This window comes from Vigna angularis, chromosome 5 (genome assembly GCF_016808095.1).
Source record: "Vigna angularis cultivar LongXiaoDou No.4 chromosome 5, ASM1680809v1, whole genome shotgun sequence".
Taxonomy (NCBI): Eukaryota; Viridiplantae; Streptophyta; class Magnoliopsida; order Fabales; family Fabaceae; genus Vigna; species Vigna angularis.
This window is the reverse complement of record NC_068974.1, coordinates 10,792,818-10,936,996: the sequence shown is the minus strand read 5'-3', so window position 1 is coordinate 10,936,996 and position 144,179 is coordinate 10,792,818. Positions and strand designations below refer to the sequence as shown.

The following is a 144,179-nucleotide window of genomic DNA, read 5'->3' as shown; positions in this document are numbered from 1 at the left end:
TATGATTTGGATTATGAATATATATATATATATATATATATATATATATATATATATTTCTCTTTTTAAATGAAAAAAAATTGTGATTAAATCTTAATGTGATAATCATCCAAAGCCTGCTACCACATTTAAGGTAATAATAATCCAAATTACATATTATATTTATCTTTCTCTTAATTTCTTCAATCAAACCTACCTGTAGTTAGCTAGCTATAGCTTCTTCCTACTTTTATTTGGAAACTTTTCCTTATAAATTATAGTCTTCATCAGAAGGTTGAATCTGGTTTTTTGAATCCGCTATAGCACTTGCAGTGAAATGCCAAACAGTAGTAGCAGTAGTAGTCTTCATCATGGTGGTTCTTCACGTGGTTTAAGCTTCTATTATTCTTCTGCTAATTGGAACAATATTCCTCTAAGAACAAAAAATGCTAAAAAGGTGGAGCCAAATGAGTTGTCATGAATTAGTAATCCACAAACACACTAAACACATTCTCACTTGAATTTATAAGATATAAAAAGATGCTAATAAAAACATAAATATGAACTTACATGAGAAATTACAAAAAAATAAATAAAGTATAGTAGAGAAGTGTGGGAGTGGATGAAAGAGTAATTTGAGAAAGATGGAGGCCAGAATTAGATGGCATATATAGCTTGATTGCTAACTCTATATTAATTTATATTAGCTTTCTTTTACTGGCTAATAAAATTTGTGAAGTGATTAAAAATTATTTTAGTAAAACAGTAACTAATTCAAAGATGCTCTAGGAAAAGAGGGAAAACAATTTGTCTAAAGTTTCCATGTAAAAGGATGTAGGGATAATGTTAGAATGAAATAAACGTACTTAATAACTAGTTCGCAAGGTTATAGTAGTGATTTCAGTGTGAACTGTAAAAACATTTGTTCTAATGAAGGAAAAGTCAATATGTAATTATAAATGATATTAATTCACTTAATATATTCTTTATATTGTATAAATATAAAAGGAGAGGCACTAGAACAGATGAAACAAGCAAGAAAAAGAAAAAACGAAGCGCAAAATCAAGTGCAGTGAAACTGTTTGATAATTTTGCAAACTGTTTGATGAAAGTCCCCAATGAATTTCAGAGTTTGAGATTTTTGGTTTTACGGGTCAAAACTGGATTGCGTGGTTTTCACTTTCTTTTTATGATTGTTCTATACTCTATTGATCAAATAATTCCATTTGGAAACATCAAACCCAACTTTTGCCAATCCAGAAATGAAATTCAAAGATTGGAAATATCAAACAACACAAAAATAAGCAAACTGCACCAGAAAATGACACTTAAAGTGGTGCTTGCAGTGGCAAAAATGAATGGCAGGGTGTCTAAGGCTTAATTGACACCTCAAGCAAGTTTATATCATCAATTTGGATGTGTACAAACACTTAAACAGTAAAGGAAAAGACTACACCAGAATATCACTAATCCACTTCCAATTTCAAGCAAATTTGATGGTTTGGATGGTGATTTTGCATATAGGATTGTAAATGACCATTTGAACAGTTCCCACAAGTTTGAAATGGTGAAATAAACTTGTGCAAACATATACAAATCACAGAAACATCCAAACTCAACAATTGAAAGCAGTTGTCGCCAATTATGCAACACTTTTAATCAAAACTGTACCAGAAAATGTGGTTGGAAAATGGAAACATCAGTGTCCAAAATGAATGGTACTGTGTTTAAAGCTCAATTGAGACTTCCAGTAAGTTTAGATGATGAAATGGAATGTGTACAATCACTTAGGCAACAAAGAAAGTAACCACATCAGAAATTCACTGGTTCACACTAGTGCTGAACGCAATCAACTATTCAACTACCCTATCATCCTTTTAAACGTCCGTTTTGGAGGGGGCCGGACATCTATAATATTATAGACGTCCGACCCCCTCCAAAACGGACGTTTAATGGGCTGACAAGGGGAGTTGAGGCGTTCGTTTGTTCAGCCTTTTAAACGTCCGTTATAGAGCCCGTCCAGAACGGACGTTTAAAACGCTTAACGCAATCAACTCTTCAACCCCCCGTTAGCCTTTTAAACGTCCGTTAGAGGGGGATGGGCGTCGATAATATTGTAGAGGTTCGGCCCCCTCCAGAATGGACATTTAATGGGCTGACAAGGGGAGTTGAGGCGTTCATTTATTCAGCCTTTTAAACGTCCGTTCTGGAGCCCCTCTAGAAAGGACGTTTAAAATGCTGAACGCAATCAACTCTTCAACCCCCCGTCAGCCTTTTAAACGTCCGTTAGAGGGGGATGGACTACCGGTCAATTATTTACGTTGGGGCTTTTGTCAACGGACGTCTATGGAGGGACGTTAAAAGGCAATTCTGCACTAGTGTTCACTTCCCAAAATTTAACAAAATGTGAGTATTTCAAATGTGAAGTTGCACCAAAGCTGGAAATTGACCAATTGAACAGTGCAAACAAGTTTAAAATGGCCAATTATACTTGCTCAAATGGTCAAACAGTACAGAAGCACACTAATTCTCAAAATCACCTTGTAAGTTGGCAAATATGCAGTAAAAATGGTCAAACAGCACCAGGAATTAAAAATATAACAGAGTCAATGCTTGATGGATCAACAAACATGTAAGAAAGGTCCTAAGCAACTAGATTCTAGCTGGAAAATGTTAGCTAGGAGATGTTAAATGGCCTAAGACACAACAAAGAAGTCAAGCACGATGCAAAAGCTTGGATAAAACAGTAACAGTGTTTTGAAACCAGATTTCAAGCAAATCAACTACTCATTTTTCAATTTTGTGATTATTAGGAGTTGCTATCACTTGAAACACATGTAAAAACAATAAGCAAACTTGCACAAAGCTTGAAACTAAAGAAATTTGGACTACATTAGCTGACACATGATTAAACCAGAAATACAAATTTTATGCAGATTTGAAGCTGTAAAACAATGGTTGCACTACTATTAGCTCAAATGATCAAAGCTAGACTTGATGTCATTGCTTTATACGATCAACATATAGCTAGCACATGCACTGACGTAGTTAAAAGCAAAAATCAAAAGTTGAATAGAATCAAGCACATGCTAACATAGGTAAAAACTACGGTACTATGCACATGATCGAGACAAAACGGGAATGATAATAAAGCTTGATTTGAACTCAAACAATCAAAGTGCACCGATTAAAATGATGGAAGAATACTAAGGAAGACGTGAACAAAGTCAAACAGGCACAGAATCACGAAATTGAACCACACAGTAATGAAAAAAAAATTCAAACAAGAACAGCACATGACAGGACGTATGAAAATTAAAGGAAAGAGAAACTTAGCTCTTGAAGCACGACATGGACGACCCGACTCTAGATGCCAAATGATGGAAGTAGCTCCAATGTTCAACACTCATTTGAAAACCACACAGTTTTTACTAAGAAGTTTGCTCCTAGGCAAAAGGTTTTGGAACTGAGGAAAAAATTAATTAAGTTCATAAAGGATCACATTAACTAAGTGCTTAAACCTGTCATTAGTATGTTTCATCCTAATGCTTGTGGTATTTTATATTTAGGTGTTGCACAAAAGACACGTGTTCAGATCTGAGAATCAACACGTTATCACCTCAATGTGATGTATTGGAGTTAAATCACAATCAATTCCTGCTTCTTATGGACCCATATAATTGACAAAACCTAAAAACCAAAAAAGGTGAATACGAAATTGACCCCTCAAAGTATCAGTGTTGGACTGTTGCTTCTCTAATCTAATCACTTTCACATCAACCCTTATACAATTTGCTTAGAAAAATTGTATCTTTCATCTCCTAAAACCACTTGCCAAACCTTTGATTACCTCTCATAATGTGCCAAATTGTGTTATCTACAGGGAGGAGTGTGTGCTTGTTAAAAGATAGTTGATTAGAGCAAGATTAAATACTAAGCATGCATCTGGTGGTAACAACCATTTATAGATTAAAATCTCATCATTAAAGGAAAATATATGACAAGGTTGAGCATTGTTATAACTCAACAAGACAACTGAGAAAATTTCATAACAAAACACAACTCTTATAACATCATTGCCACCCAAAATAGAACAATCCACTATATCAATTGTTAAAATCAACCGAACAAAACATCTTCTATTCTAACGCAAATAAAAAGAAAAGAAACAAAACACAATCAACATCATCACTGCACAAAACAATAATGACATTCTCTATAACAAATCATATTGCACAAACTAATTCAGAGCAAAAATTGAACAAAGTCAAACCAAATTCTTCTTAGGTTTTATAGTACATCAATCAAAATGACAAATTACCTCAATGGTAGCCCCTTCAATAGCCTCTAAAGCTGTAGTGGAAGACCTTGTCACGCAGCGACACTCCTCTGGTTACGCCGCCTCGTCGAATATCCTCCCTCGCGACAATGTTAGTCGTCGTCACGCACCTAGAACCCCGTCGTCATGCAACCAGAACCCCGTCGTCACCCACCAAGAACCCCACCTACAATTTCCTCGCGACAATGGTAGCCTTCAACTCAACCACCCACCACCTTGCTCAGCTCAGGACACTGCAAAACTGCTACAAGAAAAAAGGTTCCATCACTGACGCTTAATAACAGGAAAAGAAAATAAGATGGGAGAATGGGAGACTTCACCTATAAAGGAGGAGTGGGGAAGAAGCGTATCCTAATTGTGGTTAGGGTGGGAAGTAGTCTACACAAGCCACAGAGTGAGTTCGTAGAGGGAGTTAGGATAGAGAATCTGAATTTTGGGGAAGAAGGAGTTTTCGCGAAATGAGGGGAGGGAAATATCTCACTTTCTAATTTCATATACACCATCCACTTACCGACGATCATTTGCCTTCAGTAATGACTCGTGTCCATTACAGACAACCATTATCCTTCGGTAAAGTCTTACTACACAAGCCTTCGGAAAAGCCTTCGGTAAACTACATTTACCGAACTGAAAAGCGTTAAAAATGAACAAGAACTCAGATAACAAAACTCGGTTCATTCATTTCATTCATTCTGTCACACCATACAAACCCAAGATTTCTCCCAATTTCAGCTCAAAAATCTAAAACAAACAAGAATTTCATAACAGGAATGAATCAAGACACAATATTACGACATCCAATGTCAAAATTCTCTGTACAGAAGCAGCAAAATTACATACTCAGAAGCAATATTACAACAACAAAAGAAACTCAGAGATGAAACAAAAATTCTCTATATAGAAGCAGCAAAATTACATACTCAGAAGCAATATTACAACAACAGAAGAAACTCAGAGATGAAACAGAAAGCCAGAGAAGCCAAATTTCTTCCTATTCGCACATGGTGAAACAGAAAGCCAAATTTCTCTATTCTTCCCCCAACGGTGTAGTCAGAGGTCCAAAGGTTTGTAAAATACAAAAGCCTGAGATTTTCCATGTGAGATTTTGCTCCTCCAAACCCCAATCGCCGCAGGCCCGCTATCCCTCCACCTCCTACCCCGCCACCCCGACGAAGCCTTCACCGGCTTTTGTCCCTCATGCCTCTGCAAACGCCTCGTCCTCCTCGACCCCAACAACAACAACAGCCTCGCCACTGCTTGCAAACCTCCATCCACTGCCGTCGTCGCCGCCCTTAAAGCCCTCTTCCGCCCTAGAAACCCTAGAAGAAAAAGGAAACTTATTCTGGATCGATTGATCGGTGTAAATCAAAGTTTAATCGGTGGAAAAAGTTTCTAACGGTGAAAACAAGGTTTTAATCGGTGGAATGGAAGGGAAATGGTGAAAAGGAGAAGAAACCCTAACGGAGGGTTTAGATCTATGAATGTTTCGGTGGAAAATGAAGGATAGAAGAAATGGAGATGATTATGTGAGTGCAGAAGGCTTACCGTGACGATGACAGGCTTGCGATGAGGAGATCCCTCTCTCGAGCACCGTGGAACGACAGCTGCCGACGGCGTGGTTGAATGGCGGCTTGCGGCAAGGGATGAACGACGGCTTGCGGCAAGGGTTGAACGGCGGCTTGAGGTGTGCCCTGATGTTGGGGTTTGGTGGAGAAGAGAAATTGGAGCTGAGCGTGCGAGAGAGAAAGTCCGAGAGTGCGAGAAAGAAAGTGCGAGTAGTGCGAGAGAGAAAGTGCGAGCAGTGCGGCATATACAAAGTCCACCAGACCCTTTAGGCTTCGGTTCTCAACCAAACCGAGTTAGTTTCATGACGAAACAACATCGGTCTTCAACAAACCCGAGGCCCAAACCGTCTACGTGTAGTGGAGCATAGCTTTACGCTTCGGTTCTGATGAGAACCGAGTTAGTACCGTGGCACGTCTTTTCTGGCATGGCAGGTGGTGGCAGGTCTGAAGCAGCCCATCTGCATCGGTCAGCACAAAACCGAGTTCGTAGCTCTCTTTAGGCACCGGTTTCTTATAAACCGAGTTAGTAGGTGCAGAGGTTGGAAAGTCACATCAGCTGGTAGGTTTATGCTTCGATTGGGGGTAGGACCGAGGTAGTATTGTGCTTTAGGCATCGGGTTTGAAGTAACCGAGGCATATAGGTTAGTTTTATTTACGGTTTTGCCACCGCGCTTGTATACGCTTTGGGTTTGCTTAAACCGAAGCGTATATAACGCTTTTAAATCCCTTTTTTTTACTAGTGAAAGAGTTTAATTAAGGTGAAAGAAAAAACAACCAACATGAAGAAAATAAATAATCCAAACTTGGTTGAGAGAAGCAAGTTTGATGCGGGGTGAAAAATTTAACATGATGGAATAAATTTAAGTTTTACGAGTTTATTAATAATTTTGTTTAAATCTTATTTTATTCGTTTAGGTTTGGTAAAATTTAATTTGATTTTGATAGAGATAAAATAAGGATAGGTAGTTTTGATATAATATAGAGAGAGATTAAGTAGTTGTTTTAATTTTGAGTCATTTATGTTTTATTTTTAGTTTTTATTATTTTTACTTGGTCCAAGGTCCTATTTGTTTCTATTTAGGATTCAATGAAAATAACCACAAGGAATTGAAGAGTGTGATCATAATGTGAGTCACTTTTCTTTTTCTACACTATCCAATAGTTAAATAACTTTAAATGAATTATCAGCAATATTTACCTTGAACCATCCCTAAATATCAACATAGCATGACGTAGCTCATTGTCGATATGGGCATGCACCCAAATTGAAACACAAAAAGGATATACAAAATCAATCAGACGAAGAACACAAAAAAAGCATGAATTATAGCATGCACAAATTAGGTTTACACAAGAGAGAATATAAGTAGAGGACTTGGATTTTTACTAGATTGGACACATTTCTCATTGAAAAATATTCACTCTAAAAGCAGCACCAACACCCATAATCCAATCTTCTTTTTCGCTGCTACCAAGCCCTAAACGCAACGCCTTCAACCCACTGAACTACCCACCACCCTAAATGAAGCACTAAACCCTAAATCGAAAATCCAACGAGCAACTACAATATTGCCAAACCCCTAAACCAAAACAACCATCGAGACTAAAAACGTTCACAACTAGGACACAAGATCTTCACAACCATAACCATCAGTAGAGAAAACCTGCATAAAAAAATTGACGTGCACCGTGTCAAATGTCATTGACACCCACACGACGTAACACAAACAGTTGGCTCCCACGGATTGGAGGGACTATCCCCTAGCACAACTAATCCACGAGCTAGGAATTCACGGCCATGTCTTCCGACCCAGCTCATTGCACTATATCTATAATCACATATAAAAATATTTTCTTTTGTTATATTATAATATTTATAATCAACTTATCGTCAGAAAAGTGACGCTTAAATTTTATTATTTAACTTTATTGCTTAATTTTAACATATGTTTTAGAACTACACAAATTACTCTTATTGTTTTTACTTTTAATGTCGATATGACTAACTTTAAATTTTCTTTTAGTCGTATTGGAATCTGTTAATAATGTCCCCTTTGTACTCTGACGCACATTTATTTCAGCTAATTAAGATGATTTTCTTAGTGTATTAACATCACACTTTGGCTGTGACTATAGTTTCTAAACTAATTCGATCATTTTTTCATTATAAATAAAATATTATTATGAAAAAATAATTATAAAAAAGAGAATACATGTTTAAATGTATCAATGAATAACTATAGAAAAAACTAAAAAAATGAAAGAAATAGATTTTGCTTCTAGATATAGCTAGCCTTACTTTTAAATAGAGTTTTATCAATTAATCAATTAAAATTAATAAAACCTTTTGATTAGAACAGAAGAATTAATAGATTTTTGACTTCTCAACTTAATGCAAATTTCTTAAAAGAATAACTATGGAATTAGAATTTTTATTAATTATAGCTTGTAGTATGATTGTTAAGAGTAAGAATTAAAAATTGTTTAATGTTTTGATATTGAATTGGAACATAAAATTCAACTCTAGTGATGTCTCTCACAAAGATAATTTCATCATAGTTAACAAATGAGAATCATTTGGATTTCCACTTTTGCCAATATAATAACAGCCACCACAACCTAAGGGGAAACGACGAAGGCTAGATGGAAACGCGAGACTAGGAAGGCAAGGGCGAAACCAGGGGTGCAAGAACAATAACAATGGGAGGGAGGGTATGAATAATAATATTTATTTAATTTTCTTGGTGACATTAAATGTCTTATATTTATCACTTTGTTGTAAGACTGTCGGAATGGTTGCACGTAAATTATGAATACGATTGTTTAAGAATTCTATCTTTGAATTTTGGTGGTGAGTAGAAAAATAGCCTTCACAAAGGCACTCATTTAACAGATTAGAATTAAGTTTGTAGAATGTCTCCCACTTCACATTGATGAGTAGAAATATGGTAAACAATATTGTAAAACTGTAAAGAAATTATTTAAAGAAAGGATTACATTAATTATTTGAATCGATCATTCCTTTACATAAAGAAAGTTGGAAGAGTTGAAGAATTTGGTGAAAACTAACATAGCCTACGACATATGCAGACTAGACTATCAGGATTACACATACCAAGTGCTCTTGCTCCATATAGCTTTGGGCAATCACTGTAACAGTCTTCATCACAGTAGTTATACAACTGCACATCACACAGTTTTCCCTCTGCCACTTTCACTGTTCCTTCGTTTGCTGCAATAAAGAAAAAAGCTTGTTTAAAATATAACAATTTTTTTTATGAACACAGTGGACTATAACATGAACATATGAAAATCAAAGCATACCAACCCCAATGGAAAGAAGCATAACTAACGCAAGTGAGAATATGATCCTCATTCTAATTCAACTTTGGGACAATATTTCTTCCTTCAATGCAATCAATCCAAAGTAGGTTGATATGGCTATATGTATAAACTGTCACACCCGGGCACTGAGACGAGGGCGGGGAGTGACGCCGGTGCAAGAAGCATGGTGTAGAAGGCACAGACAAGGAGCGGCTCCTGGCAGCTTCGAGTGGGAGGGGTATATGAATGAATCTAAAGTAGGTTGATATGGCTATATGTATAAACACTCTAAATACATTCATGTATATATAGATTGATATATAGCTATATTTAACTTCAAACTTCAATTCATTAAGAAGGAAAGAAAGGAAAATTTGTATATATACTTATTAATTTCCAAGTTTTAATTTCAAAATTTTCAAAAATCGCTTCAAATTAATTCAAACTAAAGCTAACAATGATTAGTGTCAATAAATATATATAGACCCTAATATTGAATTTACCTTTTTATTATGATTAATATAATAGCATATACAATGTATATTTTGATTTGTAATTCATGTGTTTCTTGTTTATAAAAGTTATTAAAGAATTTTTTTTAAGTTTCTTTAGTAAAAAATAAAGTATTAATATATATTATCTCTAAAACTTAAATAATTAACATTTAATTATTTATGGATTAAATAATTTCCATGAAAAAATTATATATATATCACAAATATAATTTTCACTATAGGAAAAGTGCTGATTACCGGCGACAATTTACCGACGGCCTTAAAGCCTTCGGTAATGAGTTGGTGAATTAAAGTACGACAGCCTAAGAGCCTTCGGTAATCTCTTCGATTAATTTTGCCCCAAATCACCGTATTCCCTTTCTGCAATATATTTCTCACCAACAGCTCGTCCCTTCTCCAAAATCGAAAACGCTAAACCTTTCTCCATTGCACGAAACACTTGCTCGAAGACTTGGTTTTCGCATCAATCCTAGCTAGGAAATCGTTGGACGAGTGCTTTGTCGTGGTTTCTGTGACGACGTGGTTAGTGTTTGCCTTCACATTTTCTGTCAATTCCTTGCACGAAACCTCTTTTTAATTTGTGTGTTTTCCCCCAATCTAACCAATGTCTTACGAAATCGTGGTGGGTAGGAAGCTCCATTAGAGTTGAATTGTGGTGGGACGAGGGTTTGGTGGTTGGCGGAGGCTTCGTGGTTCGTCGACGTTGGCGTGAGGAGGCGACAATGCTGAGGAAAGGCTCGTTGGTCCGTTCAGTGAGGTGGAGGTTTGGTACAGCTCTGGGCTTGGACGAATAAGTCGCCTCGTTCTCTACAAATCGAACTAGATTAGTTTTATTTAAGAAAATGCCTATTTGCAATGTAATTTCAATCTTGCTAATGTTTGATGTTTGGAACTTGTAATTGGTTGTGGTAATTGAATGTTGAATGTTGAATGCTGTGACTGGTTGTGGTTTGAGAGGATATTAACAACGTTAATATATTTCCATTAACTTCGTTTAACCCATCATTCGGATTCGTGGTTTATAATAACCTTTTCTTTGAACATAAACATCCTCATTAAAAGATGAAAAAGGGGTCATATTGATGGGAATCACCAATATGAAGTTCTCAGTCTGGAAATTTAACTCTGTAATGAACACAAACTCAGTCCCAAGTCACCGAAATCATAGAGTTGGGAAGGCTTGGATTCTTTCAGCCTTGGGTTCGTCAGGCAGGGGTGGATACATAATGTAGCACCTTGGGCTGAACCTTGCTCGATAGCTTTGGCCATCCCAGATAGTGTATCAACGGATACTACACTTCTATTTGTAGTAAACCACTGTCCATAAACTGTATCACTCAAACCTGAAACTTAAAGGTAAAATCCATTACCACTATGGAATAATTTTGTAAAAGGAAAAGATGAAATGCCCTGAACTCAAAACTCAGTCAAGCAATTGAAATAATTGTCTGCTCTATTGCTGGGTTAACAAAGTAACTCTAAAAATCATGTTAGACAAAGCTAAAAATGGTTTCATTACGTCTCTGACAAGTACAACCTTTTAGAAAAGAAATGTTTTTAAGAAATAAGACATTGTTAGAAAAATAAATTAGTAGCTGTTACCAATAAGGAGTATTGGTAAATCTTGAAGAAATTTGTTTTGATGATGCTACAAGAAGTTTTAGTTGAAGAAGATATTAGAATTAGTTAAAAGCAATTTGTAGAAATTAAATGTAGTAGGAAATTCTTGTAAACCTTGTAAACTTGCATTTTTAACTGCAATAATCGATTATGGAATGGCAATAATCGATTATCACAAAGTCATACAGGAATAATCGATTATCTCTTCATATAATCGATTATCACATTTTGAAAACCCTGTAACGGACTTGAATAATCGATTATCACTTACAATAATCGATTATTCATGGCAGTTGGGAGCTAACCTTTGGCATTCAGTGTACTTGGCTATATATTTTGATTTGGAGAAATAAAAAAAAAAAACGTTGTTGAACAGAAGCTCTTGCAGAATACTGTTTGTCAGAGGAAGTTCTCAGAAGCTATAGTTCAAGTTCCCTTGCTTGGTCTCGTGAACAGGAGAGGCTCGTGTGTCGTGTGTCGATAGTCTGAGCAAGCTCTCTTCGAGTTAGCAAGGTGCTCTGCCTGGTCTCGTGAATAGGAGAAGCTCGCGTTTCGTTTGTCGATAGTCGGAGCGATTCTCTTCGAGTTGGCAGAGTGTTCTTCTTCCGGTTCGTTCGTCGAAGGAAGGTTTATCTATCTGCTTTACTCACTATTTGTTGTAATCTGTGAAACATCTTTTTAGTGGAATTGTTAATCACTTTTTATAGTGATTAACGACTGGACGTAGATTCTGTTGAATCGAACCAGTATAAAATTTACTCGTGTGATTTTCTATTCCCTGCACTCTTTATTTTTTACGCATATCAACTGTTTGATTAATTTTCTGAAAGAAAATTATTTTTACTAAAAGGACCAAATTAATTTTTAATTGTGATCGAACACGCTTTCCGCTCTTTTAAGTATTTTATTCCGCTGCGCGACTCTATAACGGTACCGATTGTTCCAACAATTGGTATCAGAGCTTGCTTTGATAGTTTTTCAAAATTTGCGAAAATGGCCGGTCACAATCAAAACCATGTATATGCTGAGGGTGCTTCCATTAACAGACCTCCATTGTTTACTGGTGATAACTATGCTTTTTGGAAAGTGAGAATGGAGATTTTTATGGGGTCTGTTGATAGAGGTATCTGGGAAGCTGTACAAAATGGCCCTTATATTCCTATGAATACTGTTGATGGTGTAGAGACTGAAAAACCTTATTTTAATTGGACTGCTGAAGAAAATAGACGAGCTCAGTTTGATATTAAGGCTCGGAATATAATTTTATCTGCACTAACCATTGATGATTTTTTCAAAGTATCTGTTTATAAAAGTGCTCAGGAAATGTGGAAATTTTTAAGAGTCACTCATGATGAAGTATTGAATGTGGCTAAGTTGACTTGTTCGAACTCATGGTCTACATTAAACTCCTCAAGCTCAAGCGATTCTAATGAGCAAGAAAATCTATGCTTGATGGCCAACGATAAATCATCTGAAAGCAAAATCTTGAAGGAAAAGAAGGACTATCAAGGTTCCTCTTCAAGCTTCAAATGTTATGGATGTGGTGAAAGAGGCCATCTGAAAGCTGACTGTTCAAGCAACAAAAGAAGTAAAGAAAGAAAAGAAAAGAAAATTCACAAGAAGAAGAAGGTTCACATTGCCTCGAAGGATAATGCATCAACCACCTCTAGTTCAAGTGATTCTGTTGAAGAAATAAACTTGTGTTTGACAGCTAATTTTGATGATGCTGGAAGCCAAGTAAGTAATTCTAGCTATGAATCTAATGAATTTGATTTACAAAAGGCGTTTCTTGAATTACTTGATGAATCTGAAACATTGAATGCTGCTTATAAAAATATGAAAAAGGAATTTAAAGAATTGAAATGGAAATATGAAAATGCATTAGATGAGGAAGTCATATTAAGAAACAAAGTTAGTAATCTTGAAACAAAATTGTCTGAATCTAATTCAAATGAAAAACCTGTTGAGTGTTTATCTTGTAAAAGTCATATGTTTAACATTGACATACTTGAAAATTTACTTTCTAAAGCAACCAAGTCTGTCTCACATGTTTTTAGAAGGAGCAATGTTAGAAATAAAGAAGTGCATCATAAAAAGTCTAAAGTTAAGAGAACTCGTAGAGTTTGGGTTGAAAAAGGAACAACTGTAAAAACCAAACTGCATGGTGTTTGTTGCTTCTATTGTATGAAAAAAGGACATACTTCAAATAAATGTAGTATCAAACATTTTGATGTTCCTGATGGAAAATGTGCTTGGATTCCCATTATAAAGTAATTTGTCTCTAACCCTGAGGACCCAAATGAGATTATGGGCACCAAACCTCTCTTGGATGGTTTTGCAGGTTAAGTTCTCAAAAAGAGAGGAGAGATCCATGGTATTATGCTTTCGGAAATAATGATCTAAGAGCAGGAAGTGAATCCATCAAATGGCATTCAAAGCCTTGGTTCGAACTCCATGTGATTGAGCTAAGTGTTGTTTGAACTGTGTTATTGCACTTTGTTCTGGTTATCTTTCTAATTTTCCATTATTTGATTATTGTTATATTCATTTAAATGAGTTGGTTGATAGATTTTCATTGGCATTTTTAGATAATTAAGTTATTTGATGATTGAATTGGCATTTCCGTTTCAAAGATGTTTTCTGTGGAGATCTATTTATATGCATGCCATATGAGCTATGATTTGCTCCACATAAAGCTTGATTACAAACTGTGAAAATCACTGTAGAATAGTCTTTAAAAGCAGTTGTCAAAACTACATTTCCTTGTTTGAGTCAATTTTCCAGTTTTAAATTCTGGTTTGCCAATATTTCATGGATAAAATCCATTGAACCAAGATAAACAATGTTATTGAATTAAATCTGATTACTGCATATTGATGTTTTAATTTTTATATATGTTGTTTTATATGCAGAGTTGAATTCATTGGGTTGAACAGATTGGGATATGAGAGTGCATGAATCATAGCTGTTGTTTTGAAAGTTGTAAATTGTGTTGTCAAAGTTAGTTTTTTGAACTGATTGTGCTAGCTGAAATGCTTTCATATCAAACCTGTAGCAGCTGTGATAATTTCCATTTAAGCTACTGTTGCATTCATTTTAGTTTATAAATTGGTTGCTTAATCATTGATATCTTAATTGTTTGAAAAATGGTTGTTGATTTCGTGGGTTAATTGAGTATGCTAAAAGTTAAATGTGAATTGCATATTTAAGGGGGTATCTTTACTTTATGAACTTAGAAGAGAGGTTGGAGTGTTAGACATATCTTAGAATCAAAATCTATGCAAATTTTTGCATTTTTCGTAAACTTAACGCTTCATAATCGATTATCATCAAGTCATAATCGATTATTCATGCATTAAAATCAATTCTGGAAAATCTTGAGCAGATAATCGATTATCATTATGCATAATCGATTATCATGCAATTCTGGGCAGTAATTATTGAACTGATAATCGATTATCACAAGCCATAATCGATTATCACGCTGACATGTTCAAAAATAGAGTCGTTGGAGCATCCCATAACGGCTATAAACGACCATAAACGGCTAGTTTGTCCATTCTTCTTATAATGTAATATTTATTTTCATAAATAAAATGATCTCTTGATTATATGCATCCTTTGATTAATTGAGGGGGAGATCATATTTAGGGGGAGCCTTCAACATCCGATCTTTTTGCTTCTGATCAAAAAGGGGGAGAAGAATAATACAAGGGGAGAAGTATAAATTATTACAGGTATTGCTAACCTTGTTGTTGTTTGTTAGCTTGTATGTTTTGCAGGTAAGCCAAACTTGCTTTTAAAATTGAATTTTTGATCATCATCAAAAAGGGGGAGATTGTTACCAATAAGGAGTATTGGTAAATCTTGAAGAAATTTGTTTTGATGATGCTACAAGAAGTTTTAGTTGAAGAAGATATTAGAATTAGTTAAAAGCAATTTGTAGAAATTAAATGTAGTAGGAAATTCTTGTAAACCTTGTAAACTTGCATTTTTAACTGCAATAATCGATTATGGAATGGCAATAATCGATTATCACAAAGTCATACAGGAATAATCGATTATCTCTTCATATAATCGATTATCACATTTTGAAAACCCTGTAACGGACTTGAATAATCGATTATCACTTACAATAATCGATTATTCATGGCAGTTGGGAGCTAACCTTTGGCATTCAGTGTACTTGGCTATATATTTTGATTTGGAGAAATAAAAAAAAAAACGTTGTTGAACAGAAGCTCTTGCAGAATACTGTTTGTCAGAGGAAGTTCTCAGAAGCTATAGTTCAAGTTCCCTTGCTTGGTCTCGTGAACAGGAGAGGCTCGTGTGTCGTGTGTCGATAGTCTGAGCAAGCTCTCTTCGAGTTAGCAAGGTGCTCTGCCTGGTCTCGTGAATAGGAGAAGCTCGCGTTTCGTTTGTCGATAGTCGGAGCGATTCTCTTCGAGTTGGCAGAGTGTTCTTCTTCCGGTTCGTTCGTCGAAGGAAGGTTTATCTATCTGCTTTACTCACTATTTGTTGTAATCTGTGAAACATCTTTTTAGTGGAATTGTTAATCACTTTTTATAGTGATTAACGACTGGACGTAGATTCTGTTGAATCGAACCAGTATAAAATTTACTCGTGTGATTTTCTATTCCCTGCACTCTTTATTTTTTACGCATATCAACTGTTTGATTAATTTTCTGAAAGAAAATTATTTTTACTAAAAGGACCAAATTAATTTTTAATTGTGATCGAACACGCTTTCCGCTCTTTTAAGTATTTTATTCCGCTGCGCGACTCTATAACGGTACCGATTGTTCCAACAGTAGCAACCATCCAAAATGTCCACACCTTTTATGCTTAGGTTAAGAGGACTTCCTATGTGAAGCACTGGATTTTGCGGATATATATGGGCACCCACTCTAATCTGTAAAAGGTGGAAAAATATACATAGGTTCAGATTCATATATATGGGCACCCACTCCAACCACTCATTCAAGCCATATAGCAGCAAACCAGAACACTAGAATGCATTCAAACTGGAATTCTTTTAGGATCAGAAAACAAAACTGAAAATTTCATTATACAAATAATACCTGCATTGGTGTGGCATCTTTGTAAACCATCAATTAGGACCCGTCTAATGTTACAGGATTAGAGTAAATGCCTTTTAGCACCTGTATAATGTTTCTTTTTCACATGTTTCAATTCAAATCACAACCTAGCTTTTGTTACAACCCAAACCAATTACAAATGCACAAATTCAAAAATCAGAGTTGGATTCAACTTTGCACTAGAAAAAATGAATTGTAAATTGAGGTTTTGAGTTGTGAAATTGCACAACAGTGGTTATAAGTCAAATTAGAATTTTAGAACAACTTTAAATCATCAAAACAAAGTCTTTTGAGCTATTATTTGGCATAGAAATAGTAGATTCCAAAATTTGACCTTATAACAGCTAATAATGTAGCAAATTAAACAACTACACACCTCATTCTAAGTTATAATGATTCAAACAACTAGCTATCAATGCAAATGACTGTAGAAAGTGTAAATACACTAAACTCAGCTTGAAAACAACAACTAAACATGATCAAACTCGAACTGGACATTGCAAGAACATTTAACACGGTGAAAAGTTACAATTTGACCAAAGTAGAAAAAATATGCTACTAGTTTTACGTAACCGAACTATGCTTTTTCATTTCATTGCTCATTTGGTTTACCTAGCATTATGCAGGGATTTAATATAAAGTCTTCATGTCAATGGCATGCTGATGCTAATGCCATATATGAAGATTTTATTTCTAAACCATCACTTTTTGAGTTAACACTACAAAAAATATTAATATTATCGACAGATTTTTATCGATGGATAAATATTCGTCGATATATTTTAATTTTCGATGGAATTACCGACGGTTTTTTTTATCTTTTTTACCGACTATCAAAAGCCTTCGGTAAGGTCGTCGGTAAGTGACATGCACATTACCGACGAATTTACCGAAGGCTTTTGGCCGTCGGTAAAAAGAGCGGGAATTTTCCCGCCCATTATTTCGCTTGACGACATTACCGACAATTTACCGAAGGCTTCTGATTGTCGGTAAAAAAATGAAAATTTTCCAGCCACAGTTTCGCAACCAGTGCCAATATATGTGGCAAACACTCATTTCTCCTTCTCATTTCTCTCCATCTCAGTGTAATACTTCTTCCTATCGTTGTTCTCCATCGTCGTTGCTCTCCACCACCGCTGCTCTTCACCATCGCTGCTCTCCACCATCGCTGCTCTCCACCACCGCTGCTCTGTTGCAATCCACCATTGTCCACTTTTCAACCTTTCCGACAAGCTCAACTTTTCCGGCGATCCATTGCAAAGTTGATTTTTGCGATTAGGAACATTTCTCTTACAAATATGAGAAAATAAATTGGTTTGTTACTAGCATGATGCTTTCCTATGATTTTAACTATTGAAAATAAATTGGTTGTTTGATTCTTTGGAAATTAGTTTGTTACTGGCATGATGCTTTTTTAGTGGCGAAGTTCATGAAAACGAAAAAAAAATTACATAGAGGGAGGAAGGAAGAAGAAGAAGATGAACCAGATCGCGGTAATTACCGACGGATTTACCAAAGGCCAGAAATCTTCGATAATTACCGACAGCTTTAACAAAGGTCAAAAAACTTCAGTAATTACCGACAACTGAAATATCCATTGGTAAAGGTTATCGATGGTGTTTTGACCGTCAGTAAACCGTCGGTAAACGACAATTACCGACGGATTTGATACTTTACCGATGAATTAGGACCGCCGATAATATCAATTATTCTTATAGTGTAAAATGGAAGTCGAGTAGTGATTTTGAGTTGCAGGTTGTTTATAACTCATTTTAGAGTTTAAAGACAATTAAAATCATCAAACAAAGTTGCTTGAACATTCAATTGTGTGTTTAAATCACTTCCATATGCTTTTTAGTATCAAACCACCAAACTAGGGACTTTCTTTATTGCAGAATTTGTTTTCCAGCTAAGGTTTGATTCTTTTCTCTAGTTGTAGTGCATTTATAGTAATTTATGAATCATATAAGGCAATGAGACAATGTCTATCCTTGATTATATGTGCTACATTAGTTAAAACATGATTCTGTTTCAAAAATTCTACACAAAATGGAATAAATCTGGTGCAATCTCATAAATCTGTTTCAGTGGAACTTTTTTGTTTCTTAAGCAATGTGCAAGTTTGTTTAATGATATTAAACATGTTCCAAGTAATAGAAACCTGTATTAATCACTAAAGTGCAAAAAGCATAGTTGAGTTGCTAATAAATCTTGAAACAAGGTGTTGTTATTGCTTTTTTGATCAATCCTTTCACCGTGATTAATATCTTTGCTTGTGTCTTAGGTGTTTAAATTCTTCTAGCTGATTTTCTGCAGTTATATCAAGTGTTTTAGGATGTCTTAGAGTCATTGCAATTGTTGTCTTCATTTCATTTCACTGAATTCTAAATTCTGGTGTAGTTTTGGTAACATTTTCATGCATATTTGGCTATAGCAAGTATGATTTGTTAAATCTTGTTGTGTTTGTGCATATACAAAGTTTGAGCAAGTTTATTTTTCCATTTTAAAGTTGTGTGCACTGTTCAAATGGTCATTTTTATGCCTATATGCATAATCATCTCTTAAACCATTAAAATTGGCTTTAAAATGGAAGTGAACCAGTGAATTCACATTGCAAGATGTTTTCAAACTGTTTGTGTTTAGACATCTTTAAAATGATGATACAAAGTTTTTTGATACAACAATTGAGCCGTTGAATGGCTTTCAATCAATAGTGGGTTTAAAACCACCAAATTATAAGCATTTTCCTAGTGGAGTGTTCAAATCAAGTGGTGTTTGAAAATTTGTTTGCTCCAATTTTCGATTATGGGTTGGCATGCGCAGGTTTATGTTTCCAAATGTAAAGATATGACTAAAACATTGTAAAAAATCCATAAAAAGCAAAAGAATAACCTAAAACTCAAAGTTTGAGCATTTAGTACCTAAAAAGTGTACTTATAAGGTGAGAAATTGTCATTTAACCAAATGTAGACTCATTCTAAGGTATGTGAACATCCTAACATGTCTAATCTAGTGGAATGAAGCTAGGAAACTTGTCAAAAGCAAAGAATTACCTCAAACTCAAGATTTAAGTATGTAGAACCTAAAAAAGTCTATTAAAAGGGTGAGAAAATGACAATTCACCTAAAGTAGAATAACAATAACTAATGTTAATATCCTAATAAGTCTAATGTACTCAAATGAAGGTAAGAAACTACTCAAAAGCAAACAACTACCTACAACTCAAAGTTTGAGTAGTTTGAACCAAAAAAGTTCACTTTAAAAGGTGACAAAAGTTAACTTGAATCTGTCCAGTTTAGAACTTCCTGTTGGAACTCTTTTAATTCATTCCTAGAGTCTTGTTCAACTTTTAATCATTGTCCCAGAGTCATATTAATAGTTTCCAAATCAGTTTGATTCATCTATTGAATTTTGGTTGGTGAATTAGCTTAAATTTTTGTGTTAAGAGCAACTTAAACAGTGAAATTCTGATTTGCAAGTATTTATCCTCTGATGGCAGCTTACATAAGTCTTACATGGTAAAACAAAGTTGCTCAAATCATAAAATTAAGTGTCCAAACTCGTTTGAGAAAAATTGACATTCAAACCATCAATTTTTCAACACTTTTCTGATATGAATTGCAGAATTTTTTGAATCTGTGTTGATGTGATTATTGCACTGAATTTCATCTTAAATTAGTAGCAAAAGCTTGGTTCAATTGATTAAAAAGAAGTGCACAATTCAAAATTAACAACCAACCTGCATTGTAAAAAGCGAGTGAACTAGTGCTAAGCCAAATTTTCAAAATCTGATGCACATTTTACAGTAGCTCTCTTAGGCATTTCATCAAACACTTTTGCCTATTTTAAAATTGAGTTCAAATTAGCTATATCAGCAACTTATAATTGTTTCTTGTTTTTTAAATCCACTTTAGAGTCTCTCCTAAGTTTATTTTGAGTGCCACCTTTTGTTGCAAGCCTATTAATTGCTTGATTTAATTTGTTGGAAAATCCTGTAACTAAATTGTTTGATGAAATTCCAGTGGTGCATGACAGGACAAGGTTCAGAACGCCCTTCGGTTATTACCGAAGGCTTTTGCCCTTCAGTAATTATCGAAGGCTTTTGGCCCTCAGTAAATGTTAGCGACAAGAGATTTATCGAGGGCTCTTTGGCCGTCGATAAGCCGTCTGTAATTACCTTTTACCAATGGTTTCGGGTTGTTTCTGAGGGCTCCTGGCCTTCGGTAATGCCCTTCTTTTTTGTAGTGTTTATAGAAAAAATGTATTTTATTGATGGTATAAGAATCGTTGGTAAATGTAAATTATAGACCAATATTAATCGATTAAAATTTTTATTGGTAAATTTTAATTTATCGACAAATGTATGTGATTTATTTATCGATGGATATCTTTATTTTTAAGGTATTAGTGATTTAATATATCGACGAATATATTTTTCAGAAAGTTCTTTGTCTCCCTCCACCCAATGGAAACAATAGTAGCTATGACAACCACCATTCACAGGCACGATTGTTGTTCTATGATAGCAAGAGGGATCCAACTACTCCTAATTTTACAACCATGGTTGTTATTATGTGACAACAAGAACTAAGCTAGTGAAGTAACTAAACATGATAAAGACAATCTTAGTTAAGTATTGTTGTCCAAGCTCCCCTTAAACTTCTAGGACGTGCACTAAAGTGATGTTTAGGCTCTCCAATAAGAAAAACTTGATTTGGGGATTTAACTTGAAGAGTTAACATTGAGGTTAACTATGCATATATAGTTAGTTTGAGATGCGATTCAAATTTGAACCCTTCTTTCATTTGTTTTCTTGATCAACCTCTAATCATTAGTGCAGTCGAGAGAAATGATAACGGTTATTTTCGGCTATAGGCAGCGGTTACGCAACCGTGGCATATGCAGGCGAGGCATATACTTTTTGCCTTAGTTATGGACCAAGGAAAAAAAGGGTAAGGTTTTGCCTCGGTTTACAGATAACCGAAGTAGTACAATTTTTCCTTTTTATATTTTTTTTCTCGAAGGACTTTTCGCCTCGGTTCCTGAGCTGAGGCGATATCTCCCCAATACAAATTCCCTTAATTTAAGGTAAATTCCCATTATAGATATCATTATTTAAGGTGAACGTTCACATATTAGGTTCTCAACTATTCTATAACCACATTGATTGAATTAAAATAAAAGCAATAGTTTGAATTGTATGAAAAAAGTATGCAAATGATGATTACTAACTGTTTCATTTTAGAATAAAAGAACCACTAGTACAGTAAGGGAAAACGACAACGGTTATTTTTGCTTATAGGCAACGGTTCTACAACCGAGGCATATACGAGCGAGGTCAAAAGGGGTAGACTTTTTGCCTTGGTTATGAACTGAAGCAAAAGGGGGTAGGTTTGTGCCTCAGTTTTTAGGTTACCGAGGTAGTAGCGTGTTTTTTTATTCATACTTTAGGCCTCAGTTTGTACTGAACCGAAGCGGTACGTGGGAGCTACCAAAACCAGCAGTCCTTACACGCCCACCTCCATATGCACCCTCTTTCACATCACTCGCGCAACCACAGAAAATTCGGCTTTCATAGACAAACAAACATGAAGAAAAAAAAATTATTGTAATATATATGTAATATGTGTAGTTTATTATGAAACTAGGATTGTAATGGACATAAACTACATTATATGAGGTCATTGTCAATGGCGTGATTGGTAGTGACATGTGTAGTCTCGTAAACAGGAAGCTCCTCACGATACCTATTGTTTCCCATCATTGAAAGGTGATCGAGCTCAAAAAGATCCGAACTTGAATAACTCGCACTAGTGTAGAAAAAGCCTTTAACGTCACCCTTTAGACGTCCGACCCTCGAATATCCAATGTAAAAAATGACCGGTGGCATTTTTCGTAAATAAAACAACCATATAGACGTCTATTTTGGAGGAAACAGACGTCTACAACCATTATGACGTCGGATATGGGGGAACTGACGTCTAAAAAGTCACTTTTTAACTCCATTTAAACGTCTGATCCCACCAATCCGACTTCTACAGCCAAATAGACGTCCAATATGGGGGAACCGACTTCTATATACTCATTTTTGAAATCTAAAAGTTCACTTTTTAACTCCATTTAGACGTCTGATCCCTCAAATCCGACTTCTACAACCATATAGACGTCTGATGTTGGGGGAACCGACGTCTATATACTCATTTTTTAAATCTAAAAAGTCACTTTTTAACTCCATTTAGACGTCCGATCCCGCCAATCTGACTTCTATAGCCATATAGACGTCTGATGTGGGGGGAACCGACGTCTATATACTCATTTTTGAAATCTAAAAAGTCACTTTCTATCTCCATTTAGACGTCCGATCCCGCCAATCCGACTTCTATAGCCATATAGACGACTGATGTGGGGGGAACCATCGTCTATACACTAGTGCAAAAAAAGCGTATTACGTCGTTTATTTTTGTCTTTTAACGACCAATTAGAGACCGACGTCGTAGCAGGTGATGTAACTTTTACGTCGCATATCACGAGGTGACGTTAATAGTATTATTCCACGTCGCGTGTATCTATATTTGACGTAAACCTAGCGTCGACATTGTCCAAAGACATAAAGAGATTGACGTTCAATATTTGAATTAATATTTATATTTATAGTAAAATTTGTCGTCTTATGTACGAGAGAAGAAACGTAAACTTAACGTCGAAGTGGAGTGTAAGGGACATAATGTTCACATCGAAGTTCAAAGTGACGTTAATTTTTTAGTAATATTTGAATAAATATTTATATTTAAAGGAATATTTGACGTCAAGTATAAGGTAATGACGTAAGGTTAACGTCGAAATTGTCTAAATGGGACGTTACTGTCAATGTTTCAACGTCAAATGGTGTGGACTTCAACGTTACCTTCTGTGTTTTTTTTTAGATTTGATTCTGTTTAGCTCATTCAACCAAACCTGAAATACAGAAACCAATTTTCCAATTCATATATATTCACAGAATTAATTAATTTAAACCATGCTATCATCAATTCATCAATTCCAATTCAATAGTAAAACTAAAAGACGCTAATGCTATCATCAAAACTTTAAAGAACCCAATTTTCCATTCATCTATTCACAGTATTCATTTATTCACAATAATCAATTAACAGTTTAAAAGCTGCACAAGTAAGAAAATGCTACTATCATGAAAGGAAAAACCTAAAGCTATAGCTATTTAAAATGTTTATTCAAATATCCTTGTCATTCTTCTTTTATCGTCGTTATTACTAAAGTGGACAATGGAGAGGTAGTGTTGAACCGCTGCATAATCAAGGAAACTTTACTATTATATTCATTTTAATGTCAAAAGTTTATTGATATTTTGTAAGATTTTCAAATGTAAATTTTTACCGCAGTCCATTCCCCTCTGATTTCTGCTTGGATGATTGCCTTCATCCATGACATGATGTAGTAGCCACATGCCCAAGAATCATTATGCTTATTACACTAAACATGTGAAAGAACTTAGTCAAATGTAATGGTTGAAATTTGACTACGAAAATTAAAGGTTAAAGATAAACAAATTCCAACCTTAGGATATATAATTTCAAGTTGTTGTCCTCTTGTCCTAGTCACAACTCTAAACAAATTTGAAACATTAGAAACATAAGTTAATATATTAATATCATAATGAGTTGATAAGAATGAATGTAATACTTACGTTTGTATCAAGGACTTCAACTCCGCTTTAATCTTCCTATGAAGAGAGCAACAACTACGTTTGTGATTTTTTTGAAATGATCACCATGAGTTGCCAATGGCCCATGTCATGTACCAACAACTAGTGAGTTAGTTTATTAATTAAAATTTGATAAAAGTTGACAATATTGGGAAACACATACGCATCAATGTATGGCGCGATATATATCTCTGTATTAGACTCAGTCATCCATGTTTAAATCTATGATTTTCTAGAATCTAATGAGTTTCCAGATGGTTGAATGGTCTGAGGTTCAAGAAAACCATAAACTGACGCCCGACTTGATTCAACTACGATGGTGTCCATGTACTTGTAAGAATAAAGTTAAGTATATTTATTAAAAAGTAATAATACTAATATACAAATTGGAAAATAACAAATAAAAAACTTACATGCACCATAGTTGTATGCATGAAATGTTGAGCTACTAACCATTTCCTGTTGCACCTCTTGCGTGATGCTACTAACCATTTCCTGAGTCACAGCTTCTGTGCTTCTTGGTTTAGGGCCAAAGTAGTCCCTCAATCCAAAAGCTCCTCCAACACCACGTACACGACCTGGACGGTCTAGCCGACATGTGGCTGCTACTAGGAGGTCCTCCCTACCTTGTGCCACAAATGTGCCTTGACTTTGTTGGTCAACCAAGTCATCCTGCATATCATAATGAAGATAGACACATTAAAAAGTTCGTTACATAATTTTTTATGAACGGTAATCAGTTAAAAGTTTCCACTTACATTTCTCTGGGATATCTCCTGAGCAGACTGGGATGTAAACTGGGCATTGGACTTTGTCCGTGCAGCCTTCCACAATTCATGTCTGGCTAGTGGAGGTGCTAGATCAGGTGACTCAAGACCTAACTCCTCATCTTTTTCTCTAATAACGCATAACCACCACGTGACAGTACATGTGGTGTATCATTAAGCTTCTGCCTCTGTTGGACGGCTATCCTTTTCACCTATGAAAAAATGAAAATCATTAAGCATAAATCACAAATTAATGTCTTGTGTGACTAGAGCAAAATATTAAAAAACATACTTGCCACTTAGGAGTAAGTCTAGATTCTTTAAACTGCACCCACTCCTCCTCAGTTATTTTATATTTTGTACAAGGAGTGTCGTTTTGTTTAGAGCCAAAGACGTATTCACGTATCATTCTCATCTTGAAGTCCCTCCATCGGACTACAATGTGGGATAAAATCTTCTTCCTTATCCTCTCATCATTAGGAATATTCCAATTTCTCTGTTAAAAGCAACATTAATGTTAAAGCATGATCAACAAAAATAAGTTAATGATGGAAGTAAAACTTCTTAAACATACCAAAATGTATTGCCATAGTAGATTTTTGTCAACCTGTGGGACATCATCCCAACAGGTAGCGACAATAGGGACATGTGCTTTTGCCATCACGCCCAAGTAACTTTTGAACGATGTTGCATGTGCCTCAATAGGCACAAATGTTTGGGGATCAAACTCCACCGTCACTGGTTTCTCATTAACCCGACGGGATGTGACATCAGGCATCCGAGTCACAGATCTACCCCCTCCTCCCATCGGACCTTATCCAGAGCTCATCATACCTGTTTATAAATTGTTAGTACATTATAGTTAGAATAGACAAAATAAATAAATTGTACAAGTAATTAAAACAATGCTTGGACACCTATTTATCCCATATGCCTTCGTTGTGATCACATAGAGTTGCATGTATTTCATTGGGTACATCATCAACCTTATTTTCAATGGTTCTTGATGAGAAGGAGATTGTCTCAAGTATATCTACAGAGTCTTCATCATCAGTTGTGTGCATGGCTCTGCCTTCCAATACCACTGACCATTTATTATTCACTGGGTCAATGACATAGAATATTTGTCTTGCTTGACTAGCCATAATAAATGGTTCATCCATGTAACTCATTTTGTTAAGATCCACCAAAGTGAATCTGAGGTCTTCTGTCACCACACCAGAATTACTGTAAACCCATTTACACTTGAAAACTGGAACTCTAAAAGTGACATAATCAATTTCCCAAATTTCTTGTATTATTCCAAAATAACTTATTGATGCTGTAATTGGATTCTTATCCTTGGAACTGGAAAAGTGTACAGCCTCAACTTGTAGGGTAACTCCACTATTTTGAACTCTTTTTATGTTTTCTGAAGACAACATCAATGTTCCTCACCTGGTCGTATACTTCTTCCCCGTTACATGGTCTACACACTACATCATCCTCAGGACTTCCATTAAACGCTTTTTTAAATCTATGGTAAGGGTGATTTCGAGGAAGGAATCTTTGGTGTCTTGTGTACACAATTTTCTGTCCATGCTTCAGTTGAAGATAGCTAGTATTTTCTTCACAGATCGGACATGCAAAATGACCTTTAACACTGTAACCACTCAAGTTCCAATATGCTGGGAAATCATTTATGGTGCAAAACAACATTGCACACAAACGAAAGTTTTCTTCTGAATATGAATCGAAGACCTCGACGTCCTCTTCCCACAACATTTTTAAATCATCAATTAACGGTTTTAGATAAACATCAATGTCATTTCCAGGTTGTCTAGGAACTGATATCATCATAGACAACATCATGTATTTTCTCTTCATGCACAACATAGGAGATAAATTGTAAATCATCAAAATAACTAGCCATGAACTATGTTTGCTACTTAAGTTGCCATAAGGATTCATACCATCGGTAACAAGTGCAAGTCTTAAGTTTCTCGGCTCTGCACTAAATTCGGGAAATGTGCCATCAATGTTCTTCCATTGTGGGAAATCAGCTGGGTGTCGAAGAAGATTATCACATTTTCTTCCATCAACGTGCCACATAAGATTCTTCACATCTTCTTTAACAGAAAACAATCATTTCAACCTAGGTACTATAGGTAAATACCACACGACCTTAGCCGGTGGACCTTCATTGTGTTCATCGTTATTTTCATCAAGTTTCTTCGTAAATCGTGACGAATCACACGTCGGACACACCTTCATTGAAGCATACTGATCTCTATACAATACACAGTCATTGGGACATGCATGTATCTTTTGGTATTCCAAACCCATTGGACATAGAATTTTCTTCGCGTCGTAATTACGGATAGGTAACGTGTTATTTTTTGGTAGTATATCTCCTTCAGCAACTCCAACAATTCCGTGAAACTCTTATTAGTCCATCCGTTTCTTGCTTTCAAACAAAACAATTTTAAACTAGCCGATAACCTTATAAAATTGAGGCTTCCTGGATACAACTCTTGCTCTGAATTGTTCTTAAGACTATCGTATAAATGAGCTCTTCCAAAATTTTCTTCGCCAACGTCACGTACCATTTCGTCTAAATCATCACTCATCCATTCGTCGACGTAATTCAAACCTCTTAAAGTTGTTGGCTTATATAATACTCCCCCATGCCAAGTCCAAACTGTATAACTTCTCATTACTCCATAGATGAACATATGATCACAGATGTTGTCCAAGTCTTCATATACTTGATTGAGACAACAAACACAAGGGCAAACATATGCCCCGTTCACTGGTTTTGCGTGTTCTTTAACATATTGTATGAACTCAGAAACCCCTCGCTCATGCTCTTCACTAATATGACGTTGATGAATCCAGCTTTGATCCATACTACTGCACTGAACGAAAAGAATCCACGAAAAAAGAAACTGACTTACGTAGAGAAACAAAATTCAATACCTATCATACATTGAAGGAAAAAAAATAAAGTATCATAGTATACGTACACGAACACAAATATCTATCATTATACATATATCATATGTCTAGAATCGACAAACACGAACAAATATATCATACGTAAGAGATATTGAAGGGAAAAAAAACAAACTTGAAATGGTGTCACTAGAGAAGATGACGAAGTTTGCTGACAACGAATGGACACAAATATCATACGTTGAAGGAAAAAAAACTATCATAGTATCGTTATACATATAGATATCATACGTCCAGAATCGACAAACACAACATAAACACAAGCACATACATCATACGCAAGAGTATTTTAAGAAGAAAAAAAAATACTTCAAATGGTGTCACTGGAGAAGATGACGAAGTTCGCTGACCCCGTATGAAAAACAGTCTAAAGATAAACGAAAAACAATCGGTCAACCTTTGGAATGAGAACCAAATGACATTACAAAGATAGAAACGACTTAAAAATAACCTTCTTTCTTTATCGCAGTCATCCACCAAGAATAAAGTTCAAGCAGAAATGGAACCACGAACAAACAGTGAGACAATGTTTTGTTTTTACATTCAATAAAAAATTTTCACGTCGTATACAATAAAACTTTGACGTTATGTTTAAAAACAACGATGAAGTCCCAAACAATTCGAATTTTTCTCTTAAAACAGCGCGCCATTTTTTACTAATTTTTTCTTAAAAATTACATAGGTTATGTCAAATTTGAAGGGGCTTGGACGAAGTATTGGAAGCCACAAGTGTGTACCTTTTTATTTCTTTTTAGTTTTTTCTTTTGAACACGAGAGCATTAATAGAACGTCGAGTTTTGTTGGAATTTGACGTTTTGTTCTTCCGCCTAAAAGTACCATACTTTCGGATCTTTTTTCTTTTCTGCCCTCCCATAGAACGTCGTAGGCTGTCGGGTTGGGACGTGAAGGGAATTGAAGTACTTGGGAGCATTAATTGTGTGCTTAATAGAACATCGTATTCTGTGGGGGCATCGACGTTTTGTTCTTTTTTCTTTAAAATCAAACATGAAATTTTTTCTTTTTACTTCTTCCTTAATCGATACAAGTTAGCAGTGTACTGAAATTTGCACTTTTAAACCAGTGATCAGTTTTTTATCAATATCAGTACAACATAATCTTATCTTTTCATTTAGATTGAGGGTTAGTTCACATAACAATGCAATTAACATTCACATTTTACATATCGTTTACTAAAATAAATCTTCATTTCCTTTCAAAATAAAACTGAAGTACTACATAAAACGATAGGTGACTTAATGCCATGATTACTAAAATAAATCTTCATTTTTTAATTATATTTTTACTATTTTTATTTTTAATTTTTATTTTTTTAAAGTAAAATTTAAAAATGTCACGTGTCAAACTCATAGTGTGCCACGTGGCAATGGTAGTGTGACATGGCACTAACAGTGCCACATGTCATTGTCAGGCCACGTGTCATTGCATTAGTCTCAATTTGGTCTCTGTATTTTTATTATATAGCAATTTGATCCCTGTATTTTTATTTTGTCTCAATTTAGTCTTAATTTTAAAAATATACCTATTTAAACTTTGATAAAAATATTTGTTAAGATTTATATACAATTTAAACTTTGTTTGAATTTGAGGAGGGAAAAATTGTTTAATTTTTAAAATTAAGACTAAATTGAGACAAAATAAAAATACATGGATCAAATTGAGACACAATAAAAATACAGGGACCAAATTGATACTAATGCAATGACACTTGGCCTGACAATGACACGTGGCATTGTCAGTGCCATGTCACACTGTCATTGCCACGTGGCACACTATCAATTTGACACGTGGCATTTTTAAATTTTACTTTTAAAAAATAAAAAATAAAATAAAAAATAAAAATAAAATTAATAAAAATATAATTCAAAAATTCAAAAAAATCACGAACTGACACGTGTCACCCCCTTTAAAGATGTTAGTATGGAATTAACGACGAGGCCTAAATTGATTCAATTTTTCACAATAAGGGACCTAATCGAGAACATTTACAATACGAGGACCTACTTGAGACGATCCTACAGAAATAAGGATGTTTGAAATGATTAAACCAAATATAAAAAATAAATCCACATAGAAAAGTAGTCACTATTCTTACGAAGAAGATTCCATTCAATCTTCATCAGTTGACTCAATCAGAATCTTCAGTTTCAAAGCCAATGTCATTCTTGTTTCCCTTCTTCACCCATCTGAAAAGAGTATCTTCAACTCTCTCATCCCTTTCAGACATCTTCCTAAATCGATCAACAACATATTTCTCAAAATCAGTTTGTGGAATGAAGGCAGTATGATCTATAGCAAGAGTAGGTGTACTTCCAACAGTTAACTCATCTCTAAAGAACCATCCATTTACAGTCCTTTCCAGCCCAAAAGAAAACAGACTTAGTATACCAATTTTTTGTGACTTGTTGCACACACGTGTGACTTCTTGAGATAATCTATTCCTTGGAGTATTAGCTCCTGGTTGATAAATACTCCATATGGCAATTTGTGTGCATAATTATGACCTACAGCAATCATACGATCTTTTAGTACCGCAACCTAGTTGGTTGGGATTCTAGTCTTGATAGCATTCAACAAAAATACATCTTTTGTTGAGATTTTGTCCTCGACAAATCTTCCAGGTAGCAATAGCCAAGTCAGGACATAAGCAATCAAATTCTCTGCTTTGTTTAAGCCATCATGTAGGTACTGCTTATTCACCGTATACCTTCGTGGATATCTTAAGCAGTTTACATATATAGATCTCTTTGTTAGCCATCTGTTTGACTTAGAATCACAGATATGAGAATCCAAACCTTCAGCTTTCAGTCCAGCAATATGTGACTAAACATTATCGTCAATAGTAATGTTAACACCTTTTGCCCTTGAGTGAATGACCCAATTTACAACCCACAGGTTTGTGTAGAAAACCTCTATAAAATCTGGATAGCAATCTCCTTTCATCTGGACAAAATCAGTAAGCCCTTGATATGCAATCCATTCGTGAAAAAGGAACCCTTCTTTCTTGAACAATTGCACGTCCAGATACTTGTGAGGAACTACATATTTTATATGTGACCAGTATAAAAACTTTGCTCGTGTGTCTCGATCACTTATCCATCCAGATGGGCTTGCGTTTCTTGTAATTTGGGCAACCTTCTCTTTTCCTCTTGATGACGACGATGGAGAAGGCATTTCTGAATAGAATTTTAGGAATGTCTTTCACAACATCGAATTCTTAACTTCATAACTTATCTGCTTAAATAATACAAAGGAGACGTGGTATTATAGAGGGCATCGACGTATTAATTTTTAGTGAGAAGACAAAGATTTACGAAAAGACGTCACATTTTAGGGATATTCAACGTTTTCTTTTTCATCCTCCCGCCATCCTATTTTTCCTTTTTCCTTTATAAAACTGCTCACAAGCTCCCATTACCATTATATTTCAATATAATATTTACATTTTAAGATAACCTCCCCCATTAGAAATGCAACATTACCGATATTTGAGGTTTTCTTCTTCAGCCTCCCGCCCTTTTTCTCTTCTTTTGTCATTGAAATTTAAAGAGAATAAAATTGTATTTGTTTAAAATATTAAATTAATTTCATATATAAAATAATAATAATAATATTTTATGAGAATTCAATTTAGTTATACATCACAATAATTAAAATCGTAATAAATATTATTATATTGTTTAAACTAATTTAAAATGAATGTTTTAGGCTAAAGATAGGTATTATTATACTAAAAGACTTTGATTGATTTTTAAATTATAACATCTTAAGTTTGACAAAAAATTAAGTTGACTGATAAACTAAAGGTGTTAAGATAGAATATTGTGGACAAAAATGAAGATAGGTCAATTAGAAAAAAAACTTGTCAAAAAGTTGTCAAAGTATAATTATCGAAAAATATTTAGACAAGTTAACAACAGAGATTCATTATTCCAGGTCAAATATCGAGAAGAGATAGTGTGTATGGGGAATAGTTAGACAGGTGTAGAACAAAAATTAAGCAGAATGGGTTAGGCCGAAGATTAAGGCAGATTAGGTTTGACGGTGGAGACTGGTTGACCCAAAATGAATGTTCGGAGATTAAGACCAAAGGTCGAGAAAAACTAACATAAGTTGAATGTCGGGATGGGCTGACCCGACCAAAGGGTAGGATAGAGGACTATCTCCTGATTATTAATTAGTATAGAAAATAAAATAAATTGTATTTTTCTTATCAAAGATTAACATCTTTGTGGCAATCTTTCTTTTAGGGTTTCTTAGGTGCCTTAAACATTTGTACCTATACTTATATATAGGGACACCAAATACATATGTAGACATTTTGGAAGTCATAAATATGCATTTGCAACCTTGAGAGAGGATTCTTTTTGTTCTTGGTTTACAACTCTCATTCTTATCAAAGATTAACATCTTTGTGGCAAATATTTCTTTTAGGGTTTCTTAGGTTGCCTTAAACATTTATACCTATATATATTACGGTGTATCCATCTTTGTCTAATGAACCTCCAGAAAAAATTTAAAAAACTCGAGATGGACGGGCCAGGACATGAAAGAGATGGATCTGTATATTTAAAACGGACCGATCAGGACTACCACATAAGCGTTTATGAAAAACTCGAATTTAAAAAGTCGACGATGATCAAAGATTAAACAAACTCTTAGAAAAACTTTTATTGGCCACATTGAAATAATTTATTTTGAATAATTTAACAATTATAATTAGTTATATTTGTATAAATGATTATGATATCAAAAAATACTATGATTAACATTATTAGAAAAACAAATTTGACCCCTCTCATGCATTATTTCTTTGCTTTTTAGTATTTTAACAAACGTATGATCAATATCCAGCCATGTTGTCATTAATATGACCATAAATAATCATTAATAACATTATTTGCATTTCTTAATTTATAACGCTTTGAATCGATTCTTTATTACTTAGAATCGATTATATTAACTTATCAAAATTGAGAGTAAATTATATGAATATAGAATGGCACATCAAACTTTTTAACTACAAGCCCTCCAAATCTCCCAATCTTCGCGGGTGATTGAAAAGTAGACAATTTCTAGGGATCGGGACTTCATTTTGTTTTTAAATGAATCAAACAAAATTTTTTTTCTGAATGATGTTTGAACGTCGAATTCGGCGGGGCTTCAACGTTCATACAAGAAGGTGGAGTGTTTCAGTTACTAAGCATAATTACATGATGTATGTCATCCGTTCATCTATAAATATATTGCATTTCACATTATCCCTGCCTCCGGTTTCTGTATTGAACATAGTAGGATTCATGTTTTGTATCTCCTTCGCATTTTATTTTCCTTAGATATCTAAGCATTTTTGTTCTTCATATTGCAATTTGAAAACTTGAACTTGAAAGTGGTTCATTCATCGTCATTTCATATGAAGGAGCCCTTTCAAGTTCAAGTTAACAAAATGTTTTTGTAGTACATAAATGGTTAACATATCTTACTGAAAGGGAAGTGCTTAGGAAAAAGAAATATGGTTCACAATATGTTTAATGCTGAAACAATTTTGAGATCTAAAATAATTATATAAAAATATTGTCCAACTTCATCATTTAAAATTGTATGATTCTTTTTAAAATTGTCCATAAGTTGGACTCCTCTATTAGATTTCAGAGCTATTTTTTTTCTAAGAAAGGGTCCAACTTATGGACAATTTAAATTTGGAATCAATTTACACAGTTGACGTCGAATGTCGAGTACCCTCGATGCAAAGACCTGAAGTTTATTCATTTTTCACATCCATTTTTGTGTGATAAATGACGTCCTATACCCCCTTAAAACACAGCATCTAAAATGAATATAAAGATATTTGTTATTTTTTCACTTAATGATGTTTTAAAGTCAAATGCGACTTGGAATTGACGTACATTTGGATCAAAATGTACATTTCGAAGAAGAACATTTCACTGGATCAAAATGTAACGTGCATTTGGATATATTTTTTTTCCCCTCTCATAAAACGTCGAAAGCAGCGGGGCAGGGACGTGAAGGAAATTGAAGTATGATAGGAGAATTAATGGGGAGCTTTGAACTTCAAATTATTGACGTGAAGGGTTAGTCCACATACATCACAACCAACATTCACAATTCACAGATCGTTTACTAAATTCAAATATTCATTTCATTTCAATCTAAAACCCAAAGAAATACATAAACCATAGGTGGCTTACTAGCATGATTAAAAAATAAAAAAACAAAAAACATAAAAAAGTAGGGTCTAAAATAATTATCAAGAAGATTCCATTGAATCTTCATCATTAGAATCTTTAGTATGATCTTGATCAAGAGTAGGTGGACTTCCAACAGTTTGTTCATCAATGAAGAAACATCCATTCATAGTCTTTTTTAGCCCAATAGATGACAAATTTGGTATACTAATTTCTTTCGACCTTTTGCACACAATTCTTTCTTCTTCAGATACATCTACTCCTTAGAGTTCCAGCACCTTGCTGATAAATACTCCATATGGCAATTTGCGTTCATAATCATCTCCTGTAGCGATCATGTGGTGTTTTAGTACCACAACCCAGTTGGTTGGGATTCTAGTCTTGATAGCATTAAACATAAATACATCTTCTGTTGACATTCTGTCTTCATTCATTCTTCCAGGCAGCAGTAGCCAAGTCAGGACATAAGCAATCATTTTCTCCTCTTTGTTTATGCCATCATGTAGGTATTGCTTATCAACCCTATACCTTCCTGGATATCTTAAGCAGTTTATATATATAGCTCTCTTTGTTAAAAATCTGTTTGACTTAGAATCACGGATATGAGAATCCAAACCTTCAGCTTTCAGTCCAACAATATATGACCAAACATTATCGTCAATAGTAATGTTAACACCTTTGGCCCTTGAGTGAATGACCCTATTTACAACCCTCAGGTTTGTGTAGAAAACCTTTACCAAATCCGGATAACAATGTCCTTTCATCTGCACAAAATCAGTAACCCTTGATATGCAATGCATTCTTAAAAAAGGAACCCTTCGTTCTTGAAGAATTTCAGGTTCAGATACTTGTGAGGAACTATATTTTTTATATGTGACCAGTATAAAAACTTTGCTCGTGTGTCTTGATCATTTATCCATCCAGATGGGCTTGCGTTTCTTGTAATTCGGGCAACCTTCTCTTTTCCTCTTGATGACGACGATGGAGAAGCCATTTCTGAATAGAATTCTAGGAACGTCTTTCACAACATCGAATTCTTAACTTCATAACTTATCTGCTTAAAAAAATACAAAGGAGACGTTGTATTATAGAGGGCATCGACGTATTAATTTTTAGCGAGAAGACAAAGATTTACAAAAAGACGTCACATTTTAGGGATATTCAACGTTTTATTTTTCATCCTCCCGCCATCCTATTTTTCCTTTTTCCTTTATAAAACCGCTCACAAGCTCCCATTACCATTATATTTCAATATAATATTTACATTTTAAGATAACCTCCCACTAGAAATGCAACGTTACCGATATTCGAGATTTTCTTCTTTTTCTGTGCTTTTGTCGTTGAAATTTAAAGAGAATAAAATTTTATTTGTTTAAAATATTAATTTAATTTCATATGGAAAATAATAGTAATAGTATTTTATGAGAATTGAATTTAGTTGTGGATCACAAGAATTAAAATCGTAATAAATAAATATTATTATTTTATTTAAAGTAATTTGAAATGAATGTTTTAGGTTAAGTATAAGTATGATTATACTAAAAGACTTTGGTTCATTTTTAAACTATAATACCATAAGCTTGAGAAAAGAATAAGTTGACCGATAAACTAAAGCTGTTAAGATAGAATATTTTGGAAAAAAATGAAGATAGGTCAGTTAGAAAAAAATGTTGTTAAAAAAATGTTAACAACACAGATGCATCATACTAGGTTAAATATCGAGAAGAGACCGCGTGTATGGGGAATAGTCAGACAGATCTAGACCAAAAATTAAGCAGAATGGGTTGGGTCGAAAATTAAGGCAAATTAAGTTTGACGGTGGAGACTGGTTGACCCAAAATGAATGTTTGGACAATAAGACCAAAGGTGCCTTAAACATTTAGGGTTTCTTAGGCACTTGGCAATGTTGAGAGAGGATTCTTTTGGTTCTTGGTTCTCTGATTCTTATCATAGATTAACATCTTTGTGGCAAATATTTAATTTAGGGTTTCTTAGGTGCCTTAAACATTTATACCTATATTGTGGCGTTTCCATCTTTGTCTTATGAACCATAAGTAAAATTTAAAAAAGTTGAGACGGACGGGCAAGGTCATCAAAGAGATTTGTCAGAATTCTAGGAACAATAAAAATTTTCTTAGGGACCAACGATATGTTAACAAAAATAAATTGTATTTTTCTTATCAAAGATTAACTTCTTTGTGGCGAATCTTTCTTTTAGGGTTTCTTAGGGTCCTTAAACATTTATACCTATATATAGGGACACCAAATACATATGTACACATTTTGGAAGTCATAAATTTGCATTTGCAATGTTGATAGAGGATTCTTTTGGTTCTTGGTTCTATGATTCTTATCAAAGATTACCATCTTTGTGGCAAATATTTCTTTTAGGAACCAACTATACGTTAACCACTTTTTTGAAAGTATACTATGTAACTATTTTATTAGTCTGTACATTTGAAACGGAGTGATCATGACTACCACTTGAGCATTTATAAAAAAGTCAAATTTAAAAAGTGAACGACGATCAAAGTTCAAATGAACTCTTAGAACAACTTTTATTTGCCACATTGAGATAAATTATTTTTAATAATTTAATAATTATAATTAATTATTAGTATAAATGATTATGATATAAAAACATAGTATGAATAACTTTATTAGGAAAATACTATGAATAACATTATTTGCATTTCTTAATTTATAACGCTTTGAATCGATTCTTTATTACTTAGAATCGATTATATTAACTTAGCAAAATTAAGAGTGGAATTATATGAATATAGAGGGGTAGATCAAACTTTTTAACTTCAAGCTTTCCAAATCTCATCTTCTTCACGGGTGATTCAAAAGTAGACAATTTCTAGGTAGCGGGACGTCATTTTGTTTTTAAATGAATGAAACGAAATATTTTTTGGAATGATGTTTGAACGTCGAATTCGACGGGCATTCGACGTTCATACAAGAAGGTGGAGTGTTTCAGTTACTAAGCATAATTACACAATGTACGTCATCAGTTCATCTATAAATATAGTTTGCATTTCACATAATTCCTGCCTCCTGTTTCCGTATTTGACATATTATATTCATGTTTTTTTATCTCCTTTGCATTTTCTTTTCCATAGATATCTAAACATGTATGTTCTTTAAATTGCAATTTGCTCGCATGAATGGCAAAGTGCCTCATTCATGTCTCAGTTCATATGAAGGTGACCTTTGATATTCAGGTGAACAAAATGCTTTTTACAGTAAAGAAATGATTAAGTTATCTTCCTAAAAGGAAAGTGCTTGGGAAAAAGAAATATAGTTCACAATTTGTTTAATGCTGAAACAATTTTATGATCTAAAATAATTATATAAAGATGTTCAACTTCAACATTGAACTGTGTATGAATCGTTTTTTAAATTGCCTTGGAGTTGTCTTCTACCATTAGATTTCAGAGCTATTTGATTTCTTATGGTGGAAACAACTCCAAGACAAATTAAATTTATAAATTTGACGTCGAATGTTGAGTGCATTGGATGCGAAAGACTGCTCAAAGACATGTCTACGTTTAGTTAGCAAGGAGTTCAAAAGAATCCAAAGAGATATTTTACTTATGCAGTGAATGATGATTGAACGTCGTATGTGGAGGGCATTGACGTTCAGAAAGTTAATGTAAAATATTTGTGATCGAGGACATCCTATATCATATTCATCATAGAAATATCTACGTTTAGTCAGCAAGGAGTTCTTAAGAATCCAAAGAGATTTTTTACTTTTTAAGTGAATGATGTTTTAACGTCAAATTGTGAGGGTCTTCGAGGTTCAGGATATTGATGCCAATTATTTGTGCTCGAGGACGTCCTATATCATTATTCATCATGGTAATGTCTACGTTTAGTCAGCAAGGAGTCTTAAGAATCCAAAGAGATTTTTTACTTTTTCGTTGAAGTTTGAACGTCGACTTTGCGGGGCTTGGACATGTAGGATATTAATAATGTGTAATTCTTTTAAAATGATTAAATTTTGCTACGCGGATCATCTAATTTTTAGTATTGTTTTCTTTTTAATTTTTAATCATTCAATGACACGTCCGACTCTAGAGCATTGGGACATTAATGGTGTGCATTTTCCAACGATATTTTTAACGTCTTTTGTTGGGGGTCGGACGTCAATTGGTTCTTATGGTTGAAAGAAATGAAATATAAATTAAATTTATACGATTGACGTCCAATATGGACTGCAAACGATGCAAAAGTCTGGAGATTGGGTCAGATATTTGTGATCAATGACGTCCTATATCATTATTTATCATAGAATGTCTTCGATAAGTCAGTAAGGAGATAATATCGAATCCAAAGAGATTTTTTATTTTTTCATTGAGTGATGTTTGAACGTCGTTTTATGCGGGGCTTCGACGTTCAGAAAGTTAATGTCAATTATTTGTGCCTGAGGACGTCCTATATCATTATTCATCATAGTAATGTCTACGTTTAGTCATCAAGGAGTCTTAAGAATCCAAAGAGATCTTTTACTTTTTCAATGATGTTTGAACGTCGAATTGTGCGGGGCTTTGACGTGCAGGGTATTACTCATGTGTAATGCTTTTAAAATGATTTAATTTTGCTACGCAGATCATCTAATTTTAAGTATTTTTTTCTTTTTAATTTTTAATCATTCAATGGCACGTCCTATATCATTATTTATCGTAGAATATTTTCGATTAGTCAGTAAGGAGATAATATTGAATCCAAAGAGATTTTTTACTTTTTTTAGTGAATGATGTTTGAACGTCCAATAATACGGGGCTTTGACGTGCATACAATTTGGCAGTTGTTAGTCATAGTTACACGATGTACTGCGTTTATAATGATTTAAATTTCGTCAGCGGATCATCTAATTTTTAATATTTTTTACATTTAATTTTTAATCATTCAATAGCACGTCCGACTCTGTGGAGTACTGAGATCATGTTTCCAACGATGTTTTTCACGTCTTTGGTTGGGGGCTTGACGTCAATTAGTTCTTAGTTGAATCAAAAGAGATGTATTACTTTCCACTTAACGATGTTTGAACGTCCTCATTTCATCTATAAATATATATTAAATTTTGTGTAATCCCTACCATCCTGTTTCTCTGTTGAACATATTCGGATTCATGGTTTTTATATCCTTTGCGTTTTATTTTGCTTAGATTTCGAAGCATTTTTGTTCCTCAAATTCCAATCTGCTCACTTGAATTTCAAAGTGCCGCATTCAAGTCTTAGTTCATATGAAGGTGGCCTTTGAAATTCAAGTCAACAAAATGCTTTTTAGAGTACAGAAATGATTAAGTTATCTTACTAAAAGGGAAACGCTTAGGAAAAAGAATAATGGTTCACAATATGTTTAATGCTGAAACAATTTTATGATCTAAAATAATTATATAAAAAAGATGTTCAACTTCATCATTCAACAATGTATGAATCGTTTTTTAAATTGTCTTGGAGTTGTCTTCTACCATTAGATTTCAGAGCTATATGAGTTCCTATGGTGGAAACAACTCCGAGGCAATTCAAATTTATGAAGTTGACGTCGAATATTAGGTGCTAGGACGCAAAGGTCTGGGTATTGACATCTACTATTTGGGATCATCGACGTCCTATAATTAGGAGGATTTCAAAAGGAAATCTCCTCTTACAAAACACTTAATCTAAAATGAAGACCAAAGATGTTGGAAGACATTACAACCAAAACTAGGAAGTAAAAAAAAACAAAGGAAAAAGATAAACTTGAATTTGGTTGCGGAAGTAATGTAGGATAGGTTTTGAAAGGGTCTACTTGAAATTCATCAGTTTTAACTTTTTTTCTGTTTTTTCCCCTATGCATTCACGGTTAAGAAAGAAATGTCTTCATTTAGTAAAGGAAAAGAAGGAAAACACAAGAAAAAAGTTAACATGAATTTGATTACCGAAGTTATGTAGGATAGGTTTTCAAAGGGTCTACTTGAAATTCGTAAGTGTTAACCTTTTCCTCTGTTTTAGCCTTTGCCCTCATGGTTAACAAAGAAATGTCTTTGTTTAGTGAAGGAAAAGAACTGAAACAGTTGAAAAAAGTTAACATGAATTTGATTACCGAAGTTATGTAGGATAGGTTTTCAAAGGTTTCGTATGTGTTAAGATTTTCCACTGTTTTAGCCCTTTGCCTTCATGGTTAACAAAGAAATGTGTTCGTTTAGTGAAGGAAAAGAATTAAAACAGTTGAAAAAATTTAACATGAATTTGATTACCGAAGTTATGTAGGATAGGTTTTCAAATGGTCTACTTATTTACAGACGTGAAGGGCATTGGATTGGTTGGGACTATTAAGTGTGTGAACAAAATGTTACGTCAAATTCAACTGGTATATATGACGTTTTAATCTTCATCCAAAAGCCAAAATTTGGTCCATTTTTTATTACTTTTTCTTTTTCCTATTAAACTCTCACTTTAACATCCAAGCTTTGTAGATCTTCGACATTTTTTTCGTCAGAAGCAGAAGATATTTTTTTACTTTTTTAATGAATTTATTTACAACAATACCACCGGTTATTATTTATGTTGCCTGTTATTTTATTGACGTTGAACGCGTGACGTTGTGCACCCTTATATACACTGAATTTGAAAATCTTATGTACACTGTGTTGTTCCTATATTGGTAAACCTTAATACTGAGGAAAATCATCTGGTATCCAAATTCAAATGGCTTCTTCATCACATCCTTCAACAAACAGAGGAAAGGCTATTGTGGCTACAAGAAATGCTTATCTCTCCGGGTGGGTTAGTGATGAGGAGACTCGTCTAGAGTTTTTGAGGTGGACGAAGTTTAAACATATTCTTCCTCACAAATATCTGAACCTCGACTTATTTGAAAAGAAGGGATTTCACTTCCAGGAATGGATTGAAACTCAAGGTCTCTCTACACTTGTCCAGATGAAGGGTGATTGGTACCCTGACTTAGTAAGGGTCTTCTACAACAATATGAGAAACATAGATGGTGTCCTTCATTATCGAGTAAAAGGAGTAAATGTTCACATTGACAATGATGTCTGGTTTCAACTTGTTGGATTAAAAGCCCAAGGGTTATTCTTTCACTTACAGTACTCAGAAACAACCAGATGACTGAAGAAAAAGGACGTGTACAGTAACTGGTTAAGGTTTCCTGGGAGATACACAATTGAAAGATTATATGTGCATGATGGATTGAATAAAGAAGAAAAGATAACAATACACATTCTTGCCTGGGTGATTTTACCTGCTAGACCTGTACAAGACAGAATGACAACTAAAGATGTTTTTCTGTTGTATGCCATACAGAATTATGTTCCTCCAATTAGGTGGAAGTAATAAAAGATCATATGATTGATGCAAGAACCAAACATGCACGACATCTACCATATGTTATGTTTATCAGCAAAATCCTGACCCTTCAATGTGTGGATGTTAGTGGTGAAAATAAATGCTCTTGTAACTACTCAAATGTGATAAATCGAAACACCTTGAATTCCATTGGCCTTGTGAAGACCACAAAGGGATGGTGCTTCAAGGATGAAGAGAATATGGTTCAAAGTTCTGGAAGCACGCCTGCACTAAATGAAGACCGCATCAACTTCGTCCCTGAAACCAATTTTGAAAGATTTGTTGTTGAAAAACTCAGGAGACTCGAATAAAAGATAGACGCTCTGCATGAGAAAAAGAATAAAAATGATTCTCCAACTGAAGATTCAAGTGAAGAGTCTAGTGAGGAGGATTCAATGGAAATATTCTGAATGAGAATAGAGGCTTAGAATTTTAGTATGGAGTCGGTCTTTTAAAACCAAATCCAAATCTTTTAAAACATCGACGGTCTTAAGAATCGACGTAATAAAACTTGAATTCATTTTAAAAAGAATTATAATAACATTAAACAAAGAAAAATATGAAAATATAACCACGAAAAGTATATATTAAATTTTCAAACAGAGTTCAAACATACAAAAATATTCCAAAATATATTAAAATATTACATTAATTTCAGAAAAATAAACTAAAATGGACTCTTCTTCCTAATTTGAGACAGATGTCTCCATAGTATCTTCTGTTTGTGTCGTCTTCATCATTAGATTCACTTGCTGAGGAAGTTATGAGAGCATTGTCTTCATCTGATTTCTTATGAATCATGATCATAGATTTTTCAACTTTTGAAATTCTTGTTGAAAGCCTTTGAAATTGAAATTTTTCAACTTTTTCTTCTTGTTGGTCCATTGGTTGAGTTCATAATTTCTTTCATGAGACATGAAGCCTTCTGCGTTGAGACCAGTAAAAGATAGTCATATCTCGTCATCAATTTTAATATCGACACCTTCAACCGAGAGCATATAACACCATCAAACCTTCAAATTGTGGTAGAAGACCTGTTTGGACATTTGGACTAGCATTTCTTAGAAGGTGTGCAGCCTTCTTTCCACGCCGTGAAGATGAAGAAGCCAACTGAGAAATGGATTTAGACATTTACAGGAAGGGTTTAAGAATTTTGTTTCTGACAATGATACATGATAGATTTAATCAAACTATATGATGGTTTATTTACCTGCAGAAGTATTCATTTTTAAACCTTGAAGTTTATTAACTTTTAATTTCCCTGTTAAAGTATGTCGTCCAATTCGATTTCTATTCGATGTTCTATATCTTTTACTTGAACAAGAAACTACATTAAAAAATTGTCAACTGCATAATAAAACGTCGTACCCGTTAGAAATTCGTCGGCCATCAAGACAGTCCTTATATTGTCAGAGTTCAACTTTAACCGCATATGATTAAATCACTTATATAACGTCAACTGAAGAAACATCTGACGTTTAATTTAAAATAAAAAATAAAGAAATAGTGGTTTGCTTCCAACAGTATTACTCCTACCCACATTTGACGTCAACCATGACAAATATTCGACGTTTTATATTCCAGCATGAAGCCAAAGAGAGAATCCCTTTTTTATTCTTTATTTCTTTTTTCTTATAAATCAAACAGTACGTCAACTTTTTATGGTGGACGTTCAAAACAATACCAAACATCGAACAAGTTGGGGTTGGACGTTTAAAACAGTACATCATTAAGGAAGCAACTGACGTCCAATACAAAATAAATAAATACTGAATATTGATTTAATTAATATGACGTCAATCGTAACAAAAGAACGATGTTGTATATTACAGCTAGCAGTTATTTGTTTATTTTTCATTTATATCATCCCATAAAATGTAGTTTTATACTGACTTAAACGTTTTGTTATTTAGTTCCTTTTTTATTAATTTTTCTTTTTCTTTTAAACCAACCACAGAACGTCGAATTCTTCTTCGCATTGGACGTTGTATTTTCCATAAATTATGTTTTTAATCTTTTCTTCTAAACCAAACGAAAAAACATATTTCTACAAGTGGCTTAGACGTTTTATTAAGTGGATATGAAGTCAAATTATGTGGGGATTTGGCTTTGACGTGCCGTACTCGCATATAACGTCAAAGTTCAACGTCCCATAAAAGAACAAACAACTACTCCAATGCCTTTCACGTCGAAGACCCCTATAGTTTGACGTTCTATGGGAATTTAAGAGCCCAAGGAATCGGACGTTTATTGTTGGATTAAAAGAAAAAAGAATTAAATCAAAAAGACACTTTGGAAGTCTGAAGAAATTGACGTCAACCTCTTCGTTTCTAGCAGCAAACTACATTTTTCCATATATCATTTAAGTAGATTGTCTTTTATTATTGAAGCCCATATCAGGCCCATATTAGGCCTTTCGCAACAATAATTATTATTGAAGCCAAAGGTCACCCCACATCAGGCCTTTCCCAACAGTCATTCTTTTTTTCTATAAATACAATCTCGGAGCCTTAGATAACTTGTACATATCCATTTATAAAATTTCTGCTATGAACTCCATCTGTTAATTTTTTTTCTTAGTGTTTTCTGTTATCTCCTTCAAGGACACAAAAAAGCTTGAAGGAGTATAGAAAACCAAAGGAAAATGTTGATAGATTTGGAATTCATATCCTTTCAAAACGCTACTCCTACTTCACTAAACTACAGAACTTCCGTAAACAAATTCATGTTAACTTTTTCCATTAGTTCGTTGTAAATTCCTCTACTAAGCGAAGAAATTTCTTTGTTAACGATGAAGGCATGACAGCAAACCAGAGGAAAATGTTAACACTTATGAATTTAAAACAGACTCTGTTCAAAAAAATCCTTCTACATTTTAATAAAGAAAAAGGTTGAAAGATTTGAATTTTGCAACCTTTTAAAACGCTACAACCTCCATTCAAAAAAATCCTTCTACATTTTAACAATCCTGCAAATCTTTTCGTGGTTTGATTTTCATTTTTTCGTTTGTTTAGTGTTATGATGTTTTTCCTTTGTTTCGTTTCCATTTATAAACGTAATAATGTCAATATTGGACGTTTATCTCTTCGTTTTAACGTAGCATTTATTATGCCCTGCCAAAGCTCTTTTTTCCATATACCTGGACGTCTAGTGATGTCAGTATAGGACGTGGATCTCTTCGTTTCTAACACAAAATTTATCAAGCCCAACAAACTGAGTTTTCTCATATAAAGTTGGACGTTCTATTTGACTTTAAAAAGGATAAATAAAAAAGGGAGAGACCTTTGGGTTTTGGTTAACGAATAATACTTCACATCCCCTAGAAATTGGACCTTTATAGTTGGTTTAAAGGAAAAAGAAATAAAAAGGGAGTAATGTGCTTGACAATAATACGTCAAAGCCTGAAGAATGACGTTAACCTCTTCGTTTCTTAACTTTTCTATTAATTTTACGTCGAGTAGCTTTACCAATCGACGTACTATTGGTGTTCTAAAAGAATAAAAACACAAAAAGAGTGCAAGGGTATATTCAATGTAATGATGTAACATTAAAAATTTCAATTACAATCATATAAGTGATTTAATCATATGTCGTTAAAGTTGAACTCTGACAATATAAGGATTGTATTGATGGGCGACGAATTTCTAAGGGGTACGACATTTTATTATGCGTAATAATCGTATGTTTAGTGTTATTATGTTTTTCCTTTGCTTCGTTTCCATTTTTAAACGTAATAATGTCAATATTGGACGTTTATCTCTTCGTTTTAACTTAGCATTTATTATGCCCTTCCAATGCTCTATTCCCATATACCTGGACGTCTAGTGGTGTTAGTATAGGATGTGGATCTCTTCGTTTCTAACACAAAATTTATCAAGCCCAACAAACTGAGTTTTCCCATATAAAGTTGGACGTTCTATTTGAATTTAAAAAGGATAAATAAAAAAAAGGGAGAGACCTTTGGGTTTTGGTTAACGAATAATACGTCACATGCCCAAGAAATTAGACCTTTATAGTTGGTTTAAAGGAAAAACACTACAAGAAAAATCGTTATTATCTACCGCCAAAATTCGTATAAAACCACAAAAATCCGTATATAAAATAGTATTACATACAAGCTATATATGGAAAAAAATCCGTATATAAAATGATCGTAGCTACTATTATATATGGATTTTTCCGTATATAATTACATACGGAAAAATCCATATATAATTATATACGGAAAAATCCATATATAAAATCCGTATATAATTATATACAGACAAATCCGTATGTAACATTGTTTATAGAAAAAATTGTTTTATTTAACACCTGCACATACATTAATTACAAACTTGTAATATACATACAACCAACCACCACAATAACTTTTATTTAACACCATATCAAACATTTCACACTAAAAATAGATATATATTACTTAAAAATCATTATCAAATAAGTTTACAAAATGTCTAATATTCATAAATAGATTGTGCAGTTCCTAAGATCTCAAACAATATAAATTCTACAATTCATAAAATGTCAAACAACATAGACTGACAAGTCTATAATTTCCTAATAATCACTACGAATTTTGTTCATCTTGGATTGACATTGTCGTTGCACTCCATCACCGTGATAACAACTTCACGTTGTTTTTTCCCTTCTCCTTATTAGATTGTGCCTAGAGTGGAGGAGGTGGATTAGGACCATTAGATGCCATATACTGACAAAATCAAATGCAATTGGATGGTCATACATAAAGTTGACAGACTCTATTAAACAATTAAGAAGATCAAAACCAAGAACTTTAAGAAGAATTTAATAAAATTCATAACATTATAGGTATTTTACATTATGTTAGGATAAGAAGAATGAAAACAAGATTGATGCACAGGTGACCCAATCTACCAGAATGTGATTTAAATGTTGTTGGAGACCCTTCTATACAGGGATATGTAAATAAATATAATTGCGATCTGCACAAAAAAAAACAATTATAATAGTATATCATAAAAGTAGGCATCAATCATATTAAAAAGTCGGGCGACTACGTAAATTCATTACTATTTTTTATTGAAAAGCTGATGCGGGTTTATACTAGAATACTACTCTACTTTTTAATTAAGTTACATTCAACAAAACTTTATTAAATATGTTTATAATTTAAATGATTAAAATTTGATTCTTTATTTTTCCCTTTTTTATAAAATTAAAAAATACTATTTTTTAATTTCTAACATTGTATGATGCTATTTAATAAATTATGCATTAAAATAAAAGTCAAATCATCATTTCAAGTAATACATAAAAGTATCGTGATATAAAATCAACATATAATACTTCGAAAACAAAAGAAAAGTTGTGAAAATAAAAGCAGTAATTTAATAAGTATTAATAATTAATAGAAATTTAATCCAACCATGCGTAACTTGGATAAAGATGCAGGAGCAATGAAAAATCTTATTCTCTAGTTTTTATTTCATTTCATTACAAGTATATTACAAGATATGAACTGAAATTAGTCATGAAACAATATCAGATGCAAACATTAATGCAATCATAACTAATAAGTGGTTATAATAAAAAACTTAACAGGACCATTAAGCATTGATGCAAACAGAGCAACCCAATTATCAGATGATTCATGCACTTACAATATTCAAAAGCAACCAGAAAAAGCATAAATTAAATTTAAAGTAATATTCAAAAGGTTTATTCTTGAAATTTTTCACTACTAACAAGAGAATATGGTCTTAGAAATCCTCTGACAGCACCAATTGCTTGAAATACCTGATAGAGCAACTAGATCAATTAGGGTTAGTCCATGTGATGCAAACATTTGGTTCATTTAAACGGCCCTTTTATCCTACGCAAGATATGAACGGGATGAAGCTATTAGAAATAACATTAACAACAACCTTGAGTTTGAAGTAAGAAAAGTAATGCAAGAATTACAGCCATGGCCTAGAACTATTCAAAGAGATGATCTGTCAAAAATAACATGTAAGACAAGTCCATACCACATCATAGGAACCCAGTCTGATAACAGCTCTCCACAACCTGCAGCCAGTTGAAAAGTAAGGGATCCACTATCAGAACAATGTAATAACACATTCAAATATCAAGGAGGTCAGGCCAACTTAAACTAGCCTTTAGAATGCTTATGAGAAAGGGGTTACACCCTTGCATCACAGGGGATATTATACATACTTAAGGTAATTTAGAGGCTCTTCGTAAAACTTAGGAGGCTTAAATTCCAAGGACCGCTATCTGTAGAAATTCTCAAGCTCTTTCATAAATGTTTCACGGTCCAGAGGTGTGCCATACTCATCATACTCAGTCATTTGTGCATGAAAGCAAGATAAATAGAATGTACAAAAGAGAAATAACAAAAACTCTGCCATCTTACTGGAAGTTGGTACTCATAATCTCCACTAAGTTGTACATGATCAAGTTGTAGGAGTCTTAGTCTCTTCATTTTCTTGAAAGAACGAGCTTCCAAGAAATCTCTAATGCTAGAATGCAGTTTCAAGGACAATCCTTCGATAGTTCTTATCCCCTGTGATGAATATAGGAAAGATAAATAATTATTGATTATTGATGCTTAACGTTTAGTGTAACAAGTTAACAACACATGCATTACACTCAGAAAGAAAACACTTTCAAAAGAAGTTTCAAAATTATATAAATAATGTTCTTACAGTATTCTCTTTCACAACCTTAACTTATGCTTCATTCACTCTCAAACCAAAGAAAGTATGAAGGACCCATTTGTTTACCTGAAATCTTTGTCATCCCAACTAGTGATACCTGCAGTTGTGGTGAAAGCATGGCTCCAGCTGGACAACGCATCTTTCAGTTGTTCTTTTGAATAGCATTTGTGTGCAATTTCTTCCAAACCCTGAGAATCCAGGAATACTCCAAAAACGGAGAGGATTCGACGCGAAGAACCCTAAAACCCTAGGTTGACGAAGGAAACCTAAAATGGATCGATTAATCGGTGCAAATCCAAGATTGATCGGTGTAAATGATGCTAATCGAAGAATCAATCGGTGGAAAGGCTTTTAATCGATAGAAAAGAGGATTTAATCGGTTGAAAATGAAGAAAATGGTGAAAAGAGGTTGGGGCCCTAACTAGAGATGTAAATCGACTAATGAATCGGTAGAACAAACGTTCGATGGTTGCAAAGGCTATGGAAAAGATAAATATGAAAGAAGAAGAAGATTGTGTGAAGAAAAATGGTTTGTGAATGAGGAGCTCTCGAGTGGAAAGAGGAAACTCGAGGAAGATGAAATGTGAAAGATGAGAGCAAACCTGAAAGGAAGATAGTGTTCAAGACGAAGGAGAAAAGCCACACACACGCACTGATGAAAACGAAGAAAAAGCTCGAAGGAGGGCCCAAGAAGTTCACGTCGAATTGAAGGAGAAGCATGAAGAGGAGTGAAGATGGGGAAGAAGCTTAGAGAAAAGTGAAGAAGGTTAAGGAAAGAGGGTTCGAGGAAAAAGGGTTTGAGGAAAGAGGCTGAAACTTTGATTTTTGTTTTAAATAATGATTTTCCAAATCGGTATATAATATTGGTAGATAAAATTTGTTTTTAGTTATATACGAATTACAAAAATTACATACGAATTTTATCTTTCGAAAATCTTTCGGACATCACGAGCTAAAATTATATACGGATTTTATATACAGATATTTGGTAGATAAAAATCCGTATATAATATTCGTATATAATTTATTTTTCAAAATCCGTATATAAAATCCGTATGTAATATTTGAATTACATACGGATTACAATCCGTATATAAATATTTGTATGTAGATGTAATATTTCTTTTAGTGAAAGAAATAAAAAGGGAGTAATGTGCCTAACAATAATACGTCAAAGTCTGAAGAATGACGTTAACCTCTTCGTTTCTTAACTTTTCTATTAATATTACGTCGAGTAGCTTTACCAATCGACGTACTATTGGTGTTCTAAAAGAATAAAAACACAAAAAGAGTGCAAGGGTATATTCAATGTAATTATGTAACATTAAAAATTTCAATTACAATCATATAAGTGATTTAATCATATGTCGTTAAAGTTGAACTCTGACAATATAAGGATTGTATTGATGGGCGACGAATTTCTAAGGGGTACGACGTTTTATTATGCGTAATAATCGTATGTTTAGTGTTATTATGTTTTTCCTTTGCTTCGTTTCCATTTTTAAACGTAATAAAGTCAAGGTTTAATCCTTTTCTACATCCCTATTTATGTACGAATGTCTCAATTGGGTCCTCGTTTTTTAAAGAGTATCAAAATGGTCCCTAATTTTGAAAATTGATATCAATTGAGTCCTTTCCGTTAAGTTGGCTGGACGGCGTTAAAAAAAATTGATGAGTGGATGCTGAGATGACGAGCGAACGCTCGTCCACCAGCGAACGAACGCTCGTCCACCAGAGAACGAACGCTCGTCGACCTCTTACTGTTGGACGACCGTTCGTTCCACACTGGACGACCGTTCGTTCGGTGGTCGACGAGCGTTCGTTCGCTGATGGACGAGCGTTCGTTCGCTGGTGGACGAGCGTTCGTTCGTCATCTTAGCATCCACTCATCAATTTTTTTAACGCCGTCCAGCCAACTTAACGGAAAGGACTCAATTGATATCAATTTTCAAAATTAAGGACCATTTTGATACACTTTAGAAAACGAGGACCCAATTGAGACATTCGTACATAAATAGGGATGTAGAAAAGGATTAAACCTAATGTCAATATTGGACGTTTATCTTTTCGTTTTAACGTAGCATTTATTATGCCCTGCCAACGCTCTTTTCCCATATACCTGGACGTCTAATGGTGTCAGTATAGGACATGGATCTCTTCGTTTCTAACACAACATTTATTAAGCCCAACAAACTAAGTTTTCCCATATAAAGTTGAACGTTCTATTTGAATTTAAAAAGGATAAATAAAAAAGGGAGAGACCTTTGGGTTTTGGTTAACGAATAATACGTCACATGCCTGAGAAATTGGACGTTTATTGTTGGTTTAAAGGAAAAAAATAGAAAGGGAGTAATGTGTCTGACAATAATACTTCGAAGTCAGAAGAATGACGTTAACCTCTTCGTTTCTTAACTTTTCTATTAATATTACGTTGAGTAGCTTTACTAATCGACGTACTATTGGTGTTCTAAAAGAATAAAAAAACAAAAAAAGTGCAAGGGTATATTCAATGTAATGATGTAACATTAAAAACTTCAATTACAATCATGTGATTCTAAGGTCATTGTTTGACGTCATTCTATGCCTTATTTAACGTGAATACATTTTAGCTTATGTCAATATGCTCCTTGTTTGACGTTAATACATTTAGACGGCGCACGATTTTTGGAAAAGACGTGGGATGATTCAATTTATTTACAAAAATGTCACCGGTCATTTTTAACGTTGAATATTGAGTACTTCGACGTTGACCGTGTGACGTTATACGTTGTTTTTGTACTAATGATATGGCTGCATTAAAACACCGCGAATGTGAGGCAGTAGTTACGCGCACTTAATGTTGATCATCTTCCTCGCATTTTTTCTCTACATGTTTCACTTTTGAGGTTCATTTTCTCACTTTTGCACCGTTGTAAATTAATTTTACTCTAATTACATCACTCTTTGATGAATTATCTTTCATTTGAACCGATTAAAATGCGTTTTCGTTAGGTTTTGGAGCAGTTTTGCTTGTGTCCTTGGGCGGCGTTCTTGGGTGGCGATTTCTTGCATTTTGCACTCCTCTCCTCTACGTTTTTAAAACCATCCAATACAAAAAAGAAGTACAATACATTCTCTTCAACTAAAATATAAAGTTGTAAACTCGAATCACCATGAGTCAGGAGCAACTCGAGATGTTATAGATGCAATCAAATACGGCAACGTTTTAGACGTCTGATCTATAGTGTCAGACGTCTATATAGACGTCAGACCTGTATGGATCGGATGTCTATATCATTAACGTCACCCGTATAGACATCGGACAGAGATCAGACGTTAAAAGCCCAAAATAACAAATGTCTAAATCCCTTTCTGAACTAGTGTCGCTGCATCGTCATTATCTGTCTTGTCATCGTCTTCTTCTTCATCTTCCACCACATTGGGAATATCCCTAAATTGATCAAGTTGCTCCTTTTTTACTTTGGTGGTACTCTGTAAAAAAATCTCTCGCTAGAGCTCCTTTTTTTTCCCGTTTCCCAACAGAGAGCTGAGAAAAGTACTCAGCTTTCCCCCTAGAGAGATGGGTTGCTTCACTTTCTTCAGATAGTTGTACATCTTCACAACTAGCCCAATTCGACAAACAATGGTTGTAATTCGAGCCCTAGCCTACAAACGAACACAAAATCCCAACCCAAGATCAAAACAGAGACCTAAGATTTCCTAATTTCAGAAACCAATTTGATAGAACACAGAACACTTTCCCTTCTGCTCCGGAACTGGACCACCATAAAAGAACCCAGAATGGCGCCGCTACGATTCGCGAGTTCGTCCTCCTCAATTAATGCAACCAAAAAGAAAATCGTGCCTCCTTGATTCAATCTTCTCCACCCCAACTTGCACACAGAATCACAGAAACAATGTTTGCTCCATCATTCATCTTCTTCACCAGGAACCTCAAAGCGTAAAAACCAAACTCAAAAATCGCAAATCCTTTCATGGTGCCTACCTCCATTGACGCGAACGAGTTCTTTTCTTCCTCGCAAGCACAACCATGAGCTTCAATGGCGAACTCCTTAAGTTGTCATCCATGGTCAAGAGTTGCACGCCTTCATCCTCTCCACAACGACGCAGGAGTAAGAAGGCAGAATGTTTTTTCCCTTTCCCCCATCTGCAGAACCCTATTTTTGGAACCAGGAGGAATTTGTGGAAACGAAGAAGAGTTCTTGAAAAGACAAAGGAGATGGAACCCTTGTGGAGGCAGGGCAGCTACAACCCTCATTGTGTCGCGTCATCGTCGTTCTTTCATCATGTCCTTGTCGCGCCCTCACCACATCCTAGCCGCGTCGTCGCCGTTCTTTCGTCGTCATTGTAGTGCCATCGATGATCCTCCCAGTTTGTCTGCGAGAAAAGAAGAAGAAAGAAGCTTGAAGCAGTGAGAAAGGGGAAAGAAGATAGGTGCGAGAAAAGAAGAAGAAAGAAGCTTGAAGCAGTGAGAAATGGGGAAGAAGAAAGGTGTCCCCTAGGAACCCTCTCGCGTGAGACAAAGAAAAGGGGAAGACTTGGGATACATTGAAATTACGCAAGCTTTTATGCCTCGGGTCACACTCTCAACCAAGGCACTAAGTATCTTTTATGCCTCAGGTCACCTCTCAACCGAGGCACTAAGTCTCTTCTAGATAAGTCATCAGATGAAAAGTCTAACTTGCAGAAAAGTAGGTGAATTTTGCAGGTTATTATGCCTTAATTGCTCTTATAACGAGGAAATAGACCATTTCTACTTCGGTTTTCAAAGAACCGAGGCATATAACTTTACTATTATTACAAAATGCTACCGCATTTTTATATGCTTCAGTTTTTATAAAACCGAAGCATATATGGCGCGTTAATATACAGTTGTTTTACTAGTGAACTATACAACATAAAGAAACTATTTCAACATGAATTTTGCTGAAATCAAATCCTTTCAAAATGAACATTGGATATGCTTCAAGTAATCATTAAAAACTTTAATATTGTATTTAAAACACCAAAACTACTTGTTTCCTATAATATTTAGTAAGTTGAATAGAAGAAAATGTTCAACATTCGCATGCCAAGCATAAAACAGAATGTCACCAAATACCTATAGCGACGAAGAAATGCTTCAAAACCAAAGGCCAATGGCAAAATGCAAGCCAATTCTCAAGCTCATTAGTTTTCCATCCCAAAACCTTTTACAGAATTTTGGCAAAAAGAGTCATTTCTTATACTTCAGCCTTGATTAATCAATTTTTTACGGAAGCAATTTTTTTCACTCATCACAAGGAAATGGCAATAAAATGTTAATGCCAGCACATGAAAAAAAAACTCTTTGAAACGAACATATTGGTTTCAAGCACTTAAAGTTAATTCAGATCCAAAAATCCCTTTACAACATCAATTACATCTCAGAGTAAATAACAGTAACAAAATATCAAACTAACAAGCTTAAAATACTGAATCAAGACGTTCCAAAGAAACAAATTCCCTTTGGGAATTTGATCGAACAACTGATGGGTATTCCGAATAGAGTTACAAATGCTATAAAAATTTACCAATATTGGTGGCCAAATCTTGATTGTAAGTAATACCTAGTTGATAAAATCAGGCATGAAGTTGCTTCGCAGGTCCTAAAGCCTTGACAGAAATACAAGACTCAAGCCTTGGTCTCCCTCAACCAGCACCAACACTCTCGCTACCAACGTTGGATTCACCCTTCTTTTGTTCCAGTCATTTGAATCAGCGCCGGCGCTAAAGCCATAGTATTTACGAAATTATTGTGATTTTTTACGAACTGTTCATTGAAAAAATTGTGAATATTGAACATAGAAAAGAAGCACCAAAAAGTGTGTTCGTATCTCGGTTTAAAGACTCTCTATTGGTAAAGTAAAACGGACTCAAGAACGCTCTATTGTGAACAAAGATCCATTATTCTCACAACTCTCTCTCTCTCTCACCGCCGCCATGGACGATCCACCGTTACAAAACATCGCGATTTCTGGCCCCACACTTGCCTCCCTCATCCAACGCTTCTCCACTTCCCCCTCCGCCATCCACGACCTCCTCTTTGGCCACGTCACCCACCTTCCCACCACACCCTCCGACAACTCTTCCTCTGTCGTTCCCACCCTCCTTGCCACCATCAACGGCTTCCTCTACTCCCCCTCCTTCCATGAATCCTCTGACTGTGTCATCCCCTCCCCCCTCCACCCTCACTCCTCCGTCCTTGGGTGGTTCTCCGCTTGTCGCCAATCCGCCCTCCGCCCCTCCATGCACGAGTTCTCCATCACCACCTCCCTTTCGTCTCTCTCTCAATTCTCTACCTTATTCGATAACTCAAACCCAATCCTAAAGTCAAATTCCCCTAAACAACCTTTTCTTCCCTCCCTGCGTCTTCCTCCTCCTAGCTTCCCCTCCCTTCGACAACGTGCCCTTATTTCACGTGCACACGCACGAGTACCACGCCTTCCAGTTCCGCACCAGGGCCCAGTGGTTCGAGCCTTGTTCCCTTTACGTCATCAACATCGGTCGTGCCTTCTACGACCACTACGATGCTTTCTGCGGCCACTACGGTGCTTTCAACTCCACCTCGAGCGTCTCGCACGCGACTGCAGACCGTCAATGACCAAAGGGAGCTCGACGGGTGCGTCGAGGGGTTTGAGGTTAGGCAATTTAGCATAATGGTCGGATTTGATGTTGGGAGCTACACTGAGGGTTTGGAGGAGTTGTATAAGAAAGTTCTTGTTAAGATTCAGATTTTGAATATATGGTTTAGTAATTTGAACTAGTGAAAGAGCTACTAACTCGGTTCTTCTGCTAACTGATGCCTAAAGAGCTAAAAAAATTCAAAATAACCTATGCCTCGATTAGAAGGAAAACCGAAACATAAATGCCCAATGACATCGGTTCGAAGAAGACCAAAGTAATAAGGCTTAATCGAAAAGTTGTTAGTCTGACTTATGGAGGGGTATGGGTGGATTTGTAGAGGGGTTTTATGCTTCGGTTTCGTAAATAACCGAGGCAGTAGAGAGCATATGCTTCGGTTCCCATTGAACCAAAGTGTATAAGTTCGCCTTAATTACAAAAATGTCACCGCGTTTTAATATGCTTCAGTTTTGTGAAAATCGAGGTCTATTAAGCACATTAATGACTATTCTTTTACTAGTGAATGATCTTTAATTCACTAGCATTTTCCTCTTTTGGCTTCTCATAGAACAATCGTGGGTTGATGTATGATCGTTGTTATCGCAGTAGAAGAGGTTTGAAGGAAACTTTTGTCCAAGGAGTTGAAATGTTTGTCCGGATAGCTCGACAATATAAATAGTATGCTATTAATGGAGGGATTAGATACTAATGCATAAAATGTGAATGTAGTAGAATTTTGAAATATTAAGTGGTAAAAGTTCACCTATACCAAAAAGGATTCATATCAAATTATAAGATTTAGACATTTTATGAAGAAATTCCCTCTACCTCATCTATACATGAAAATTGGTATCCTTTAGGTTCAACCACTTTTATAACAATGAGATGAATCAATTTATGTATATACAATGGTGAATAATTCTTATCTAACATGCTTCATTAGCATACAATAGATGTGTAGAAGAGTTTCCTAAGGAAACCAATAAGAGGTTTTATAACTTATTGACACAGGTAAAATGTTAATGAGAAACGTGACTTGATAAATAATAACGTGATAATAATGATTATATAATAATTTATAAGTTTATAACTTTTTTATGTTTTCATGAAAAATATTTTAAATTTATATTAGATATTTTATATACTCTTTTTATGATGTTGTAAAATTTGAATTAAGTTTTTGTTTTTGGAAATGTTAGTTTACTCAAGTGAAATGACACGAGGAAATTGTCTGTTATATCAATTTTTTTATAATATTATTCTCTTTGTCTCGTGTGTTTTTTTAAGTTGTATTCTTATGTAAATTTTATTCCTTTATTAATAGAATAATTTTTCATTGACACGATTTTTTTCCATCAACTAAAACATAAGTAGTCGTCTACATTAAACATATATTAGAAAAAGAAAACCACTTAGGTTAAGCGTAGTTATAATTAATTAAGTTATCATAGTTATAAGTTTAAGTAATTAGTTACCGTATTAATTATATTACAAGTAAACTAATTCTATTATATTAGGCATTCACTATATTAAAAGAATTACCCTAGACATCACTTTCCATTCAGAGGCAGAACTGATTTCTTGGAGCAAGAATTTATTTCTTCAAAAGCATTAAATGCTCAATTAATTTAATTAGTTGGCAGCCGAAGATATTGGTAAGGTTTTCCTATTTAAGGAGTGATTCTCATCCCTCTCTACATTATCCCATTCGTTTCCTCAGTTGTTTGTTTCTGCAATCCTTCATAATGTCACTTACTGGAAAAATTAGCACTGAACTTCCAGTTCATGCAACTGCAGACAAATGGTTCCACATCTTGACCAAAAACCTTCCCCAGGTTCAACACGTTGCTGGTAAAATTCATGGAACCAAACTCCATCAAGGTGATGATTGGCATACCAATGATTCGGTCAAACACTGGACTTATACCTTAGGTAATTATTTTTATAATTAAATTGTGTTTGCATATGTTAGACAAATCAAAATGCGAGAAATTCATATTATTCATTACTTAGTTTTAATGTATATAGATCAAACCTATGATGCAATTTGGATATACTTTTATATAGGTATTTAAAGAATAAGAAAATAAAATAAAATAATTAATTCTTATTACATATGCCGAAATTAACAATTACCGTAGAAGTTAAACTCGAATAAGCTATAATAGATAGCTAATATAAATTTCAATAAACTAGTTTCACTCATGCATATAATTTGTTTAGTCTTCTTATTTTATGTTCTTATTAAAATGGTATTTTTAAAGAATTTTTGATAATAAGTTTATGAAAAACACTAATTAGTTTTCTTACATTATATTTCTTTTATCAAGTTACGAAAATATCTAGCAAGATTGATTTATCAACAAAACTAAGTTGTGTTTAAGGATTTGTATGATTTCAAATCAACTGAGTGCAAACTTTATGTTATAAGTTTATTTTGTAAAATTAAGTTAAACTTAAAGTTTACACAAATTTATAATATATAACTGAATAGAAATCTTATTTTACAAGTAAATTTTGTAAGATTTGAAAGAATTAAAGTTCACTTCTCATCCAAAGCTCGTTCCGAAAAAAATAAGTTGTTTGTGGAGCCTATTATGTCACCCTCCATCATACCATTATTAAATTATTGTCTAATCTTACATTTAAAATGTATATGTTTAGATATGAGGTAAGTGAGTTGAAAATTCTATATTAACTAAAAATAAGGTAGATTTACAATATATATATATATATATATATATATATATATATATATATAAATAAATAAATAAATAAATAAATAAATAAATAAAGTGAATACAAATCTCACTTAATAATTCAGCTTACTAAAATTAAGTTAAGTTTAAAATAGATTTTTATATCACCTTTTAAGAATTTGAAAATCAGTTTGATGTATGTGTAAATATTGTTTTACTCTCTTTTTTCCGAAGCATTTATGGCAAACTTTACCCAAATTAGAGTTTAAACAAAGGTAAGAGAAAGATAGAAATAGAAAACTTACCATTGTATGGAGACCGAAATTGAAAAAAAAAATATTTATACAGGCTAAATATATTTGTCATGAATTTAGCAAATGAGTTATCAATTACATATTCTTCTAATATTTTTGTTTTTTAATGATTGGTTATTGTGAAACAACAGACGGTAAGACAGTAACATGTCTTGAAAGTATTGAATCGGTTGATGAACAGAGCAAAACAATTGTATTCAAGCTCTTTGGTGAAGCTGTCGATGATAAATATAAGCCGTTGAAGCTAACCATTGAAGTCATAGAGAATGATGATGGCAGAACTTCAATCAAATGGACCATTGAATATGAGAAGCTAAGAGAGGATGTTCATCCTCCATATGGCTACCTGGAATTATATGACCATATCATTAAAGATGTTGATGCTCATATTCTCGAGGCAGAAAGAGATGCCACCAAATAAGAATTGAAAGAAGGTTCATGTATGTGTGGCAAATAATACTTTTGTAGTTTGTGTGCAATAATAATAAGTGGCATGTCGGTGATATATATGTCAGAAAGGTATTAAATAAAGGATATCGTGTGGTCTTCTTTTCTCATTGGATTTTGTCGGTATATATATATATATATATATATATATATATATATATATATATATATATATATATATATATATATATATATATATATATATATATATATATATATATATATATATATATATATATATATATATATATATATAGGGTTAAGCATGTTTCTAGTCACTATACTTTAGTCCCTCAAGCGGTTTTTGTTTTAGTCCCTTTTTCAAAGTAAAGTATATTTTATTCCTCCAAAATTAATACCGTTAAAAACTAGCTGATGTGGTTAACGGTAGACTGACACGATTTTTTTTTCTTGCGCAGAGTTAGTGTTTCTCACCTTTTCTCCCAACCTCCCCACCCTCTACAAAAAGGTCATTGACACTGTCTAAAGGGTGTGACACATCCAATACAGTGAAGTGTGAGTCTTATTATCAATGTCAATTCAACTAATGGCCTGCTCTTTTCTCCCCTGTCTCTCACGACAAATATGTCTTATTTTCTCAACCAAATCCCATTTCCCAAGTGCAGCATAAATACTTGAAAGTAATTTGTAGGTTTCAAAGGATTGTGGCTACAATTTGATAAGGAGTACAACAACTTCTCTCCCATGATCTATATTCCCACACAATCGACATACAACATGGTCATCTGGCTTAGAATCCATCATCTGCAGATCCTTCACTGATTCATTAAAACACTCCACTTCATAAAAAAGATTAGTTAAGCATGCATAGTGTTGTTGGTCAGGGACGACACCATGCTTACTAGGCATGGACTTGAAGAACTGAAACCCTTCCTATACAAGACCTGAATGACTAGAAGCATTCAAAATGACGGAAAAAGTGGTTCTATTTGGCTTCACTCCTGATCTTAGCATATTATAAAGCATCGTAATTGCTTCGATGATATAGCCATAGTGAGTCAGTGTTGATAAAATTGTGTTCCACAACTCTACATCCTGCTTATTTCCAGTGGAATTAAAGACTCGCCTGGCAGTTTCCAACCTTCCACACTTCAAATACATGCCAACAATAGCACTAATTACAACAGTATTAGGTTTGCAACAGTATCTGGAGAAGAGACAAGGACGACGGTGCGTGGAAAAGGCCCGTATCAATACTTCTGATTTTACGTATGGACAATTTCTCAAAATCTTGTTCATTCGCAAAAAAATCTTTTCTTTTTCGCAAAAAAATCTTTTCTTTTTGCGATGGTCAAAAGAAACATGCTTTTTTGAAGAGAGATATTATTTCATCAATCGAGTTACAGGTATCTAACATATTGATACCTAACGATTTTCCGCAAAATGGCGACGAAGGGTATAACTTCTACAAATCTTTCCATTTTCCAATTCGATATGATCCATTCGACGAGGACGACGAGGACAGTGTCAATGACCTTTTTGCAGAGGGTGGGGAGGTTGGGTGGAAGATGGAAGGAAGAGACGAGGGAGAAAAGGTGAGAAACACTGACTCAGCGCAAAAAGAAAAAATCGTGTCAGTCTACCGTTAGCGTGATTTTTAACGGTGTTAGTTTTGAAGGACTAAAATCAAAGTTTCCTTAAGGAGGAGGACTAAAATGTACCTTACTTTGAAAGAGGGACTAAAACCAAAATCGCTTGATAGTACAGAGACTAAAAACATATTTAACCCATATATATATATATATATATATAATAGTAGAATCGTACGATGACTAACAATATTCTTCTAAGTATGTTTCTTTATATTAAGTACTCAATCACATATAGGAATAACAAGTAAAATATACAAGAACATTGAATTGTGTATTTAAATATTTTGAGTTTTTATAAATACGGCTTTAGTATCACTAGTGCAGTAAGGAGAAATGGTATCGGTTAAATTTGCTTATAGGCATCGGTTCTGCAACCGAGGCATATACGGACGAGGTAAAAAGAAGCAAGGTTTACGCCTCGGTTCTGAAGAACCAAGTTAATACGAGAGAGGATTATGCCTCGGTTCTTGATAACCGAGGCAATTGCGTGTTTTTTTTTTAGCATTTGGATTATTTTGGTTGCATAGAAGCAAAAGGGTTATTTTTCCTTCCCTTTCACAAAACCAAATCTCAGAATATCAATAAGAAGGGTGGTCCAACGTGATTCAATCCCTTTCACAGTCCAGCCTTAACAAAATCACTCCCAAAATAACAAAGAAAAAAAATAACACAGCTTTTGTAAGAATCAACTCTAAGAACGATTTGGGTTTTGATGCAATGAGAATGATTTGGGTTTAGTTGGCGGAGGTTGTCATCACCAACTCTGAGAACGATTTGGGGGAAGAACGGAGGCTCCTGCAAGGCCAAACCAGAACAGAGAAAAGAAAAGATGAAGGTTGATGCCTCCCCTCTTCGTGACTTCGCCAACGCTGCAGAAACGCCACCGCTGCAATGCAGAAACGCCACCGCTGCAGGACCGTGACTTCACCACCACCTCGCCGCCACCTCTTCGTGCCTCGCTAATGCCACCGCTGCCACTGCTGCAGGACGCCCTTGCCGCTACTCGCCACCACCTCACCGTGACCTCGTCGCGGCCTCACTACGGTCTCGCTGCGGCCTCGCCGCGTTCTCGCTACCTCCTCCGGCCCTCAATGACGCTGCCTCCGCCGTTTCTCCTCCTCCTCTGTCGCGTCGTTCATCCCCGTCATTCACTTCCTCCCCCGCCACCTCAATCGATGCTTCCTCCGCCGTTTCTCCTCCTCCTCTATCGCGTCGTTCGTCCCCGCGTCGTTCGCTTCCTCCCCCGCCACCTCAATCGACGCTTCCTCCGCCGTTTCTCCTCCTCCTCTGTCGCGTCGTTCATCCCCCCTGTTCCTCCCCCGCCACCAGATTTGGGGTTGGCAGTGGTGTGGTTTAGTTGTGGGAAAGGTAGGTTTTGAGACTAGGCGAAGAAGTGAGCAGGGTTTGAGAGAAAGGTAGGGTTTGAGAGAAAGGTAGGTTTTGAGAGCAGTAGTGTAGGTTAGGTAAAAAACCTAGGTGTTGTGAAATTTTAGGCCTCGGTACTGTTTTAACCGAAGCATAAACCTATTTCAACACCACTTCTTTTTAGAACCGAAGCGTGTCAGGCCAAAACACATAATATTAGGCCTCGGTCCTGTGTTAACCGAGGCATAAACCTATTTCAACACCAGTTTTTTTAGAACTGGGGTATATAAGTTCGTCTAAAATACAAGTTTGCCACCGCTTTCGTATATGTTTCGATTTTCCTTTAACCGAAGCCTATTAGGCGAGTTAAAAAGCCTATTTTTTACTAGTGTATATAATTAGATATAATTTTTTGTTTGATAAATTATTTAACGACTAATTTTATCAATAAATTTCATCTATCATAAAAATTATAATTAATTCACAAATCTATTTCTAAATATATTTTTATTAATAATTATAATATTAAAATTCATTGATAAACCTTTTCTATCGGAAGAATTTCTTTTATTGGTAAATTAATAATTTAATAATTTGTTAGTAATTGAACATCATTTCATATTTAAAATTATAGTTAACGAGTTATGATATTGTAACATTACTTTTATTGAACTGATATTTATATAAAACAACTAGAGAATATTCTGCAATAGAATAGAAAGTGTCTACTTGTAATGAACAAATGGAAAGTTTTAATATCTAATATTCACTAGTAAAAAGATTGGATTTGAAATCGCACAATAGGTTCGGTTGAGGCGGAATCGAAATCTATAAGAAAGTGATGGCGTTTTCGTAGTTTAGGTTAACTTTTCTGACCCGGTTTAAGGGGAATCGAGGCATATAGATAATATGACCTCGGTTCAAACCCTACCCGATGCCTAACACCCTGAGAATGCCTCAGTCCACTGGGACCCGAGGCAATATACCCTATCTTTCCATAACACTGTCCTCGCGCATTTCACCCTCACATAACCCTCTCCTCCACCTCCGCTTCTTCTCCTCCACCTCTGCATTTCACCCTCACATAACCCTCTCCTCATCCAACAGCGCCCCCTTCTTCTCCTCCTCCCCAAACCCTAACGACTCCCACCCTTCGTTGTCGCGTCACGTCCACGGCAATGGCGTCTCCTCCACCTCCGCTTCCTCCGCCTCCTCCAGATCCCTCAAAACCCCCTCACCATTCGCCCAAAACTACCGGATCGCCATCGTCCTAATTCCATCTGCCTTATTCCTCCTCGACCTCGGTGGCACCCCCGTCGTCACCATCCTCGACGCCCTCAGCCTCAAGCCCGCCGCCTTCTTTGCCGTGTGGTTCTCCCTTATCTTCGCCCAGCCCACCTTCTTCCTCTCCGCCTCCTCCTCCCTCCTCGCCGCCTTCAACTCCTCCGTCGTTGTGGCTGCCATTGCCTCTTTCCTTTGCGACCACACCACCTTTCTCCTCGGCGTCTGGTCCTCTCTCCAGTTCAAGTGGCTCCTGCTCGAAAACCCTTCCATCGTAGTTGCCCTCAAGCGTCTGCTCTTCGCTTGCCTCCCCGTCTCCGCCGCGGCGCCTCCTCCTGCTGGTCGACACCGGCAACGACCTTGTCTGGGTGAAATGCTCTGCTGCCGTAATTACTCCACCAAGCAACCCAGATCCGCATTCCTTCCCCGACATTCTAGAAGCTTTCTCTTTGTTATGGTTTAATTTTGGCTGCTCTTTGTTCTGGTTTTTTGTTTGTCTTTAGCAAAGATGGGAACTTTATGGTTTAATTTTGCACATGGTGAAGTCCTTCAAGGTGTTGCATGGAGGCGCATTGGCTTTGGTGGTAGAGGCTCTTGCAAGCATAGGCACGTCAAAATATCCCGCAAGGTGATGCAGTACCCCATTACTACACCTTGTGGTCACAACTTCTACAAAGCCTGTTTAGAGGGTGCCTTTGCCGGAAAAAGTTTGATGAGGCAAAGGTCACATGAAGGTGGTCACAAATAAGGTCCACCCTTATTTGTATTTCTCTTTCTATTCTAATTTACTTTGATGTTGATATGAAAGCCCTTCGGCTCTTTGGTGTGCAATTTTGAGTCTTTGGTGCAATTTCAGGGGTTCCCTTGTGCCACAAGAATGGCGATGAAGGTAATCAAAAAGGGTCTCATTTGAAACGTACTCATATATCAGCAAAGGGTGTTCAAGTTCCAAGCAACAACCAAGGAGTTTCACCAAGCTTCTGTGGTTTACTTGGCACAGAATTCGAACCTCGTTTCGCATCTGATCAATGCCTTTGGTGCTTCCAAGATTCGCACGCTTGATGGAAAGCACGGTTCCATCATCGAATGTCCCCTTGAACACTTCACCGAATCCACCAATTCCAATCAGATTTTCTCGGGAGAAATCGTTTGTTGCCTTTCTTATCTCTCTGCTAGTGAAGATTCTTGATGATAAAGCACTGGCTTTCACACTTGAGACTTCTTTTCTCTTATTAATTTTAGCCTCCTTTGCTTTTCTTTTTGCTTGGTTATGCTTCTTGTGGAAGATTATTCCTGTGATTGCTAGAACAAACACTATTCCTCCTATGGAAACAACCACCGCCCGAAACAAGAGTTCATAACAGAAAAATTATAAATTTTTGTGCTTTTATCTTCATTTTTATGATTTATCTTACTGTTAGTTAGTGTGTATCATCTCACCATCAAGTAATAGAAAATTTCCCACTAATAAAGGGTTTATTGTTATATCTTGCAAAATTGTATCGCACGTGATCAGAACTGTTAAATGTTGGCATATAGCAGAAGAAAACTAAAGAGGCTGATACACACATAAGACCCCCTTTGCCGCATGGTAAAGATCTCTATTGCCTCGGTTGCATTTGGACCGAGGAAAAAGCATACATTTTTTTGCCTCTGTTCAGAACCGAGGTAAAAAGTGATAGACATTTTACCTCGCCTGTATATGCCTCGGCTGCAGAACCGGTGTAAATAGGTAAAAATAACCGCTGTCGTTTTCCTTTACTGCACTAGTGATTACCAAAGATGAATAACAACATATATAAAAAAAAGTTCTTCACGTCGTCCATGGCTATACAGAACCTAATATGAAGAGAAAGGCAAATCAACAATTATTAGAGGGAGAATAGAGAATAACATATATACCACACACGTTCTCTCACTACACAAAGTCCTTCAATAAAATATTGTCCTTGCCTCACGCTTTTCCTCATGACCTCATCTTGCGAACCATTAGCCACGTGAATTTTCTGCCTAACAACTTTTCCTTCCTTATCTCTGTCTTCAACATTTCCTATACACGTGACAATACTCCCACCATAAAAAGCAACCTTGTCCTCAAGGTTGAATTGCGGAAAAAACTCCTTAATGTCTTGAACATCCTCCCAGGTTATTCCTGAAGGTCCCAAAGAGTCCCATTGAATTAACACTTATGGAATCGATTTGGACTAACGCATGACTATGCAGACATCTAAAACAAAGAAAGGTTGTATCGAAGGACCAAACTCAGTTGTAGTAAGTAGCAAGGGTAAATACTGTTGTGAAGGACTCCTAACAAATCTTTTAAGTAAAGAAATATGAAACACCGAGTGGATACGAGCTGAATCTGGTAAATTGAGTCTATAAGCGACCTCACCAATCTTGGCAATCACTTCAAAAGGTCCAAAATAACGCATATTTAATTTTTGAACTTTTCTCAAAATCAGCTTGATGGAAGCTTGTCAGGCCTAGAACTCGTAGGTTGCAACTCCAAACAGCAAGCCATGAAAGTGCAGTAGAATGGAAGTAGATGAATGGTGTTTTGGTGTGTTTTTAATGGAAGGAGTGTGTGTAGAGACCTCTCAGCTTAGAAGGCCTTCCTACTATGGAAGGAAGCTAGAGGAAAGGGTAGAGAGAGTGAAGAGAAGGAGTAACTCAAGAGAAATAGGGCTGGAAAACAATTTTTGCAGCATTTCACTAAGCTCAAAAGTGAGAAAATACAAAGGGGAGGCCTTCTTATCTATAGGTGAAGAAGGGCCTCAATTCTGAGCTAAATTCCCTACAAAATTCAAAATAAAAGACGAGCTTGAAGGCCAAGTCAGCTAGGTCACGGGAAGCATGTTGGGTCACATGGACAATGCTTCCAAAACGTGCTTCAGGTTGCTTCGTTGGCGTTGGAGCCCCCCCTGTCTAAGGGCGTTGGAGCGCACGTGAGCCAAGAAGTTCATTTGGTGCATCTAAGCTGGAGCCCCCCCTGTCTGAGGGCGCTAGAGCGGCCCTGGTGTTGATCCCTTGAAGAATGCTTTTCCCAAATCTGATTGGTTGACCATGACTCTTGCTTTTATTGTATCCTATAAAAAATTATTTACAAATATTAGTTTTTAAACAAGAGAAGAAGGATTTTCATAAGTAACCTTTCATAGAAGTAAAGTGTTAGGTGATCCTTCTTCTTTTTGAATCTTCCTTGCCATGGCTCTAGTAAGAGGTCCAATATGATTCATTGATGGTCTTCCATCAGTGAATGTTGCCTATATGAATACAATTTCACAGGAACCCAATCTCCTATCTCAAAACACAAAAATATACGTCTTTTATCAGCTTGGGCTTTCATGTATTGTTGAACCTTAAACAAATTTGCTTTCAATTACCGCAACAAAACATCATGTTCCCGCAATAACTCTTGAACTAAAATAGGATCTTATACATTGGTTTATATCTCAAAATCAAAGAAGGATCCTTACCATACAAAGCCTTGAAAAGTGACATGCGAGTACTATGATGCAATGAAGAATTATACCAGAATTGTGCCCATGACAGCATTGAGCACCACCCTTTTGGATTATCGATACATATCAAGAGTCTTGTTCAAATTTTCATTACAACCCTTTTAGTTAATAATATACCTAGACTACAAATAATCATGTTATGGGTTGGATAATATTTAAGCAAATCTATTAATCAATTTATTCCAAAAACAAGTTTAAATTTTCATATTTTATATATTAAATCTAATTCAGCACAATTCATTTTAATTGAATTCAGGTAGACTGAATTAATTAGCTTTAAGATATTGAAAAATTTTCATTTTTTACTAAAATTAATCTTTTTAATTAAAGATTGTAACTTTTTAGTATCTATCTAATGATATTTTTACAACAAATAAATTAATTAAACTTTTAATTGAGTTAAGAAGATAAGTTATAACTAATTTGTTCAAATTAATATGTAATATATGAAAACATAATACAAATATAAAAGTAACTCTAAAGTTATTTATATTAAATCTATTACTCAACTTACACTAGTACATTCAGGTGAAATGACAGCGGTTGTTTTTCGTTATAGGCACCGGTTCCCGAACCGAGGCATATGCAGGAGAGGCAAAAAGTGTACTACTTTTGGCCTCGGGCTTGAACCGAGGCGTAAAGGGAGAGGATTTGACATCGGTTCAACCATAACTGAATCAGTAAAGTTTTTGGTTTTGTTTTTTTTAAAGGACTATATGCCTCGTGTTGGGGGAACCGAGGCCGTATGTTCCACCCTACTGCCTCGGTTGTAGCTTGAACCGAGGCAGTAGAAGTCTTTCTTTTTTTCTACGAAGTACTTTATGCCTCTGATGTGGTCATAATCGAGATCATAAGTTCCTTTTCTACCTTGGTTTTGACACTAACCGAGGCATATATCCTTGTTTTTTTAAAAAAAAATGAGGTCTGTTTCTGCAACATTCCCAACAACAGAAACAGACCTGCATATATATTTATAGCTAGAACAGTCGAGAATAATCCAGAAACGTATATTTTGAATGAAAATTATAATAAAACATATATACATTCAATAAACATAAATCAACTTCTTATAAGCATAAATCAATCCAATTATAATCATAAATCAAGTTTGAAGCATAAATCAATGTAATGTACAAAGTTAAACTAATAGTAATGTAGAAAAGCATCAAACAACTTAAAAACATAAACTTAGAACTTACTATATCCTAATATCTATTATATACTATTATATAAATGAATTACATATTTAGCTAGTGCTTTCCTCACAAGTTGAAGTGACTTCTCTGGAATTGGAGCAGTCCTATTGAATCTCTGCATAAAATACAATGATTTAACTTAGTGTATTTGAAATCTAAACTATAGGGAAAATAAAATTGAAACCTAAATAATATCGTTTCACATCCACTAGTGTAATGTGCACGAATAATGGTCATCATCCAAAACATGACGTAGTAACCACATTCATATGACCCCGTTTGTATATTGCACTACAATATATCATCATAATTATAAAATGTTAAGTAACATCAATTGAATGGAACCAAATGTAACAAAGTATGGACTAAAATACCAAACCTTAAGGGCAACCCATGCAAGCTTTTTAGCTGTAGCAGTAGATCTCCCAGATAACATCATATGTGTTGCAAGGGAACTATTAAAAACAATTCCTTTAGCATACATTTATATAAAAAAAAAAAGTCGAAACATTAAGATTCTTACCAATCTACTACATGTCTAAGAGGGCTGGGAGGAGACTTCTGCAATGAACAAAACCAGACAGCAATGTTCTCCGGTATGGAGATCACAAGTAGCTGCCAATGACACCTGAAATTGGTAATAACTTATGAATCATATACCAAAATTAATAAATGAATGTGTTGAAGTTAACAAACTTCACTTACCCATGTATATAAGGGAGAAAATATATCTCCTTCCCCATTCCAAAGCAGGTGGTGATGTATGTTTGGATATCATCAAATTTATTTCTTTCATGAGTCACAGAGGGGTCAATGAACCCATATACATCGTTGAACCCCTTCTTGTAACTAACATCAAACACATACCTAAAATGAAGAAATAATCTGATATAAGTAAGCTGATGAAATAGAATTATATAAAAAAGTTTTTATAAACTTACATCATCCACAGCTGAATGAGTGTAATATTAATTTCTTCTCTACCCAACGCAAGCTCCCTAACATCTTGATGATGCAAGTACAATGGGATCTGAGCTTCTCTTCCAAATGTAGTACAATCACAGTGTATATTCATCGGTGCATCTGAAATGATTTTAGCAAGCTCGTCTAACGCACCAAGAGGGTCATCCTCAGATAAATGAGCTTTCTTCGGTGTAGGACTTCCTTCTTGACCTATTGATGAATCATTATTTTCTTCACTTCACTTAGTTTATTGTGCTAGAATTAATCGGGGAATTGTGCTTAAATGTCCTTTATTTTCCCATTTTCACTAATTGTGCTTAAATTGACCAGTAATTCTAATTTTGTCTAGTTTGAATTATCTGAACTAATTAATTGCATTAGTGATTGGAGGGAAAATTTTGGAAATACATTTTGGAACATTTGGAGGTAAAATGAGTAAAGGGGTGTGAATCTCATATTTAGGGGTGCACTAAGAGAAGATGTTGTTGATTTCACGTGGAGTTTTGCCTTTAGAAAGCACATTAATTCAATTTGAATTTTATTAGCACAATGGCCATAGTTGTCACGTCCAATGCTTTTACTATTCAAGCTTTTATTATTGAAATGTGCATTTTGCTGTTTACATTTAACATATTCCTTCTCTTTCTTTTTAGAAAAAGTGATTATTAATTGGTAAATGAAAGGCTGGCAGCAGCTGAAGCAAACAGCCACAAATTATTTTGGCAATACTTTTGGAGTAAAAGTAGGAGCCACCTCATCCTCTCTTGGCTGGAACGTGGTTTCCAATTTTGAGAAAAGGAATTCAGGCAGCAAAAGATGGTGCTCACGGTTTCTCTACTTCAGCAAAACACTGCAAAAAGACATGGAGAGTATGGAAAGAAGATGAACGGTCCAACTGAGAATTAAGTTGGGAGTTTGGAGCGTCCAGCAAGCTCAATGGAAGCACACACGCGGACAGCACAGCCAGCCACCAACCCAACGAAGAAACACGGACCACATGAGAGAAAGAAACGTGGACAGCAGCGAGGCTCCATCCAGAAGTCCAGCAAGCTTGGTCCAGCAGACTTCATTCTCCCAGCTATCTTCATGCGTTCAGAAGAGCACACGGTGGTCCAGTAGTTGGAGGTGCACAAAGCAGCAAGGTGTCCAATAATGAAGGGATCCATATCCAGCTAAAAGAAGCAGCTGCCACGGCTTTGTTCCAGCAAGGAGTAAAGAGCCATGGCTGCCATACAAGTGAAGGAGTCTCACGGTCCAATACAGTAGTGCACTTCCAGCAGCCATCCACACACAGGGAGAGAAGGCTGTGACGGGAAAGGGAGAAGGAGATGAGGAAATCCAGCTTGCACACGGTGGCAGGTCCAGCAAGTCCAGCAAGCATTGCTTCCACAATCCAACAGCTACCACTGAGAAGCTTCTTCACCTTCCTTTTGGTGAGCACACGGAGGCAACCCAGCAACAACGTCCAAGTCCAGCGGCTGAGCTTGAAGAGAAGAGTGTCACGGCCCTAGTCCAGTGATGGAAACGGAAGAGAAGAAGGGAGCACGGTGCTTGAGCAGAGGACACAATCCAGTAGAGTGCAAAGCAACCTCCACGGTCCAGCTAGCTCAACAGCTTCACGTCCAGCTTTGAGCAAAGAGATGCACATGATGATTGGCTAGACATTCACGCAAACAGCATATAAGCTTCAAGCATCCAGAAGATGAGAGTTCTGGGTTCATTCCAGCAGTACTTCACTAACCAGACGGTCCAGCAAAATTGGAGGGAGCCCACTCGAATTATTGAAGAAGACAAGAGTTTGGAATGGAAAGCTTGAAGGGAATTCACGTGAACCTTAGCTGGAAACGCATACCACAAAATGGAGTTCCCACTTGCTCATTAATTGAGTAAAGAATTCAAAGAAATAAGCTACAGGAGGAGTTGGTCAGAGAATTTGGCATTATAAATCCAGCAGCATGCAGAGAAGCAAACCAAGTAGAATTTAGGAGTAGAGTTAGGAGTACAATTTACGTTTTGGTTTTCTCCTCCCCTCTTGGGGAGGTTGGGTGTTTGATTCAATTTCCAGTTTAATTGAAGTTTAATTGTATTTTCCAGTTGCACTTTTTTCAATCAAGGTTCGTTGAATTTTATTTGAATTTACCATTTTCTGAACTCTCTTTATCTTATCGTCTGCTGTTACGTTTTTGCATGTTTACTGTTTCATTGACAAATTTCATTTTCAGTGAAGTGTTCTTAATTTTACCGTCTCTTTTATTTTCCCATTTATTGTTTTCTGCATCGTTTAATTTTACCGTTTTTGCATATTTACCGTTTAGTTTTTATTGTCTTTAAAATTTATTTCAAACGTTTTTAAATTCAGTTGTGTTTAATTTCCAATTTTAATTTTTATTTACCGCGTAAAACATCAACGAAAACACCCCCCTTCGTGTAAAAAAATCTGAGACTGAACCAACACAAATTGGTCCTTGAGAGACGACCTAGGAGTCAAATCCTAGTCTATACTGCATTAATTCTTGTTGTATCAAATTTGTATGACCGCGACAGTCGTATCACCTATCTACTGTTAAATGCAAAAATGGTTGTTATAACGTCAATTAGAAGTAAATATTAAAATTGAAAAGTATATAGTACGAGTGTTTACCGGGGGATTAGATACATCGCCAACCAAATGTCTAGGCCAGGCGACAAAGGACTTAAATGTTTCTTCCACAGTGAAGAACTCATCTGTAGGCACAGGAAGAACGACATCTGCTATGACAACTTCATCCACCGTGACCTTGACCTCATCTTCTGAAAGTTATACATCATGCACTACAGTGGTTGTCTCATAAACTGTACCACGAGCCACTAGCACGGTCCTAGTGTCAGAAAGAATATATAACTGACATGGACGAGTTTCATCCATGTCATCCCCTAGAGCACCGGCAGCTGAACAACTTCCTTTACCACTTCTACCTGTCAACTTAAATGTTAGGTTATGCAAAAAGTAAATTAGTAACCAAAAATAAATAAGTTCACCTGTAGGGGGCAAAACATGTTCCGCTACAGGAGATGGCGGAGGACGATTGCCATAATCCTCATAATGCTGTTGGAACTGGCGCGCAACCATTTCAGCAACTTCATCATACAACTCTGCCCAAACCTTCTTTGTGATCTCCTACGTCATCTCTTTTCTTAGATCCTCCTTCATCTTTTCGTATGAATATGGACGCGAGGAAGACCCAAAAAATTGTCGTATGCCTATGCCAGTCCCAGCACCACGCACCCGTCCTGGGTGCTCAGGTCGTCCAATAGCTGTGGCAAGAATATCCTGACGACCTTCTTGTGTGAATTGACCTTGGGAGCTCTGCTCAACCAAGGAGTCCTGTCACATAACAAAAGTTCAAAATCATTAGAACGATCTATGTAATATATATAACAAAATTAATGTAAAAATATAAGAAATGACATCTTACAATTCTTTCAGATATTTCTCTAGCAGACTCGGAAGTGTAGGAGCCCGATGGTCTTATACGGGCTAACTTCAACTTCTCGTGCCGAGATGGTGGTGAAGGAGGAGGAGGAGGGTCACCACCCTCAGAAAGTGCAGGTCTGCTATCTGACTTCTGCTTCATTATTTTCTCTTCAAGCTTCCTATATCCACCACGAGATAGTAGGTGTGGATTTTTATTTTGAGCGCTTATTCCCTGTGCTTTTGACCTTTTTTCCTGTGACAAAATGAAACAATTGTCATAGTAGAGCATTATGAATGATGAATTGAATGATTTTACTACACTTACCTGCCACGCCTCGGATGAACGAAGCTCTACAAACTAACGCCATGTTTCTTCGTCAATTGCTGAATATTTGGAACATGGATTTTCATTACTTTTTGGTCCAAATATATATCTAGACGTCATTTTTGTCTTAAACCCTCGAAATCTTTCTGCAATTGCAGATAAACACTTATTCCTTAAGCTCTCGACGTTTGGCATATCAAATGTTATCTGCAACAAAGAAAGTAATAACCTTATATCAATACAGATTTATCAATATAATGAATATAGAATTTGGAGCAATATTGCTTAACTTACCAATAGATCTTGCCAGATAAGATTCCGATCAGCCTCAGAAACATGGTCAAAGGATGGAGTAAGTATAGAGATACGATCACGTGCCAATACTCCAAGGTAAGACCTAAATACATCTGCATTTGGGCCAGATGCAACTCCAGTGACCACGTCAATAATGACAGGTGTCCTCTCACCTGCATTTCTTCTAAGTATAAGCTGTCGTAACCTCGTTGCTCCTCTCATCCGTCTAGAAGTGGTGGGGACTTCATCGCCTGACGAATGAGGTGACTCAGCCATATATCTGTCACAATAAATAAGATGAAAGATAAATAAAACACTTCTAAAATAACATATATTATTTAACAAAAGCCATAAATATTTACACAAACATGAAATTCATACATAATCATATGGATTGGTCATATATATATTCCCTCATTGTGATCTTCTCGTATTGCTTGTATATCATCAATTAGAGGGTCGTCATCCAAATTTATTGTCGTTTTAAATGGATGGTTGTCAACGATATGAAGATTACTTAGATTCTCTTCTTTATCTTCAATTTGTCTTTTTCCTTGGAGAGCAACATACCAATGGTCAGACGCAGGATCTTTGACATAAAAAACCTGACTTGCTTGATATGCCATGATGAACGGTTCGTCTCCATAACCAACCTTTCGAAAATCAACAAGTGTCATACCAGATTCATCTATTTTGACACCACTCTTATTGTCTACCCACTTACATTTGAAGAGTGCAACGGAAAACTTAGTGTAATCAACCTCCCATATCTCTTCAATTCTATCATAATATCTCATGGATCCAACTACAGGATTTTGATCTTTGGATGTGGAAAACTGTAGTGACTCAGCTTCTAGACTGACGCCACTATTTTGTACTGAGCTTTTATCATCCAAAGTCTTTGTATAGAATGTGCAATTATTAATTTCGTAGCTTGTACAACATACAACATCAAACTTCAAGCCATTTGCTAACCACAACAAAGTCTCTGAGGACCGTGATTCTTTCGAAACTTCAGATTTGAACTAGGACAAGAATGTTCTGTTATGCTCCATCAACTGTCAATTCTCTGATTGTCGTGGATAGTTGTCCTTTACAACGGCTTTGTGTGCTTCCAAAAATGGGATCACTTCATCTGTGTTGTTTAATATGTACAGATGTGCTTGCATCAATTCTTCACGACTTTTCGTCACCACATTCACACCTCGGATGCTTTTACTTGTAGAATATATATTCAACCATGATGTTCGAGGGACTCCTATCGGATTTGCTTTAGTCATATACTCAGAGCAAAACTCAATATTTTCTTCAACAATATATCTTTCAATTATTGAACCTTCTGGACGATATTGATTTTTGACGTACCCTTTCAAAATCTTCATATAATGCTCAATAGGGTACATCCATCTTAAGTATACTGGTCCACACAAATTTATTTCTCTGACCAAATGAACAAGTAAATGCACCATGATGTCAAAAAAGGATGGAGGGAAAAACATTTCTAACTGACACAAGATGATGATAATTTCGCTTTGAAGTTCATCTAACTTTGTAGGATCGATGACTTTACTACAAATTGACGAGAAAAATGAGCACAATCGAGTTATGGTCTGCCTAACTTTTTTGGGCAAAATTCCACGAATTGCCACTGGTAACAACTGTTGCATTAAGACGTGGCAATCGTGAGACTTCAGTCCAACAAGCTTTAAGTCCTGCATTGACACTAAGCTCTGGATATTTGAAGAGTATCCTTGTGGTACCTTGATACTCTTTAAACAAAGACAAAAACTTATCTTCTCTTGTCTGGACATTGTGTAACATGAAGGGGGCAAATAAGTACGTTTACCAATCTCTCTTGGTGCCAACTCTTCTCGGATCTTCATGTCAACCAAATCCAAATGCGCATTCACTCCATCTTTTGTTTTTCCCTGGATGTTTAGTAGTGTACCAATCAAGCTATCACAAACATTTTTCTCAACATGCATGACATCTATGCAATGTCTAACATCTAACTTTGACCAATATGGAAGATCAAAGAATATTGATTTCTTCTTCCAAGAAGACTTCTTCGACGTTTTCCCAAATATATGATGTACTCTATTAACTTTCTCAGCAACTTCAAGTCCAGTAAGTGGAATGGGTGCATTGTCTTTCTCTTGTTCTCCATTGAATGCTTTCTTTAACCTTCGATATGGATGATTAGATTGTAAAAATCACCGATGACGCATATATACTGTCTTCCTTCCGTGTTTTAATTGTTGAGCTGTAGTGTTTTCTTCACATATAGGACATGCTTTATGACCCTTCACACTGTACCCCGACAAATTACCGTAAGCTGGGAAGTCATTAATGGTGCAAAATAACATGGCATGCATCATGAAAGTTTCTGAAGCAAAGGCATCAAATATTTCAACCCCATCAACCCACAACAACTTCAAGTCTTCAACTAGTGGCCTTAGATAAACATCGATGTCATTTCCAGGCTGCTTTGGACCAGATATCAACATTGACAACATCATGTACTTTCTTTTCATGCACAATCCAGGAGATAAGTTGTAAATTATCAATATAACGGGCCAACAACTGTGATTGGTACTTAAATTACCAAATGGATTCATTCCATCAGTAGCTAAGCCAAACCTAAGATTTCTACATTCTTCACCAAATTGGGGGAATTCTTCATCAATAATTTTCCATTGCTTTGAATCAGCTGGATGACGAAGCAGCCCATCAGTTGTTCTCTCATCTGCATGCCATCTTAGGTTTTTAGCGTCTTTGGGATTCGCGAACAAACGCTTAAGTCTCGCAACTAGTGGAAGGTACCAAACTACTTTCAAAGCAAAACCATTCTTTTCTGTGTGACCACCATCTTCACCGTTGTTTTTTGACTTGTATCGTGATAACCCACATTTTGGACACTTTATCAAAACTTCATTCTCATTCCTATATAATATGCAATCATTCGGACATGCATGTATCCGTTTATATTCCATACCCATCGGACAAAGAATTTTTTTTGCATCATAATTATGATTGGGTAACGTATTTCCATCTGGCAGCATTTCATTCAACAACGACAACAATTCTGTAAAACTCTTATCACTCCATCCATTGCTCGCCTTTAAATTCATGAGCCTTAACACCACTGACAACCGTGTGAACTTAGTTGAACCCGCATACAAAGGAGTCTCCGCATCAGTGGACATCGTTTCATACACATGCGCTTGGGCAAAAGCTTCTGCGCCAACATCGCGGATCATGTCCTCTAAGTTGTCTTCTTCTGCTTGATCTTCCATATCCATTGTGGAATCATAAACATTTTCAGTTTGAGAGACAATTGGAAAGTCTGTTAATTCGCCGTACCATATCCATGTTGTATAACTTCGTATGAAACCATCACAGATAAGATATTCCCTAATATCAGTTGCGTTCAACTTCCTCCCATTCAAACAGTTCACACAGGGACATCTGAACTTCACTTCATCATCACCACTTGTACTCGCATTACGTTGTGCAAACTCTATAAATTCTTCTACCCCTCTCTCGTACTCAGTGCTGATGTGTGGTAAATTAATCCACCCTCTATCCGTACGCATGTTTACTGAAATTGTTTACACAATTTCAATAATCTTGAATGATCACTTTGATCGTGTTTGTATTCAAGGTGTGACCCTATCCCATTCAAGAAGATTCACTTTTTTTAGTTTATTAAACATATCAATTTTAAACAACATATCTTAAATTTCACGAAATTTTGCCAGCATTTCGCATTGGTCTTCAGGTTACACGAAATGAAAGTGATTATAAATCACAATCAAATATGCACCCGAAGATCAATACAAAACACAACGACAAATTTTCGTGAAATTTAAGACATGTATATTAAAATTGATATGTTATAATAAACTATGAAAAAGTTATTACTCTTCTTAAACTGTCCAAACGGACAATTCAAGATTCAATACTTGTAAATTATTATTACCATCTCCTCTATTTTCATTTGCAAAAAGTATGTTTGTCCAAAAAATCTAGAGATAGTAAATAATTTTTGTATTGAATCTCAAACGGGAAACTAAGGCTAATTCACAACAACAATATATATTCAAGCAAACAAATAATTACATATGCAACATGTAATATATTCAACCAAACAATATATTCAACCAAGAGTAAATAATGTCATTTCAATTAACTTTAGGGTTTAGATACTTGAATTTATTTCACTTGTTTACAACATGTTTCTCAAACCTTATTTGAATATTGTTTAAATTAACGTATCTCCCTTCCTTCCATCTAAAACTCAACAAGTCTTTTTTTTTAAAATTTCTTTCTTGTTATTTCTTTTTAAATTTCTTTCTTGTTATTTCTTGTTATCTTTTATATATATATATATATATATATATATATATATATATATATATATATATATATATATATATATATATATATATATATATATATTGAACACAATATATATACTTGATTGGAAATTTGACCCTTATTCCATGAGAGAGACTTCGTCTTATTTACAAAATTCAATGAAGTTATGATTATTTCCTATGCATATTACAAAAGTACATTTTTTTTTATGATTCGGGATATACTTATTACAAATTATCAAAGATTAAATAATATAATTAGTATTTTGAAGTTCATTTGTCTGGTAACCCATTATTACTACCATGGCTTACTTACTGTAGAGCTTTCTTTTACTATTTATGTTTGCTTTTCAATATGGGAGAGAATCTAGAACAATCAGAATACTTACAATTGTACGTTTTCCTACTTCCACATATCTCTTTCAATAATTCTCCACAAAAAAAATATTAACAATTTTAATTGGGTTTCATCAATGCTGATCTGTAAATGCATCATATGTCCTTGCTTCATAATTATCATCGCTAATCTACATTATCATTTTCGTGTTAGCTCGCCTTAAATCAGTGGTGTGCACTACTTTTCTTTTCCTCCAACAACAAATCTTCAAAATTATTTGTTTAATAGGTTTGTCTGCCAGACATCAAAATATGATGTATTTCTTAGTCACTAACAATATTTGACATAAAGAGGTTAGTGTGTTTTGATATAATTCGATCTTGCTATACTTTTTTAACGTATATGTAAACTTTGATTCGTATAACATATTTGTAAACTTTGATTCGTAAAGTAAAAAGAAAAAAAACAATGAACCAATCTCAATGTAAACAGCAAGATTGAAACAGCGTTGAAGGCAGTACCGGCGGAGGCACCAGTGGCGGAGGAAGCATCGGCAGGGTAACGGTGGCGCGACGGTGAAGGGAGGACGCACGGCCAAGAACGAGGACGAGCAGGAATGCACGAGCACTGGCAAGACCGAGGCAGGCGAGACCACTGGCAGCAGCAGTGGCGGAGGTAGCACCGGCAAGGCACCAATGGCGTGACGGCGAAGGGAGGAGGCGCGGCCAAGACGGAGGCAGGCGAGACAGGCAAGCAAAGCGGTGGCGCGGCGAGTAGTGGCACAAATGAAGAAGACCGTATACGAGGAAGAAGAAGCTGTCAACGTAAATGGATGTTCTGCTAGATTTGAAAATATTAATTGAGCTACTACCTCGGTTACTCACACACACGAGGTAATATCCGCATACAGCATCGTTTAAAAGGAAGAACGGTGTAGAACGTGTGGCTAGTAGGTCTGGCGTAGCAGGCAAGTAAAGTTGGAGCAGGCGTAGCAGCAGTTGGAGTAGGTGTGGCAGTTGTTTAAGCATCGGTTCCCCTGCAGCCCGAAGTAGTAGGACGTAGTTTTGGCATCGGTTCCTAACAAACCGAGGCAGTAGGGAGTAGTCAGACGTTTCAGGTGAGAAGTAGAGGTGTATAGGCTTCGATCTCATCCTAACCGAAGCAATAGTGAGAGGTTTAGGCACCGGTTTCGTAGCAAACCGAGGCATTAGGTAGTTGTCAGACTTCACAGGCCCTTTCCAAAGTTTCCAGACTGAGCAACAAGGGTGTATATGCCTCAGTTTTGTCTTAACCGATGCAATATGGTTGTTCCACCACAGGTTGGATGGTTACCGATCGAGGTATATAACCTTGTACGCTTCGGTTTTTGGATAACCAAAGCGTATATTGGGCGTCAGAATCTACCATTTTTACTAGTGTTATGTAAAAGTGAAGTAGTTTGGATTGAGTTAAATTTGACTCAATCATAAATGAAATATAATTCAAATGAAATATAATTCAATCTATCTGAATTGAATTCAATCATTACTTCGTATAAAAGAAAAAAGAGAACTACTAAAAATATATTATTGAATTGTTATACTAAAGTGGGTAGAAACTTCTCAATAATATGAAACTTAATAAATACAAAACTAACAAAAATAAACTAAATTTGCTTTATCCATACCATTATTGCAATTTGAAACTTATTCCATAAATGATATTTCTATACATAACAAAACTTCTATATCATATCCCCAACAAGGAACATGAAGAAAAAAACATACATATGATCAATATTTCTCTATTAAAAACATGAGATTATTGAAATTGAATATTTACAAAATAAGGATGTAGTTGCATGAGATTAACTGAGTTTATATTTTTTTTTAATTGGTTTTTTTTATGTTATTGTCTAGCATTAAAAATATATCGATATTAGTATATTGTAATTCTTTTTAATATGTTTTAAAACATGAAAATCAGTGTCAATATATTTTAAAGATACAGTAAAAGAGACAACACGAAAAGTCAATAAAAATTTCAAATTCCAGAATAACTAACTCATTATTTTGATAGTTAAACACATGCATTGACCTAATAACTACCTTCATGCATTACTTTCAAGCACATAAGAAAGTTGTAACTACCTCTACATATCCTTTTCAATCACATATGATGATTGTAACTTTCTTTACTTGTTTTCTCTTTTTAGTTTTACTTGTAAAAAGTATTCAAACTCTCTATAAATAAGAGTTCTTTCTAATACAATTTTGACTTTAATAAATGAAATACAATTAACATATGAGCTTCTTTTAATATGTTGTGAGTTTGAGTGTCTATTATTATTACATTAAAAATCTTCTTCTAAGTGATAAATTTCTATTGCAGTTATCCTTAAATTTCAATCTAACGTGTTCTAAATCATTCCATAGTCTTAATTTATTCCTATTTTTCTCTCCATAGGTAATGACTTCTTCAACACTTTATTGAGTACATAAATTCGTCCACTTTCCAAAAAATAACCCAATAACCTCCTTATGAAAAGAAAAAAAAAAAGGCTTGGTAATAAAGTTTTATTCTTGGTGAATAAAGAGCTCATTCTTGCATGAAAGAAATGCTACACACCGGGAGAAAAATATCAAAGAGATTCACTATTTCAAAAGAATTAAAAATTTATGAAATTTAGATGGCATTCAATCCAAATTGTTTCACTTTTAAAATCTGTCATTTTAATAATTCAAATTTGTTAAATTTAATAGTTTTTAATAGGATACTTCAATTAAAATTAAAACAAAAATTCGTTTTAATATATTAAATTATATATATATATATATATATAATGTCGATCTATATTTTTTTATCAACAAAAGTTACGTATATTTTATTTTTCCACACAGCTACAAAGTAATGGATCAAATCCATAAGATAGGATTAATTGGTACTATATAGGCATCAAACTTTTACAATTTTTTTGATAAATTTCCATAGAATATGAATTGTATGTATCCATGAATAACATTTTGCATGGCTAGTATACGTAGCATTGTAAGTGTGTGAACAAGACAAAGAACAATTATATTAAGAAGTTATTCCTTGTATATAATTGAAGTTCAACCATTTATTAACTTTAAAAAACCAACTACCACAACAAACAAAGAATTGTCTCTCTGACAAGAAAACTTGTTAATTTTAATACTTTTCACTCCTTATATAAACCTAGAAAACATCGAAAACTGAAGATAAACCCTAATATTTTTTCCGTTTAACACATATTCTAAAGCTATGGCTTTCAGGCAGAGAACACCAACTTTTCGTCCTAACCTTTCTATTCGTCGCGTCTATGAAACTTTTCAGCCACGTTCAGAGATAAAAGATCTCCCAGAAGCTTACCTTCTACGTCTTTATCTTCCGGGTTTGCAAATCTTACTCTTCTCTTAGTTCATGCTTTTTCATTCCTTTATAAATCAACAAATAATATTTTATTTATTTTTATACATTTTCATTTCAAGTATGAATTCGAAATAAAACCATATATGTACCAAATTGATTTTTCATTTCATTTTAATATTTATTTATGTTGTTAGATATTATATATTGAATAGAAATAAGATTAATATAAAGCATATAAGGAACTAACATAAGACTGATTAAGACTCAATTTTAATCAAGATTTAGGTCTATTATATCTTTCGTAATATAATTCTCTATTTCTAGTTTGATGTTTTTTATTTGAGAAGTGGGATTTTACTACTTTAATATATGTATTAATACATAAAAAATGTAAAATTGAAAGAAAAGAAAAATAAAGTAAAAGAAGACATGTGTGCAAGTTTTGAATCAATGCAGAAAGATTCACAAAATGTAATTAATTATAATGCTTATTATAAAGGATTAAAATAGTTACTTGGTGAAGAACTGAAGTACTGTAAATGAAAATTTAGTAGAATTTAGTAGGACATGACAAAAGAATTAATGCATATTATGATTAATCCTTATATAACACAAAATAAACAGTGGAAGAATCAAACTTAGGTTATATTTAAATAGTTTTTCTTTTTCATAAACACTTCTAAAATAGAAAAATAAAAAAAATTAGACAAATTATACAACTCTTTCATATACTTTCTCTATTATTTTTAAATTGGGGATAAACTAATTTTAATTTATAGAAAAAAGTTATCATTTTATTTTATGTTCTTAGTTTTTTCTTCTAAAAATTCTTACAATTTTTTTGTTTCGACAAACCAAACCAATTAATTCACACCGTGTAGATGAAAAAAAAATAAATTTATTTTCTTTCTTTTTTTGAAGAAAAGATACATCATTCTCACTACCATACAAGTTTAATCAGCATTCATACGTTGTCCAAGATTGCTAGAAACAATTCGCCTCAACGCTTACGTAACAAACATAAATTAAAAAAACTTTATTTATTAAAGAATTATTTAATTCAATTGCTGAATTAATTCAATTCATGCAGAACCATTAACTACTATCGTGTAAGCTAACTGACATTTCCCAAGTATATGTCCCACAAAAATATTAGTCTTATATTTTTAGTAAGTATTGTAATAGATGATGATTGTTTTGCAACTTTTATAATACACGTGTACTCCTTACTATTCTTTAGGAAGATATACATTTACTCAATAACGAGGAACGTGTTAAAAATAATATAACAAAAAATGCATTATCAAAGATGCTAATTGATACCATAATTACCAAGTTTATCGTGTAGATGAGTCATTTTGTTTTTATCACTTCTAATTAACCAAATTTCTTACATTTCAAGTTATCCAATAGCTATGTTCATGTTTACTTTGAATTTACAACATTAATTATAACACAAAAAAAAGTTTCAACTAATATGAATATATAGTTTACATTTATGGTTCAAAATCGTGTTCATTAAAATCAATTTTACCAAAATCTAACTCAACACGAGAGAAACTATTAAATAGAAATCAACCACATTATCCTTTCTAATCTCACTGTTCTTTTTTCCCCTGATATATATATATATATATATATATATATATATATATATATATATATATATATATATATATATATATATATATATATATATATATTAAATATGCAATGTGCTTTCAATTTATTCTTTTAAAAAATAAAATATCTTAGTAACTAAAAACATAAAAATTTCTACAACTACATCTCATGATTAAATTTTGTGAAACCCTTTTGTTATTGAAAAATATTTTAAAATGCCAATTTAACCCTAAACTAGAAACTATTCTACACATTATTAAGTTATAATACTAGATATAAAGTTGAACTTTTTTACTTATTTACTAACTAGTTTAGATTTTTTGTTATTTCAATAACTCTTATGTATTACACGAGCATATTCATCATTTCCCTTTATTAGAAAATTTAATAGAAACCATAAACATGTTTTAGTCCTCCACACCTAATTAATATAACTCTTCAAACATACTCTAGTAAAAAGACAAATTGAGTTTAAATATGTTTTTCTGCTTGTTCTTTAGGGAACACTTGCATCCATGTGTCGAACTAATCATCTTCCTGACCTAAATTTTACAGGTTTTCAGAGGGACAGTGTAAAGGTAACCTATGTGGCCTCTTCACGAACGGTGAGAATTACAGGAGAAAGACAAATTCAAGGCACGAGATGGTACCGATTTGACCAATCGTATCCCATTCCTGATTATATTGAACCGGAGGCACTTGGGGCAAAGTTTGAAACTCCAGTTCTCACCCTTACAATGCCAAAGAAGGCCACTTCACAAGAGAAAGGTGTTGTAGATGAACCAAAGCCTGATCAAAAACTCCAAGATACTACCACCACACCACAACCTTCAATTACGATTGGAGACACACGATCTTCAGAACCAATTAAGGATCAAGCTGTAGAAAGAGTTGGTCCTTCTGGTGAGCCTCAAATGGGTGAGAAGGACTTGGAGGCAAAACCAAGAACAGCCACAGTGCAAAGAGATGAAAAGATTCAAAAGGGTCGAGAGGAATTTGAACCGAAACCAACACCAACAAGGACAGCCACAATGCAAAGACATGAAAAGATTCAAAAGGGTCAAGAGATTGAATCAAAACCAACACCGACACTGCCAACCAAAATGGAAACAGATGAAAAGCCTCAAAAGGGTCAAGAGGATTTTGAACCGAAACCAACACCAACAATGATAAAGAGGGTCGAAACAGCTGAAAAGCCTAAAAAAGGGGAAGAGGAATTTGAACCTAAAGCAGCATCAACAATGGAACCAAACACCAAAACAGATGCGCAACCTCCAAAGGGTCAAGAGGAAGACGAGCCAAAAGCTGATATAACAAATGTTACCAGAAAGCCGACAGTTAAAGAGCAATTGAAGGAAAAGAAGACAGAGGAAACAAGAGATGAAGATTCGGAGAAAACAAGTTATGAAGATGCAGAGGGAACAACTGATGAAGATGAAGATGAAGAGAAGGAAAGGATCACAAAAAGGGAAGTTAAAGAGGAACCTTATAAATCAAGAAAGTCTGTGAAAGATAAGAAGCAGACTGATTTTGGACAGAAAGAAACCGAGACAGAAAAATTGTTAGCCAAGGAAGCAGAAACTTCTGCTACAAAAGCTCATAAGGAAAAGGAAAAGCAATCTAACGACATAACCTCTCTTAAAAAGGAGCTGAAGAGTGAAGAGAATGAAGTGGAAAAGGTTGGTTCTGTCTCCCAAGTTTTCACAAAATTTGCAGAAGGGGCATTGAATGAGGAAGAGAAAAAATTAGCAGCAAATATTGGTGCTGCAGTTCTTGTCATTGCTGCATTGGGATACTACGTATCTTATAGGTTTGCCTCTTGAGGGATAACCAAAAATATGTTCTACTCAATGAATCTTTTCTCACACTTGTACATGAATGATGAACTGTAACCAAAATAAAAATTGCATACCCATCTCCGATACATTTCATGTTCTATACGAACGGGAACCATGGTTATATTGTTGAATGTGTTCTTATAAGTATTTATTTTCAACCATTATTAAAAGTCTAGTTTTTTTTTCAGTGATATTTACTTTCATATATATTTATAATTATTATATATAAAATTTTAATTGTTTTTTAGATGCATTGCACAGGAAGTAAGTAAAATATACCACTACTTTAAATGCATTGTTGCAGAAAGTAAGCAAAGAAATACAACTAATAGATCTTTGCAACAAAAAAATATTCAAAGGGAATAATAATGACCACACATAACACTCTAAAAATGCACAAAAATTTATTAAAGTTCGTTCCTCTATTGAAGGAAAAAAAATATTCAAAGGGAATAATAATGACCACACATTAACACTTCTAATGGTGGCAGCTTTGTAAAGGAAGAGGAGTGGAAGAGGAGGATGCTATGTATAACAGGGAAGGAAAAGGTTATATATAAATCGCATTCATAACTTAAAAAATTGGATCTATTTTTTTGTTAAATAATGTATACTAGATATTAAGGAGACAAAAAGTTTAAGACAAAAATACCTATATATGAAAATTTTCTCTTTCAAACATATGAAGTGTATCCACATCAAAACTGATCTTTGTTGTACAAACACTTGACCCGTATAGAACCAAAAAATTTTAGTCACTGGAAAACTATTGAAAGCTTAAAGAGAGAGAGCTCCTTTTCACACAAAAAAAAAAAAAGAAATTGTGGAGCCTATAGGGTTTTTAAAAATAAGCCTATCACCTAAAGATGTGTATTTTGAAATTGGTTTTATTCTATCTTATAGAAAACCACTTAAATCCACATTTGCCTTCTGGTTTCTATATAATAGAAACCAAATCCAATTTTTATTTCTAGTAACAAAATAAATCTTATTAAATCATATTTAAATTTTGATTTATGAACTTTTTATTAAGTCTTACTTAATCAATTTTATATATTCTTAAACTTTTATTAATTGTACTTTTGGTGACAGAAATAAATAAAATAATATTTTATTTAGGGAAAAAATATTAATTAATTAAAATTAAACCATTTAATTTAATCCTTGATACTTTTCCCATCCAACAAAAACCATAACACTCCTTAATCTGATCTCATATGTTCTTTACTAAAACTAGTAAGAAATTAAGTAATTAATTTATTATTCAAAGTCGGCGTCTAGCCATACTCCTTAGAGTGATTCTTCCTACACCTCACTGTCTTCATCCTACACCCCCAATTTTACTTGTTTACTCTTCATTTAACAAAAAGTCAAAACTTAATTAATTGTTTCCTAACCGCATTTCGAAGTGCGTTTCCTAGTGGTCGCATTTCGAAATGCGTTTTATATATTTATGTTGTTTCCTAACCGCACTTTGAAGTGCGTTTATATATTTATGTCGCACTTTGAAGTGCGTTTATATATTTATGTCGCACTTTGAAGTGCGTTTATATATTTATGTCGCACTTTGAAGTGCGTTTCACGTTTTTATGTTACGAATTCCAAAAAAATTACATATATAATAATTAAATTATTACAAATAAATCCAAAATAATATTTAACATTACAGATAATAATTATTATTTAATTCAATAAACAATTTAATAATTATTTCAATTTCATGAAAAATTAAAAAACTTATTAAATACATAATAAATAATATATTATGAAAATAATAATATGTTGAAAAATAACAAATTCAACAAAATTTAACAAACAAATAAAATAATTCAAAATATATTAAAACAAAAAATTTTATTTAACAACTAACATAAAAAATTAAATTTATTATACTAACCTAATAAAAATAAAACCTAATAAAATAAATATATACTAACCTAATAAAAAAATAAAAAAACTAAACCCTAAAAATCTAACGCACTTCGAAGTGCGGTTAGTCTCAGCCGCAGATCGAAATGCGGTGGGATCTCCGTGCTTTACGCATTTCGAACTGCGGTGGGTGGGTTTGTGCTTTCCGCAGATCGAATTGCGGTTTGTCTTTGCCGCAGTTCGAAATGCGATTTTTCTGTGCACCTGACCGCACTACGGACGTCTGTGACCGCAACTCCAGCAGCGTTTAAGTTCTCCGGCGACGAACACGAACCAACCTCCGGCGCACGAAGCGAACACCCAACCAAGCACATGCATAGAACAGCAAACAAAGCAGATGGAAGGTTTTACAGATGAACCACGACGAACGCAAGCACGGACGAACGCAAAGCACGAAGGACGAACGCTTGGCACGACACGAACGCAGCTTGGCACAGGGAGCCCAGAGAAAAATGGCAGAATGAGGAGAGAAAAAGAGGGAGAATTGATTTGGAAAGGGGGTGTAGGGTTTGAGTTTGAGATGCGGCAGGCAGTTAACTTTTTAAAAAATTCAAAATATTCTCGTTAAGTGTGTGAAAGACGAAGGGTATCATTGGAATTAAAATATGTTTTGGAGGTGTAGAACGAAGGCGGTGAGGTGCAGGGAGAATCACTCTACTCCTTAACGACCGAAAAGTATGAAGTATTTTTTTACTTTAGAACCACTACAAGTATATAATATTTCATTCTATCGTTACAACTCTATGTTAACTATAGATACTAGTGAAAAAACTTTAGACATATGTTATTTTGGGTATTTTATGTCTGATTTTGACTTGACCTCTATTCCGGTAACGTTAATAGAAAATCGAATCCCAGTCAGATGTCTATATAGACGTCTGACCTGTATAAATCGGATGTATATATAAACATCGGACCTAAACAGATCAGACGTCTAAAACGTCGTCGTATTTGATTGGATATTTCTTCGCTTGAGGCCTCTCGCGTTGCTCCTAGCTCATGGTGATTCGAGTTTACAACTTTATATTTTAGTTGAACAGAATGGATTGTACATTTTTTTTGTATTGGATGGTTTTAAAAACATAGTGGAGGGAATTGGAGGAGTGCAATGCAAGAAATCGCTGCCCAAGAACGCCACCCAAGGACACGAGCAAAACTGCACCAAAACCCAACGAAAATGCATTTTAATCGGTTCAAATGAAAGATAATTCATCAAAGAGTAGTGTAATCGGAGTAAAATTAATTTAAAACGGTGCAAAAGTGAGAAAAAGAACCTGAAAAACGTAGCCCGTGAAAAGAAAACGCAAGGAAGATAATGAACAGTGAGTGGCGGGATCCCCCATAACATACGTCTAAATGGCTTTAAAAATCGAAATGGCGGGATCAGACGTCTAAATGAGTAAAAAAAGTTACTTTTAAAATTTCTGGGCTAAGTATTTAGAAGTCGGTTCCCCCATAACAAGCGTCTAAATGGTTTTAGAAGTCGGAGTGACAGGATCAGACGTCTAAATGGAGTCCAAAAGTGACTTTTTAAATTTTTGGGCTGAGTATTTAGAAGTCGGTTCCCTCATAACAGACGTCTAAATGACTTTAAAAGTCAGAATCCCCCATAACAAACGTCTAAATAGTTGTTTTATTTACGGAAAATGTCATCGGTCATTTTTTTAGGTTGGATATTCAAGGGTCGGACGTTTAAAGGATGATGTTGAAGGCCTTTTCTACTTATATCGTTTATTGAATATAAGCAATAAATATTTAAACTACAAGATTTGTAATCAACTTTAAGAAATATCTACTAAATCTAATTAATTAAATAATGTATAAAATTCTCCTAAAAAATATGATATGGATATATTTTTATTTAACTTATTTGACTCCTTCAACCAAACCTTGTTTGACTCACAAAATTCCAACAAGATGCTTTAAACTTGTGTTTCTCAAAGTCTTACATATATTTTATATCCTTTTCCTTTTTATTTCGTTTCCATGAAATATCACCATATTGCTATAGACTTTTAAAGTGTATCACCCAAACAACGAATTTGAACTTTATTTATCCCAGAAGTTATACCAAGAGCTAGAGGGAAATTCAAAGTTAACTCATCATGCCATAATATTCAGCAGTCAAAAAGGAATCAATTGTTTCTTCAGCAATCCATTCTCATCAAATCTTGAATAGTCAGTTATACATATAACCCTACAATCAATAAGCTCAATCCAAAAAACAAACAAAAAAGCAATTGATGGAATTGCAATCAAACCTAACCATGAGAATTGGGCAGCCAAAATTAGAAACAGAGGAGACCGCTGAATCACATTCCCTGCTTGTTCATCTTCCTGGTTTGTATGGCTAATTTAAATCATACACAAAAACCATGTTTTTCTTTTTCTTTTTTTTCTCTAAATTACCTTTAAAAAAAACTAGTATGTATCAACTATCATATTTCATATGCTATGTAACCCTAACGAACTTGTTTATCAACATTTTAAGAGAGAGAAATAAGAAAAATAGCTAAAATTAACTCTTTTTGCAAATTATATTTATTTTATTTATAAATTAATTTTTAAAACGTTTTTTTTTTCATATAAATTAGAGTTGCTTCATTTTCTCATCACTTTTTTTTTTTATCTTAGAAGTATTTATGGATCAAATAGTAAAAAAAGCTATCATTGTAATATTGTAGAGCAGACACCTTTGTGCAATAAATTATATCAAAACTCATGGATTTTATTAAGTTTTTAGAAAAAAATCTCTACAGGAAAATTTGTTCATGTAATAAGAGATCATATATTGTAACTGTTATTTTGTTCCCCTTGACGTGCTCATGAATTTCTTGGCTTTCATGTAGGTTATGCAGAGGATGATATAGGTGCTGAATTTGAGTATGATTATAGAAGAGTTAGGGTTTTTGGTAGACGATCACTTGGAGATAATAGATCAATCCGCTTCAACATTGCATATGCAGTTCCTATGAATTGTGACGTGAACAAGCTAAAGGGTGTGTTCCAAGGAGAAATTTTTAGCATTATAATGCCAAAGGTAACCATACCAAGGAAAGTGCAAGGTCAAATAATGAAAACCTGTGAGGAGCCAAAATCAATAGTTGAGAGTCAAATACAAGCTAATGAGGCTTTAACTTCACCAAAAAGTGATTCTGTTCCTCAAAAGGGTGAAGGAGTTTCACAAGATGCCAAGAATCAAAGAGAAGTGAGTTTTGAAAGCAGTGAAAAGAAAAGGGTTGAAAGGAAAGAAACAAAGGATGAAAGTGAAAATGATTCTGTATCAGGAAAACCACCCCAGAAAGGAAAAAATGAAGGTGTCATGGATGAGACAAGTTCCATCACAAGGAGTGGTAAACTTGGTGATATTGAATGTAAAATTGGTGAGAGAAAGGGCAAAGAAAAAGTGGAAATGAATAGTAAAATTGGTGATATTGGATCATCAGAAAGGATTGGGATAAAGGAGGTGGCTGCTACTGCTTCACAAGCTGTGACAAGTTTGATAAAAGGGTTCAATGAAGAAGATAAGCATGTGCTACTGTATACTAGTGTAACGGTTCTGGTTTTCGCACTGGGGGTTTATGCCTCGTACAAGCTTCGTTCTTTAGCTAAATAAATCCATCTTTCACATATAATTTTGGCATATACACATATATTTGAAGTCATTTTATATTATATGTTTTTTCTTTTTCACTCACACAAACAACTGGCTAGTAAAACAAACATGACAAGTTTTATAATAGTTGAAGAGTTATTTTAACTAAAATTTAAATTAATTATAATATATAAATAAATACAAAATTTATCTTATTTTATTTGACTTTTATCAATGTTTGCAATTTAACATCTATTTAATAGAATAAAACTATTAAATAGGGACATTTCATAGTTGATAGTGAGTAGTAGACGACAGACAGTATATAAAATATTATTTCAGAAGAAGCTGCCATAGTAAAGTTTTTGTCTTCCAAAAACAAAACACAAGTGTTATCCTACGAGGTCTAACTCCAAACTTCTATGAAAAAATGAAGTCATTTTTAAAAGATTTCAATTTTTGACAGTCATCATTTGTTAACATTTTTTATTTTTAATGACAATCTTACATATAACCGTTGTCATTTCTGAAAAAACAATTGACTTTCAACGATAGTTTCAAGTAACATTGTAAAAAAGTTGCATTTATTTATAAATTGCTACTGTGTTTTTTTCATTTCCAAAACCATTGTTAAATGAACCATGAATAACAAAAACATAATATTATATGTATGGATGTTATTTTTTATTTTTTATAACAAAAAACATTTATTATTATAATATAATAATTATTAAAATAAAAAATATTATTAAATTAATTTGAATAAAATAAATAATTATAAAATTAAATAATTGTTATAATTTTATTATAGATATGCATAGGTAATTTTTTTATGAATAGTTATTTAAGTTTTAAAATAACAGTTATTAAAAAAATAAAAAACAAAAAGTGTGTCCTCTCGATTAATGATAAATAACAATAACATGGATTCAACTCAATAGTTCCAAGCCAATATTTTAATCTTAAAATCATCATTGAAGTTATTTGATTACTTCATAGTCTAAAAGTTATTTTAAGTTAGTTTCGCTATTTGATATGATTTCTTGAATTCTAGAATTTGCAATAAAGAAGGAAAAGATCCTAAATTTTGTTTCATCTATTAGGCATATCAATCTAAAATGAGGTCAATTAACTGATGCATACGTAATAAAAAATAACGCTATCACCAAGTCTTTTTCAACAAGGCATCAAGAGTGTATACTATCTTGTGAAATCGATTATTACAAAACTGTAGTCTTTAAATCTAAGAAAATTCAAATAAATCCCTAAATTATATTTAAGATTTCAATTAGTTTCCATTCCTTTTCATTTTATAGAAAAAGAAAAAAAAATTAACCAACTTTTCTAAAAATTAAAATCAATGTACACATCAATAGGTGAATTTTTTTTATTTAAATTTAAATGAACGCATATTCATAAAGCAATTAACTTATAAAAAAAACTTGTATAATTTTCTTTTTCTATTTTCTTCTCTTATTATACACATTGCTAGACACACAAGTTAACATGTCTTACTAAGTTTTTTCTTACAAAATTTTCTTTTCAACCTTGACTAAAAATAAATTCAATTATAACATATAAATCTGAATAATTCTTCCTAGGCCAATTCCAATTTGTAAAATTAATGCAAAAATGCAAAATGTCATGATGCAAAGACAAGAAATACGATACATGTACAGAGTATATACACCCATTGAAACTTTCTATTTTTCTCTATCTCCTTTTTGTCATATCATGTCATCTATCACATGTACACTTCTATTTCTATCTCTCTAAATGACTTAGAACTAACCAAAAGTTGATAAGGAAAGAAAAGAAGATCAGCATGATCATCTCACACTACCTTACATTCTCAGACTCAGGAGAATTCATATCAAATTCATCTTACACACTCCTGGTTTTCCTCAATCTCTTTGAAATCAGGAAAACATGCACTCCATTCCTCTGTGTAAGCTTTGGCCCAGATATAAACAGTGCCAGTTGAAGAAACAGATACAAGAACAGGGCGCACAGGATGCCATGCTAAATCAACAATTTTTTGGTTAGGCCCTTCAAGGATTTTCGCTTCTCCAACTACACCCCATATGTAAATCTGGTGCCCTCCTCTCCTAGCAGAACCACCAGCAACCCACTGTCCATTGCCAATGAAGCAGGGTGATTTCCAGTGAACAGTCATGGTTGAATCTTGAAGCTCCCGGATCAAAGTCAAACACTTTGATCCTACGGCCTTCAACTTCTCAACAGCTTTTAGGCCTTTGTGTTTTTCTTTCAGATCATCAAGTGCTCTAACTTCATCTTTCAGAGGTAGAAGGTTTTCATATATCCGGATTACTCGATCATTTGAATTTGCTAAAAGGTGCTGTCCATTTCTGCTGAACACAATGTTCCTCACTTCCCAACCACTAGAGATAGGAATCATGGCACGAACCTCATTGTTTACATGGTTGATTACAAGAATTTCCCCCTTTGAGTTTCCCACATAAACAAGGTTTCCATACTTGTTAAAACACGTAGGAGTTGGTGATAATAAAGTAGTTCCTTCAACACGCCTGTTATGTGAGGGAGGGGTTGGTTCTTCTGTCTCCAAGAGAGAAACTTTAAGCAAAGTTGTGTTTTCTGTGTTCAAGTCAACAATCATTGGAGGACGTGAGAGAGGGCATGCCAAGCAAAGAGCTGGATTAGGGTAACGTGGATGAAGACGAGCTTGTAGAGGGCTGTGTTCTAAAACTATTCTTTTTATCCTATCACCACTCTTCACATTCCACAGTAACAATGACTTGTCAGCAGAAGACAAAAGAATTCGATTACCACACCTCGACCAGCAGACACTGTTTATTGGAGATGAACATTCTTCATCTTTAAGCTCTTTAGCAATGCCCCTGCTTTCAAAATCCCAGATAACGCACCTTCCGTCCATGCACCCAGCTGAATCAATTGATCAAAGCAAGAATGAGAGAGTTTATAATGTATACAATACCTCCAATCAATGATTTACAGAAGTTTTACTTTTACATTTGTTATTACGTTCATATAGCACATTATTCAAGCAAATAGTGGGCACATGCTATGCAATGTAAGTAACTCTATGCATCAACACAAAGAACTACTGCATAAATCACAAAGAGATACTCAGTATCAGTAAATATCTTATCTACTCATACTTGTACAAATTTAAAACTAAATCATGCTCCACTTTCACATAACATAATTACAAAAATTAAAATGGAGAAACAAGATTTATATACTCACACCCAAGAAACAAAATTTGCTCACTTTTACAGTCTTCATATATAACACTCTCACAACAGAATTCCTGGTAAAAATATCTTGAAAAAGTGAAGCAGACACTATTCTACACACGTGATATTGGTTGCTAGAGAATAATATAAAAGTAACACAAGATCGAAAGTAAAAATATTAAACAACCGAAGAAAAAATACCATGTGTTAAAACATCCTTCAAGAATCACTTTTCTTTTGCTTCTAGAAGCAGATTTCAATGTTCAAGAATTGGAAAGAAATAACTCTAACCTGAAAGAAACCAAAAAGACAAAAGGGTAAGTAAGAAATTTACCAGCAAGAAGTTTACCACGAGGATTGAAGGCAATGCATTTGGCATGGCCATTTTTCAAATACTCCTCTATCACTTCCGGATGATCTCCCTGCAATGAGGGTTCTTCAATGGTGCACAAAACAATCACAGTTTTAGTAATTTCAAGAGTTAGGAGGAGAAAAACATAAAATGAAAAACTAATATGTTGAGAAGAAGAAAACGAACCAGCAGTAGATGTAGCCATTGTTGCAAGAAAGTTGAAGGTGAAGAGATAGAAAAAGATGATGAAGTATAGTGAGCGAGGGAAAATTGAATAACCTGTGCTTTGATTATGGAAAATGGAAAATGAGAAATAAAAGAGATTAAATACATAAGATTTATGAAAAATTAAACTGTTTTATATAATGATTAACATGGTCCAGTTAACAGTTAAGATCATGGGAATCAAAGATGGTTAAAAGGTGTAACTAAGTTAATATTTAGTTATGAATTTTTATAGTTTTTGAAACTATCACTACTACAAAATTTGCATTTAAACTCGCATAATAGACATTAGTTTAGACAGATGCCTATCAAAATGCGATGATAATTTTGTAATTACAACGAACTTATACGTTTTGGTTTGACAAGAACCGAAGCATAAAACTGTTATAACCTCAGTTTCATAGCGAATCGAAGTATAAAACTTCAACTGTCTGTCTGGCTTTTCGGCTGAAAACTTTATAAAATGGAGATATTGCCTCGGTTGCACCTAAAACTGAGGTAGAAATCCTCTGCCACGCCACACCTGCAATACCCTGAACATCCCTCTGCCACGTCAGCCATACAACATCGGTTCCCCAAAGGACCGAAGTAGTAAGTGTTGTGCTGTCCAAAAGCTACTGCTTCGGTTGTTTAAGATCCGCTGTCCAAATGCTATTAGGCTTTAGTTTTTGATATAACCGAGGCATATAAGTTTAAGGCATTTTAAAAAATGTCATTGCCTTTTTGTTTTTTATTTTTCTTCTGACGCTTTATGCATCAGTTTCAGTAATAACCGATGCATATGAGTGTATTGCCTCGCGTTTTTGGATAATCGAGGTGGTATCTCTTATTAAGTCCAGCCACTTAATTTACTGTTCATTTGTGTTTCTTGTTCCTCGCACTTAACTACTATTCACGCGCACAACAACTATCGTTCTTCTTCTTCCACCGCAACATTGGGTTCTTCTTCGTCTTCCCTTCATCGTTGCCTCCAACCACGGTTTGTTTCCGTTGTCGCGTCGTGCCTCTTTCGCCATTGTCACCACTGTCGAGCCGTGCCTCTTCCGCCATTGTTGTTGCTTCCGAAAAACCATTGTCCCCAACTAACGTGGATCCACAGTCGCTACCTACGCGTGAACTAAGCCCCCAACAACCGTTCGCAACTGTTGTCGCACCTTCGTTTGACACCATTGCCGCCACCACCGTTGGTCGCAGCCACCACCATTGGTCGCCGCCACTGCCCGTTTGGATCGCCACGCTCCTAAGTTCTCTTTATCCATTGGAGATTGTTGACTTGCGTGGTTCTAATTTTGATGATTTTCTTGGGATTATAGAATTAAAGAAGCCTCCCTAAAAAACTGATTCTCCCCACTCACCCCACTCTCATATTCTATCCCACATGTATTTCCCTTATCCATTAACTTTCTCAATACGGAGTGTCCTCATACTTTTCTTTTCCTTTCTTGCCTCTTCTCAAATACACATGCCAAACTTTGGGTCCATTTGTATTTTCCTTTGGGTCCTTTTTCCGATTGTCTATCCTGTCATACAATGATGTAGATTGGCTTTACATTTTTTCCTTATTTCTTTCTCATCCTTTAGAGGACCAGTAGAAGTTCTAATGGGTTGGGTTGGGTATGCATGAAGAAGATCTATAGAAACCCCTGCTGGCAGAGTACATATGGTGGGGGATAGCCTAACCACTAGAGGTGAAGTAAATCTTATAGTCAAAACCATCAAGAAGGGTTAATATATAGACATGATTTATGATACAACCAACTTGATAACTTGTTTGTTCCATGTAAATTATTCCCCCGTTGTTATTAATAACTCCCTATAGTGGCACAATAGTAATGTAGTGGTGTTCCAGGAGTCACGACTATGACTTGAAGCCTTTACCCCCAAACTGTTGATATAAAGTAGTCTTTTATTTTTCTTTATCCTACCTTTTTCTTTTGTCTTCTAAGTTCTAACTGGAATCTTTACCTCTTTACATATTCTTTTATTTTTCAACTTGTCTAGTTATTGTGTTGTGTGTGCGCTTAGCGTAAGACTATTTGTTTCGACTATTAGTTATAATTCCTAATTTTTGTTTTTATTTCTAAATTTTTACCATTTAATTAGAAATTGTATTTAAATTTTTGAAATAACATTTGTCTTTCCCATATGGTGATTTTGGGACTGGCTGCTCTTGGCTTCTAACCAAGATTGACAAACTATGGACTTAATTGCCAAATCTAATAGTAAAAGAACGGGTTGCTTTTTGCCTTTATGGGCTTGGGATCATTGCTTTACTTTGCAGAAAAGAATGTTACTGTTAGGTTTCCGCACAAGAAACCACCACAGACAACCACTCACACACGCCAATTGCACACACAAAGAACAAAGAATAGCCTTTCTTGTATTACTAGAACAAGAACAATGTACAATGAGAGCCTAACCTCCCCACAGGCTTCAAGAGTCCTGTTCAAGTTTACAACAGTCAAAAACGTAATTCAAAGAATACAAACATTTTGAATTTGGTTTTTAAGAAAATAGGTTGGCATATCGGTTCTTCAATAGATTAACTGCTTTTGTCATTTTATCATATTTAACCTTTGAATGGGTATTGTGCAATAATTAATGTGTTGTTTATTTTTGTGTAGATATTGTATTTTTGTGGTGAGGTTTTATAGTTTCTAAAACGCGGACATTCTTCATTGTTAACCGACTTTCACTCTCCCAGGTTCATATATTTTTAAAATTTTTCTTTTAATATGTACATTTAATTATTTATTTGCTTGAATATATTGTATGTTGCATATGTAATTATTTGTGGTTGAATATATTTTTGTCCTAAATTAGCCTTAGTTTCCCGTTTGAGATTCAATATATTCTTGTGATTGAATAAGTGCTCAAAATAAAAATCCACACCTACTGTCTTGTGGTGGATATAGGAAGCTTGAGGAAAAAATAATGAAGTCAGATAGTAAACTTCCACTTTCTGAGGGTGGTGACCCTCCTCCTCCTCTTTCACCACCATCTCGGCATGAGAAGTGGAAGTTAGTCCGTATAAGACCATCGGGCTCCTACACTTCCGACTCTGCTAGAGAGATATCTGAAAGAATTGTAAGATGTCATTCCTCATATTTTTACAACATTTTTGTTATATACATTACATAGATCTTTCAAATGATTTTAAAGTTTTGTTATGTTACAGGACTCCTTGGTTGAGTAGAGCTCCCAAGGCCAATTCACACAAGAAGGTCGTCAGGATATTCTTGCCACAATTATTGGACGACCTGAGCATCTAAGACGGGTGCATGTTGTTGGGACTGGCATAGGCATACGACAGTTCTTTGGGTCTTCCTCGCGTCCATATTCATACTAAAAGATGAAGGAAGAAATAAGAAAAGAGATGACGAAAGAGATCACAAAGAAGGTTCGAGCAGAGTTGTATGATGAAGTTGCTGAAATGGTTGCGCGCCAGTTTCAGCAGCGTTATGAGGATTATGACAATCGTCCTCTGTCATCTCCTATAGCGGAACATGTTGTGCCCCCTACATGTAAACTTAATCATTTTTGTTTATCAATTTACTTTTTGTATAACCTAACATTTAATTTGACAAGTAGAAGCGGTAAAAGAAGTTGCTCAGCTATCGGTGCCCTAGGGGACGACATGGACAACACTCGTCCATGTCAGTTATATATTTTCTCTGATACTGGGACCATGCTAGTGGCTCGTGGCACAGTCTATGAGACAACCACTGTAGTACTTGGTGTACAGCTAGTAGAAGATGAGGTCAAGGTCACGGTGGATGAAGTTGTCGTACCAGATGTCGCTCTTCCTATGCCTACAGATGAGATCTTCACTATGGAAGAGGCATTTAAGTCCTTCGTCGCCTGGCCTAAACATTTGGTTGGTGATATATCTGATCCCCCGGTAAACACTCGTACTATATACTTCTCAATTTTAATATTTGCTTCTAATTGATTTCATAACATAACCATTTTTTCCTGTAATAGCAGATAGGTCAAGATGGAGGTCCTACACCGAAGAAGACTCATTTATCTAGGACGAACCTCTTAGTGCATTATACGAGCTTGCTAAAATCATTTCAAATGCGCCGATGAATGTACACTAGGATTCTACTACATTTGGAAGAGAAGCTCAGACCCTATTGTACTTGTATCAGCAAGATGTTAGGGAGCTTGCGTCGGTGAGAGAAGAAATTAATATTACACTCATTCAGCTGTGGATGATGTAAGTTTATGAGAACTTTTTTATATAATTCTTTTTTATCAAGTTACTTATATCATATTATTTCTTCATTTTAGGTATATGTTTGATGTTAGTAACAAGAAGGGGTTCAACGATGTATATGGATTCATTGATCCCTCTATGACTCATGAAAGAAATAAATTTGATGATATCCAAACATACATCACCACCTGCTTTGGAATGGGGAAGGAGATATATTTTCTCCCTTATATACTTGGGTAAGTGAAGTTTATTAACTTTAAAGTTGCATTTATTATTTTGGTATATGACAATTAAGTTATTACCAATTTCAGGTGTCATTGACAACTACTTGTGATCTCCATACTGGAGAACACTGCTGTTTGATTTTGTTCATTGCACAAGTCTCCTCCCAACCCTCTTAGACATGTAGATTTGGTAAGAACCTCGATGTTTCAAGTTTCTTTGTTATATAAATGTATGCTAAAGAAATTTTTTTTAATAGTTCCCTCGCAACACATATGATGTTATCTGAGAGATCTACTGCTACAAATAAAAAGCTTGCATGGGTTGCCCTTAAGGTTTGGTAGTTTAGTCCATAATTTGTTACCTTTGGTTCCATTCTTATCATGTTACTTAAAATTTTATAATTATGATGATATGTTGTAGTGTAATAGATGAATGTGGTTATTACGTCATGTTTTGGATGATGACCATTATTCCTGCACATTACACCAGTGGATGACAAACGGTAATATTTTGGTTTGAATTTTATTTTCTCTATAGTTTAGATTTCATATACACTAATTTAAATCATTGTGTTTATGCAGATATTCAATAGGACAACTCCAATTCCAGAGAAGTCACTTCAACTCGTGAGGAAATCACTAACTAAATATGTAATTCGATTATATAACAATATGTAGTAGATATTAGGATATAGTAAGTTCTAAGTTTATGTTTCTAAGTTGTTTTATGCTTTTGTACAATATTATTAGGTTAACTTTGTAGATTGCATTGATTTATGCTTCAAAGTTGATTTATGATTACATTGGATTGATTTATGCTTCTAAGAAGTTGATTTATGTTTACATTAAATGTATTTATGTTTTAATATAATTTTCATTCAAAATATACGCTTCTAGATTATTCTGGACTATTCTGACTTTAAAATTATATGTAGGTTTATTTTTGCAGTTGGAAATGTAGAAGAAACATACCTGATTTAAAAAAAAGGGGGGGGAATATGCCTTGGTTGAGACCATAATCGAGGCAGAAAAGCACCCTATGACATCAGTTATTGTCACAACCGAAGCAGAAAGGCTAGCCTGACAGATGAAAAAAAATACAGAAAAGAACTCTACTGCCTCGATTAGTGTCCCAATCGAAGCAATAGAGAGGGACATACATAAAGTCCTGCGAAAAGAAATGAAAAAATTTACTACTTCGGTTAACTATGAATAAAGGCAGTATCCTACCATGTTATGCCTCGGTTCATAACCGAGGCAAAAAGCCTACAATTTTTTGCCTCGCCGGGATATGTCTTGGTTCAGGAACCGCTGCCTATTGGCCAAAGTAACCGATGTCGTTTCTCCTGACTGTACTAGTGTACGATGATTATATAACATAGAGTAACTTATAAATTTTTTTTGGGTTGAAATAAGTTATTATTTTAAGAAAAAAAATATTGTGTTTTTCCTTTATAAATCACCATGTTAATTTTGTTAACGTTTGCATTTTTTTTAGGCAATAAAGCAACTATGGTTGGGTTATATGGAAAAATAGGAATTCATTGTTATATCTTCCATGTTCTGGTTTGGAAGATTAATTGCTGTCCAGAACTAAATAAGGATCTAATTTTTTCCTTTTTTCATAGAAAAAAGTTAAAATAATTTCAAAAGTATGTATTCATATCTTCCAAAAGGTTGTATTATTATATTTAATTGAAAAATTTTAAATTAATTTTATGAGCTTAAAGTTAATTTAAAATGATAATCGTATTTATTAAATTAAAATTGTGTTGAAAACTAAGATATTTAAAGTATTGTAGCTAAATTTAAATTGAATAAATTTAATTGTCAATAATTTTTTTTAATATTATTGTTAATGCCATATTAGAAATAAGAAATTAGTAATTAAAAATGAAATGACTTTTTGTTAATTAATAAGTTTATGGATGAAAATAAAAGAAGAAAACATATAGTGTTATTTTTAATATAGACATTAATATTATAATTAATAAAATGTTCCTATATTTTCTTGATAATTAATATATATTATTATTATCAATAAATTTATAAGTTAAACAAACTTAACCATTATTACTACTAATAATTAGTTGAAAAGTTGTTATCAAAACAATTTTAAGAATTATTATTAATAGTATAATTTTAATATTAATTTAGATATTATTGATAGAAGTAAATTTAGTAACTTATTATCTGGAGAGCAAGAAATCTATAAAAGCCTTTTTTATTAATAATTAAAATATGCATTTAAAAAGAAACAAATAAATAAATATTGTTAGACGATCATATTTGGTATATTATCGATAGATATATCTGTTATTATAGTACATTTACATTATTACCAATTGACCTATTCGTCAGTAATTATTTCTGGAAAATTCTCTCTTTCGGTAATGGGATATAGAAACAAAGAAAACAGTCACACGATGATGCATGAAGAATATATATATATATATATATATATATATATATATATATATATATATATATATATATATATATATATATATATATATATATTTAGATAGAGTTTTGTTAATTTATGTTAGGTTTTTTTTTAATTAGTAGTATATTTTAGTAGAGTATACCAAGTTTTAGGTTAAAAAAAAATTTTTATTAAAAAAAACATATTTTAAATTCAAAAATATTTTAATAATTTTAAAATTTAATTTAAAATAAAAAAATAAAAAATAGTTATTTATCTTAATTATTTTTTAAAATAAAAAATAAAATAAAAGGTAGTTATTTATTATTTTATTAATTTTTTTTAAAATAAAAGATAGTTTTTATTTATCATTAATTTTAATTATGTGAAATTAGTAATGTACCTAAACAAATCCCTAAATAAAGACTAAAAAATTTGATTCTCACAACCAAAACTTTGGAGAACTAAAAGAAAACTTAATTATATTAAAAAATATTTAAATGAATAATAAAAAATTATACAATAATTTATATGATACAAAATATTTAAAATCTATAGGTTCTTTTAGTAAGATATAATGCAGATAAAATAAAATATGTGAATAAGATAAGGACATAATAAACTTTAATCATATAAAATATTTTATCTATACTGCAGAATAAATTAAAAAATATTGTTTATTACATTTATATTTGATATGATCCGCTAATAATATGATTATTTTATTTTCAAAAGAAAAAATTCTTTGTATCGGATGAAGTGATTTACAAAAATTAAAAAAAAAATCATGAAGTGATAGTTTTGAATTAACCTAACAAAATGAGAACTCTTGAATTATTAGTGAGTAAAATATTTGAAATAGTTTTATCAAATCACTTTCAGAATTTACAACAAAAAGACACTACATGGAAAATTTGTAACAAAAAAGTAAAACCAACCAATCAGAACTTTAAAATATAATATCCTAAAGACATACCCTTGAAACAAAGTAGTTTATCTCTCCATTATTGATGTCTATAAACTTTATAGTTTATCTTCCTCTATATGTAGAGCATATTAGATTGCTCTTTTCACTGTATTTTTAGTCATTACTCATATTTATTTTATTTTACTATATTTTAGGTTAGATTTTTCTTTAAATTTTTAGAAGCGTAATGACATCTGAAGAAATTGGTAATTGGTTTGGAGTACTTTTTAAAGATGATGACTCAACGTCCGAAGATGATGAAATTGGAGAGGTTCATGAAGATAATGCAATTGAAGAAATCTTGAATGAACCTTTACTTGAAGGGAAATATGCCAATTACTCAACTCTTTACAAAGGCAAATTGTTTAAGAGTGACATCCATGCTTACAATTTCTATTGTTTATTTGCAAAGACGTGTGGTTTTTTAGTTAGACGTGGTCATAGTTACAAACGGAACAAGAATAACATTGAAGATATATATAGAAGAGAGTTTTACTTGTCACCGAGCATGTGTTGCTAAGCCAAAAAAAATTAGTGAAGTAGAAAATCAAAGGAAACGAAAAAGTTCAAGATGTAATTGTAGTGCAAAATTGTTGATATCTAAAAGAACATTTGGATTTGAGGAAAAATGGATGGTTATATGTTTTGAAAACTCTCATAATCATGCGTTACTAGATGAGAAAGAAATTCGATTTCTTCCAGCTTATCGTGATATCCCTATTAATGATCAAGCTCGTATATTATTATTATTATCAAAAGTTGGTTGCTCGGTAAGTCTCATTATGAGAGTGCTTGAAGCGGAGAAAGGGATAGAGGCAAGATATCTACCATTTTTGGACAAAGATATTAGAAATTTTATTCAATCTCAAAGTAGTGTTGGTAAAGAAAACGATGTTTCAAATGTTCTCAAATTATACAAAGGTTTGAAAGACAAAGATGATGCTTTCCAATATGATTTTACATTGGATGAAAGTAACAAGTTAGAGCATATTATTTGAGTATTTGGTGAATCGATACGAGCATATGAAGTTTTTGGAGATGTGGTTGTCTTTGATACTACATATCGGATTAATCGTTATGATATGCCTCTTGGACTATGGGATGGGAAGATGGGAAGATGCATTCCTTCACATGGGCTTTAAAGGTAAGTTGAAATTATTTGTTATTATTTATGTTTCTTATATATTAACGTTTGTATTTTCATAATTTTTATTATTTGTTATATATTTAGAGCTTTGTACGCATTGTCAAAGAAATGTCCACAAACAATTCCAACTGATCAAGACCATGCACTTAAAGAAGTTGTTTCAACGGAATTGCCAAATACAAAGCATGCTTTTTGCATATGGCATATTGCGACAAAGTTGCCAACTTAGTTTTCTTCCCTTTTACAAAATATGACGACTTCAAAACTGAGTTTTATAGGCTATATAATTTAGAATGTGTAGGTAATTTTGAACGACAATGGGATTTGATGGTTAGACGCTTTCATGTAAGTAATAACACACACATTGAGGCATTGTATTATCATCGCCAATTTTGGGCCTTAGCCTATTTGATAGAATTCTTTTTTGTTGGGATGACGACAATCAGACGTTTAGAATCTATAAATTCATATATTAAAAGATTCTTGGATGTTAAAACGAGTTTGGTAGACTTTGTGAATCAAGTAAGAATATATTGTTTTTTGGTGCTACAAGTTTTTTTCTTCCCTTTTTATAATCAACTTATAAGTTTTTCATATTTCCTTTTTTTAAGGTTGGAGTTGTTGTGAACATTAGAAATCAAGCTGGAGAAGAGGCGAGAATGTGTCAAAAATATCATAATCCTCTAATGAAAATGAGTTTTCCAATCGAGGAACATGCTGCATTCACACTCATACCATATGCCTTTGAGTTGCCTCAACATGAGATTGAGTTATCTACAAATTATTCAACAACTATGATTGACAATGACTCTTTACTTGGTGCGACATCATACCAAACTTGATGGAGGTCATTCTGTAACTTGGATAAAGGAAAAAAATTCAATTTATTGTTCTTGTAAAGAATTTGAATTTTTTGGAATACTATGTAGATATGTTATTCAAGTGTTGTTGAAGAATGACTATTTTAGTATTTCAGAAGAATATCTTTCTTCTCAATGGAGAAAAGAAAGCTCATTGATTCCACGATCAAGACACATAATCAACTCTAATGATAACTCCTCTGTTAAGTTTCAATCACTTGTGCAATGTTTAGAGGTTGAATCTTTAAAGACCAAAAATCGATTGAAGTAGCTACTAAAAAGTTAAAGAAAGTTATTTATTATTTAAAAGGTACGCCTGAAGTTTAAGAAATTTTAATTGATCTAGAACACGGTGTTCTAAATGTTGATGAGTTTCTTATGAAGTTATGAACGAAATAATAAGGTTTGGTGAATGAACGAAATAATAAGGTTTGGTGAATGAATGTTGTATGTTTAGTTAACCTGCATCTGATTTTTTAAATAAGGTAAAGTTAGTTATGTTCATTTTTAAAATCTATCAATTGTCTGATATTACAAACTTTATTAAAGAAAATAAAAACATAAAAAATTATGATAAAAATTATATTTTGTGAATTTAATCAAATTATATTTATTATAAAAGAAATTAAATAAACACATATAATTAAAATATTAAACTATTTATATTATTTTTATGAATCAAAGTTAAATTAATTTATCAGTATAATAATTTTTTCTTAAATTATCATTTGAATTTTCGTAACAGGAAGGATTTATAATACAATTCTTCTATATAAAAGTTTTTATTAGATTAATGAGTGTTAATAACTACTATAGTTAATAGTAATAATAACCTAATTTGAAATATAAAATTGTCCATCAATATCTTTAATAGTTATAATAAATCAATTTAGTACAATTGGGCAAGTTTATTTACTGGGTTTCGTCTCCATTGTTGTTATTTGGATTATTTTCCAATCAATAGATTAACTAGGTGATGTATCATTTTATTTCATTTCATGTATTATATAGTGTGTAAATTGGTATGGTTCTCAGCATTTTTTAAATATTGTTAGTTTAGAATTTAAAATTTTTGCTTTTAAAAAATTCTTAAAAAGTTAGAAAAAAATAATATATTTAAATTATTTTTAATTTTAATTTTTAAACGATATAAAACTATTAAATACTAGAGTTGTAAAAACGGGTAACCCGTCTCGATCCGGCCCGCCTCATCACGGGTTGGTCACTTAGTGAGCCAACCCAACCCGGCTCACTTATTAGCGAGGTTAAAAAATTTTAACCCGACCCGACCCACCACGGGTTGGTGAGTTAATCGGGTTGACTCACTGACTCACTTAACTATAATTTTTTTAAAATAAAAAAAATATAATTTTTTTTAATTCAAATCTAAATAAATTTCACTCTAAAATGATTTTAAACTCCAGAGACAATTCAAAATAAAAAACAATTATCATACATTCCAATTGTCATCCAAATAAGTTTTTAATATTGATAATTTTTTGTATCACTTGTCCATCTATAATATTAGAGTCTTGAATAGATTATCTATAATATTTTTCTCTTTTGAAAATCTTTTTTTTATCCCATCTACAATATAATAAAAAAATGTTAACTAAATAATAATTAAATTAAATTAGGTGGGTTGGTGAGCCAACCCGGCTAACCACTGGTTCAACCCGAGTGAGTCGGGTTATAAGTGAGTTTTCTCGGGTTGAAAACTAACCCGCATAAAAAAATTACATTTTTTCAAACACAACCCGACTCAAACCCGTGGTAAACTAGGTTGGCTCGGGGGTTACAATCCATTTTGACAACACTATTAAATACACTATAAGACTTTATATTGCATGACTAGTCAACCTATGTAAGCTTAAACCATTATTCTATTTATTATTGCACTTGATTGTGTTGCCAGCTCATTATTGCATTATAATATTTTACAACTTCATCAAATTTTTGGGGAGCTTAAGAAAATGGTATAATACTAAATTAAACTTAATAATAAAGTATTAGAATAGATACATGTTTTATTTTAAAAATAATAAAACCGAGTATTTTATTTTAAAAATAATTTGATAATATAAATAGAATTTTTTAAACTCATCTCATTACTTAAAACACAAACAATCTCTCTAAACTTCTTTCTCTTAACTTTCTCTCACTTCTTTTTAAGATATCTTATTCCTCGATCATCTGTTTGACGATCAGAAAGTTCATAGAGATCACGTCGGAGTAATCTTCACCTCTATCCGATCAATTTCTAATATAGAGCAAGTAAGTTTCGACTCATTTTTCTCTTTCATTCTTAATCTGAAATCATGCATAGTGATTCTTTGGTGCATGTATTTTAAGGTTCTTTCTTATACTTCCTTGGTAATCTGAGGTACTATAGGCTCATTTTGTTTTCAATTCAATGTTTCGTAGGCTTTTCTAGAGTTTCTTGTATTTCAAGCAATCAATGAGGCATTCTTAGAGTTGTGGTAACTTACTTTTAAGGTAAGGGAAGCTAGATGTCTAATTCTAAATTAATATTGTCCTGTAAGTTTTGCGGTTGTATGTTCATGAACTTGATTAAGTAATGATTTCAATATTTATGCTATGTTAGTTCAAGTAAATGTGTAGGTTTTGGTATAGGATGATCTACTTCTGATGTGATGAAATTTGAATGTCATTGTTGTTATGAATTTCATGTCATAAAGTTATTTGGATGTTTATAATTGGCTGCAAGGTGTTTGAAGTGGTGAGTGATTAAATATTTGGGTTTTAAGGCTACAAAGGGAGGTTTTAATAGGTGAGTTTGTGATATAGGTATTGGTGTGAGAAAACAGTTATTCCAGGTTTGTTGTAGGGTCATTTGAGAATTGATAGAAGTGTGAATTGGGTGAAAATGATCTAGAACAAAAGGGTAGTCCATGGTTGGTGTTTTGGAGGGTTTTACGTGTGTACTTGTGGTTTTGAGTAGTGAAATTTTGATGTAAGGAGTTTAAACAAAATTTGGGAGGTTGGGTATCTTGTTTAAGGCATATATGACTGATTTAAGCTATTGAATTGCTAAAATTAGCGTTATAAGTAGTAGATTGGAGTTTGGAGGAGTTTAAGTAGTCAACTTACATTTGAGGTAGCCATTTGGAGTTAGAAATGTGTTTTTAGAGGTTTCTCAATGCCTAGAGAGTCTTAAGGGCCAGTTTAACATGTATAGAGGGTAGCAAAGGTTAGATTAGAGGTATTTCAAATCAGGAGTCGCGCTAGCACCCCTGAGCGCCCCTTTTTTAGGTGTTGAGCGTCCCTCAACCAATTTTTGGGTTTTCAGTTTTTAAGTTGTTCTATGATCTTTGATGCATTATTTTAGTTTCCTTGATGAATGTGAAATGGTTTTATGTGAATTTTGATATGTTGCATGATGATATATGTATCTATGAATGTAGTGTATGAAAAAGAATTTCATGGAGGAATTTCTTAGTGTGGTTACCAAGTGTTAAATGTATGAATGTATGAAATTATGTATTGGAGTTTTATCCCGACACTTTAATGGTCATTCATTCTCAAGTAGAGAGGGGTAAGGCATGTGGTGAGAGTAGTGGGAGGTTCTTGTCTAGGAGTTTTACCTTGACCAAGGACAATTGAAATGGACTAACATTGTGTGATAACTTGGATTAAGCCAACTATATTACCATTACAAGTGCATAAACTATCATAGTTCGACCATCATACTGAATCTAGATAGTCTTGTGTAGGTCTTGGCAAATTGTCATGTTTGATTTATATTTCCTGTTTAAAATGTTAAGGTAATATATGAAGTGTCTTTGTATCTCTAACATACCCTTTTTGTTTGTGCATTGTTTTTGTATGTTTCTTTGCTTTTTTCTTGGCTATGATCATCTAATAGATGTAAGGAGAGGACGATAAGATATCCGTAGAGCAAGCTCTAAAGTAAGATCAACTAATGTGTAATCTTCTTATATTTTTATAGATGTATATAATTTTGATTAGTTGTGTTGTATATAAAATTTGTTATTTTAGTTATGTTAAATCAAATTAATTAACTTTATGTTTCTTGTCGAGTTGTCTATTTATTGAAATTGTGATGACTTTTTTTATAGTTTTTATACTATATTTTAAGATATTACAATTGTCTTTAAAAAAAATAACTTAATTGATTATTTAACATATTACCAAAATATACTTTAAAATAATATTTGTTCTCAATAATGTATTTCACTATATATGATATCAACTATTAACATTCACTATAATTATAAGTTACCTTTGAGTAGCCTAAAATAAATTCATTGCACAAATGTCTATTATAACGAGAAAACGAAAATAGGGAGGGCTTTTGGCCATAATTATAATTATACATATATATATATATATATATATATATATATATATATATATAGTTTGGAATTATTTAAAATTATATCTCATTGATATAATTATATATCTATGAGATGAAGTTAACAATCCAATAGTCTAGTTGATGATGTGAATTAAATTATGTAGACAAACGACCTAGTAACATGTGATCTAGCGTACTGACAAACTAGGAATCTTACAATGACTGAAAAATAAGATAACGAGAATAAAAAAAAACATTATTTTGGGAGATTGTATACACAAATTTCGTTCGCAGTATTTAGTATACACATATACCTTGTATATGTAAACCTGAAAACAAAATAACACTGTAAAAATAATAAAGTATCAACATCATATAGTAAATGATCTATTTAAATTTAACACTATAATGTCATTGATATTTTTAAGACTTAATTTTTTTTTTATTATGATATTGAACGCAAGAGGTGAAAGATTTATTTCCATTAATTAAATAGCTTTCTGATGGACGATTTTATGTACTTATTTTATGTACTTTTCACTGTACCATCATAATTAATGCTAAAATTATGCCATGGAGAATGCGTAAATTATGTTTCCTTTTTCATTCTTCTGTATAAGTATCACATCCTTTTTCCATTGTAGCATTATGGTCACATCTAAAATATGAAAATCACCTTTGGCCAACCAATTTCCTAATATCAGTTTAGGACAACAATAGAATCACTAGAAATCCCAATTCATGTTTCCTCTTTTATTCTTTTGCAGGTGTATATCCATCTTCATTTTTTTCTATTCTACCTATATATATTGAGAGAGAGATTTTGAAAATAATAATTTTGTTCAAGTAAAATTTACGATGTAAATAAAGAAATGAAATAAATTTCATAAACGAAATACTGAAAATTAGAAGCAATTCACAAATGAAGAAATGTATATTTTATCAATAAAATAAAATTAAAATTATCTAAAACATCACATCAACTTGTCTATTTTTACACGTTCAGCTGTAACAATACTTTTTTTTAAACACTTTAATTTAACAATTTTCAGTATTTTTAGTTTTTTTTTTCTTTCAATTTCGCTGAATGTGACCTTCCAAACATAGTTATCCTAAATTCACGTTTCCATGATAACAAAAATGATGTTTAATACATCATTTGATTCTTACTTTTGGTGGTTTGGCTCAAAATGATCCTACATTTTGAAAAAGTTCAGTAAGACCCCATATTTTGTTTAAAAATATTCAATTCGGTCCTTTTTGTGGACGCAGTTAAAAACATAACAGTGATGATGCCACTGCGGCCAAATCTGAGTGAGGTGTTATGTTGGATGATTACATGGCACTGTGAAGTGAAGTTTGGGTTTTTTTATTAAAATCAAAGAAAATTCCAATCTAAAACCCTAACATTTTAAGAACCCTAAAGTGGAAATTAGAATCAGAAACCCTAAAGTGAAAATTAATTAGAATCAGAAACCCTAAATTGGGGAAAAATCCCCAATCTTTTTATGCATGATTACGTAGACCACTAACAAGGGAACGCCACTGCCTGAAACAGAGCTCTGTTGTGAATGTATAAGGGAGCTTCTGTTAAGGAAAAGAAGAAATAGAGTGTCTCGTCAGACCTGTAAGAAAACTAGAATCAAAACCACCATTGTAAGACCCGTATAAATAAAATGATTTCTTACCTTAAGTATTTTATTTTTTGGTATTATATAATAAATTATGGTGAAAAACAATGTTGAGGTAAGGGGTTTAACTTGGGATATGACATAGTGTATGATGGGTAGAAGGTAACAATAATATAATGTTGTTGCATGTTTTCTTCCTTATGTGTTGGGATTAAAGTTAACATGTTGAGATTTATTTGAGACCCTTCCCAAAGTCCAAAATAGTCGTATGAGTAGTCAAATTAAAGATATTTGAGTCTAGTTTCCAACAAATCAAGAATCAACTCAATTGGAGGTCGGTAGAGAGACTAATGAGCAAAATAGTCATCAAAGGTCAAAGCTGAGCATACCAAAGTGGAAATTGAAGTGTTATGATGAGCGTGGAAGTGGCTTCCAAAGCCTTGTTCCACTTTGCTTGGGTGGGCACATATTGCTCCACTTTGCTTGGATGAGCACATATTGTTTTCCACTTTGCTTGGGTGGGCACATATTGCTCCACTTTGCTTGGGTGGACACATATTATTTTCCACTTTGCTTGGGTGGGTACATGTTTTCTAGACTTAGGAGGCTTGTAAGTGACCTTGGGGAGGTTAAAGCTTGGAGAGTAGAGAAGAGATATTTGCAGAGCAACCAAGTTGGTGAGAGAAAGGAATAGCCACCCTAGCCTTGGAGTTTTTGGACATCACTTGTAGGAGACCAAGAGGAGTGGAAGCTTGTTGTCTAGTGAGGAAAGAAACCTAAGAGCCTTTGGAAGCTAGCTTGAAATTGAGGTAAGGGGTTTAACTTGGGATATCACATAGTGTATGATGGGTAGAAGGTAACAATATGATCTTGTTGCATGCTTTCTTCCTTGTGTGTTGGGATTAAATTTAACATGTTGAGGTATGTACTTTTCTTTTTGGTTGTAAGATTTATGAGTTTTTTTGGGTATAACACGCAAAAGCTAAAAATGAACTTTTGCGATTTTTCTCAGATTTAATTGAGACCCTTCCTGATGTCCAAAATAGTCGTATAAGTAGTCAAATTAAAGATATTTGCGTCTAGTTTCCAACAAAGCAATAATCAACTCAATTGGAGTTCGGTAGAGAGAGTAATGAACAAAACAATCATCAAAGGTCAAAGCTGAGCATACTAGAGCGTGATTAAATTTTCTGATTTTTAATAATTTTACTGCAGCTAGCCCTGTAGTCCAAAAATTTCTAGTTTTATGTCCAAAGAAATATATTTGAGTCTAGTTTCCAAAAAAGCAAGAATCAACTCAATTGGATTTTGGTAGAGAGAGTAATGAGCAAAACAGTCATCAAAGGTCAAAGTTGTGCATACCAGAGCGTGATTAAATTTTCCAAATTTTAATAATTTCACTGCAGCTAGCCTTGTAGTCCAAAAATTTCGAGTTTTATGTCAAAAGAAATATATTTGAGTCTAGTTTCTAACAAAGTAAGAATCAACTCAATTGGAGTTCGATAGAGAGAGTAATGAGCAAAACAGTCATCAAAGGTCAAAACTGAGCATACCAGAGCGTGATTAAATTTTCCGATGTTTAATGATTTTACTGCAGTTAGCCCTTTAGTCCAAAAATTTCGAGTTTTATGTCCAAAGAAATATATTTGAGTCTAGGTCCAATAAAAAAAATCAACTCATTTGGAGTTATGTACAAAGATTTATGAGTAAAATAACAAGCAAAAGTCAGTATGGACAACATTCAATTTTACTCGTTGGGAGCACTTATCTACACTCTTTAACCAAGAGTGTGGGTAAGAGGGTATTGAGAATTCTCTTCCATTGTTGGAAGAGGAAAGAATGAGTTATGAGAATGAGATGAGTAAAAGAGATGTTTGGTGAGTTGGGGTACATGTGTTTGATGAAAAACAGTGAAGAAGAATGAAAGTTTGATGTCTTGGGTAGAAGAAGAACATGATGGAAGTGTGAAATTAGTAATTTCAGAGGGGTGCGACAGTAGCATAAATAATTAAATTAAGTTATTTAATTATTTGTAGTCAATGAATTTAGTTGACTTTATATATGATGGTGATGGTTGTGATGGTAAAATTGTGAGAGCAAGCGTTCTATCATTTCCTTAGAATTTTTGTTGAATCGATGGTGTTCGTATTGCGATACGATAGTGTATTGAGTCTCTACGGAGACTGAGATTCGAGTGTCACCCTTTCCTCGTGCGCGGGTACTAGAGAGGGTTGGATGTCTCGCCCAATGACTTCGGCTTGTGTGGGTATAATGCTCGGTGGGTGCGCCTAACCGAAGTTTTTACTCGTAATTCCTTGAGGAGTCGGGGAGATAGGTCTGAAGTTGCGATGGAAGACAACTCGAATCACCCTGTTTTGTGAAACAGGTTTAATACTGTGATGTATTGTGATGTTGTGACTTTGATAGTCTGGGTGACAATGATCTAAGTTATGAGTTGAATATTGTGTCGTATTGTAAGGTTGTGACTAGGATAATCTAAGTTATGATATTTTGATATTGAAATTATATGCTATGTTAGGTTCTTAGTTACTCACCCTTTCCTTTTGTGGTTGTGGCTCCATCTATGATGATCGTACTTGTACGGGAGTATATGGCGTTGCAGATGAGGCAGAGATGGAATAGCCCGATGAGAGTTATGGGAATAACTATGGGGGATTTATCATGTTTTAAAGAAATTTTATGTCTTTGAATAACGAATTTGATATTTGTAAGGTTTTAACCTTATGTTGTAAGACACCTAGACTTTTGATGTTTAGTTCTGCGATGTTAATTTTCAAAAAAAAAACTGGTGTAAAATTTTGGATATTTGGGGTGTTACAGCCATCACTTCGAACGTAACCAAAAATCATTATGTTTCTAATTATCACCACTGCTTGCGAGAGCTCCACGATAGAAAACATGGCAGCGCACCAGAAAAGGGATCAAGATTGGGGTTTTATGAAACCCACTGATACACTGTCGTTAAGGCTATCAAATTAGTATTACTTTTCAAGGCAATTTCAGTATTGCCAAGTAGTATTTAAGAAAGTAGATAAGGTTAACGTAACCCTGAGTCATCTCCCAATGAACACGGAATTGCTTTCAAATATCTGACTCTTATGAATGTTATGCAATGCTTATGAATAAAAGTAATGGTTGAAGAGTTTTTAAAGAATAAATAAGAAACTTAAAAACAGTTATGATGAAATAGGCTAATTCCACTGCTTTTCCAAGATAGATTCATCATCGGTTATTCATAGATAATTGTTCAATTGATTATTATTTAATTTCAAATTAATTAAAGTACATTCTTAATTAATTTGAGGCGATCATGCACTTAACCAAAGGAAATTCTCAATCAAATGCAAAACCTTACTAGATTATTCACAATAAATTCAACCAAAGTACATTCTCAATCAAATTCTATTGTGTTTAATCATGTTTATTCTTAAATCTCCTAACCAAATTAAAAGCTAATCAATCAAAGTAAATTCTCAATTGATTATAGTTGAAATTATTACTAATCAATCAAAGTACATTCTCAATTGATAGTAAAAACCATTTAATCATATGAAAGTTCCTAAAGTAAATCAAAGTAGATTCTCAATTAAACCTAGAAACCCTAGAACTCATATAATCAATATGCAAGTAGATTCAAAGACATTATGATGCAAAAATCTTTGCTTTTAATTTGATAGAGAGATGAAAGACATAGAGAGAACAACTTAAATCAATAATCAAGGTAAACAATTGCATTAACTGAACGTAACCTCAGAATCCGTCATGGAATTACAGTAGAATAGTCCTAGATGCTTAACTCTCCATGAATGGAGTTGAATACAAGATAAAAGAAAAGTGAGAGGAGTATAAGAGAATGAATGAAGTGAAGTCCCCCTTTCTGCCTCCCTTGGGTCTCTTTATATAGGCTTGATTGGGCTTGGACTCTGAATAGTTTGTTGATAAGATATTTTCTGTTGATATATTATATCTTTCAAATATTCATTAGATTAAATCAGTTTTAAAGAATATTTGATAGATATTAACTCAATTATCTTATATCTTATATCTTCCAAATAACTAAAAGATTTAGATAATGATAAAATTATTTGGAAGATATTTTCTATTGATATTCCCAAATTAAATTCAACAACTGAATTTTATCTTTTAGATTTTCTGACTTTCCAAAATTGCACAAATACGCCGAAATTTCCTCTATTTGCACTTTAGCCCCTTCTGAATTTTCCAAATAAAATCTGGTTTTGGGCCCTGAATTGCCATTTGGACCAATAAAACTTATATTCTCAGCTGCACAAATAAACATTAGAACATCCAAGAATAATTTATGCGCTAAAACTCACTTTTTACGTCTCTTTATTTCCCAAACCCAACAATTCCAATCATCACAAATTCACTTAAAATAAACCATTTAAGCACAATTATCCCATCAAAAATTTGAATTTTAAAGCATAAATGTGGGCATAAATATGCACTCATCACCCACGATAGAGAGAGGAAAAACTCATGGATTGATAACAGTTGAAAAACTGTTATTTTCATGCTTAAAATTGATACTAAAAGCAACCTTTAACACTTAGAAACTAGCTTGAAATCATGCTTTTGTTCATATTTTAAGAAATAAGAGACCTGGACAGGTTTATGCTTGATTTCAGTGTTTTTGTGCAGGTTTTAAGGTGAATTTGGTGAAAGAAGTGAAGAAGGAGAGAGATGGAATCAGAAAAGACATCAAAAAGTGCAAAAGAAGAAGCTTGCTTAATGCTTTCTTTCATTTAAGACCTATGCTTTCTTTCATCATTAGTTAGGGTTTTTCCTCTTTGCTTAATGCTTGCTTTGTTTAACTCATTCATTTAAGACCTATGCTTTCTTTCATCATTAGTTAGGGTTTTTCCTCTTTGCTTAATGCTTGCTTTGTTTAACTCATTCAATGCATGATTATTGATTTTGTCGATACGGGAACGTACAGGGAAATCTAGATCCGGGGAATTTCTCCCAATAGTATATTGGTTGCCGTTAAGCTCCTGCACTTAAGAACTAATTACTAGGAATGCTAAGAATTGTATGAACTCGTAATTAAGGATAGGCCTTCTTGCAAGGTGAATTAGAGAGTGGCATTAACTATTGATGAAAAGAATGTTGAATTCCTAAAATATGAGAGTGGATAAGATGAAATTGATAACCTCAACAACATACTCATCCATATATTCCATTGAAGTGTTTGTATTTTGTTTTAGCCATTAATCAAACTCATGCATACATGTTTATTTTCTGTCTTTTGCATTTAAACCTATAATCAATTGTTCTCAAGTCTCAAATAATCAACAAATCACATAACTAAACTAGGCCGTGAGTCCTTTGGGAGAACGACACTTGGTCTTACCGAGTTTATTACTTGAAACGATTCGGTCACACTTGCCGATTGTTAAACAAGTTTGTGGCTGATAACAGTTGAAAAACTGTTATTTTCATGCTTAAAATTGATACTAAAAGCAACCTTTATACTTAGAAACAAGCTTGGAATCATGCTTTTATTCATATTTTCAGAAATAAGAGAGCTGGACAGGTTTATGCTTGATTTCAGTGTTTTTGTGCAGGTTTTAAGGTGAATTTAGTGAAAGAAGTGAAGAAGGAGAGAGATGAAATCAGAAAAGACACCAAAAAGTGCAAAAAGAGAAGCCGCAACTATCGCTCAACGGTAGTTTACCGCTGAGCGACACTCAAGAGTTCACGGGAGATCCGCTGAGGGGCAAAATGGCCGCTGAGGGGAAGAAACCAACTCACGCACTTACCGCTGAGCGGCACTTTACCGCTGAGCGGCACACTTATGGGCTTGGGCCTGAATTTTCTGTAATTTTAGAATAATATATAAGCTTTAAGACGTCCTAGGGTTTGTATCTTTGGCAGAAACGAAGCAAACACTCTCTCTTCCACCCCTTTGAAGGAGGATCTTGGATGCTCAGGCTACCTCTTCACCTTTCTAGGGTTTTATCTTTCATTCTTCCATTATTGTTCATCTAGTTTCACCATGAATATGGTGAACTAAACCTTGTATTGTTGTTGGGGAATCAATGTAGTCTTGTGAAACTCTTATATATGGAATTTGTGCTTATATCTTATATTTAAGACCTATGCTTTCTTTCATCATTAGTTAGGGTTTTTCCTCTTTGCTCAATGCTTGCTTTGTTTAACTCATTCAATGCATGACTATTGATTTTGTCGATACGGGAACGTTCGGGGAAGTCTAGATCCGGGGAATTTCTCCCAATAGTATATTGGTTGTCGTTAAGCTCCTGCACTAAAAGAACTAATTATTAGGAATGCTAGGAATCGTATTCCTAAAATATATGAGAATGGATAAGATGAAATTGATAACCCCAACAACATACTCATCCATATATTCCATTGAAAGTGTTTGTATTTTGTTTAGCCATTGATCAAAACTCATGCATACATGTTTATTTTCTGTTTTGCATATTAAACTTCACTTATTTCGTTCTTAAGTCTTAGCTAATCAACGAATCACATAACTAAACTAGGCCGTGAGTCCTTTGGGAGAACGATACTTGGTCTTACCGAGTTTATTACTTGAAACGATTCGGTCATACTTGCCGATTGTTCAACAAGTTTGTGGCGCCGTATTTCGGTATTCATAAATTTGTCCATCAAGTTTTTGGCGCCGTTCCGGGGACTCGTGGTTTAACTGGTTAATTTGTGTAATTATTGATTATCTTTGACTTTAATTTTGAATTTCTGTTTTTATTTTCTGTTTTTATTTTTTCGGTTTTTATTTTATTTTATTTTATTTTATTCTCTGAATCTTATATCTTCTCCTATATCTTTTTGTGCTAACCAATTTTCTAGGGTTTTGTTTTCTTGTGTATGCAGGAGGTAATTATAACAAGGAGCAAGAAAGCAACAGAACCTCTTCTTGAAGGTTTAGACGATAGTAGACGGAGGAGAAGAATCTGAACATCTAGAGAACTTTTCCCTCCTCCGGAAACTCTGTTACAACCATCACCACAAGGTTTTGTTCATAGCATAGAAAATATGGAGAACAACAACATCAGAAGAACTCTTGCTGATTACACCAATATAGCTGGACCTCAGCACTTTAACAGTATAGCTAGACCTAGAGTCAATGCAGCTAATATGGAGGTCGAACCAGCACTGATCCAACTGGTGAAAAGCAACCAATTCAATGGGTTATCTCATGAAAGCCCATATGAGCACCTCACTACATTCAATGAGATCTGTAATACAGTAAAAATTAATGGGGTGCCAGATGAAGCGATCAAACTTAGCTTGTTTCCTTTCTTATTAGGAGGCAACGCTAAGCTTTGGTTGAATTCTTTCCTAGAAGGAAGTTTCACAAAGTGGGAAGCAGTAGTAACAAAGTTTTTAAACAAGTACTTCCCACAATCAAAGGTGACTAAAGGCAAGCAAGAGATTTCTTCATTTAGGCAAGGCATGGAAGAATCACTGGGTCATGCATGGGACAGGTATAAAAGCTTGTTGAGAAAAACACCCACGCATGGATTCAAAGAAGAGGAAGTAGTGCTAACCTTCCTTGGAGGTCTTGGTTCACAAACCAAGATGATGCTTAATGCCTCAGCAGGAGGAAACATTAAATGGAAAACTCCAGAGGAAGCAACAGAAATTATTGAAAATATGGCTACTAGTGACAACGAACTCAATATTGAAAGAGGATATATGAATCAGAAGGAGTTGTTACAATCAAATGATGCTTTGCTTATTCAAAATAGAATTATCTCTCAACAGCTAGAAGAAGTAATTATGAAGCTTTCTCAAATACCACAAGAAATACAACAGGTCTCAATGGTTCAAGGGCAACAACAAAAATGGCAAATGCAATCTACTCCATCTGAGAAGACAACAAAACTTGAAGAGACTTTCCAAAGATTCTTGAAGACGAATGCATCTTATTGTCAGAATGTGGATGCTGCATTTAAAAATATGGAGATCTATGTTGAGCGAATAGTTGACATGATGAAACATGATAATTTTAGAAAGGATTGTAAAACTGTTGTGACCAGAAGTGGTAGAGTGTTAGAGGAGAGAAAAAAAGAAAGAGAGGAGAAAGAAAATGAGAGTGAGAGTGAAAAAGAAACATGTGAGTGGAAAGAAAGAGTTGAGAGAGAGAAAAAGAAAAAAGAAGAAGATGAGAGGAGAGAAAAAAAAGAGAGAGAAGAGAGAGAGGAGAGACAAAAAGAAAAAGAGGGTGAAAAGCCACTTCCTTATCCAAAGAGTTATTCAAGGAAGGAGAAAGAAAAGCAGTTGGAAAGATTCATGGAGTTGTTTAAGAAGCTGGAGATCACTATACCATTCTCTGAAGCATTGCAACAGATGCCAGCATATGCAAAGTTTTTGAAGGAACTCCTTACAAACAAAAACAAGTACATTGAAAAGGAAACTATGAATGTACAGGGTAACTGCATTGCAATCATACAGAAACTACCTCCTAAACTTAAAGATCCAGGAAGCTTCACTATTCCATGCACCATAGGAGATTTGAAAGTTGGAAGAGCATTGATTGATTTGGGAGCTAGCATTAATTTAATGCCGCTATCCATGTGCAGAACAATTCAGGGTTTGGAAATCAAACCAACCAGAATGACTCTTCAACTGGCGGATAGGTCTCTTAAATATCCATATGGAGTGGTTGAATATGTTCTAGTGAAGGTTGATAAATTTATATTCCCAGTGGATCTTATTGTGATGGAGATGGAAGGGAATAGTGATGTTCCTCTTATTCTTGGGAGACCTTTTATGAAGACTGCTAGAGTTTTAATTGATGTAGAGAATGGTAAGCTTAAATTGAGAGTTGATGATGAAGAAGTCACTTTTGACGTATCCAAGGCCATGACATATCCAAATGATGACAAAGCATGTTTTCAATTTGATGAACTTGATGAAGTTTGTATGGTGCAAGAAAGGATGGTGCGAAATATTTCTCCACTAGAGAAAACTCTCATTGATGCATGTGAAGATTTAGATGAAGAAGAAGAGAAATTAATTGATGAATGTCTGATGGACTTGGAAACATTGAAAAAGAGTCCAGAGGAAGATCCAATATTCGAAATAATTGAGAAGGAAGAAGAAGTCAAAGCAAAGACGCCAGAATTAAAAAGATTGCCATCACATCTGAAATATGTTTTTCTAGAAGAAGATGGAACAAAGCCAGTCATCATTAATAACTCTTTATCTCTACAAGAAGAAGGGCAGTTGATAGAAATTCTGAAAGCCAACAAAGAAGCAATTGGGTGGTCAATATCAGATCTTAAAGGTATTAGCCCAACTTATTGCATGCACAAGATTTTTATGGAAGAAGATTATAAACCAAGTGCTCAACCACAGAGAAGGTTAAATCTTGTTATGAAGGAGGTGGTCAGAAAAGAAGTGTTGAAACTGCTAGAAGCTGGTATCATCTATCCAATCTCTGATAGTGAATGGGTGAGTCCAGTACAGGTGGTTCCAAAGAAAGGTGGGATGACAATAATTTATAATGATAAGAATGAACTTATTCCTACTAGGACAGTTACTGGCTGTCGTATGTGCATTGATTACAGGAAGCTAAATAAAGCCACTAGGAAACATCACTTTCCTCTTCCTTTCATGGATCAGATGTTAGAAAGATTATCAGGTCAGGCTTTCTATTGTTTTCTAGATGGATATTCTGGATACAATCAAATTGTGGTAGATCCAAAAGACCAGGAGAAGAGGACTTTTACTTGTCCTTTTGGTATCTTTGCATATAGAAAGATGCCATTTGGATTGTGTAATGCTCCAGCTACATTTCAAAGGTGTATGCAGGCAATTTTTGCAGATCTCTTAGAAAAATGCATTGAAGTATTCATGGATGATTTCTCAGTTTTTGGAAATTCTTTCCAAAGATGTTTGGCTAATCTGAACACTGTTCTCAAAAGATGTGTTCAGACAAATCTTGTTCTTAATTGGGAGAAATATCATTTCATGGTAACTGAAGGAATTGTACTAGGGCATAAAATCTCTGCTAAAGGAATTGAGGTAGATAAAGCTAAAGTAGAAGTCAATGAGAAACTGCCTCCACCAACAAATGTAAGGGGGATTAGGAGTTTTCTTGGTCATGCTGGGTTTTATAGAAGATTCATCAAAGATTTCTCAAAAATTGCTAAACCATTGAGTAATATTTTGATGAAGGATGATCCTTTTGTGATGAATGAAGACTGTTTGAAAGCTTTTGACACATTGAAGAATAAACTAGTGTTAGCTCCAGTGATTGTAGCGCTAGATTGGAATCAAAACTTTGAATTAATGTGTGATGCAAGTGATTATGCAATAGGAGTTGTCCTTGGCCAGAGAAAAGAACAAAAGTTTCACCCAATTTATTATGCTAGCAAGTTCTGAATGATGCTCAATTGAATTATGCTACCACAGAAAAAGAATTCCTGGCTATTGTGTATGCTTTAGAGAAATTTAGACCTTATCTTATTGGGTCTAAGGTGATTGTCTATACAGATCATGCAGCTATCAAATATTTGTTGACAAAGCCAGATTCTAAGCCACGTCTGATTAGATGGGTACTACTGTTGCAAGAATTTGATGTAGAAATTCGTGATAAGAAAGGAAGTGAGAACTTGATTGCTGATCATTTGTCACGGTTAGTCAACAATGAGATCACTAGCAAAGAATCCGAAATCTGGGAATCTTTTTCAGATGAAACACTCATGTATATTCAGCAGAGGCCCTGGTTTGCTGATATGGCTAATTTCAAAGCTGCAAGGGTTATGCCAGAAGACTTAACTTGGCAACAAAAAAAAAATTTGCATGATGCCAAGCAGTTTGTTTGGGATGATCCTTATTTGTTCAAGGTTGGAGCAGATAATCTTCTGAGGAGATGTGTGACAAATGAAGAAGCAGAAGGAATTCTCTGGCATTGTCATGATTCACCTTATGGAGGACATTTTAATGGAGAAAGAACAGCAGCAAAAGTCCTTCAATCAGGGTTTTATTGGCCAACTTTATTTAAAGATGCCCATAATCATGCTAGAAATTGTGATAAATGTCAAAGAGCAGGGACGATCACTAAACGTCATGAGATGCATTTACAAGGCATTTTAGAGGTTGAAGTTTTTGATTGTTGGGGTATTGACTTTGTTGGACCCTTTCCTCCATCTTTCAACAATGAATATATTTTGGTAGCAATGGATTATGTGAGTAAATGGGTGGAAGCATTAGCTTGTCCTAAAAATGATGCTAGCACAGTAATTAAATTCTTGAAGAAGCAGATATTCTCACGTTTTGGCACTCCAAGAGTGTTGATTAGTGATGGAGGATCTCATTTTTGCAACTATCAACTAGAAAAAGTACTCAAACACTATGGAGTGAAACATAAGGTAGCTGCACCTTATCATCCACAAACCAATGGACAAGCTGAGGTATCTAATAGGGAAATAAAAAGAATCTTGGAAAAAACAGTGACTTCATCAAGAAAGGATTGGTCACTCAAATTGGATGATGCTCTTTGGGCTTATAGGACGGCAATGAAAACGTCTATGAGATTATCACTGTTTCAATTAGTCTATGGGAAAGCATGCCATTTGCTAGTAGAATTGGAGCATAGAGCGTTATGGGCTTTGAAATTCTTGAATTTTGATCCTTATGAAACTCAATGCACACGCAGAAGGCAGATTTTGGAGCTTGAAGAAATGTGATTACATGCATATGATTCATCCAAGGCTTACAAAGACAAGATCAAATTTTATCATGATAGGAAGTTGGTGAATAGAGTTTTCAATCCAGGACAACAGGTACTATTGTTCAATTCAAGATTGAAGATATTTCCTGGGAAGCTGAAGTCAAAATGGTTAGGACCATTTGTGGTAAAAGAAGTGCATCTGCATGGAGCTATTGAAATATTTAATCCAGCTGCTGATGATCCACAGAGAAGTTGGGTGATGAATGGTCAACATCTCAAGCCCTATCTAGGGGGAGAGGTGCAACAATTTTCCACAATGATGTTGTTGGTTGATCCTTGAAAGTTTGGGTCAGGCTCGTGACATTAAACAAGCGCTTACTGGGAGGCAACCCAGTATTCTGTACGTATTTTATCCTTTTAGATTAGGGTTTGATGTACTCTATTGGAAACCTGGTTTGTTATGATGGTTTGCTATTAACTGTGATTGTGTGATAAGTAATGCTGAATGATGCTTATTGATTGATTGATGTTGAGATGATGTGCACATTAAAATGCTTATACAGGTGATTCACAAGCTTTGTGAACAAATGCATAATATTATGATTGTGATTGTGAAATTAAGCAGGATGTGTATGTCAAATGTGAATGAGCTTATATGTGAGGTTTTGAGCTCCAGAGTTTGTATCGATTGAATGCTATTACTTTGGAAACATGAATGATTTTGCCCAGGTTTTCTATGATTGAATCAATTGCTTGTTTTGCATCATATGATCAAGGTCGTTTGTTGGAACCCTTTTTATTGGCCAAATTCATAAAGTTAGCCCACAAAAAGAGAACACTTTGTGTTCTATCCTTTGAACCCTTAGCCTTGAACATAAATTGAAAACCCTTGTTGAAAAGCTTTACCTTGAGTTAAGTAGAAAATCTTGTGTGGTATTGATAAATGTTCAAGTTTGGGGTTGTTGGGAAAGCATGAAAAAGAAAAAGGAAAAGCATTGAGCTAAGAGCTAAGAAATAAGAATGTGAAAAGAAAAGAAAAAGAGAAAGAAAAGAGAAGAAAAAGCAAAGCTCAATGCAAAAGAAAGTTGGGAAATATAAGAATAATTGTGTTGTTATGATTCTCTTAACTCAAGGATTTTGTGATCCAGAAAAACCAATTTTCTTGTTAACCCAGCCACGTTATAAGCCATTGAAAAGTCCTTGTGATGATGCATGTTTGTGAATGTTTTTGATTGTGGTAAAATGAAAGGCAAAGTTAATTCATGTGACATTGTGATAGTAGAGTGAATGAGTGATTACCTCTTATACACTTGTGTCTGAGTGAAACACTTTACCTAGTGAGGAAATATTCCATGGGCACATGAACATCCATGCTTAATTGATTGATCATTCATGAAAATTAGCATTTGTTGGAATTTAAATGACTTTGTGAACACTAAAGCATGTGCGCATCTTGATTGAACTCTTGGTTATAAGTTTGATTGAAGTCTTTACTTATTTTGAAAAGGAGATTTTTGAATGAGTGAACCATCATATGAATTGGTTGAAGATTGAGTTATATCTTGTTTGCTTGAGGACAAGCAAAGTTCTAAGTTTGGGGTTGTGATAACAGTTGAAAAACTGTTATTTTCATGCTTAAAATTGATACTAAAAGCAACCTTTATACTTAGAAACTAGCTTGGAATCATGCTTTTATTCATATTTTCATAAATAAGAGAGCTGGATAGGTTTATGCTTGATTTCAGTGTTTTTGTGCAGGTTTTAAGGTGAATTTAGTGAAAGAAGTGAAGAAGGAGAGAGATGAAATCAGAAAAGACACCAAAAAGTGCAAAAAGAGAAGCCGCAATTGCCGCTCAGCGGCAGTTTACCGCTGAGCGGCACTCAGGAGTTCACGGGAGATCCGCTGAGGGGCAAAATGGCCGCTGAGGGGAAGAAACCAACTCACGCACTTACCGCTAAGCGGCACTTTACCGCTGAGCGGCACACTTATGGGCTTGGGCCTGAATTTTCTGTAATTTTAGAATAGTATATAAGCTTTAGGACGTCCTAGGGTTTGTATCTTTGGCAGAAACGAAGCAAACACTCTCTCTTCCACCCCTTTGAAGGAGGATCTTGGATGCTCAGGCTACCTCTTCACCTTTCTAGGGTTTTATCTTTCATTCTTCCATTATTGTTCATCTAGTTTCACCATGAATATGGTGAACTAAACCTTGTATTGTTGTTGGGGAATCAATGTAGTCTTGTGAAACTCTCATATATGGAATTTGTGCTTATATCTTATATTTAAGACCTATGCTTTCTTTCATCATTAGTTAGGGTTTTTCCTCTTTGCTCAATGCTTGCTTTGTTTAACTCATTCAATGCATGATTATTGATTTTGTCGATACGGGAACGTACAGGGAAGTCTAGATCCGGGGAAATTACTCCCAATAGTATATTGGTTGTCGTTAAGGTCTTGCACTAAAAGAACTAATTATTAGGAATGCTAGGAATCGTATGAACTCGTAATTAGGGATAGGCCTTCTTGTCAACGTAATTTAGAGAGTGGCATTAACAATGATGAATTGAATGTTGAATTCCTAAAATATATGAGAGTGGATAAGATGAAATTGATAACCCCAACAACATACTCATCCATATATTCCATTGAAAGTGTTTGTATTTTGTTTATCCATTGATCAAAACTCATGTATACATGTTTATTTTCTGTTTTGCATATTAAACTTCACTTATTTCGTTCTTAAGTCTTAGCTAATCAACGAATCACATAACTAAACTAGGCGGTCAGTCCTTTGGGAGAACGATACTTGGTCTTACCGAGTTTATTACTTGAAACGATTCGGTCATACTTGCCGATTGTTCAACAAGTTTGTGGCGCCGTATTTCGGTGTTCATAAATTTGTCCATCAGTGGTGCCGTTTTTCGGTGTTCATAAATTTGTCATCATGGATCACTGGGTTAAAAGTGTGAAAGGATTAGCCATGTTTGATGACGCACTGTTGGTGAAGAAGGAAAGAAGGCAAATATTCATAAAAAGATTGGGGATTTTTCCCCAATTTAAGGTTTCTGATTCTATTTTCCACTTTAGGGTTCTTAAAACGTTAGGGTTTTAGATTGGAATTTTCTTTGATTTTAATAAAAAAAAACCCACACTTCACTTCACAGTGCAACGTAATCATCCAACATAACACCTCACTCAGATTTGGCCATAGTGGAATCAGCACCGTTATGTTTTTAACGGTGTCCACGAAAAGGACCGAATTGATCATTTTTAAACAAAATATGGGGCCTTACTGAACTTTTTCAAAAGGTAGGACCATTTTGAACCAAACCTCCAAAAGTAGGGACCAAATGATGTATTAAACCTAAAAATTATTATCATGTGTTTGCCCAAATATTTTCAATTGTTAATTTATTTTTTTATCATTTCGGGTAAGAAACACAATAGTAATTTAATAACACCCAACTTTTTTTTGTAGAAGTTGACAATAATAGAATAAAAATCATGAACAAAAGACTTCCTGAGGCATGTAGATCACTATCCTTAAGGACTTATCCGTGGTGTATTGCGCAAGCCCCCTAGGATACAATAGGAACTTCTCAGAATTTCTGAGGATCTCAGAACTAATAAGGATCTCTTAAGTAGAGAATAAAAATAAACCCAGAATATTTTTAGGAGAAGAAGAAAAGAGAAAGAATGAAACTAAGAGAAGAGAGAATGATTGAAGAATGATTATGATGATCATTTTAAAGTGAAGGAGATGCTCTATTTATAGAGCATGAAAATGAGAGATCCAAGGAAAAATAATCTTACGGAAGTAGCTGCCCAAAACCGATTATGTGACTTGCGTGAGGAGATTTGACGGAAGATGTTATTCAAAACCTAACACCCAAGCCTTTCGGGATGGTAACACTGATAAACAAATATGCCGAGACTTGTGGGATGGTATTTGACCCTTATTAATGCAACGTGCTTCTGTTTCTTTCGCACGAATCTTTTTCATAATAACAAGTTGTACAACAATCCCCCACATAATGAAAAAGACGAGAAATAAAGATTGAAAGGGAAAAGAAAACAAAATCCTGAGTTTTATAAGATGTAATGCATCAGAGTTGGTATAGCAAGCTATATGAACCAAAGACACTTGAGTGTGTTAGAGGTTTATCAATCACAGTACACCCCCAAAATCTTTGTTGTTATCGTTGTGATGCGCTTAATAGGCCATCACTTGACACTCATATAGGTGATTTCTTCAAGTGTATGCTGCAAATCATACACTACCCATATAGGATATGAACATCATTAAAAACTTTGTTTAATTACAAAGTTTAACTCTCAATAATGCAGTCTCTAACACTTTCACACACACCATAGGAATGGACATATTTGATTTAAAATCAAATTAGTGCTATCAAAACTAACAAGTGACTTGTTTTTACCCATATGAACCTTATTCATGGGATCTCCAATCACAAAGGTTGGGTTATCATCACTTGTTTGTTTGTTAGTGGCTTAAGTCTCATTCCCCTCGATGTTTCTAATATCATATTTCTTCCCAAGGGTTTTGTCAGAGGATCTGCTAGATTTCGTTCTGACTTCACATAGTCAATGGAAATAGTTCCACTCTTTAGCAGTTGCTTCACCAAATTGTGTCTCAATTGGATATGTCTATTCTTTCTATTGTAATTCTTGTTTTTAGCTATAGCTATTTCCGATTGGCAATCATAGTGTATTGACACCGATGGGGTTGGTTTCATTCCTAGTGGAATGTTTGCTAAGAATTTTTTCAACCACTCAGCCTCACTACCAGCCATCTCAAGAGCGACAAACTCAGATTCCATTGTTGATCTTGCAATAATATTTTGTCTGACTGATCTCCATGTAATTGCACCACCCCCTAGTGTGAATACATAACCACTAGTGGATTTTGTCTCATCTGAATCAGAGATCCAGTTAGCCTCACTATACCCTTCTAGTACAGCGAAAAATCCACTATATTCAATGGCATAATCCATTAAACCTCTTAAGTATCTCATAAGCCTTGAAAGTGCATCCCAATGTTCTTAATTTGGACATTAAGTGTACCTACTCAATCTACCTACTGCATAAGAAATATCAGGTCTAGAAAAGCTCATCAAGTGCAGTAAGCTACCAATTATCTGGGCATACTGAGGCTGAGATAATGATTATCATCTATTTTTCATTAATTTAGAGTTAGCATCGTAAGGGGTACTCACGAGTTTGAAATCATAATACCCAAACTTCTTAAGAAGTTTCTCAATGTATTGTTCTTGGGATAGTAATATACTATCTCCCTTCCTTATGATTTTAACACCTAAAATTACATTGGCTTCACCCATGTCTTTCATTTCAAAGTTCGATCCTAGAAACAATTTAGTTCTAGAAACAATCTCATTGCATGTACCAAAAATTAACATGTCATCCACATACAAACATATAATGACACAATCACCATTTTCAGATTTAGAGTACACACATTTATCAGTATCATTAGGTGAAAAACCATCACATAGCAATACATTATCTAGTTTTTCATGCCACTGTTTTGGTGCTTGTTTCAACCCATACAAAGATTTTAAAAGTTTACAAACTGTATTCTCTTGACCAGGTACACACACCCTTCAGGTTGAGTCATATAAATTTCCTCCTCTAAATCAGCATTCAAAAAGGCAGTTTTAACATCCATTTGGTGTATCACTAGCTTATGGATGGCTGCTAAGGCTAACAAAACTCGAATAGAGGAAATCCTAGTCATAGGGGCAAAAGTATCAAAGTAATCTATGTTGGATTTTTGAGTAAAACCTTTTACTACTAATCTTGCCTTATACTTCTCTATAGATCCTTCAAGATGGTACTTTTTCTTAAAGATCCACTTACAACCAATGGGTTTTGCTCCTTTAGGCAAATCTACTAAGGTCCAAGTATTATTTTTCTGAATTGATTCAACTTCAGTTTTAATGCCTTTATCCCACTGTTTTGCATCAGGAGCACTAATGGCTTCTACAAAGTTACTTGGATCATTATCAACTAGATAGGTATAGAAATCATTACCAAATGAAGTTTCCTTCCTTTGTCTTTTACTTCTTCTTAATTCCTCACACAAGGAATCACTATTATTATTATTTTCTATAGGTTGAGACGTCTCACTAACCTTTAAAGGAAAAACATGTTAAAAAAACTCAACATTTTTTGTCTCCATTATAGAATTTCTTTCAAGTGTATCACTTTTAAGAACTAGAAACCTATAGGCAGCATTATGTTCAGCATAACCTAAGAACATACAATCAGAGGTTTTAGAGCCTATTTTCCTTTTCTTTGGATCGGGTAACATCACCTTAGCTAGGCACCCCCACACTCTTAAATATTTAAGGTTAGGTTGATAACCTCTCCAGAGCTTATAGGGAGTTTTACCAGTTTTCTTATGAGGTATTCTATTTTGTAAAAAACACGCAGTAAGCAAGGCTTATCCCCAAAGGTTATCAGGTGCACTAGAACTAATAAGCATAGCATTCATCATCTCCTTAAGAGTTCTATTCTTTCTCTCAGCTACTCCATTAGACTCAGGTGAATATGGTGGAGTTACCTCATGGATGATACCTTCTTTAACACAAAAGTCATTAAACAAAACATATTCACCACCTATATCTGATCTAATTCTTTTAATCTTTTTATTCAATTGATTTTCTACTTCTGCTTTATAGGTTAAAAACACATCAAAGGCTTCATCTTTGTGTTTGATTAAGTATACTTTGGTGTATCTAGAATAATCATCTATAAAGGTCACAAAAGAATTTTTAACTCCTTTAGACATGGTTTGTTTCATATTAGCTAGATCAGTATGAATTAACCCTAACAATTCAGTTTGACGTTCTACAGAAAAACATGTTTTCTTTGTTATTTTAGATTCTACACATATATCACATTTACTACTATGTTTGTCATGCATATTAATTAATCCTGGTTGTTTTAATTTCATAACATAGGAAGAATTCATATGTCCTAATCTAGCATGCCATATATCATATGAGTCAATAATGTAAGCAGAAGAAGATGATTCATTAATATTTTCAGAAATGTTAAGTACAAAGAGACCCCTAATCACAATATCTCTTCCCCATAAAAATATTATTTTTTGTCATTATAATCTTGTCAGACTCGAATGACACTTTAACCCCCACTTTTCCCAGTAGTGCTACAGAGATTAAATTAACTCTGATTGATGGCACATGTAGCACATCACTAAAGGCCAGAGTCTTTCCATATGTGAGTTTGAGAAGAACTTTCCCTTTTCCCAGAACAGGAGTGGTCCTGGAATCACCGAGGTAAATGTGTTCTTCTCCATCCCCTACACTAGTGTAAGAGGTAAAGGCACTTCTGTTTGCACAGATATGCCTGGTAGCACCAGAGTCTACCACCTACTTGCTCACATTTGTCATCAGATTTACTTGAGAAACGACCGCAGCAATAATGTCATCTCTTTCGACTATATTAGCCTTAGGAGGATTTTCGTTTCTTACTCTGCGCCTGAACTACGGTGCATGATGGCCCGACTTCCCACATACGAAGCAATTTCCTTTCTTCTTAAAGGTGGGGTTAGATGTGTTGGGGCGAAATTTTCGAAAATTATTTTTCTTATTGTGATCAGGTTTGTGTTCGTACCTTTTTGGAGCAGGTTTGTCTTCTACCATGATTGCTTTTGCAGACAATGCTTTGGCCCTCACAGCAGCACATTCTTTCTTGTTGGTATCTTCAATTATTATGTGAGTGATCAATTCTGAAAGTGACATTTGCTTGTGTCTGTGTTTTAATTATTGCTTGTAAGTAGTCCAGGAAGGCGGGAGTTTCTCGATCAGAAGCTCTGAAACAAACTCATCTGGAAGAAGAACGTTCTCCGCTTTGATATCTTCGAGTAGCTTGTGGTACTCATTAATTTGCGACTTTATGTCCTTGTCTTCAACCATTTCCCAACGATAGTAATTCCCAATGATGAATCTTTGCCTAACTATATCTTCAGTAGTGCATTTGAGAATCAACGAATCCCAAATGTCTTTCGCTTCCTTTCCCAAATGTCTTTCGCTTCCTTATAGGAAGCGTATACATCGAACAAATTGTTACAGAGTGCACTAAGTAAAGTATGACGACATACCTTGTTCGCATGAACCCAGTCTTCAACTTGTTTTGAATTTGGAGGGAGACTGGAGTCGGGTTTTGAAGATGAAAGAGCAAAAGCGACTTCGTACATGTCTAAGAGGGTTGACACGCGTTCTTGCCAGCGCCGAAAATTCTGACCAGAGAAGACTTCAATTTTTGATACATCTGGGAAACAATATTCTGATTCTCTGGAATTGAGTTGTTGTTGTTGTCAGCTATAAGTCCTTAAGATTGTTGTAGAAGCTGACAATAATAGAATAAAAATCACGAACAAAAGACTTCCTGAGGCGTGTAGATCACTGTCCTTAAGGACTTATCCGCGGTGTATTGCGCAAGTCCCCCAAGATACAATAGGAACTTCTCAGAATTTCTGAGCATCTCAGAACTAACAAGGATCTCTTAAGTAGAGAATAAAAGTAAAGCTAGAATATTTTTAGGAGAAGAAGAAAAGAGAAAGAATGAAACTAAGAGAAGAGAGAATGAGAGAAGAATGATTCTGATGATATTTTAAAGTGAAGGAGGTGCTCTATTTATAGAGCATAAAAATGAGAGATCCAAGGAAAAATAATCTTGCAGAAATAGCTGCCCAAAACCGATTCCGTGACTTGTGTGAGGAGATTTGACGGAACATGTTATTCAAAACCTAACTCCCAAGCCTTTCGGAATGGTAACACTAATAAACAAATATCCCGAAAAAGACTTCTTGGATGATATTTGACCCTTATTAGTGCAACGTGCTACAGTTTCTTTCGCACGAATCTTTTACAAATTAAGAAGTTTTATAACATTTGACGGTTGACTATTTCTTACATTAATTATCGATGGAAAATATGTTTTGGATTTAAGTGTTCACTCTAAATTTTATATGGAGTAAAAGTATAAAAGTGGAGTATCAGATAAGTACGAATATTTAAGTGCGAATATTTGCAAATATATTTTTTATAATTTTAGATTAAGAATGGTATCAATCAATAATTGAGTTAAGTTGTGTCTTCTAAGTAAACTTTGTGCATCATAAACCACAAAGCTACAGAGACACAAATAATGGAGAAGGAATACGAGACAAAGAGAAAGAGAGTGCACTGTTTGGTTTTGGCATATCCACACCAAGGACACATAAACCCTATGCTTCAATTCTCGAAGCGTTTGCAGCATGATGGGGTGAGAGTAACACTAGTCACAAGCCATTTCTACTGCAAGACCATTCCCAAGTTACCTGCTTCCATCACTCTTGAGGGCATTTCTGATGGTTTTGATGATGGTGGAATTGCAGAAGCAGAGAGCATTAAAGCCTACTTAGACAGGTTTTGGAAATCTGGGCCACAGACATTATCAGAACTTCTTGAAAGACTCATCAGTTGTGGCAACCTAATTGACTGTCTTGTGTATGATTCCTTCCTACCTTGGACTCTTGATATTGCCAAGAAACATGACCTAACTTGTGCTGTTTTTCTCACACAACCTCTCTTTGTCAACTGTGTCTATCATCATGTTCAAAAGGGGAATTTGAAAGTTCCCTTGGCAAACAACAATTCTATTTCCTTGCCAGGGTTGCCACTTCTTCAACCTTTTGATTTGCCATCTTTTATATATAGTTATGGTACATATTCTGCATCTTTTGAGCTTGTTGTGAACCAGTTCTCCAACATTGAAAAGGCTGATTGGGTCCTCTGCAACACTTTCTATGAGTTGGAGAAAGAGGTAAATTAATCAGTTCATTACAAAAAGTCTACACCGGTATTTTTATAAGATATAGGGTTTGTTGTTACATGTATTGGTTTAATGTTGCATTATTTTAATATAAGCATCTAGATCCACACAAGTATTATTTATTCATATGTTCATAATTGAGAAGTATATATTATAAGTTCGTTGAAAGTGTCAAATATAAAATGTTTTTTCATAAATATCATTTTTCTTAAGATGCTCTCGACAATTAAGCAATAACATGGCATGCAAATAAATATATTGGGAAATCTATTTTAAAAATGTCAGTGCATGCAAATAATCATATTTAGGAGAGCTTGATTTACTTCACATCATGTTATAGTGCTTAAAAATTATGACCAACTATAATAAAAATTTGAAAGCTTTCACAAAGAATAGAATGATCAGTGGAAAAATTGAAAGATCATGTCATTAACTCGGTCAATAATTTAACATATAACTTTACTATGGATATTTTTGTAAGTAATTCATATCAAAATATTCATCGGCATCAAAAATATTATTATTACTGACGAATCTAAATTTGTTGATGATGTCTATGTTTTTTTATATAGTGATAGAGCAATTGTTGACCCAGCTGATAAAATTGTTGTACTAACTTCGTTTGTTTTTTATACTACCGTTTTCACTTACAAAGACTGAAAAATATTGTGCAGGTAACAGAATGGTTGATGAAGATCTGGCCAAAGTTGAAGACAATTGGGCCAACTATTCCATCCATGTTTCTGGACAAGCGAGTTAAAGATGATGATGAGTATGGCTTCAGTCTCTTCAAGAGTGAAGAATGTGTGAAATGGATGGATGAGAAGCCAAAGGGGTCCATTGTTTATGTTTCATTTGGAAGTTTTTCAACCCTCAGTGAGGTGCAAATGGAGGAAGTAGCTTTTGGATTGCAAGAGAGTGGTTGTAACTTCTTGTGGGTGGTTAGGGCTACTGAAATGGGAAAGATTCCAAAAGACTTTGAGAGAGTCAATTCAGAGAAAGGTTTAGTTGTAACATGGTGCTCTCAGTTGAAAGTATTAGAACATAAAGCCGTAGGATGTTTTGTGACACACTGTGGTTGGAACTCAACACTGGAAGCTTTGAGCTTAGGAGTTCCAATGATTGCCATGCCACAATGGACAGACCAAACCACAAATGCAAAGCTTATTGAAGATGTTTGGAAAATAGGTTTAAGAGTTTCACTTGATGACAAAGGGATTTTCAGAAGGGAAGGTTTGAAGCATGCTTTAAAGAAAATTATGGAGACTGAGATAGGAATAGAGATAAAGAGAAAAGTCATTCAATGGAAGAATTTGGCAGCAAAGTCAATTGATGAGGGTGGAAGTTCTGATATGAATATTAGAGACTTTATGCAAAGTTTGGTTCATTCATAATGGATCAAGTTAGAATGTGATGAAACTACTCTTTCAATAATGGTGGGTGTGTATCATTTGTTGACCCAATAAATTAGTAATCCTCAAATATCAAGAAAAAATTTAGTAAATAATTTGCATATTTTGATTACACACTAAATTTTAATTTAGATTCCTTTTTATTTAATTTTTAATCCTAAAAAAATGGCTAGATAAAACACATCTTAAAGTAGATTTCTCATTAATTCATTTTCTTAAATGAAATTTAAATATTAATAAGAAAAATTAAAAGTAATATCTATTAACTTTTTATTCCAATAAATATTTTAGTAAACACCCATGGAAAACAAAATAGATTTTATTATGTAATTTTATACTTGAAAATAGTTTTTGTTTCGGTGAGGATGTTGTGGGACCAAGATACTGACCTGTTTAACGTGCTTTCCTTTTTTCCGATCGTCTTATTGCTTGAGCCGCTCATATTCTATCGCGTTGGACCGTTCAATTTCTCCTACCTATGACCACTCGGCTACCTTCTTGACAGAGGGGAGAAGGTACCTGCAAAGGCACTCTGACACTCAAGTTAGGCGTCTATTGAAGGATCTTTTGCTCATTAATGAATATTATCATAATTGAGTATAGTAAACTTAGTAGAGCATCAGTAAAACGTACCTGGCTTTTTGTCCTAACTCTGTATTTATAGGTTTTCCTAAGACCAATAAAATATAAATGAACTCACCTTAAACAGATTTACCTTAAAATCCGGTCGGTTTCTCATAAACAGCTTTATCAATATCTGATCAATATTTAATCAGATATCTTTGATTATTTTATCCTCCGTTGGACTATTAGCCCAATAATAACTTAAACGCTGACCCATTTACTTATTAGCTCATCAACGTATTACTCTTAATATAAGTCACGCAATTGCTGGCCCAACTGCGACCCAATCCAACTAACTGATCGCCCAACTCTCTTAATCGCTTGGCCTGGATATCATACTATACCGTTTTAAATAAATATATTACTTGTGCTGAGAATTATATCAAAATACAATGTATCAATTAACAAAATAAATGTGTAAAGTTTTGAAAAATTAAAAATTTCTTATATCAATATTTTAGCCTCAAAATTTAGTTCTTAATATTAATATATATAACTACGGGATAAAAGGGGTTGAATGACAGTAAAAATCATCCCATCCTCTTCAAATAATAATATCCTTAAGAAACAAAAACCTAATAGAGTCCAGACCTTGGTAGATGACTCTTTGTTTGGTCTATTTTCAAGGTCCCGTTAGACTTATTCTCAATTGGAGACACATTATCTTAAGTAAGAGTTGGAAGGAACATAATTTTAACTTTTTCAAACCTCCACGCTTAGAGTTGCTCTTTTTTCTCATACTATATTAAAAACTTATCTCATGGAGATTTGATCAATATTTCAATTATAATTTTCCACTTGTTGATAAATCAGAAAACATATATTTCTCTTTTATTTTGAGAAAATTAATAGAGTAGGAAATTTTTTGTGTTATAATATTCTTTTTTTTATATAATTTTGTTATTATATTCTAAACTTATACATCGTTATAATATTGATACAATTTTGGTTGTATATACAAAACTTGCAAATTGTATTTTTTATAAACCTATAATTTATTATTATTATTAGATTAGTTTAGATAGGAACTTTGTAAATATATATTAATTAAAAGAGATGAGAAAATGTTCTTAAAAGAAAGTTGATATAGATATACATAAAATAATATTTTAAAAATAAAAAGTAGTAATAATACAGGATGACTATTTTTTTTTTTTTTTTTTATCCTGAGGGTACTTAAAATCCTTTAATCCGTATACAGATTTTATTTACAGAGCTAAAAGAAAAGATGATATCTCTCTTCAGAATTCCCCAACAAACTCCATCTTGGTTAAATTAAACCATTTTTTTGTAATTAAAGTGCAATAAATATTTTTGTATTTAACTGAAACCCTTGTATTTATCAAAGGTTACTAAACCAAGGGCAAGTAACTTGGATTTCACTTAAGTTTTCACTTTTAAAGAATTATTACCATGAAAATTGCGCTTAACCGAGACTATAATAGTAACTTGGGCAAAAAATAACAGTAACCCCACTACAACTATAATTTAATTATCTAAAATTAGACTATGGCAGTTGAAGAATCATTATCTAACAACTAATCTCTTAGATTATATAAGTATATTCCTCCTTTTATCAAAATAAAAAATATAAATGTTTATCTTTATCCTCCCTGTGTTTAATAGTATATTTTAGGTTATTTTTCAGTACAGTTATTATTAGTTTTCCAACAAAAGCAGGCAATTCTCAATAATTATAACAACTTTTAGCATGAAACAGGCCCTCGTTAATATAGGAGCACAGCAACATAACATTAGCAACATTTACAAAAACTAATGAACAAGTTGCTGGGCTAAAGTGCAGTAGTTACAGGAATGGATAATTTAAAATGTCTAGATTATACTGAAGATACATAAAAGTTGAAGATATCTTCTTCACTTTCCTCTTTTCTTGTATGGAAAATTTTGCCTATTTGACTATAGAAATGTAAGTTGCACTGTTCAATCCAGCATAAAAACACTTTACAAGAACTCAATGTCATTTTCCTTGTATTCAAGAATGATAGAGGCAAGAGCAAGTCTATAAGCTGTAGATCTCAAATTCCTGACAAGTACATATATTTCTCTCCTCTTTTTCATAGGCATCTCCTTCCACTGTTCCTCTCTTAAATGAGATAGTAAAACAGCCTCGCAAAAGCCCTCAGCTACAAGACTCTTGCTGCAATGACATTGCACTCGGTAAGATCCTCTATAATGAGACATTTAAATGTTTTGTAGACATTACGCACATACTAGTAAATGATTAAAGTAAAAAATCGATAACATTTTACTACCTTCCTTGAACAGATCCTGTTGTGACAAAGCCAATAGGCCACCGGTGAGATTTGCTAGCAATAGAATCATCTGGTATCTGCATTTCCCATCTACCAGAGGAATGTTCTTTGAAGTATAATCGCATAGCAGACTGAGACATTTGAAGTCCCTCTTCATTTATCTCTGAACTGCAACAATATACACGATATATATAGTTATATTTAAAAGATTTATATTAGTCTGCACTGAAGTTTTAAATTTAATATCGTTTCCAAGCAACAGGAGAAGAATGAATCATTTCATCTTTATCTTGTACTTGAAAGAGTCGGAAAAATCACAGACTTATACAATGTATAGCAACATTTGTAAGATTCCATTTGAATTGCATGAACCATAAAAATGAATTTAAGAAAATCAATGTTGCTTGTTAGTTGCTATTCTTTACCAAATTCCAGCCTATAATTAGCCAACATAGGTGTGGGCTAAATTAACAGAAAAATTTACTAGAATAATGGATCATATCCAACAAAAACAAAATATTATTCTCAATAATAAAATAGGAATTCATAATTTCAATATTAATTACCTTGAAGTCCATAAAAATATATCAGAAGGATATGGTGCACAAATAACTGCACCCTCTTCAAAACATCCTTCCTTGAATGGACGAAGATGAACTCTTAGAAAAGATGGCTTATGGTCACATATGTCAGAGCTTGTATACCTTGGATCAAGCTTTAGTTCTCCATTAATAAACTTGGAGATTCTAGCCTCTCCATCTGTTGCGTAAGGAAACAATAACAACTGACCGACTTTGGTTTCATGGAGGAATGTGGTCAGCATAGAACCTGTCCTAACTACAGTTCCATTAAACGAATTACTCCAAGAGTCAGAGTTTGAGATTTTAAAGCTACCAGGGTAAGGATTTGGTAATGAACTGAAGTTGGTCAAATCTTCCCTTGTTGAAAGATCAGGAGTCTTCATTGAACTAATCATTTTGTCAAAAGTAACGCGAACAATACCCCATGGAGGTTGGATTGGAACTCTCAAATGCCTTATGGATGGAGGACGAAGTTCTTCTTTTTTATTAAATGCAGCTTCTTTTTCTTCCATTAAACAAGAGTATGCCTTACAATCTGGAAAATCTGAAGGGAAAACTGGTAGCCCTATCTGGATAAAGAGAAAAAGATATATTAGTTACAGTAAAAAGGCAGAAAATTTGCATTTTTTGGCAGTTGAGGATGTAATGCAAATACTCACTTCACATGTAATCCAATGCTTCTCTTGCAAACCTATTGCATGTGCCCCATTGGAGATAAGCGGAATCCAGAAAGCTTTGACCCAACTTAAGGGAAGTATAACGGACCATCTAGAAGCAAATTACAGAAGCATTCATTGTATAGTATAAAGGAAGGTTTTGACATAAATATTCAATGCATTGCAAGGAATCATGTTCAATCTCAGCAGGGCATTAAAACTTAAATTGTCATATGTTTGTCTTAATATTGTTCTTGTAGTATATATCTTAAGCAGGTGATCACAAATACCTATTGTTTGTTTTCAACAATAATGCAATAGTCTAGATATATGTTCATAAAAAACACCAGTAAATTCAAGAAATTAAAAGGAAAAATAGATTAAAGAAGTTACCCAATGCTCAATTCCTTCACATCATTTTTCAAAAGAAGAATACGGCAAGATCTGGAGCTCTGCAGCTTAGTTGAAGTGCTGGCATCTCCAGAATCTGTATCAACAAGGCAGAAATTAACCATTCGTTCATGATGTTTCTCCTTGGAAAGGACACTGTCTTCCACTGGGGGCCTCAACCCTCTGGCAGTAGCATACCATAGATCATCAACATTAGACTGGCAATCTTCAGGATTTGACCATGATAATGAACATAAATCTTTGTTCTCTTCCAAAATTCCTCCCAGTTCAGCAAGCTCTTTGCACTTTGTTTCCGATGCATTACTCAAAGTCTTAGTTGAAATGTGCTCCACTGGAACAACATTCCTCTTCCATGGCAATTCTCGAGGATCCTTAACATTAAGAGGTAACATAGCACAAGAAGAAAAACTATCTCCATTTTTCAGTGTGGTTGAATTTCTATTCTGAGAAACACACCCTTCTTCAATCACTATATGTTTCTTTAATTGCCAATGATTCTCTGAAATACTAAAGGAAAGAAGAAAAATAAGCCATTTTTTATCACTAATGTTATAAAAAAAGGAAATGTTTTGCCCAAATTAAACAACAAACCCTCCAACAGGATGAAGTATCTTTTGAAGAAGTTGAAATGCCCGTAATCCAAATAATTCTAATTTTGCAAGTTGACCCTCAAGGGAAAAGCAATTAATTAATATGCCCGTCTTCTCCATCTGAATAAAAAAGAATATTGCAAGTGAGTTTATATATAGTTTACAATTTTAAATTTTTCAATTTCATCAGGAAAATTAAAACCTTGACCAAGCAACACCAACCAAATTAAAACCAAATAGAATTTTTATCTGAAACATAACTTTTTTTTCCAATTTCTACATTTAAGCAAAATTCTAGCACGATTAATGATATTGTGATTTCAGACAAAAAAAATTTCATATGAAGTTACATAATTAAAGAAACAATGTGATAGGTTCAGGGGAAGTATATATTAGAAGAAATAAGAGACAGACAGTTATAACTGTCTGTGTGGTGGACTATTGTAAACAAACTATTATATATAGTTTGTACAGGGTTGTTTTCATTAGTCTGGGAGTTCTTTGATAGTAAAAGGAAAGGGAGAGACAGGTCCTCTTGAAAGACCTGGTGTTGTGTGTGTTCTACATCCTAGTGCAGACCAAGCTGTCTAGTTTCATTGTAAGATCATCCAAGAACCTGTCTTGGAGTTCTTTGAGGAAGTAATAAAATCTGAGTACATGTCATTGGTATTCAAAACCTCTTTCTTGGTGATGTGGTGGTTGTTGGGGCATGGTGATTACAAGAACGGAGGCAAGATTGGATGTGCTAGAGAAAATAATGCAAGAACAGGACGATGAGAATCATAGAAGGTTCCAACGATTGGAGGAGATGATTAAGGGCCTGACGATGGTGGTTGAAAGATTAGCATCCTCTGATAAGCATACAGAGGACAACGTTTCTGTTGCCAGGGGAGGAAATGAAGGCAGCCAGGTAAAGGAGGAGGTTCCTTTGGGATTTCTTCAAAATGGCAGAAGTTGGACATTCCTGTGTTTACAAGAGACTAAGCTTATGGCTGGACCAACAGGCTGGAGAAGTATTTTCGTTTGGAAGAAGTCAATGAGGAGGAGAGCATACAGGCTGTGATGGTTGCTTTGGAGGGGGAAAGCTTTGAATTGGTTTCAACAATGGAAAACCTGCAATCTGCATCCGACATGGGAAGCTTTCAAAGACGTGGTGGTTAGACGATTTCAGCCAACAATGCTGCAAAACCTATTTGAAGTTTTGATTGGGCTATGCCAAACTAGACAAGTGGGAGAATATATTGAACAATTTGAACAGTATGCTAGATTCTAGGAATATAGCAAGATTATTTGATTGGCATATTCTTGAATGGTTTGAAGGAAGAAATCAATGTTGAAGTTAAACTGCAGGAGCCCAAGAATCTTGTTGAGTTAATGATGAAGGCTCAAATGGTGGAAGAAAAGGTTAGAGTCACCACCAAGGGGAATCTCTCACTGTGCAGCTTCAAAGTAACACCTACAAACAGTTGCCACCTACCCATAATTACTCAAAGGAAGTGGGAAATTCAGTGGGTTTTACCAACTCCAATAGAGGAAGTGGAGAGAGCAGTGGCTGTGTCAGCACCATCAATATTCTCCTGCTGGAACTCCACAAAAAGGGGCACCATTTAGAAAATTGTCCCAAGGGAATATGCTTCAGGTGCGATGAGAAGTTTGGGTCTAATCATACTTGCAAGTTAGGAGTTAGGGGAATCTGCTGCCTGCCTTCATAAATAATTTCCAGACTTTCACCTTGAGAATAAGGTGAATCTTCATGGAGGGGTATTGATAGGTTTGATACAGTTTACAAAAGAAGTAAAAAAGAAGGTAGTTAGTACAGTTGAAAACACCTCTCATCCATTGAAAACAGTTGTGAAGCTGCTACAGCCATCAATACTGAGTTTCTTGCTTTTTCACCTAGAGGACAAAGTGAAACTTCAAGGAGGGGTATTGATAGGTTCAGGGGAAGTATATATTAGAAGAAATAAGAGAGACAGACATTATAACTGTCTGTTGTAAACAAACTACTATATATAGTCTGTATAGGGTTGTTTTCATTAAGTCTGGGAGTTCTTTGATAGTAAAAGGGAAGGGAGAGACTTGGTGTTGTGTGTTGTGTGTGTTCTACATCCTAGTGCAGACCAAGCTGTCTGGTTTCATTGTAAGATCATCCAATAACCTGTCTTGGAATTCTTTGAAGAAGTAATAAAATTTGGGTACCTATCGTAATGAAAAGTTATCAAGCTGAGATGTGAATGCAAATAATGTCCCATGACCCAACCATGCCTATTCACTAGGGTAATGAAATGTAGCACTGACATGAAATGAAAGCCTTTCAAATGGACAATGAGAATGGAGAATAGCAGTGTAAATTGAGATTATTTGTAACACACTGATAAACAAACTCATGAAGGCCAACAGAAAAAAATTAAAGGAAAACTAGGCACAGTAATTAGTGTAGTTATAGAATTCGTTAGAATTTATTAACAGCAGTTACTTACCAAACTATAAAGGTAGTTGTTAGGCTTCTTTAGTCAAGAAGTCTAACTATCACTCAAAATAGCACACACTCACTCACCATATTACTCGAAACAGAACTGTATTATTATTGTAACCAAAGAATACAAGAATAGGAGAGTATTCCCTCCTCCAAGGGTTTCCCTTTCACAAAGAGCCAAAGCTCAATCTACAAGATTATCCAAAAAGTATCCTCACACAAGACCTCCCTGCCTTCTTATAAAGGCCCCCCTAACCAACTAACCAATAACAACTAATTCCTAATTTATTTCCTTTTATTCTGCACACATTATATCCTAACAGTAGGTAGCTAATTTAAATAGTAGAAGGGAAGTAGAATCCCTCATTCAGCAATGTTAGCAATTCAGAAAAGAACATTAACTTTTTTGGAAGGAAAAACTCTTGTTTGTACTTTCATTATTGAAACAACTATATTACGTTTTCCCAATCCTTTCTATATGAAATCTCAGACTCTGATTTTGGGTTTATAACAAACTACAAAGAAAAAAAAAACAACACGAAGTACCATGTAAGAAGCTGAAAAAGAAAGTGAACCTCTTTCTGACAGGCAATTTTTAGATTATTAAATCCTTCTTCAAAGGCAGAAGCATGTATCCACACCCAAAGGTGTCTAAATGGAGAACCATGCTTCACTTTGTCTGGTTTTTCACATAATTCAACACTATGTTTGTTTGAATCATTACCGATATCATGTTGTCCAAAAGAAGTATAATGATTTTGTTCATCTAGCTGTGTACTTATATTTTGTTGGGAAGTTGGTTGCCATATATAGGTCACAGGAGCAATGGGTGGACAAATGAGGCCTCCATCTTGACGCAGCTGTAAAGAAATAAAATTTATTTCATTATTTTAAACCAAACTGGAAGTCACTGGAGTCAAAAATAGGTTACCTACCATTGCACTTCCATAGGTTACACCAGAGATTAAAGAGTCCGGATGTGTAGTTGTTGGAGAGGGTTCTAGTACCGATCTCAATACTGAAATCAATGAGTCCTGTATATAATAGTCAACATTAGATAAAACAGAAAACTAAACCATCACTATCTAGGGCTGAGAGCCCACAATAATTGTTCGGAGCAAGCATCTCAATAGGTTTCAATGAGAGAACAAGGCATTAGAAAGTCTTAGACTCAGATGCCTAACAATGAAAAAGAAGAAATTTCCAAAAAAAATACTAAAACCAAAACTAAAATAAACTACCTCTGGACCCTCCAATTGGAGGGCAGTGTAATAGCTTGCATCGTGTACAAGCACCCCTTCTTTGAGCCTTTTCAAGAGTGCCCTCGAACCTTTCCCTCTGCATAAGAGGATACAAAATCCTTGTTAGTATTTCCAAGGAAATGATAAAACACTCTTGTTGCACCAGGTTTCCATAATAAATTCAAGCAAATCCCAACAAAATCAAAGTCTCAAACAACCCTACATCATGAAATTAATTAGCTTCAAGTTTTCCCATTGACTCTTACATGTTTCCTTTTAACCCAAAAAGCCTACCTTCCTTGAAGACATAAAGGAAGATGGTAACCCCAAAGCTTGGTCATAGCAAACCGTTTTGCATGCCAAACATGAGTTCTCAACCTCTTGGTTCCATCCCCAGAAGTGCAAAAACCATTCTCTGGGTTATTCTTTAGTTCATATCTTCGACGAACACGCCGAGGAAGCTTCTTTAGTTCATCCTCCTCCAAACCTGATTTAGCAAAGGCTTTGCCCATTATTCCCACTTTCTGCCTCTTTCTTCTACAACCTTTTCTTGCAATTTGGTTGTTAAATGCAGTTGTTCTTCTTCTCTTGTTCCTTTGAGACCTATAATCATTGTTTACTCGGTTTTCTATGATAGATTGTAGACTATGGAGCTCAAGGGCACGGGATTCAGCATATTTCTGCACATTGATTGTCCGAGGAGGTTGCAGTATAGGTAATGAAATTTGAGGCCTTTTGATTCCTTCACCAACCATGGTTACTGACTAATCAAATAAAAAAAACATTAGTTTACAATTTTTCATTGTATAGACACAAAATCCAGTAAACATAAATCCCAATGGCAAAACCAGAAGGACAAAAACAGGGCAAATCAAGGGAGCTCAAGGCAAAATCAGGAAAACCACAAAACAATGGGGAAACAAAATCAGGGAAACTAGAACCCCAAAACAATCCATATAACCCAAAAACAAAATCAGGGAAATAAGGGCAAATTCAAGGGATAAATAAACGAACCTTTTCGTGGTAACGTGCCTCCTTGCTCTGCGTGGGAACCGTCACGCCGCCTCCTCTCTTGATCTCGGTGGTGGTTGCTCGAGGTGTAATGACTATATCCCATTAAACCAACATTAGGACGTAATATTAACAGCAACACGAATGTATAAACACCACACAATCTCTATTCCTTCACCACTCATAGTTTAATCCAGTGTGTAACACCAATGTATGTAAAATCATTATCCAATCAACGTCATAACAGAACACAACATAATTACCGTATCATGCCATCCCATAGAAAAGCAATTCATAATTCTAAAATGACTGTACTAGATTCAGTACACGGTAATAAGTAGTGTCATATTAAGCACAAGTTTAACCATGCCTCTACAGTACTTTAACCACTTATATCATACATAAACTACTCATGTTTTATTTTATATTATACACCACTTAATTCTAATCATTAGGAAGATAAGACTACTTCAAGTTCTTTTTAAATCTAATAAAATAAATTTAGGCATTTAAGAACACTTAAGTGAAATCTTCTGCAGCTTTTTGGGAAAACTCCTCCTAAGGTAGACAATATAGTTCCCCGGGACTTGAAACCAACTTCTAATTATTACCTCTCATAGATTCAACCATTTATCATAGTTTAATATGATTTAAACCAAAGTCAAACAAGTTTTAAACGGTCCAGAAATGAATCCTGAGCAATTATATGTAAACTCAAATGCGTGAAAGCATTATTTATATATTCTACCAAACTCTTTGACATGGATAGACATAAGTACCCACCATGTATCTAGCAAATCATTTAAACATCCTAACACATTCTATATTTAAAGTAAAGACCATAAGATATATGCTGCTTTACTAAGTTCAATCACTTTTAACCCATACCATATCATCTGTGCTCCCATAACATCATATCTAATTCTAATTAAAATAACAAAACATGGCCGTTCACAACAATTCATTCCCAAGGGTCTAATCATACCATTCCCATTCTTGCTTATAAGATTTCCATCAGATTATATCCACCCTGTACAAGCATATTTATTCATCAAAATAATTCACGACTTCCAATCACAAAATATTCCTTAGCTTTCTACTCTTAAACATACATGGTTTTATTTATTAATTTATTTATTTATTTATTTTATTATTTTATTTTCTTTTTCTTTTTTTTATTAATAACCCTGTTCATGTATGAAAATAAAGTCACTGACATTTGCCCGCTCCAAAAACAATTTCCATAAACTTAGAATTATTCTTCCCCATTTAGCATCACAACTTCAGTGCATAGACTCAAGGTCTCATGTAATCCCACTCCTTCAAGTTATTGTAACTCATCATACACTTTACAAACCAAAATTATAAATCCAATCAATTCATATATATATATATATATATATATATATATATATATATATATATATATATATATATATATATATATATCCACTTCAAACGTCAACCATACAACTTATACTGAACCTGGCCATACTAATTCAAACTATATAAGCACAAACTCATGATTCCTCAGTGTCCTAATACATACACCCATTGTTCATAGCTATTACGGAGCGTAATTTAAACAATATAACATTCTAGAATCCAAGTTTCCTCCGAAGCTCGTTCATCACTGTATCATGATTTGTTTCTTTAATAATCATTCTAACACATATAATAGTTCATATATTCCTTATCTAAAGAGTAAGGATAGCATTCCTAATTATTTGCTATAACTTATAAAACACTTAATTAATAAAATATAAACAGTTCATCTACCAATTTCACAAGACATTAACTATAATTCCTATTATTTTTCAAAATTACATATAAAATATAAAAACACAAATCAAAACCCAAGCACCGAATTGTACGGTTAAGAAACCCCACAAAACCGACTTATAAGGTGAAGTTTACACTCACTTATATATTATAAATTGACTTTATCTCTAAGCTCTTATAGGACTTTAAGCCTAACTCAACCTCATAAAATCAGCTTATAAAGTGAGATTTACACCCACTTATATATTATAAATCGGCCTTATCTCTCGTCAGTGTGGGACTTCCAACATGTACCAATTTGCTTTCAATGCTATTAATCACTGGGACAAGTTATTTTATAGCAATAAAAACCACCATTATGAAATTATAAAGGATACATTTAAGAATTAAACTGTAAATAATCATCTATTTATAATAATAAATTGATAAAAAGTACATGATAATTAGGGTAACCTAGACAACATAATCATGATAAATAGGGTAACCTTAGATACAAATAAATAGGA

The 144,179-nt window shown here is 34.2% G+C and overlaps 7 protein-coding genes, 1 long non-coding RNA gene and 1 pseudogene across 12 annotated transcripts in view; 6 read left to right on the top strand and 3 right to left on the bottom strand.

Annotated features, from left to right (window-relative positions):
- Positions 1-45,901: 45,901 nt before the first annotated feature.
- On the bottom strand, positions 45,902-47,916 carry LOC108338915 (uncharacterized). Of its 3 annotated transcripts, none has more exons than XR_008248809.1 (4): positions 47,902-47,916; positions 47,232-47,552; positions 46,344-46,468; positions 45,902-46,215 (listed from the first exon to the last, which is right to left on the bottom strand). It is a non-coding gene; the product is annotated as an uncharacterized LOC108338915 (long non-coding RNA). The 3 variants fall into 3 exon arrangements; XR_008248808.1 differs by lacking the exon at positions 47,902-47,916 and adding an exon at positions 47,703-47,892; XR_008248807.1 differs by lacking the exon at positions 47,902-47,916 and having other exon boundaries at positions 47,232-47,892.
- An 8,635-nt stretch (positions 47,917-56,551) lies between these two features.
- On the top strand, positions 56,552-58,417 carry LOC108338913 (MLP-like protein 28). The gene is made up of 2 exons (XM_017575984.2): positions 56,552-56,779; positions 57,992-58,417. Exons 1-2 carry the CDS (start codon positions 56,593-56,595, stop codon positions 58,279-58,281), a joined length of 477 nt encoding a protein of 158 aa, XP_017431473.1. The 5' UTR covers positions 56,552-56,592; the 3' UTR covers positions 58,282-58,417.
- A 160-nt stretch (positions 58,418-58,577) lies between these two features.
- Positions 58,578-61,628, top strand: LOC128196483 (uncharacterized). Of its 2 annotated transcripts, none has more exons than XM_052877519.1 (2): positions 58,578-58,823; positions 58,960-61,628. In XM_052877519.1, the coding sequence occupies exon 2, from the start codon at positions 60,760-60,762 to the stop codon at positions 61,297-61,299; it is 540 nt and encodes a 179-aa protein (XP_052733479.1). In that variant the 5' UTR covers positions 58,578-58,823; positions 58,960-60,759; the 3' UTR covers positions 61,300-61,628. The 2 variants fall into 2 exon arrangements, with proteins under 2 accessions (XP_052733479.1, XP_052733480.1); XM_052877520.1 differs by having other exon boundaries at positions 58,934-61,628.
- An 18,646-nt stretch (positions 61,629-80,274) lies between these two features.
- On the top strand, positions 80,275-83,999 carry LOC108339879 (inactive protein RESTRICTED TEV MOVEMENT 2). The gene is made up of 2 exons (XM_017577101.1): positions 80,275-80,429; positions 82,586-83,999. The coding sequence occupies exons 1-2, from the start codon at positions 80,300-80,302 to the stop codon at positions 83,851-83,853; spliced, it is 1,398 nt and encodes a 465-aa protein (XP_017432590.1). The 5' UTR covers positions 80,275-80,299; the 3' UTR covers positions 83,854-83,999.
- A 4,034-nt stretch (positions 84,000-88,033) lies between these two features.
- LOC108339187 (uncharacterized) lies at positions 88,034-89,440 on the top strand. Its single transcript, XM_052877518.1, has 2 exons — positions 88,034-88,137; positions 88,647-89,440. The coding sequence occupies exons 1-2, from the start codon at positions 88,041-88,043 to the stop codon at positions 89,411-89,413; spliced, it is 864 nt and encodes a 287-aa protein (XP_052733478.1). The 5' UTR covers positions 88,034-88,040; the 3' UTR covers positions 89,414-89,440.
- A 1,791-nt stretch (positions 89,441-91,231) lies between these two features.
- On the bottom strand, positions 91,232-94,378 carry LOC108339186 (protein RBL-like; annotated as a pseudogene).
- A 2,432-nt stretch (positions 94,379-96,810) lies between these two features.
- LOC128196482 (uncharacterized) lies at positions 96,811-97,392 on the top strand. Its single transcript, XM_052877517.1, has 2 exons — positions 96,811-97,109; positions 97,196-97,392. Exons 1-2 carry the CDS (start codon positions 96,846-96,848, stop codon positions 97,298-97,300), a joined length of 369 nt encoding a protein of 122 aa, XP_052733477.1. The 5' UTR covers positions 96,811-96,845; the 3' UTR covers positions 97,301-97,392.
- A 32,519-nt stretch (positions 97,393-129,911) lies between these two features.
- Positions 129,912-132,100, top strand: LOC108340098 (UDP-glycosyltransferase 74F2). Its single transcript, XM_017577324.2, has 2 exons — positions 129,912-130,607; positions 131,291-132,100. Exons 1-2 carry the CDS (start codon positions 129,951-129,953, stop codon positions 132,008-132,010), a joined length of 1,377 nt encoding a protein of 458 aa, XP_017432813.1. The 5' UTR covers positions 129,912-129,950; the 3' UTR covers positions 132,011-132,100.
- Positions 132,101-134,336: 2,236 nt separating this feature from the next.
- LOC108340368 (ribonucleases P/MRP protein subunit POP1) overlaps positions 134,337-144,179 on the bottom strand; it is an 11,008-nt gene continuing 1,165 nt past the window's right edge. The window contains exons 2-12 of one of the 2 annotated variants that reach the window (XM_017577703.2): positions 141,895-141,986; positions 141,175-141,644; positions 140,881-140,977; positions 140,575-140,673; positions 140,215-140,499; positions 137,165-137,283; positions 136,556-137,080; positions 136,166-136,274; positions 135,492-136,075; positions 134,926-135,093; positions 134,337-134,810 (exon numbers count right to left, since the gene is read on the bottom strand). In XM_017577703.2, coding sequence (XP_017433192.1) covers positions 134,615-134,810; positions 134,926-135,093; positions 135,492-136,075; positions 136,166-136,274; positions 136,556-137,080; positions 137,165-137,283; positions 140,215-140,499; positions 140,575-140,673; positions 140,881-140,977; positions 141,175-141,635 — 2,643 coding nt within the window. In that variant the 5' untranslated portion in view covers positions 141,636-141,644; positions 141,895-141,986 and the 3' untranslated portion in view covers positions 134,337-134,614. The remainder of the gene's footprint in view (positions 134,811-134,925; positions 135,094-135,491; positions 136,076-136,165; positions 136,275-136,555; positions 137,081-137,164; positions 137,284-140,214; positions 140,500-140,574; positions 140,674-140,880; positions 140,978-141,174; positions 141,645-141,894; positions 141,987-144,179) is intronic. The other variant, XM_017577704.2, reaches the window with a different exon arrangement.

Excerpts from the sequence above, each read along its gene's own strand:
- LOC108338913 (XM_017575984.2), top strand. The coding sequence starts at position 56,593 with ATGTCACTTACTGGAAAAATTAGCACTGAACTTCCAGTTCATGCAACT. Across the intron at positions 56,780-57,991 it reads ACACTGGACTTATACCTTAG|ACGGTAAGACAGTAACATGT; the intron begins GTAATTATTTTT and ends GTGAAACAACAG.
- LOC128196483 (XM_052877519.1), top strand. The coding sequence starts at position 60,760 with ATGCCTCCCCTCTTCGTGACTTCGCCAACGCTGCAGAAACGCCACCGC.
- LOC108339879 (XM_017577101.1), top strand. The coding sequence starts at position 80,300 with ATGGCTTTCAGGCAGAGAACACCAACTTTTCGTCCTAACCTTTCTATT. Across the intron at positions 80,430-82,585 it reads TCTACGTCTTTATCTTCCGG|GTTTTCAGAGGGACAGTGTA; the intron begins GTTTGCAAATCT and ends TAAATTTTACAG.
- LOC108339187 (XM_052877518.1), top strand. The coding sequence starts at position 88,041 with ATGGAATTGCAATCAAACCTAACCATGAGAATTGGGCAGCCAAAATTA. Across the intron at positions 88,138-88,646 it reads CCTGCTTGTTCATCTTCCTG|GTTATGCAGAGGATGATATA; the intron begins GTTTGTATGGCT and ends GCTTTCATGTAG.
- LOC128196482 (XM_052877517.1), top strand. The coding sequence starts at position 96,846 with ATGGACAACACTCGTCCATGTCAGTTATATATTTTCTCTGATACTGGG. Across the intron at positions 97,110-97,195 it reads GTGATATATCTGATCCCCCG|ATAGGTCAAGATGGAGGTCC; the intron begins GTAAACACTCGT and ends CTGTAATAGCAG.
- LOC108340098 (XM_017577324.2), top strand. The coding sequence starts at position 129,951 with ATGGAGAAGGAATACGAGACAAAGAGAAAGAGAGTGCACTGTTTGGTT. Across the intron at positions 130,608-131,290 it reads TCTATGAGTTGGAGAAAGAG|GTAACAGAATGGTTGATGAA; the intron begins GTAAATTAATCA and ends AATATTGTGCAG.